Genomic DNA, 144,179 nt, shown 5'->3' on the forward strand with positions numbered 1-144,179 from the left:
CAGAGAAAAAATATGTGAGCCGTGCCTTAGTTCCACGAGAGCATAAAGTTGAGTCAGAGTGTATCTTTTGTAAGCGGTGTACAAAACACAGTATGTGTTATTACTTTAGGAAACTAGATCAATTGAAGTTTACAAAGAGAAAGCAAATTATGATTTCTAATCACCTACAGTTGGTTTTGTTTTCTTTTAATAAAAATATAGCAGCTCCTCTCGTGTCTCAGTAATGCACAGAAAAATGGAATCTTCTTTTTTTTTTTAGGAGTTAGCGGGAAAAGTTCAGGTGTAGTTTATATTTAGAACAAAAAGAATGAATGAAGGAAATTTAAGATTACAGCTTAGTTTTTTATATATATATTTAGGCTGATATATATAGGCAGACCTGCAAAACAGTTTTCAAAACTATGTGTTCTTACTATAAAATGATCCATTGATACAGTACCTACACATGGTAGAAATAAAGGCGTCCTCTTTGTACTGCCAAAAGTGCCTGAGCATTGAAAATTGAATTTACAAAGGTAATGAACTGTTATCACACATACTTTACTTTACTTTACTAAGTAAAATTTATTTTGCATTAAAGTCTGCAGTGATAACCAGACGGCCTTTGGATTACTCCATTACCTAACATGGGATATATGGCAGCTGTGTCTCAAACACAGATCATATGATTTATTTATAATACAGGATGCTTAGTCAAATTAAAGAGTTGATCTCTCTTACCTTTTTTTCTGTTTACTCTTTGTGGTGGTTAGCGCTGTCGCTTCAGAGCAAGATGGTTCCTGGTTTGAATCCCGGAAGGGGCCTTTCTGTGTGGATTTTTCATGTTTTCCCTGTATACTAGGGTTCACTCCCCGGGTACTCCGGCTTGCTCCCACCATCCAAAAACATGCTTGTCAGGTTCATTGGTGACTCTGAATTGTCCCTAGGAGTGAATGTGAGCGCAGATGGTTGTTTGTCTTTGTGTTGGACTGGCGATCTGTCCAGGGTGTACCTCTTACCCAAAGACATCTGGGATAGGCTCCAGACCCCTGAGTTGGATGAAGCAGGTACAGAAAATGGATGGATGGATGTTTGAGCCAGTTCTAACAGTCTGCTGATTTGCATGGAAACACTGTTAACTTGCTGATATAACAGAGAGGCTGTACAATGAGCAGTGCTAAAAATCACTGTAACTGGCCTTTCGCATACGTTTACACTATCCTACAGTACTTTTTCCTTCATAATTGTTATGAGAAGCAAAATATTGCACAAGTATTAGTTTGAGAAAGCTGGACAGCTTTTTCTTTTGAAGGCAAATTAAAAAGGTTTATATGTTCTGTCCCTCATTCAGCTGCGTGAATGTCAGAAACACTCATCAGCTTCTCCCCAAAGACCTCATTATCCTCTTAATTTCCAATTATTTCAAAGACAAATGAGTACACCTGGCATCCTAAGCAACCCTGTCAATGACAGACTCAGGAGACTAAGCCATCCTTGCCTCCCTCACTGGAGATGAATGGGCTGATGATCAAAACCTTTTTTTTGTTTTTATTCCAACTGGGCTGAAATTCAAATAGGACTTCCTTCCCTTACCTGCGATTTTCTTTTCTTTCATGTTTGCAGGTATGCTCATATGCTGCTAATTTGCTCTGTCCTGCTGTGTTGTTGTGGTGCAGCAATGAAAATGATCACATTGGAGTTTCCCGAAATTTGCAAAAGGTGTCATGTGTCATTTTACTGTGTTCATCCTTGATAGTGATCAAGGTGGTTGAGTCATGCTATGAATGAGTACTAGGAATTTTGTATTTGGCAGGCGATTTTATTTTTCCCTAAATAAGGATTTGATTTGCTTGATTGTGACTCTAGCTACATTTAATTAAACTAGGGAAAATGAACATGCAGCTACTGAGAGTAAAATCTTTGATATCTCCAACTCCCAAACTAGTATCTGATTCCATTGAAATATTAATTCCTGGCTAAACACCAGGCTCTAAAACTGGAGGTGATCCCAGACACTGCTCACTGTTTGGATTAGTCTTTGCTTTATTTACGTTTTACATCATGTACATACATCCCACATGGAAATTTTAAGGAGTGTGAGTAATCGGCATGTGAACACCGATCACAGCCATACTGGACTCACGCTACGCTGACGGTGCATCAACCTACATTAAACCCATAAGCAGCCAAAGATATAATTTTAAAATGACCTCATTTCAATTCTGTGATATAATCCTCAGTAGTGCCCACTGAGCACTGGGAATTAAATTAGTCATTCTGTGTGTGGAGTCCGTGATGGTTATTTCAGATGGTATCATTTATACCATACTTACTTCCAACTGTCAAAACATCGGGGGGTACCGGAGCAGCTTGATGAATTGTTAATGCTTGTAATACACCCTCAGTCACTTGTTTTGTTTATGGGGCTGTTGAGAGTACATCCCATTATTAGTGAAGAAATTTACAAATTGGTAGCAACTGCCTTCACTTTTGTCAAACAAATATCATATTCAAGGTAGAAGAAAGACACACAAAAGTAAATGCAACTTTAAAACCGCAACCTCAAAAGTAGCTGATTTCACACATCCCTAATGGAAAAACACCATAAAACATTACTGTCGAAGACTGAGAGAGTGTTTTTTGTTAGATGTAACAGTGTTTTCACACTCCAACTGAAGCTCATGTAGCTGCACGTCCACATCAGGGACTAATTAGTGGATAAAAGCCAATTGTTGGAGGTAAGATTCAAGTTTGAGGCTGGTTTGTTAATTCAGTTGTCACACAATATTTCCAAAGAGAATTTTCTTGTGGCCCATTATCCTTGTGGTATTAGTCTTAGTATCAAGTACCACAGTGATTTTAAACTTTGCTGTGTAATTGCTGTCTAAGGAAGAATAAGGATCACTAACTTTATTTTTTTGTGGAACTTTTTGGGAACCTTCATAAGGGACCAGGTCAGTGCTACATGTAAAGTATCACTCCAGGGTCTTTGATTCAATCCCTAGTTTTAGTTCTTTGAGCTTGGTGCTGCATTAAAATAGCAGGTGGGGCGAGCAGGCAGGTGGTGAGCAGGAGGGTGTCTGGGAATACACAGTGGAGAGCTAAATCCTTTAGCTTGGAAATCCATGGTGCGACGAGCAACGGAGGAACAGGCACTGGGAGCATAAGACAATAAGGGGAGTACATAGAGAGTTTCACTAGGAAAAAGTCAGCCGGATTACCACTGCAGCAGTGAGAACAATCTGGCAAAGACAGCCAAGCATGATCATGACAGAAATCTGGGATTTTTGTTGGAATCTTCAGTTCTTTACCTTCTATTTTGAAGATTGCAATAAGTTATCATAAAATATTTTTGGCCAATGAAAAAAGCATTGATTTAAAACCACAAAATATTGTCGCTTTGCAGCTTATTATCATACAGAGAACACACTGAACTGTGTCCAGCGACAAAAAATGTGGCAGTTAATTTCATGTGCAATAAGCACAGGACTCCATCTTGCACTCATGAAGAGGTTTCAGTTTCATGATATAGCGGTATATTAGTCACACTGTAAAGAGAGTCAGCAGCAGCCCGTCCTCCCCCTTCAAGGATATCTAGGTCAGCTGTCTCAGGGAGATTGCTGCTCTGAACATGGTATTTAAGTACTCCATTGTTTATTCTATCATGTCATTGGAAATTAGGTATCTCTGCAATAGAAGAATTATTAAGACAAATGCTAATTAACAAATGTTCAACCCTATTTCCTTCAAAGAATTTAATGAATGTGAAAGTCGCATGAATCAGAATGAAGGAAATGTACTTTCATTTTCAAAGTTTGAACCCAACGACATACAGTTTTAAACTGGCCTCTCAACGTGACTCCAAGAAGATTTGACACTAATAAGTCGTTTTGCATCTTAAAGTATACATTTCCACTTAAACAGAGTACTTTTTAAAACTGCAAACAAACCTCTACAGCTCATAATTTTAGGTAAAACAAATTTAATGATCATGAGCTTGAATTTGAAAGGAATTTTAGTCTCTTTGATCTTTTATTTTAAGTTCACCTTCACATACTCCAGAGTCATGAACATTTATAACATGCAAAATTGTCCTCCACCAACACATACTCTGCGTGGAAGCTTCAAACTTTCAAACTGAAGAATTTGACCTCAAACACTATTGAAAGTAGCATTGGCTGAATCTGCTGACCCTGATGTCTTATCTGAATAACTTATGACTTATGAGAGTAAATAAAGGAGAAAATATACACATACACACCCTACCTCTCAGATATACAAAACTGAATGCATATCCATCCTTGACCTGATATGAAAGTCTAATTAGAGCTGTTTCAGTATGCAAACCTGTGCCCTGTAAACAAACTTCACTGATATGATGCACGGCTGTTCTACCTGAAGATAAGAGGGAGTTGGGTGAGGCGGGCAGTAAAACACCATGAAAACCATCACTGCTTGCAATAGGACGAGTATTTTCTTAGATAATCCATTGTGCCTCTATTGTCAAAAGATAAAACCCATGGGAGCTCTTTCCTCCAATGAATATTTCCATTCAGCCAGTGAGATATTAACACTGTTTTATCTCAGAAATGTATGGGCAGAGCTCTGATAGATTGGGGCCCTATAAAAACGAAATCTTTATTCACAAAGGGATAGTTCAGTCCATGTAAACCTCTTTGGGTTCCAGGAGTTTTTCTCAGCACATGTTTGCAAAAAGGCACAATTTAGCCCTCACTGGGAAAATTTACACAGCTTTTTGATTAGTTAATATTCAGTTCTATTTCTCAGCTACAACTTGGTCTGTTAAGTGTCATGTATGCAAGTAATTTCCTGGAGATTAGTTTTTCCTGCCATAGATGGAAAATCTATGCCCACGAATCCCCACATGAAAAAAAAGCATTTTTCTCCTCAAGATTTATTCTCTCCACAAATTGCATGTCTATGGATAAGTACAAGCTACACACTAAATAACAATACTGATTCAGTTGAGTAAATTATGTTGATGCCATTAGTCTGGCAAGGAGAGACAGCAGCGTAGTAAAGACCATGCTATCCAAATTCTGTGTTTTCAAATTGAATAGGGATTAATTACTCAGTTAAATTAGCTGATTGTGCCGCTAAATTATTTAGAGGAAGTAAATTCATTTCTGTCCTGGGGATGCTAATAGATGTGGTCATCATTAACTGTACAAAACTCAGTTTGTGGAAGATATGAACTTTGATATCTGAAACTGCTGGATATGTCACTAGTGACAGAAGTCTCAGAGAAAGTCATGAAATGAGCACTTTCACTCTGCCCCTTTTTTGTCCACCTACTTTCATATAAAGTATAAAAAGACTTAAAGCTTCATTCGTCATTACAGGCTAACATGTAGCGAAATAAGAAAAATGTATTATCATTGCAAGTAAAGTTTAAAGGGAAAAGGATGGCGGATGCAGAAGATATTTCTTCGGAAGGAAGTGAGAAGGAAAAAATGTACATGGGACAAGAATATACATCAGTTTAATGCTGGAGAAAGCTCAGAAAAAAAGCAAAATGACAGATGAAAACAGAGTTAACTTCATTGTTGCTATTGGTAAGCAAGTATCTGGTTAGCTCTTTTGTTCTGTAGAGTTTGATTTGCCTGACTTTGTTAGTGAAGTTGCCAGCGTGAGAGTTTCCAGACATTCAGCAGTCATAATCAAGTGGAGCTTATTTCTTATTTCTTATTTCTTGTTGCTACTACACATTCCAATAAATATAAATCTGAGTTCCAGTAAAGTTAAAATAGTCAAGATGTGCTGCGTTTGGCTCAACTCAAAAAAGTGGTCAACTTTGATGAATCCTACTAACATGAGTTTCATAAGACTCCTCTCTTCATTATTCATTAAAGCCCATGTAGCTAAATAATAAGAAGACTCTGTAAATCCACTGTAAATCCCTGAAATATCTGTAACGGCTGTAAACTACACAAGCTATGGTGTGTCCATAAAATCAGAACAAACTAATAAATAAAACAAGAAACAAAACGTGAAGGGCTTTGGTGCAACAGGTATTGCATGACTCTACATGACTGCAGGCTACCTTCGCCTCATTCCAACAAAATAATAATATTGTGGCTTGGCAGGTGACATGTTCTGGTAGCATCTTCTTTTGGCATTTCAAATCGCTTATAAGCAATTCATATAAATATGAATGGATAATATCATCCCTCAGTCTCGCTCTATTCCTGTTGGTGTTGTACAACACCTTTGCAGCATCCTCAGAGCAGATGTCCGCAAATGTGATCAGTCTGATGCTAAAGTTAAGATATGCTTTTTTGATTCATATACAACGGTGCAGTTGACAGTGATTTGCTTGGTAACGCCTAACAATTGTTGTACTCTGCAGAGAAACTCCCATAAGTTCATGCAGTATGCAACAGAGCCAGACAGACTAGGCATTTGTTCTTATTTTCAACCATATCGTCTTACTTTAAAAGTGTATTTTTGTCAGATTTTATGTACATGTAATTGTGCGAGGCGAGGGATTCTGTGTGTCCACAATGAATGACAAACAGTTATGCAGAGATACAATTGATTATACTGTGTTTTAAAAAAAAATCTTTGAAAACAGACTGGTCGAAACCAAACACAGTGGCCTTAATTGGGTAAATCTAAAAATATGTGTATTCTAAGTCATGCTGAGCCCTTTGTAAAACAGCTTTTGCATGATCAATAAATACATCCCTAAAACTTCAACTTGCAGAGAATTTGACTAGTTTGGTTTGTTGACCTGCTCCGTAGATGCAGGCTATTATAATATATATCTTCCAGAAAAGGGACCCTTTAGGAGTGATTTGGACCATGTTTCCCTTGGCAACCACACTGGGGGAAAAGACAAGGAGAAGAGATTCTGAGAGATGACTTCTGCCGTCTTCTCTTGATGATTAAATAGTTTTGATTAAAATCAAACACAGTCTATAACCTGAGGAGGAAAAATGGCCACTTATTGTCAGTTGCAGGAAATCCTATGCTTGCCTTTGGGTAATTTGTATGACCTTTGCCATGGGCCAGCCACAGGCCTCTTACAAATGCTGGAGAATTTTTTTAGGTCTGTCTCTCTGTTTTAATCCAATGGGCATTCTGCGAGCAGAGGGGAATAATGAGCAAGATAACAAGCAAAAAGACAGACAGAAGAACGTTAGTCATGATGTCTATGGGCTAAAATATTCATGGTCTTCCCTTTGTCTTTAAGACCATAGTCAGCATTTCTGTGGGAAAAAAAGAAACAACTGAACAAGAGCTTGACAGTAAAGAAGAGTCAGGGGTGGGAGGAGATAAGTTAAACAATTCCTGTAAATCCTGAAGCACTTTACGTTCCTGTAATTGTCATAGACTGATGACATGAAAAGTAATTTTTACTGATGTTCATCAATAGTGACAGCTGTTTAACTTTCCAGAAACCAGAGCAAAAAATAAAGCAAATAATATCACAGAAATTTAGCTGTAAAGTACTTGTGTATGAGATTTCTCAGATGTGCTTTCTTTACAGAGGATGCAGGACTTTCTTTTATTAAGAAAGACATAAAAAAATCCCCTGGGATAAAATGGGACAATGAATTTGGTTTCCAATAGGCATGTGCAAAAAGAAAATCTTCATTATTTACAATTTTCCTTATATTATACAGGAGCATTATGATTTAACATTGATCCAATATGGAAGATCAAACTATGATCTGAATTCTGCATTATAAGTCTTTAGGAGTACAGTTCCAGCATAACTCAGCACATAGATAAATAAATACAGTTTTCAGAAGCATAAAGCCTACTCGACACGCATGGAAAATAGAATAAAATATACACACCACTTGCATATAATACAGACTGAGGTATTCCGTGCTAAATTAGCTTCTGTATCACCTGCACAACTTACCACTGTCTTGATATCTTTTTTGCTGTCCTTGTTTTTTCTTCTTTCTTTTGTCGCTGCCAGACAGATTTTGTCTTCATTTTGATAGATTTGTAGACGCACACCGGCGCTACTTTCTGCAAAAGCAAAAGGTGGGGCCCCTTTAGGGCTCTGCGCCAGCCAACCACTGTCATTGCAAACTCTCTCCATTGTTAATGCTCTGCAGTGATTTGAAGTTGGTCAGTCCCGGGGACCCCCGAGCATTTGCTTGCCTCGCCTATTGGCAAGCAGCGCGTCAGTGTGTGTTAACACAATGCCAAGAAAGGACATCAGCAACTATCTTGGAGAAGCAATTGTTGCGAGGTAAGGGTTTTTAAATAATTTCCAAACTATTTGGACTCCATCATTCTTTAGTGAAAGAAGATAATTCACAAGTGCAAAACATTCAAGACAGTTGCAAACCTTCCCAGGAGGTCCCAACGAGTTCACCCCAAAGGCAGATTGTGCAATGCTCAGAAACTGCAAAGCCCAAGAGCTACATCTCACACTCTACAGGCCTTAGTTAGTGTGTTAAATTTAAAAGTTCACGACAGTACAGTGAATAAAAAATGAATAAATATGGCTTGTTTGGAATGGTTGCAGGAGAAAACTAAAGAGCACAACATCACAGCTTAGGTTTACATGTTGCTTCTGAACAAACCACAAGACTTCAGGGACGATATTCCCTGGACAGACAAGACCAAAGTAGAGATGTTAGGCCATAATGCACAGTAGCATGTTTGGTGAAAAGTAAACACCTCGTACAAACTGTCAAGCACAGTCGTGGAAGACTGACACATAATGTCCTGTCACATAAAACATTACAATTTGAACAAAGTGAAAAATTTTCAAAAAGATCATTATTGTTAGATTGTCATGATCCGTGGGTTCTGTGTTTTGAATTTTGTGGGCTTTGGATTACCTTATTGGTCTTCTGTTACTTCTTGTTTTAGTCGAGTTTCCCCCATGTCTATCCTGTTGAATTTTTCTTCCTCTCCTTGTCACACTTGAGACTGCCTCACCTGTTGCTTATTTTATCATTAGTCCCTGATGTATTCTCCATTTCATGCTGTTTCTTTCCACATCCCAGAGTTACACTCACCGGCCACTATCTTGCTAGTAAAAGTTTGGACCCCTTTTTACCTTCAGAACTACCTTAATTCTTCTTGGCATACTTTCAACAAGGTGTTGGAAACATTCCTCAGAGATTTTGGTCCATATTGACATGATAGCATCACGCAGTTGCTGCAGATCTGTCCGCTGCACATCTATGATGCGAATCTCCCGTTCCACCACATCCCAAAGGTGCTCTATTGGATTGAGATCTGGTGACTGTGGAGGCCACTGGAGTACAGTGAACTCATTGTCATGTTCAAGAAACCAGTTTGAGATGATATTCATAGAACGTGTGTAGAACGTGCGCACATTACTCTTGTGTAAAAAGATAATTTTGCGTAAAAAGGGTAAATTTCAGTTAATTTGGCCCAAATGAACCCGGTGGCTGCACTACTCAAAATTTAATTTAACCCATTGGCAGAACTAGCCGAAATGTCATTTTTCCATTCAGCCATTTCGTTCTACTGTCCAGTTTTGGTGAGCCTGAGTGAATTATAGTCTCAGTTTCCTGTTGTTAGCTGACAGGAGTGGCACCTCCAGGAGTGGTCTTCTGCTGCTGTTGCCCATCTTGTCTTGACCATCTCAACATGCCTAAATGCACTGAGTTGTGGCCATGCGATTGGCTGATTAGCTATTTGTGTTAACAAGCAATTGAACAGGTGTTTCTAATAAAGTGGTCGTGAGTGTATACCCCTGTTGATGCTCAGTTTGGTTCTTTTTCAGTGGTTGATTAATAAATCTACAAAGCTCATCTTCGGCTATGTCTCTCTCTTCTTTGTCCTGCATTTGGGTCCGCTTCCTCCACTCACCCTGCCATAATTATCATTTTATCTTTTTATTCTGTCTCTAAAACATCAGTCTGTTTTAGTTATAATGCAAAGCATGTTTAGTATTGATAGGGATTGCAGTTTTATTTTAGAAGATATTAGTCTTATTTATTATTTGATCAGATTACATCAACTACTTAGTCCTTGAATAGTATAATGCTGTGACTTCCGTGATGAAGATTCGTTTAGATAAAGAAACCACTTGAAGTTCTATTTTTTTTTTATTTCCCTCTGATTTACATAATGGCTTATTTTCTGTGAGCAATTCAAAGCTTAAGACCACATGAGATAAGAATGCATTATATACTGTAAGCTCATTTGACTGGAGGTGTTATTGTTGTGCATATGGTTTCTTCAGATTAAACCTCTGCATAGTGAATCATGAAGACGTTTGGTGATGCCACCCACCATGATAACTGCATGCTGTGCTCTACATCCCATTCTTAGGAAGAAGACAAATGGACAAATTGTTTACACATCCACTCAAATGGATTTCAGGACTTTATTGAGCATTAAAAAATATACACCAAGGAAAATATCATTTTTCCTTTTCCCAATATTTCTGTTCTTCCATCTTAAAATCTGATACTTCCAGATGATTGATCCATGATCAAACGTGACAAAATGGAGAAAAAAAAGCAGTCTTCTTTGTTCAACAGTAAAAGTTGAAAACCACTGAAATTGTTTGAAAGCATATGTGTTTTCATATCATTCACTGAAAATCTGAAAAACGGGTTTCAAACGAGTTTGGTTTGAACAGGAGTGAAATCACAGGCTAGGTCGTCACATCTGACTCTGCCTCTTCATAGAGTTCTGCTAGTTTCTGGAACTCGGGTCCCCAGTCCTCCAGGTAGTTATATTCCTGCTCCGACTGTGCAGCGAGAGAGTCTAATGGACTGATGGATCCTGTAGATGAACCCTGACCCTCGAAAGCATAGGTCTGGAGGGAGTCATAGGGTGGCACGCTAGTGTCCATATCAGCCTCCATCAGTCTTTGCTTGATGAATTCATGCACATCTACCTCGTCCAGCTCCACACATGGGCTCCTACGGCCATGCGGCAGGCCACAACGATTCCTTGCCTCTGGACGAATGTCCCTTCGGAACTTGAGCTCCTCTGCGGCTGCTGGGTTACGAAGAGCGATGATGTCGAAGGCCTCTGTGTCCTCCTCGCCTCCACCCTCATCGTCATAGGTCACCACATTCTCTCTGATGTCCTCTTCAGAGATTATGAGGGGCTCTTTCTTGCTCCGTCTCAGTGTAATGAAGAGAACCACGATTGCTGCAAGACAGAATAACATTTTTTTAAATTTAAAAATGGTGAGCTCAATGACTCAAAATAAGAAAACTAAAAACTTTTTCTGACAATCAGAGGTAAATTCTGAAAAATGACTTCAACTGGTTGCAGTTCTTTCTATTTTTTTGTGGAAATGCCAATTTCCGTGTCTGTTTGTGCTTCTTAATTCACAGACTGACAGATAAACATGTTTTGATTACTAAACAGCAAATCCAATGAATGCAGGTCAATTTTGTGAGGATATTTATTGTATTTTCTATCATGACACCAAAACCGGTCAAGCGTTGTAGTTCTATGTCAATAATATGCACATGCCGTCGTTAGCATTAAGGCCTGAGGATTCTTTGAATGCTGTTGAGATGATCACAATGCATTGACTGCTATCACCTCAGGAGTAAATTGACATCATGCATAATGCAACACATCATGTAAGAAGAAAGCGTAGGAAGGTGTGTCCAATACAACAATTCTTTATAGAGTCTGATCAGAGTGAAATAACTTTTCCATCTGTTAGCAGATTCATGTAGTCAAGTAATATTAGATGCCATGCTACAGCTTGAGCCTTGTTCAAAATACTATCATATATGCTTCTTTGAATTAATAATGACCTCTCGGAAACATTTTCAAACTAATATGAATTCACAAACAAAAGTACCAGTGAAAAGGGATAATTTTTACAGCAGTGGTTATCTATAAGGGGTTCATTATGTTACATTAGCAGGGTTGAATGAGATGGATCGGTCTGTCTGTAGAGGCATTGTTGCCTCACAATAGAACGGTAATGTGTGTGCGTGCAAACAGAACAAAGAAAAAAACAAAAGTTGAAAGAAGCATAAAGGGAACTGATGAGAAGCCTCTCTTTGCAAAGTGAAATAAAGAAAAATGCATGACTACATCAGACCAGAGGTGTTCAGAGTGTTCAGTATGACACATCTTATAGTTATTAGGAGGTGCGAGACTAGAAGGCGGTTGTGTTAGATGAAGAGAAGTTGTAGGATTCAGCTCTCCTAACCTCAAGGATGTAATGATTAATTTGGTTGATCTAACATATTTTCCTTGGTTTTATAACGTACAGGCAAAAAAGATGGGAGAGAATAATTTTCAATTGGGTCAAAAAAGTGCTTTAGGGTTTTGTCAGAGCTAAAAATCAAAACCATAAAATTCCTCCTTTCTGGTTGTAATCCCAGTAAAATTGACCTGCCAGTGAGCTGCCAGGATAAGAGTCAGAAGTGGTCCCTTTTGTAAAAACTGTCACAGCACTGATACACTGGAGGATTAACTGCAAAAAGTTGGCTAAACAACACTTCATCAAGCATTGCTATGTTGCTCATCAGATATATCTGCCCTTTCTTTGTTGCAACTAAGAGACTAATTCTTACCATGATGAATTTTTGTTAAATAGTATCGTAAACTACACTGTGTTGGCATTTGATTACATTTCAGACGTATGATAAAATTTGCCTTCAAAAGTAAAATTTTATTTTACAAGCACCAGCCCAGCTAATAATCCAGCCCTCGGTACAAACAGGCATAAAAGCGTCTTAGAGCCTGCAGTTATGCTTGGAGCATTGTATAATAAAATGATTAGTCATAGTCTGGATTTATACTCTTGTATCTGTTACTTTATTTATGTCTTTATCTCGTAACTGCGGGGCCTGTATATAACTTTTTAAAATTTTCAGATAATGGAACACTCCAAATGGAATTACGTGCAAGGCCAAAAGCACTGATCGAATTATTAAAAGCAAATAGCAAAGAAAACTTTTCCATTGCAGTTTTGACTGAAAACAAACGGTTTGACTTTACCCTAATAAGACTCCTAACAAAATTAGTTAAATGTATATCAATCTAATTATATAATAACATGATAGTCTGTGCTTGGTTTTGAAGAAAGATTTCTCAAACAGCATATGACTAATTTTTTGGAAGACTTCAACTTTCTTCTACCTGGTGAACCGGCACTGCCAAGGTGGGGATACAGAGGAAACATGCAACTCGTATGTGACAGTACCTATCGCTCAACTCAAAAGCATCAAACTGCATCAAGAAGAAATGTGAATGTGTGACCTTAGATGCGCAGGGCAAAGAAATAATATCTTACACCTGGCTGTACTGTCCACAGTTCACATTCAATATATCGTATTACAGTCTACCCTGATGTTCTCTTAGTGTTCCATTCAGGTTGTTATGCCTTCATAGGCCTTTGCCAATACGAGTTTAAGTCTAACTACTGCTCAGTACACCACTTATGTAATCAGGGAGCATTTAACAAGTCTGCAGAAATGCAGAGATCATTGCAGAAGCCAAATCCATGCTGCTTCCATACCCTGCTTATGGACGATTATACTGTGAGTGTCACGATCACGCTTGGCTGTGCTGTTTTGCTATGGTTTCTGAGTCTTAGGTGGAGCTGGGCAGATTTCCTGGGTTTCCTCATCTGCCCTCATCAGGACACTATTTTAGGAGCTGCAGGAGCAACCACTCTTAGCCAGATTGTCTCACTGCTCTAGTGGTAATTCGGCCAACTACTTTGTTGTATTGCAAGTTAAACTCTTAGCTCTGACCTTGCCTTCTTGTTTCCTTCGTCCACTCTCCAAGCCTTGCATTTCTATGCCCAGACTGGCATCTGTGGTTACCCTCCTCCCGCCAGCCTGTTCCACGTACCTGCCTGCTCGCTCAGAACCTCTGCACCACAGCCAGCACCCTCCCCTCCACTTTGGATTCCCTCTTGGATCAAGAAAGGAAAAACCTATTCATTGTGTGGACGAATTCCTTATTCAGAACCTCACTAATTATCTCCCTCCTCTCTCAAAGTTCCACGTCTACCCGGATCCTCCCTTCGTCTTTCAACACCCACCACTTGTAGATAAACTTTGCTAACTGATTCTCCCTGAGTCCTGTGTCTGCTCTTGGGTCCGTTTTTGTGAGATGGCTAGACATCTAGCCTGTAATACCTGGAGGTTCAGACCATTAACTCAAAGAAATACAAAATTTATAGAATTAAAACTAAATCATCTTTAAAAAAAAATCTAATTTTTTCTTTAGAATATCCTTGCAGTGCAGTGCTTCTCTACATTCTTCAAGTTTCAGGAGTCCTTGCCAACATCAGTCTAGCTAGATTTAACTTATTTTTCAGTTTGTAATCACTGATAGGGAAGAGAGAAAGATAAAATACTTTAAATGAATGTTTCATATCATGGAAAAAGGAATCCAATCCTGTTTTTGTTCTGTGGACATAGTTGGATGAGTTTCTTCAAATTTAGGGGGAATCTGCAAGTAAAAAAAATGTTTTACTTTTTATTAATACATTTCCCCACTGAAACCAATTAGTAATGTTATACTGTACAATTTTCATTAAAACAAAATGAGTGTTAGAAATTGAATCTGCTTATAAATATCATAAGTTATGCGTTCAGGCCATTATCCACCAAGCCAGTCAGACGTAGTTTGTATTCCTCTCTGGTTTGCTGTAAACTTAATTAAGGTGGTTTATTAGAGGGCACAGAGGTAAAGCATGAACATTAATCAGACGAACGGAAAACAATCAGGCATAAACAACTCACAGTGACAAGCAAAGAGAAGGGAGAATTGAAAATATGAAGCATGTCTGGGTTGGTGACACTGATGCTGTGACACTTGTTTGTCAACCAATGAGCATCACCAGCATGACTCACTTTTTCCTAATGAGCTCTGAGGATCAGTTCATTTTCATCTCACATTACTTCATCATGAACAAATAGGCAAACCATTTTTAACTATTTTTTCTAACTCAAAAAGGTTTTCTGACTTATTTAATGTTACATTAAGGCTAATTTGCTAAAAAAAAATTTTAAAACTGTACTTTTGTTCATTCATTTCTGTTTAACTAAACACCCATTTAGAGCATTTGTATAGCAGTTATAAACAAAAGGAAAAAAGGCACTGAACAACAGACGACTCAAATCTGAGTAAGATTCTTCACACAGATCAGAAAAATATTTGAAATCTTAATGACACTCTGCGATTAGAGATCAATATTCTCTGAAGGGCTTTAATATTTCTACTGCATCCCCATTTATCCATGGCATTCACATGTGACCTGCATCTAAAAGAATACATGCTAAGGCAACAGCACTTTTTGTGACTAGAACCCAGTTGAATCAATCTGTTATAAATGCACAGAGAACAGTGTAATCGCAATTTTGAATGGAAAAAAAAACATCCAAAATATAGACTAACTCTGTCTCCTCATCATCTTAAGTGAACCTAACACAAGATGTTAAGTCATCCTCTGCAAAATAGTTTGACAAAATGAATTGTACCCGTCCTTGATGCCTCTACACAGAAGGGAAATCCTTCTCATCTTAGAGCACTATTTCACCGCGACACACACATTCTGCTATTTCATAATCATACCTCTTAGATGGTGAATTGTGACTACGGTGCTGAGAGCTCACCGGCATGTCAAATAATGCGGTACTAAATGGATTGAAATCTGTTTTTTGTCTTGTCTAGCACCCCCCGACAAAACCCCATATTTCTTGGGGTGAACCTATGTCTGGTAACGAGGATGTGACACACTGAACTCGCAACACGTGAATACGAACTGCAACACCAGTCAACCTTCCCCAAGAAAAGGTAAAAAAATGAGTTGATGTTGTCAGTTCCTTTGGCTCCTGCTTCTGTTTTTCTTTCTGTTCTTACTAGAATCTGTATAGTGCCGATGTTTACTGATTCAAGGCAAGTCTCCAGCTCAACTGTTTAGTCCAAACAGTGGTAATGGCCTTTTGTTTGCCTCATCCCGAGGATTTGGCATAGAGGAGAAAGGCAGTTGGTATGAATATGCATAACCTTCACATACTAATGTCCACAGACAATCGCTAATGAGAGGAGGGGAGAGGAGCAACCCTGCTATTAGACAGGTTTGTCTAATCACACTCTAATACAGATGGGTTTGCAGAGGAGAAAACCGAAACACCTTGCAGAGTTGACAAGCGATTGTTTACACTTTTAAATTTAATGAGTTCAGGGGATCTTTTACCTTCAATTTATGTCATTTTTCAGACCGCTTGCTTGACCATTTATCAAACCTAACCTGTAAACACAAGCGACGTGATCATATTTGTACATTTATATCTAATAATATGCTGTCACCGCAAAGACATGTTGCCATAGAAACATGGGATACATTCTCAATGACTCAAGACATGTCCTCTCGTTCCTGTCACTGGCTGGTAAGACTGAAAAAGATGTTTCTGATGTCTTCTCTTTTCATGATGCACAACACATCCTTTAAACTTGAAATACAAAAGAGCAGCCTGCGAATATATCCCGCCTTCACCTACTGCGACCTGACAGGATGTTGTTCAGTAATCAAACAGAGATTTAATTTGTCCATAAAACCTTTCAGAAATTTGTCTTCAGGTATTTATTGACTGAATATTGATGCTTCGACATATCAATATTACTCAGCAATAGTTGTTTCTCAGCATTCGTTGCCCTGGCCATCTCCTTATCACTCGCACCTTAGTAGCTACCACCAGAAAGGCAAGTCGAGGAGAGACACATGACGAGAGGAGGCAAGATGACAGGCATTTGACAAAATGAGATAATTCTGCTTCAGAGCAAATCAATTTGCAGTGGAATTATCTTGTCATGCCCCCTTTAGATGTCATGTATGCTGGAAAGACCTCCAGAAAGGACAGAATGTGCATCTTCAACTCCTCCTTTAGTTCCTCTCTCTTCAAGATGGTTTTTAAGGAATTAAGACATCCTTCAAAATGTTTTACTGAGATTGATTTCTGGGTCAGGAGGTGCATATTTTCACATATATTAAACGAAAAAGGTATGTATAACAGAATGTTTTTGGGCACTTGATATAATATGCATCGGGGAGGTTGCAGTTTTGCAGTACTGAGGCACTGGAGCATAATGACCCCCTTGTATCTCTAAGTAAAATGTTTCTACATTCTTTTACAGTTAGTTTCTGCTCTTCTCATTTCTGTCACAGTCTGCTCTGTCACAGTTTATGTCATGTCACAGTTTGTTTAATCATGTTATGTTCTAGTCATGTTTTTCCCCTGTCACGTTCTGTTCACTCACGTCACCTGCTTCATTGTTCACAGCTGCACCTCATTCACTGATCACTCCCTCCACAGTATTTAGCTTCCTGATTTTCTTTGCCACAGAGAGTTAAGTTTGGTCACCTGCCTCATAGTCTTGTTTTGTCTTATTCATAGTTTTGTTACCATAGTCTTTTGTATTTCATAGTCTTGATTTTTGTTTCATAGTTAAGTACGTTTAATCTGGCTCTGCCGTGCCTTTTGTTCATGCTCCCTGTTTTGTAAATAAACCTTTTGATTTTGGAAAAGAGCTGCATCTGGGTCCTACCTCTCCACCAGTTCGTGACAATTTCAGAGTCTTGTTGACTGCTTTAAACCAAATGTTGTTTTTCTGTGATTTCAGGAGTAATGCATGTATTACAGTTTTTGACTTTTTGACTGGTTCTGGCTCAATTCACCTTAGATATTGAAGCTGCGTGATAACTTTACACAGTTTAATGTAAGGCATTGATCCATTCAAGCAGCACTTTTCCCAATTACTGAAATGCATATCACCTGAAAATAAATCAATCAAATAAATATTCAAGATTTTGTAATTTGAAGTTGGAAATTATGCGCAGACATGATGCCTAATAAGTGGACAGTTTGCAGTAATGGAAGCTGATTAGATTTTCAACTGCCAACAAATGAATTATAAGTTTAATTTAGATCAGACTTTCATATTTCTAAGTGCCTAATATCTAAATTAAAAAAGCTCAGGCCACTGAAAAAATACTTTGTTCTCTGTCATTGTACCAACAACTGCTTTCTAGTCACCTTTCCTTCAACCTTCTTTCTGTGTTCTCTCTGTTTTAAGTCCCACATATTTTTCTTTCTTCAAACCCCTCCCCTGCCAACTTTCACATTAAAGATTCTACCTGTGTTCTTCCATATCTACTCATCCTTCTCTGCCCTTGTCATACCCTTTCAACCCCTTCCACTCTCCCCTGCTCCTCTCCGGTCCATCTCCTCTGTCCATGGCTTCAGGATATTTGATCCCCCAGCAGCCACCCAACTTACCTAGCAAAATGACTATGCACAGCAGGATAGCAATCAGAGCCCCCGTGCTGAGACCCGCAGAGGAGAGGAACGCCTCGCCTTGGCATATCCGAATCCTTCCATTGCGCTGGCAAGGGCACACCCGCAGGGTCAAGGTACTGGTGCCACTCAGTGATGGCTCCCCGCTGTCCCATACCACGATGGGCAGCTCATACAGCTCCTGGGTCAGGTGATTGAAACGCCGCCGCCGCTGAGCAATGATGCTGGCTGTGCTGTCTGTAATGAAAAAAGCAACCGTTATCGAAAATTAGACCCCTTGGCTAAAATGACTAATTGATGGTGTCCTCTTTCTTTTCATTGCATGCCTCTTTAATTGAAGCATGCAAATATATCTTTATATTGATAACCATAGTCACTAAACAGAAAAAAATACCCATAGCATTTGCCTTTATGAATATTTTTTGCTTTTGACGTATCTTGAGCAGGTATTTTTCAATGTGTCTCCAGTCTCCCTCCACAGAGGCTAATTTATTTCAAAGGTGTTCATTCACTTTTTCCATCTGCTGCAAAAGAAGCCCAACTTGGCCTCTGTAGAAGTGCTTCTGTTAATGGACTATGTGGTGTGGATAACCAGAAATGAAAAGGCTGAATTGTGTAGAAGAAAAGCAAAAGGATGAATCTCTAGAGGAAACTTGGAAGGACAAGATTTAGCAAATAAGATGAGAAAAATATACAAACTGATTCACAGAGACACAAACGTTATTTCTAACTACTGCAACTGAGAATAATTTCACGTTTCCACTTAAATCAATTATCTCTCATAAGCTGCCTTCATAACAGACAGCTCTAGTCCATTAGCAAATGTGATGAATTTATGTTCTGAATTTATCCAAATATGTATATACTAACCATGATAGACATGACAATGTAAAATCTATAACAGCAGCAGGCTTTTTCCCCTAATGTAGTCAGCTGAAGGCACTTATGTGACTTCAATGAGTTGATTGTGGAACGACAGACAAATTACATAATTTAGTATCCCTACAGATAAAAGCACTGCAGATTATGGATAACTTCTAGCTGTTTGCAATCAGAGAAAAAGTGTTTCTTTTTTCTTTTAGCCCTAACTCTAAAGCTTAATACAGTTCAGCTTCAGTGAGCAAAGTAAATATCAGTTCTGCATTGCAACTGTGAGCCTGTGCATCACTGTCATTAGTGATTACATAATCTGTGAATTCAGACTTATAGATGTAGCAAATTTCTTAAGTTTCTATTTCGAAAATAGAAAAAAACAAAACAACAAAACGAACAAACAGACCATGAAGGAAGTCAAATGTAGCATCGTCGCTCAGTTGCTGAAATGATAAAAAAAAATAGATACCACCAGATGGCTAATAGTACCTCTGTCAATGACACTGACCACATTTTCTTTTAGATTTTTTTTCTATATTTAAAAAGACAACATACATTTTTGAGCGCTTTTAAATAGCCATAATTCATTACAGCCACTTCTGAATGAAATGTTTTGACTGGATGGCTTGCATAACGGCCAATATCAACTTGTTTGCTAAGCCTACATGCTCTTTGACTTCAACAAGATTCATCACAACAATCAAGGCTAAACTAATTTCATATTTGTCAGGCATTCACCTAAAAAACGGAGGCTTACAATATTACAGAGGTATACTCTACAGAGAAGAACTGTGAGGGTTCGCCAACGCCTCAAAATACCTGATGTAGTCAAGAAATATTTGATGAATACCCTCAGTTGTAGTAATATTATGCAAATTAATAATATCAACCAAATGTTTGAAATAAATAAACCTGCTGAATTGGTCCTTTAAGTTTATGTTGAAATGCGATACGATAATTGAAAGAAGCCAGTTTGTCATGATTATGAAGACAATGGGACGTGTTCAATATTCAAGTTGAACAATCACATATTTTCTCTTAATGGGTGGGCTGACTAATCACAAAATGCATGACTATTGTGGGAGCACCATCACAGGCTAACTGAAACCTCTTTGGTAAGTTTTTACTTGAAAAAAGGTTCTGGAAAAGGTGTTGCAATGGTCCAGTCAACGCTCAGAACGCAATCTGATTGAAATGCTATGGCAAGACTTTAAGAGAGCTGTAAACCAGACTCTCATAAACCACAAAAAACTGAAGCACCATTGGTTTGGTTTGGTTTGGAAGAGTGGTCCAAAACCCCCCAAACAATTATTTAACAGACTGATAATGTCATACAGAAAAAGATCACATCACGTTATTGCCGATAAAGGTGGTTCTGCAGGCTATTGAATCAAGTAATAGTAAATAATGACACGGTGTCATATGTCACATGTTGCTGTTCATCTGAGGCTGTGGTGACCTAACTTGAAGATCTACTAAGGACAGGCTGCATTTTAAATTTCTTCTTTTTCTTTTAATATGTCTTGAGACATAAAACTTTAGGAATGGAAGAGGGTATAATTATTTTTTATTTTCACATGACTGTAGTTTAAGTGTCTGTATAAAGACCACTAACACACCAGAGAATGGACTTTTAAAGTACTGTACATTACTAGAAGTTAAATATTTATGTGCATGATGTGTGATGACATCACACCCCTAACTTACTAAATAACCTACAGATGACACACTGCACACTGATGTATGATCACACTATTTAAGTTCTGAAAATGCCGAATCGTGCACAAGAGCTACTTTCTCTTTCCACGCAGTGAAAACACCTCCGCCATGCTATACTGTCGAGCTGGTGCTCTGAGACCTCCCCTCCCACTTCAATCTATGCTTCATCTATGAATAATTATGATGATCGACAGCTGGAATGACAACACGTACTTCAAGCTTTATTAAGTCAGACTCGCTGTATCACCATATCAGCAGGCAGATGGGTTGGGGGTTGCAGGGAGAGGCGTGTGCGAGATGCAAATAGCAAGAACGAGAGATAGGGATTTGAAGATGAGAGAAGAAGTGGCGTAAGCTTGTGTGTGTATCTCTGAGCAAAAGACAGAGTGTAGTGAGGGATGAAGACAGAGGCTGAGCCAAAAAGAAACAATCAAGTTCTGTGTACGTGACGCTCACCATCAGTCTTTCCACGTTGGAGAGCAGAACCACGGCAACCAGGCGCTTACAGACAGAGCGCACGAAGAAGTTCACATCAATTATGTCATGGTAATTTCATGTTAACCTACATTTCGTCGCAGGTGGGTGGAGGACAGCAGAGTGCTTGTTGATTAACGTCACAGTGAGATGGGCCATCTGTAGTCACACCGCATCCACATGAGGAGACAGTGCAAACTTGCAGTCTCAGTTTAACTCTGGTGTAACAGCTGCCAATAAGTGATATTACCTGCAGTACAGAGCAGGTGACCAAGAAATGAGGAAAATATGCCTTTAAAGAATGTGACACGTCACTAAAAGGGATTCTGAACTATTTGATACATGTCATTTTGCAGATCACATGTTATAAAGTCTCCTGTTTCATTGCCGTCTGACTTTCTGTGATATGAGAGACACAGGTTTATGGATTGCATGTGAGGTCCTCAATGCATTACGTGTGTTAAGGCAGCACTGGCGAAATTGTCTTTAGCTTTTTCAAAAGCATTAGCATGATGAGAAGTTTCACTTTTGTCTCACTAATGCATTCTAGACTCTCCATTTCAAGACATGATGTTTAATAAGATTTCACAGCAGCAGATTAAAGAAAATAAGTTTTGGCACATATTAAGATATCAGGCTATTCTATTAGAACTAAGTTATAGTTTCACAGGGTCACTTAACAGTTGCTGATTGTCATAGTTTGAGTACATGTTTGCGTTGAAGAAGTCCTTTCGGGAAAAACAAATGCAAAACTGGATCTAATCCCATCATATTCAAGGTTATCACCATATGCTGAATGTGAATATTTTTGTCATACAGATACCTATCTGTAGAATGAAAAAAAAAACAATTTAGATTATAATAAGGTGAACCCAAAATAAATCCACAACAGACAGAAGATGCAACCACCTTTTTCCAGACTTCACACTCGCCTACACATGCGCTAAGCTGTTTTCTTTTGGCGGGTGTGTGTGGGTGCCGCTGATGGAAATTGGCTTCTCTCCAGCTAGGACTTGGAACGTAACAGAGCGTGATGTGGTGCCACGATTTTGGCGAAGAACATGTACCAAGTCACGATTTGAATTTGGTGTACTTCATGTTCATATTCAACGTATCTGCAAATGTGAATGTGTTTCAGGTGTTTAAACGTATGCAATTTTTCTTTTTTGGGCGTAAAATGTAGGGTATTTGTATTTGTTCCAGGTTGGTTTTGCAACACCTGGCTTGTGTTAGTGAATCATCATCAGTGATACCCATGTAACATTCTCAGATCAAGGTTTGGTTTACAAACCAAGAATTTAGTTAAAAACCCCTGATTGATAGTTTTTTTTTTTTAATCAGTGTGGCTCCTCTCAAAGTTAGGTCAGTTAAATCAGAGGAACATCTACACAATCTATTAATGGGATTACAGCCACCTCCTTGTGAATCAGTTTCACACTTTCAGTACTTTTATTGTTAGCTTTTTATCTTTCTTTCTTAAATCAATATTTAAACATGGTACTATTTTACCACATCAATTGTCTGTGTATTTTCTGTTATTTATTCTTCTCACTATTTACATTATCTGTCATGATCATGCTTGGCTGTGGTGTTTGTTTGGTTTCTGGGCCTTACTTTAGGCCTGGGTTGAGCAGGTTTTCCAGCAAGCCTGGTTCAGCTCCTGCACTCGCACCTGTTTTCCAACTGAGCTCGTCAAAACGCCCTCATAAGGATCTGCAGGAGAAACCAGTCTTTGCCAGATTGTCTCACTGCTACAGTGATAGTCTGGCTGACTCCTGTGCTCATTTCCTACAGAAACTCTTGTTGCACTCTAGATTTCCTAGCTAAAGGATTTAGCTCTCCACTGTGGATTCTGAGACACCTGCCCGCTCGCCCCACCGTTGACTTCACCGCAGCCAGCAGCCAGCAGCCAGATTGTCAGGTTCTAAATAAATTAAGTTTAGTTGGTTGTCTATTTGATAAGCTGATAAATTTTTTTTTTCATTTGAGGTCATAGTTTGGGGTTTTTGTTTGACTTCCTGTTTTATTTAGAAACATTATCTTGTTGTATCCCTCGTTATACCCCATGGCTTGTCGTCCTGCGTTTGCTTCACACCACTGTCCTGTTAGATTATGATTGCTCATCATTTGTGTTTCATGAATAGATCACTATTTTTTTACTTATTTCTGAATAGAGTTTCCAACCAATGTGGTCAAAGTTTACAAAAAGTCCCACAACGTTCCCAAAGAATGTGCTCTCTGGAAGCGCTGGCATTATGTTGCTCATCATTTGCACATATAATGCTGATGACACCAAAGAGTTTTAGTACAAGCTATCTCATGTGAACATCTAGTGTCAACATATCTCAAAGGCTTTAGTTTACTGGGACAAAATTAGTCTCATTCCAAACCTTTCTGTAACAAACATGATAAAGACAAATGCATGTGGTGCAAGCATTAATATTTTTGTGTACAAATAATGCAGAACAACAACATATGAGAAGGCATATGTTGCATCTCCATTAAAATAAGCCCCTACATTCAATTAGGATTATCCTGATTCTGTAAGACTTCATTTTATACAACATGCCCAGCAGTGACATGGAATCACTGTTTGTTGGTTGGCTGACACAAAATGCCAGCTGGTTTCAGCGTATTCGTGACACTATCGAGTTGTGTTGAAGGATTGTTTTGAGTGTACTTTAGTTCATCTTGGGTTGTGGGAATTCTGAAAACCAGAAGAAACCAGAGGATGCAGGTTAATGTGATGTTCTTCTTTTATGGAGTAACAAATGAAGTTGCATCTTTGATGTAATTAAAGATAATTTAGATTTTTGAACTACTGAAATATCAGATTAGCCTTCCTATTTGAGACATTGCGACCATTTTAGCTCTTTTCTGATGTAAGATTTTGACTAAACCTGACAGTGACGAGCGGCTCTGCTTTCTACACAAATCATACACATTAAACAGATAAATGTTGGAAATCAAGAAGTATAAGAGACATGTACATGACATAAAAACTAATTAAGTATCCCACATGTGGCTTGACAGCAATCTTCTCCACACAGCTTATTAACTGTAATAATATATGCTCTTCTGTATGCACATCGGAAGAAGATGCCCTCAGAAATCAATTCATCTATCTAAGTATGTGGGTTATTTCGCGATCATAGCCTCACCCTAATTGCCTTTTTAGAAGAAAATATCATCAAATATGACAGATAAGGAGAGCAAAGAGACATTCAATTTTCAGTTATTGTGAAGTACGTACAGTTAAGTTAAATGTATTTAAAGGGACTTTAACAGAACAGGTTTGACATAAAGTGCTCTCCTAAAGCAGCTGAGCAGAATATCCTCCTATTTTATTCAGCTTTAATGGTGCCTGTAACACTGTAGGAGGTTGACCTGCTCTTATTGTAGCACATCCAGCACTTTACCTGAATTGACACATCAAGATGACAACTCTGAGTATATAGCGGCTTGGCTTCATTTTTTAAAAAACAGATTACAGCTTCATTTTAGCTAAAAATGGACATTTAACTGGTGCATGCTATTAGATTTTGTGAAAGAGAGCTGGTGCTGTCACATGTCTCCGTAGTAGAAAGGTACCAATTGTAACAAGATAATGGCTTTGAACAAACTGATATGATCAAATACTGAAAATATTCCCCTGCAAAAGCCATAACAATTTAGTTAATGGGTTCTTTTAAAAATCACAATTGTCAAATTATCAGAGCGGAGTAAGGAGAATGAATCAATTGCACATGTAACTTGCCATTCGACTGCAGAGGTAGTTATTAAATGTTAAGAGTCTCAAACTAAATCCTTTTTTTCGTTTGCAAAAAAATGTGCCACGACAATTCAAGTTTGAGGAAAATCCTTTGTGGGCAAACTGTCACTGAGGAGGAAAGGAGGTCATGAGAGAGTTAGTGGTGTGAGTGAGTGAGGGGATTTTCTTCAGTCGCACAACAACAGAGGGAGGTATTAGGCCTTGGCGCAGACCAGCTACCAACTGTTACTCTGCAACAACAGCAATGAAAGGAGCTGCTCCGAGTGTGAAGAGCTTACTTTAATTATCAGACACACGAGTCAACAGAAGGGTGAGTTCATAACATGGAGCTGAAGAAGGGGTGTTAATTTACTTTTTAAAAACCCTCTTTTTTAGTTCAACTGAGTGCAAATGACTGAGGACACAATAAGTATGACTGCTACAACTATTTATGGTTTATGCTGATTTTGGTCTGAGAATTAAACTTTCTGCTGTGACAGTGGCTGAACACAAACTAAGTTATGTGTGTATCTTCTGCTTAAAAGGTGAATCTGAACAAGAATCACTTTCTTTGTAAAGCTAGCCTTGTGGGATTTTGATTGAGGCATTTAACTGATCCATTGAAGCTGTTCTCTGGTCAGCAAAACAAGCTGCAGGCCTTTCGGGGAAGCTGCATTTTTCATTTGGTCAAATATCCATATATGTTGTTTCTCTGGATTCAAACCTGTTTCAGACTTCAAATGTAAGCTGTATGAGAAACCACAATACTCCCTGCATCTTAAAAAGGGTTGTATCCTGATTGGATACAGAATATCCTAATACGGGTTGTCATGGAGTCGTTGAGGGTATTAAGAAGGGATCTCAGGGTCTTAATCCAAGATATTTTGTGAATGAAACCCCTCTCCTCCCTTCTGCTGAATCTATAAACTTCAGTTTGTGCTTTTGCAGCATCAGTTTGTCATGGAAATGTCTTTATGTGATAAAAAAGTAAAACTCTGGCACCAGGTGCCGATTCAAAATATAATGGAATAAAACACAGTTACGTTTTCAGGCATCCTGTGCTGTTTTCAGTTTACTATCCTGTCAATATTATTTCTGCTGAGTCAACACTCATACAGGCATGATTCTCTATCCTCTTTTATGTCCGGGGAAGTAACTCACTGCGCTTTCTGTATTCTCACCAGTGATCCGCTGTACATCTGTGTCTACCTCTTAAACATCTCCACATGTGCTGTACATAAAACAGGAGCTGTCGGTCCTTTTCCTTTGCTGTGACATAATGTGCAAGCTGATGCTCGCGGTTTATAATACAACCATAATTGGAATATTAAAGAAAGAATAAAAAACGATTGTTGCATCTTTGAGTCATGTTAGAGTGTTTCTTTTTATTTAAAAGGAGAAATATCCCCTGCCACCAAGAAATAATGATTTATAGAATCTATATGTAGTGAAACAGATTTTTTCCTTTAGGAATAATTTATGCCTGAAAGACTAGCTTCTACCATCTAAATAAGATTCATTGTTTCCCTTTGGGATTTAAAAAAATCCCTTTATTCCCTCTATTTCTCGCCAACACTTAAAGAATCCGTAATTTCCTATAACGTCTGATCAATAATAATCCTTTAAGGGATTGTATTGCATATCTAATATGGTAAAAACAAAGACTAAAGAAGATGGAATTGTATGCTGTGGAAGACATATATACACCATAATTCAAAAACCATAAACCAAAAAAAATGCTATTAATTCTGTTCCTTTGGCTTTTAAATTTTTTTCAGTGTTGGGAATTATTTTGCAGGACTTGGAAATAGTGGGCTGTGGGATTAGTGTTGAATTCAATTTACACTCGATGCTCAGAGCAGGTCTTGTCTTCACTGTAAGACCTCACTTCATAGTGATACCCTGGTTCCAATGACCTAAGAAAACATTTAAAAATACACTGATCCAATAAGAAGTGTAACCTCTCTAGTTCTAATACCAGAGCAAAAAAGCTAACAGGATCATAATGGCACCAGAACCACCACACCACCGTGCAGTCCTATTATAAGGCATGGAAAGCAAAACAGACCAACAGTGATGCTTTGTCTAACTTTTTTTTTTTTCTTTTTTTGTCAGCTTTCCTTTAAGTCCAAGCCATTATTCTCTAACACAGCATATGGCAAATCAGCAAGAGATGCCAGGTTGCAATATTGGAGGTGTACTTCTTGGTAATACCCTTGAATTAAAGAGAATAAATACATTTTATAAGTGTTTTTTCACGGAAATATCATGATCACATCCATGGTGAAATGACAAAATGCCAGTCCTTGGATAGCTGTCTTAAGAAGAGTCTAACTGTGGCCAGAGGCTGCACACAAAGCTCTGAATATTTCAATATCTTTCATTTTCAATTGTTAAAAAAGTATCTTAAAAAAACTAGAGCTTTAAGAAAAGACAGAGAGAGCCTTTAATGATAGTGGAATGATTTGGTAAACTACGTAATTCAATCTTCTCTCCCAGTAACCATAGTCAGACACCTACTTCTTGCAGGACTTCAGCCTTTGTCTATGGTAATGTGTAAAACTGTGGCCTTTCTTTATCTTGCTGGAGATTGGTGTCCTTGGAGTACTGCATCATTCCTTACCTTGGTTTTATTTATTTACCCTTTAGAGGTGGCGGTGAACAAGAGGTGAGCGATGTCTCTCAGAGCTGTTTGCATGAATGCAGAAGCTAAATTGGCCTCTGCAATCCAGTGAAGTAGAAGCAAGCAAAGAAAGACTTAAGGCTGGAAGCAATTTGATAAAGGGCTAAAAAGACCTACCTCCTATTATCACATTGATTTTTTTTCTTTTTCTAAATCTCTCTCGTGTGACCTTCTTTTCTGTTTTTATGCTGCTCTCTGGCCCACATCCAGTGTGCTGTGAACTCTCCTTCTCAGCCTGTAACTGTGAGATCTTCTGGCTGAGAGCTTATAAAAAGCCCTGTGATTGCAGACCACCCTCGGGCTAGGTATTCACCTGACTCTGAAATGGTTGCTATGGTAACACTCACTGCTGGCCATGGGCAGGTGCACTATAAAACACACAAGGTGGAGAGAGTGAGCGCCTGAGTGGGTAATCCATTTGACAACACAATGCGCAAACATGCCAAAGCTCTATGACTCTTATCTTTCACACAGACCAGAATCAGAGCAGATGGGGGGATTTGAATCTTCATATGCTTGTCATACCCACTCGATAGGAAAGCAAATTATCACTGCATCTCAAAGGTAGAATGAAGTCAGCACAGTGTATTGGACCTTGGAAATGTGACCAGTGTGGATATCTCTTTAGGCAGAGTTGAAAACTCATAAGAAAAGCAAACAAACATTGATCATTTTCATTACCCTCATTGTCCTTTAGCGTGAAGTTGGGATTAACTGGTAGCTGGCTTGGCAAGGCAAAAGAAAACCGCTGGCCATTGGCAAAGTCATCCTTATCCACTGCTGTGACAGTCTGGATCAACTGTTGTTGAAAAGAAACAGAGTGAATGACATTGAATTAGCTTCTCCATAATTTTGAATTACTCTCAAACTGCATGTACAACAAAGCTGATAAAGGTTCTGAAGACTTTCTTGTGAGCTCTTGACCATAACTGGTCAGAGTACCTCCCTTTGACCTACAGCCCAAAGGTCCCATTACATTTTCTTCTTTACTTGTGCATGGAAACTGAAGGCGAGTGTCTGGTTGTGACAGTTTTGGCAGGTGTGAAGGGGAAACTGGAATCTAACAATAACAGGGATGATTTCAAGGCAACCTCACTATCAGTTTAGCCTCGCTAAACTTAGCTTGCACTTAATTGGTAAAATACACAATGAAAGGGAGGAGAGAGCCAATTGAGAGGGGAAACACTTGTCACTATGGGTAGTACTTATTATCAGTGTGACACCACAACCATCGTTGTGCTCCTGGTGTACTTGCACAAACTCCTGTCTTTAACTGTGTAGGGTTGTGGTTCTTTTATGTGAGCTTGAGTTGACTTATGTGGGTGTCATGGTTGACAAGGTGAGAAGTACAGCTTCCTTTCTTCTTGTGTTGCCAAAGGGAAGTTATGTTTTTGCTTTTTATTAGAGTGAAAAACCAACCTAAAGTCACTCAAATATTCTTAAAAACCAGAGGATGTATCTATGCTGTTGCCTGTTAGTTTAAAAATGCCTGCCTGAGTCAGTGAAAAGTTGTTTTCCAAGTGTATTTTTGTTTCGGGAATCACAACAGTCTAATGTGGTTTTGCAAAATTGGTCAGTTCCAACATCTTGACTAATCATTAGAGTATTTATAATTGCAAATTATACCTCAGTACAGTGCTATAACTGCTAAGCTAACAAGATTCCCCTCTCACCACAAACATTTTGCTGTGAAAGAAATCAAATCTCATATCAGCTTATTTTCTGATTTAATTAACAAGAGCATCTGATTTGACTTCACAACATATTGATACAATAGCAATAAAACTGTTTTCTGCCAGAGAATTACATTCACGTTTGATTAGCAAATCTCTGCAAACATGGATGCAGAAAGTTCCTGGATTGCTGAGGATCACAGTGTGAGGCTGTTCACAGAAGATGGACAAAAATGTCCATTGTTGCACGTGAGCTACTGGCGTGTGTGGCCACTAATCAATGTGTTAATTATCATTCTTTTTAATTGGTGCATATGATAGATTAACCACTTAAAATTGGTGTTCTTGGAAATATAATCTCGTAATTACATAGATATCAACTAGAAAAAAAAAAGCTTATGTCTAATCACCTGTGACAAAATTCTAGATTTTATTTTATCGGTAATATGTAATCTATTATTGTACCAAACTTGATGAGGGAAGTTCTCATATTGTGCATTATCTCTCGAAAATATGCACTGTTACAGATTTGCGAGGTCTCAGAAAACCTGCTGTGACTGTGACTGTGAAGGGCCTCATCAAGTTCATCCATCCATCCAATTTCTATACCGGCTTAATCCAATTCAGGGTCGCGACGGGGGTGTGGACAGCTCACCAGTGCCTCATCATGTCTTTATTTAAATAAATAAATAAACAAATAAAAAAATATACAAATATCTGCTGATTTACAATTAGTTGGATTAAAATGTATGAACAAATCTACTAAACTATTAAATTTGTATCTATTTGTAACTATTTGATACGCCCATGTTATTATATGATATGATAAACAATGATTTACATTCAAAGGTTAGCCAGTTAACAGTGAATGGGAGTCTCCCATGTCATGAGGGATCTTGTAGAGAATGAGCTGGGAGGTGGATGGACCATGCATAAAAAAACCCTTTCACAAGGGTAAAAAAACACGGCTAACACCCACTAACATCTGGCTTTTGACCAAAGTTTGAATGTGTCTAATCCGCTTTCAGTCTGGCGGCAAATTACTCTTCAATAGTCACGGGTATTGATCGGCTCCAGCTTCAGTCAGTATAGATGGGAGGTAGAAGTTTGATTGCTCCAGTTGTTTGTACTTAGTGCAACAATGATAAATACTCTGCAACTAGTAATGGGAGAGGCTTTGATTTAATCAATTAGTGGATGTAGTCATGTTTTCAAGAAGAATATTTAAACACTCTGTAGGTGTTCGGTTGAATTTATTTCATGACATCTGACAACAAATCAAAAATGTTTCCTGTGCTTTGTATTAAAAATTAAATGGAAGTTGTTTCTAAATCACTAATGAGTAATTAAGTTCCTTTACATATGTCTGCTGAATGCTGATGTTCCACTCACTCCTTAAATATATCATAATTCTTAGTCCTCTGAGCCAAGAACCCGGAGGCTACAATGCAACCTTAATTCAAATTTAATTCAAACTTTCACTCAAACTTTTCTTCCACCAGCTTGAAACTATTAAAAATGTATTTAGTTGTCTTTCCAGTCTTTACTCCACCATCCTTTGCAGAACCACCCTTTCAGCTATTTCTATGCTGCTGATTGCTCTGTATCTCAAAAACCTTCTTAATTTGAATGAATCAAAGACTACTGAGAGCAAACTGGAATGAGCTTCGATTTGGAGCTGTCATGGTTTGCTGCTGAGATACTCATTTTGAATATGGGATGATTAAGCAGCTCTCTGGAGTGTCTTCACAGTCGTTACCGCTACGTTTTCGCTGAACAACCCAAAACACTGATGGAAACAATAGTTCAGCACAGAGTGCATGAAGTCAGGGAAATGACTGTGGTTAATGGACAGCTCTGCAAAGCCCCTCTTTTTTTCGGGGTCTTTGAGGTCTGTAAAGGTTTGAAACAGTGGAAAGAAAAACTCTAAAAGGTTGTTGAGTTTGTTTCAAGTTAAACACTCACCTGCCCAGGCTTTGAGCTTTCACACACAATGACTTCCTCGTCAGTTGCTATTTCTGGGGGATTGTCATTCATGTCTAGGACCTGAACTGTAACAGGAACATGGCTGAGAAGGCTGGGGTTGTCTATAAGAGAGAGAACAAATGACAGAACCACAGGAAAACATGAAACTTGTAAACGATGCCTGCCAGTAGCATAATTTACTAAATCAAAATTGTGGTGTATTTAATAAGGTTTGACTGAGACCATATTGAACCATTTGGAAAACTTTTATTCAGGTAATAAACCAGTGAAGGAAAAAGGGTCAAAGACTCAATACCAAAAACGTTTGCAAGCACAAGAGTCATCACCTACCGGTCACTACAAAGAATGCTGCTGTAAAGCAGTTCATGTCTTACATTTTCTGATCCTCAGGATACTTCCATCTTTATGTGCATCTTTATGTCCCCACCTGCACAACATCAATTACTCATCTAACATTTAAAACGTCTTTTTTGTCAGGATATGTTGATTATCCTTAGACTTAATTGAACTAATTAAAATCCCTGCAATTTTAGAATGTTGATTTTCCTCAGATACCTTTTTTCCCATGAAATGGTTCCGTATCAATTTAAACTGATTTGTCCATTGTGCTTGATAGCAATATCGCCCGAACCCTAACAAAATGTAATGTCAAGCCTCATTTTAAATCACAGATGGGCTTCTATATGATATCTTTTCACAGTAAGGGTCCTTGAGCAAAGTAGCTGACCGTCAACAGCCTCTGTCCATGATAGAGTGGTTTCACTCAGTGGTTTCCAGGGGATGGTGAACAGCGGAGGAAAATGGCTCAGAAAAACTTTTAGTCACACAGGTATATGTCTTGGGTTTAAGTAATAGTTATAGATTTTTACTTTTTTTTTCATCATCTAATGAAATTGTGTCAGTGGTATTATAAGACAAAGCTTTGTGCTTTTTTATGTCAAGTTCCACGGTGATCCAATAGAAAATGTGCTGAAATCAATTCATTCTCTAATTCTCTTGCGCTCTTGGGATTCTTTACCTATTCTTTAGACTCTCTGCATGGTGGTTTGCAGGGATGTGTGTTGGGTGCTTTGTCTTTCTTTATAAGGTTGTGCCTTTGCCCATTCAAGGTGGTAAAAATGTATCTTAGCCTTTTGACACTATCTTGGCATGTAAGTATAGGCTTGAATACTAAAGAGACGTGGGGAGATAAAGAAACATTAGCATGCAGAATACCTGTGGGTCAATGGGAGATATGCTTAATTGTGATTACGAATTACACAAGTTACCTGATAGAAATTCTTGAAGTAAGTGGGGCTTTTATTGATTTAATTAGTTTTCTGAGTAGGGTACTGAAACAATTGGAATTGATTTTCCAAGTAACTATAAGGAAATACACTTGAACCTTTTTGAATATATTCTTATCAGTATGCAAATGAAAAATTCACAATTGTTTCCTTCAGACTTTAATGGTTATTTTAACTATGAACAAAACTGTCAGTGGGCTGTGCTTGAGTACTTTTAGCTATGCAGTTTCAACATTGTGTTTCCATTGTGGACCCATATATATATATATATATATATATATAATCTGCCCCATTTTTCTGGTTTACCACTGAGAAGATATGTATATTGTAGGCAATTTCCTTGATAATCATTATGGAATTGTTTTTCCCTTTTTCGTTTTATTTAAAGTACATTATATTTTAGCCCAGATAAAAACTTGGAACTTTACTCAAAAACTAATATAAGAATAAGCAGGATGGGACTGGATGTAGCCTGTTCACTTAAATTAAATCTGCCTCTTTAATGTGGCAGTGTAGAGTTGGACACAAGAAGTAGTCACAGTGAACTGATTACACTTTATTGTATTGTGTCCATTAACATCTTCTCCTGTAAGGATGTTTTTAAATGATATGCAGTTCCTATGGTTTACAGATTTTATTTTGCAGGTAAAGGGAACGTGTGCTGTGCAGATTCACATATTTTCTTTTATTGAGTCTTTATTTTGCTGATATTGATTTTGACTTCAATTTTACCCTCTATGAATTTGAACTGACTATATGATCCCCTCAGGGTGTCTTGTTATCTGATGGGAGAGTAAACCTACCTAAATCATGCTTTTGTGGTACAAAACTCCCCCATGATTTAAATGCAGCTCTGATATATAATGTCTATTAGCTTGAAGCTAAAAAAGATCATTAAAGCATTGAAGAGCAGTGCATTTTTGCACCTGCCAATCTGTTTTTTGTTTCTTGTGTAAAGCCAGAAAATTTACAATCTTCTTTCTGTCAATGCGCTGAAAGAAGCCTGTGGAAAAATTGTTGTTCTTACTTTTGGCTAGCTGTGAGAAACATGGAGGTTTCAAATGGAATTAAATTACCTTTTGTTTCCAAATGAGGTAAAAATGTTACCATGCAGGGAAATTCAGAGCATCCTATGCAGGAAATCACTAAAACTAACAACAAACTCATAACAAAGGGATCCCTCTCAGTCCTGTTTTAAGACCTTTAAGAGGCAAGTCTAAGTCTATTTTCCTGCAGACGCACAACCGTCTGGGGTAGTTCCCTTATTCCTTCTTACTTTTACTTTTTACGGGACAGTTGTGTGCAGCAGCCTTGGAGCAGAAGGTGTGAAGACAACTTCTGATGAAAGTGAATGTGAGGACTGAAAATACACTCCACACGCATGCACACACACATGCACACACATAGCCCGTTGGCAGTGAGAGCACTTTTATATAAAAACTGCCAACAAAGCAGCTTCCCACCTGGTTGTGAGCAGGTGGGGATGTGCTAATGTGTGTTTTAGAATGTAATCTCTGTGAAATTTTTGCTAAATTACACTTTGCTTCTCTTATTTACTGCTTTATACTGTGAGGGACCACAGTCTGTTTGCAATGTACATGTCTTGGATATTTGACTTTCTGATCTCCCACTCCAAGAAAACATGAGGAATTTGGGTGAGGCTTCCCCAAAAGACATCTTAAATAGTAAAGAAAGTATCTCAATTTTTCAGAGCTGATTTGAATGATTTTTGTGCTCCGACTTCCAATTCTGAGGTTCAAGGAATGCAAAATGACTTGTGAAGTTTGAAAGGATTCAGAAACTAGTGAAAAATTACTTGTCTGCCTTTGACTGTCTGTCAATCAGCATGCTTACACCTTTGCTCAAATGTGTCAAATTGCTCAATAACGTCACTGTCTCTGTTGATTTATATGCAAATGTCATGGGTGAGTAGGTGCATTACATTTCTTGCACTTGGAAGCATTTGGTATATGGAAAGCAACCTGGGTACCTACCAATCTCTGAGGCCATTACAGTAATGTTGTGCCAAGGCATGTCTTCTCTGTCCAAAGGCTGCGTCGTATGTATAACCCCACTGCTTTCATCGATTCTGAAGTACCTTACTCCATCTTCTTTGCTGTCCATGTAGTATCTATCAAGAAAGAAAATTTTATTCCTATATATGCAGTCCATCAAAATAGCTGTGTTGTTAAGGGAGGGTGGGGGGACAACATAACAGTCTCACATGATGACATATCACATAAACATAGCTTTCAAAAACTTTTGAAATGCTTGAAAAAAAGAAGCTTCATGTAGAATAAGATGTGTAATAATATGCAGACTTCAGAAGCATTTGGATAAAACTAAGAGCTGCGCTTCCATGAAGTTGGTGCACTTAGAAGTCAAAATCACTGAAAAAATTAGGCAGAAATCTGCAGTCATTTATTCCATTAAATAGATCAAGCTCCAAAAATATTCAGTGTTTTCCACCATCCGACTACAACTCATTTCCCCTTCCCCGTCTTGTCGAATACTGAGTAAAATGCAACAATAAAGACCAAACTAACCAAAAAAAGTCCTATATGTTCTTGACAATCGAATCAAGACAAAGTATGAAATTTGGAGAATCAGAAATTCTGATATTTTGCTTGTGTTCTTTTTAAATTTTCATTGTGGAATATACGAATACTAGAGAGGGGGAGTCTTCCAAAAGTAAAGATGGGGATAAACTGTGTCGATAAATATTCCAACACTAATGTTACTGAATGTAAAAGTTCACATTATCAGTGGAATTTATTATCACTGGCACATAAAATGATGAAAACACATAATATGAAAGGCCTAAAAAAAGACACTCAATGGTTGTGATCTCTTGGCCCTCAAGCCATGAAAAAAGGCACAATTCTGGCATGGGAATTTCTAGATGGGTTCAGGATCTCTTCTATAGAACCATCCTCAATTACAGTAGCTCAGTTTATCGATTTCATGAATCCAAAAGAGTTAAGAAGAAAACTGGAAACCTGTCCTGAGGACTCATCAAAAGTGGAATATGAAAAGAAAGACTATCCAGTTTCTTTTTAGTATACAGTTAACAATAGTATGGCCATGCATAAGTGATCACATATGAGTGTTTCTTCTCCATTGTTCTAACCTGATATTCGCCAGTTTCTTTGTGATGTTTAGACTCCCCCCCCCTTTTGCAATGCTTTGTATTTGCTCAGCCTATTAGTTTGCTGTTCCTGATCCAGCTGCCTCCTGGTGTGTTCTGCTTTTGGGTTCTCATCCCCTCACCACCTAATCGCAGCAACAGTGATATTTGAACGATACAAAATATGTGAGAAGATGATAAAGCTTCCATCCATCCCTGTTCTTTACCCGCTTAATCCAGCTGGAGCCTATCCCAGCTGTCAATGGGTGAGAGGCAAATGGGCAGGTTGCCAGACCATCACAGGGCCACACAGAGTCAAACGCGACAAACAACCACCCACACTCACTAGGGAGGATTTAGAGTTACCAAGAGCTACCAATTAACCTAACATGCATGTTTTTTTTATGTTGGGAGGAAGCTGGACACAGAAACTCTACACAGAAAGGCCCGACCTGGGAATTGAACCTGGAACTCTCTTACTGTGAGGCAACGGTGCAAACCACCACCGAACTTGACACCATTATCTTTACAACTTCATATGAAAAGATTTGACTAATGTATCATCAACTTTGGAAAACTCCCTGTAGAGCAATGGATGACGTTACACAACTGTTTTCACAAAGTAACAGTGCTCATTAAGACTAAACTGATCTTTGTGTATTTTCAGTGGAGTCTCCCATTAAACACCTTGGTAAGATCACAACGCAAGCACTCCCATTTTTGACCTTGGATTCGCCTGAGGCCTTAGAAATACAGATATTAATTGGAACGATGTGAATGTCAAACTTGGTTTAAATCTATCAAACCAGACAACAAAACCGAAAATTCATTAAAATGAGTCAACCCAAAGCACGATGAGGTGCAGAAACAGCCCATTCCAATGGGGACTTGTTTATGCTTGCTTGATTTCCGAAGCCTGGTCCCACCTCTGCAGCACATGAATGGAATAATCTTTGCTGCTTTAAAATGGACAGTAGTTTCTTAAAACAAATATTTTAGGAGCAATCATTTTCAATATTCAATAATTACAAAAGACAGTTCTACCTGCAGTGTTAACGACTTGGAGTGGCTTTCCAGCAACTGTGTTATCGAACTACAAGGAAAGCAGCCTGAGGAATACAAAGCAGGGATGGGCTGAGCTGCTCCTCTCACCACAAAATGAGCATTGACTGTGTATTCCCTAATTTATCGCCTAATGACTCATTTACACCTTTAATCCAGCATTCATTCCCAGCGTAATATACCATAAGTGGAACCTTTTCAGTTGACATGTGAGATAGAAATTGTATAGGGAAATGACCTCCTTAATTGGAAATAATTAACTTTATTTTTTCTGGCCTTTATTTTTATTTACATTTGATTACCACTGAAACTTTATTAATTAATAAACATTTAGGCTGATAGAGGCACACATTCGACTTATCTGAGTGACCTAATCTTTTCGTGGTTTGTTTTTGCCTTAGTTTAAAATACAATATGCAACAGTATCTGTAGGACTGTGAAGATTAGGAAGTTTTAGTCTATCATGTAAAATAAATGTAATTGTCAACTGAATTGTATCTGTTCTTTTCACACCGCTATCATACTATACCTTTAAGAATTTACATGATCTTTCAATCACAAATTGCAAATGTCATGTATACTGTGAAAACAAGTGGTGGAAAATAATCAGCAAATAATATATTTGTAAGGCTAATTTAGCCGTTTCTGTTCAGATAATTTAATATTATTATGATGACTATGCGACTGCTGGGATAGGCTCCAGCCCACCCGCTACCCGATTAACGGATTGACGGTATAGAAAATGGATGGATGGATGATGACTATGCACCAATAATCATGAATTTTGTAAACAATTACAATTTCAGGATTAATTGTTAATTGTGACATACTTGACCACATACTATTATTATATAGAGCAACTTCAAAGTAAGAGATCAAAGAAATTCTCAAGTAAAAAAGCTTAGATATCATGTTATTAAAGCTAGACTGATATCATCAGTGGATAATGATCTATCAAAGATTAGTACTGATGTGTACATTGTCCATTAAGTATGAAAACATTTTTTTTCCCCCAAAGAGAACATGCAGCAGTTTTCTTTTTCTTTTTAACATTTCTGTTAGATTGAGTTTCTAAGACTGAAACCTCAGCACAAACAACTGTGATTTATATACAGCGTTTCTTGACTCACAATTTGCCACCTCTACAACCATAGGGCATTTGTATGTACTTGTAAAAGTCAGATGCTGTGTCAGAGTTTCACAATGCATGGACTGAAACACAAATATGCAATGATCATGTGATGGCCATGGCAGAGAAACAGATTGTTAGCAGAGGAATTGCTTCATCATCCTAAACATATGCAATCAAAGCTTTGTGATGAAATACAGTGTAACTGCACATTGCATATAGGTGTGAACAACATGTGCAGAAAAATAAGTTGGGAAATGACAGTTGAGAAATAGTTTTGGTGCCTAGTTAATGATTTGCTAATTTGGCCATTAGTTAAGTGTTGTTCGATAAGCTAATTAGCCATCTGGAGCTTGAAAAGTATGCTAATCTGGCTTGTTCAGACAAACACTGAACCGGAGATAAAATCCTAATAAAGGGTTTTTTCCCCTCATGTTCGAGATATCTTAGCTGTAATACAAATAATTTAGGTCTACATACTGACATTGCTCGTTTGACATTAAAATTCTACCCTAAAAAATAAAATGTGGTAAAATATTGTGAGCCAATTTCCCAGCCAAATTCAGCTTGTTCCTAGCTTTTACAAAAGGTTTTTATTGTTATGAAGTATCTTAAGATAATCTAAAGATTTGTGTTCACACAAATTTATTACATTATAATCAACTCAGTAAAGCTTGTTTTCTGCTACTGTTTTCAGAAAATAAGCTTACTTGTATAGTTCACAGACATGCGGACAGGCTAACTGCACCTACTCTGCAAGACAAACTGAGATTACACTCATGTGGCACTTCTTTTGACACTTCTGGCAGCTACAGAGTGTGTCCAACATATCTTCCATATGAAAAAAAATACTGATGTATGGCCTCCTCTTATCCTTGCCTTGAATGTTTTTTTTAAGCACATCTGTGAAAGTGTGAACTTTTAGACAATTAAATCCATGCAACATCCAAAGACATCCAAAGCCAGTGGGTACGCAAAGAGGCCTAAAGATAAACTGCTTTGTGACAAATCATCCAGTATTTTAAGGTTTAAGGACTTTTGTAAGGACCTAAACACATGGACAGGGGAGAAGTGCAAATGAGTCACACAAATTGATACTATTGCATCTACCTACAGGTTTGAGGTGTGGGTGTTTTTGTTTGGGCTTTATCTATTTAGCAACCTCTCTGAAACATTTAAAAAATATTTTTCTGATTCATTGCTTTGTCGTCATTCTCATTCTCCTCATTCATTTTTTAAGCTTGCTCACCCATAGCAGTCTGCACTGCACTCTCCCCAGCCTCGCTCACTGAAACAGGCACGAATGGCTGAGATTGACTGTTTTGTTGACAAAGTTGAAAAGTTTTTACTACTTTGGAGATTAAACGTGAGATTTCTTAGAAAGAAAAGTGGAAATGAGATCCCGTCGTTCATGCAGTACAAATGCTACAGGTCTGTGAAAGAACCCTCCAGAGATTGCTTGTCCCTGCTCTGTAAAAGCAGCCAGAAACTGTTTAAAATAATCTCAGAATGTTGTTTGAGGCGTGTCTGTGTTTCAGCAGCACATCCGCAAGAGATCTGGCAACATAAATACCTATTAGCAAAGTAAATGCTAAAAATATCACCCGACGCCTTTGTCTCTTACTGATGTCAGGTTTAATATACACTACAGCCTGAGCAATCTGTTAACTTTGGAACGTTGTCCCAGAGGAATAGCTGTTCTTGTCTGTAAACACAATACTGAAACTCAGCCAGTTATGCCTACTTAAGCTGCGGGGACATCATGTGCTGCGAGCTGCAGTGATTGAGGGAGCTCAAGAATGAATGAGGAGAGAGAAAATCAGAGCAATAAAACATTGATCTTGGGTTGTTTTACAAAGGTTAAGTTCTAAGATACATAGGGCTGGGTACCGAACTTCGGTTTTTTTAAGGCACTGATCGAAATGCTTCGGTAGTACCGATTATCAAAACATGCCTCGTCTTTCGGTGCCAAGTTTCGGTAGTCAGAGCTGAATCACGTGTTCAAGACCATGCTACCCTCGATTGGCTGTATTAACGTTACACTTCGCCGCATGCAGGAAATGTGGTTATGCTCGCAGACGGGGTTCATGTGTATCTGCGTTAGGAACTGTAGTTGTGTGTGTGTGTCGCCGAACCGGTTAAACAATGCCACTGAAGTCTAAAGCGTGGCTCTATTTCACCAAGTTTGATGCCAATAGTGTGCGCTGCAATATATTCCAAAAAGTCATCTCTGCTAAGGACAGCAACACGACTAATTTAACGAATTATTTGACCGTGCGCACATTCAATTTAAGAGCAGAAAGTTGCTCCGTGTTTTACTGCAAGAAGGTCGGACCGCAACCATCCTCCTCTCAGCATTCAAGTCAGCCTGTGGACGCTACACAGCCCGAGTGGCATAATTCAAAATCTCGACCACTGGACTCGGCTTCATCTAAGAGTACAGAGGTTAACGCAGTGTGTGGCATTTTAACAGGTAAATTAACGTTCAGCGAAATCCAGCAGTAATCTTAATGTTACTGCAACTTAATATGTGCAGACAGCAGACATGTTGATGTTTCTGAAGAAAAAGTGAAAAGGATCCTCAGTATGTAGGATAGTATTAGACACCAACCCCTAACCTGTTTGCAACTGTTTTGCACTGGAAATTATTTGATATTATTTTTCTGTAAGAAGACTGCTTGGATTGGAAAAATAGATAGATAACTTTATTAATCCCTTTGAGAGATTCCCTCCGGGAAATTTAAATACTGAGCTGAAAAATAAAACTGAAGATTTGTACTGTTATGTGTAATATAATTTCCTTTTTGTTCGAAATGATACTATAAAATTGGTATCGAAAAAGCATCGTTCAGGAACTGGTATCAAAGTGAAGGTATCGGTATTGGTACCGGTATCGAAAAATTTTGATTGATATCCAGCCCTGAAGATACAAATGAAAATCCGAAACCAAGCAGAAATGTGTACAATGAACAGATTTCAAATGAGCTAAAACACACTTCCTGGTTTTGCAAGCTCTGATCAGCAGGGCACTGTTGCCTCCATGGAGGACAAGAGGCAAACGAGGTCGTGATAACAAACACTTGGAGAATTAAGTTTTATTGCTCTACACTACATCTTTAACAGAAGTTATGTTCTATCACACAAATTAAAACACAAACAAGCTGTAGACGTGCTTAACTTGAACATATTTTGCGTAAATCCAGCTGACGAGGATTTCCTTTAACGCAGCTTTTTATAAAATCAGATGTCTTGCATTTCATGTTATCTATTTATAACGTGTTGCTCTAACAGTTATTCTGCTCTTGCTCCCTCTAACTAAATACTATCTAAAGGTTTAGAAAAAAAGAAAAGGTAATAAGTTTTACTAGCAGATTAAAATGACTTGCATATATGAAGAGCTTTAAAGTAACCAGGCCAACAACTCTTCATAACCGTTCCTGACAATTATGATAATATATAAGAGCAACCAGGGGTAATGTCTCATGAGGAACTTGCTTGGTTATTTAGATGTCAAATTCACCCCATTTCTCCTAATCTAAAATGTCACTTCACTAACATGTTTATTTTATTGCTGCTTGGGCAGACTTCTGCTGATCAAAGAGAGACAAATATTGATGCTGGCTCCATTTCACACTCAGATCCAACATAACTTTCTGTATTTGAGAGACTGTCAGTGAAATACTTCCTGCTGTCTTCTTGTTTAAGTGGTAAACACTGCATGTGATGCACTGTAGGAATGGATGAGGTATCCCAGAAGAGCAACAAGGAAACTCTTTCAAATGTATATTATCCTCTTGTTTCCTATGAATCTTTAACAGAGATGTTTTAGATTTGTGAGACCAGTCTTTTCATTATCAAAACACAATTGTGAAAGAGTTGAACAATTAGACTCGTCTTAAATGGCCTACTGGGGAAACATAACACAGTGAACCTGGCTTTCATGACTAGAATTTGAAACTGTATTCATCACTGAAACCTTATTTGGATTTCCTGTCATATTTTGTTAGTTAGGGCAACATTTTATGTCCAAGAATAGAAGTCTAGTTGTGTCCTTCTTGTGTTTAGCAAATAGAACAATACTTTGGCAATCCGAACAGTTTGTTTTAAACCTCATTACACTATAGCTACACAGAAGCACAGCTTGAGCAGCATTTTGCAGAGCAGCAGCTGCACTGTACCTTGCACTCCCAATTACAGCTACGTCTCTGCTGCTCCATCTGTGTCAACATAGGATGCATTCATGTGCAGCATTACACTGCAGATTACCTGCCTTCAGGAGGCACTCAGAGTACAACACAAGTACTGTAGTACAAATATAAAATGTGGAAAAATAATGCTTGAAATGTAAAGAGGATCGTTTTCTCATGATTATGGGCTTATAATGTGAGCTTATAACATGGGTTTAAAATGTGAAAAAAATATCTTAAATTTCAAAATACCTTAAATTGGAAGCTGCAAGTTGAAGATGAGATTTTGAAGGGGGTCAGCAACTCACTGCAGGGAAAGTGGGCAAAAATGATGTGTTTCTGCAAGTTTATGCTTTATTTGTTCCTCTTCTTCTTATACCAAAAAAGTAAAAAAGCCTAACACTCTCTTGGGAGCCATATACATAGGCAAATAGAAGTATTATACCATTCAAATATACAGTCAAATGTATGAATACTGTGTGAAGAAATGTGAAGTTTTCTGGTTTACATATATATGCTTTTCACTTCTGGCTCAGAAAACCTGTTTGTGCTCAGTGCTGAGACAGTTCAGTACAACAAATACCTGACTTGACTCGACTGATGGTCGTAGCTGTCATACATTTTCACTAACCTCAACATTTCACATTCATTCCACACTACATGCCATGTGCCAGAGAATATCAAACAGAGCTGCAGGGAGCTTTGGGGCTTGCCAAATACCACAGTCCCAGTTGACTTTTGTGCTTGTTAGCCTGGATTTATTACTGCTGTAATCTTTGGATATGGTTTTGTTTGGTTAATGTGACTTTTAGTGTCTGTTGTGGTTGGGTAACTTGCATCAGGTCCAGGTCATTTCTCCTCACGATACATGACTGCCCGCATGCAGTAGGTAATACAGAGAGCAGAGGCAAAGGCCAGACCAGAATGTGAACAATTCCCACTTGGAACAAGGTTTATAGTGTCTGTAGCCAAGCATTATTGGATGCAACTATGAGCTAGAATCTTTTTAGAGAATAGTAATAAGTGAATTTCCTTGCTAATAGGCCAATGATGTATCAGCCACCATAACATTACACATTCCTGCTCATAAGTCTCAGTGCTTACTGCTGTTTAGAAAACCCCAAGGCTCTGCAGCCCATGGCAAAGCTTGCAAATATGATCCTATTACATGCAGCAGCAACAGAAGATTGCTTCTTATTGATATGTTAGCAATGCTTAATCTCTTGAGGAGTATAAAGTTCAGGACTACTCCATCATTTCTGTCAGGAATATGGAGAGAATTCAAATTAATACAGGCAGTGAAGCTGCTAGAGTGTAAAGCCATGTAATGCCATGTAACAAGGCACCTGTTCAGTACACCGCCTAGGGCTGCTGTGAATTGTTTTTTCAACAGCACACACATGTCTGTTTAGAGTGCATAAAAATGTGCAAAGTATTGTATTGCCTCAGGTTAATTTTAAGATTGCAGATAAAATAACCAGATCTCTGGAAATGTCTAAAAAAAAAAGAATAGAGTTTCACTATGAGTACGGCAGATTTAGATGGAAGGTGAATTTGTACAGAGGATGTGCATTTTTCGAAAAATCTGGAGGATATCTCATAATGGTATTGCAAAACACAAGTTACTTCACATTTATTAATAATTCATATATGCACTGACACATGCTGAGGTGTCAACTTTATATTTTCATCTAAAAGACCCCATTTTTGTATAAAAACAGCAGTGGCTTGCTGAGGCGTAGACTCCATCAGACCACTAAGGGTATGCAGTGATGTCAGGCACAGGGCAGTCAGCTGCAGATCATTAAAGTCCTGCAATATTTTAGGTGAGGCCTCTCTGGAGTGGACTTGTTTGTATAGTACGTGGTCGGCAACGCGCGGCTCCGGAGCCACACATGGCTCTTTCATCCCTCTGCTGTGGCTTTGGAGAAAAAAATAACAAATTCAAATCTATTTTACTTTAGTTTGTTAGTCTTTTTAATGTAATTCAAAGTTTGAAGATTATGGTGATCTTGTAAAATCAAAATAAAACATGTTTTAATTTTTTTGTCGCTCAAAATATGTGTCACAACCACTGATGTACGACACACGATTTGTTCATTTATTGAGCTTTTCGACTCCCGGTAGGCCAACCATGGATAAATCCAAGAAAAGAAAAGTTTCTGAAGAAAACAGAAAGTTTAATGCTGCGTGGAAAGATGCATTTGTTTTCACTGCTGATGAGACCAGGATGCTTAATATGTGGTGAGAAATTGGCAAATAACAAAAAGTAAAATGTTTTTATCCAGAATAAACACACAGCCTTTGCTGAAAGATATCTAGATGGATTTGCTGCAGGTGGATCATTTAAGTTTGGACTCAAAACGAAATGGGGTATTTCATTTGAAAGAAACCTCCAACCCTGTCTCTTTTTTCAGAATTCAAAATGTTTTTGTTGGATGCAGAAATAAAATGATGTTTTCTTTGTAGCAGTTCATTGATTTCATAAATGCAACATGCTATAGCTTTTTTTTTTATACATTGCATAAAGGTAAAAAACAATATATGCAGTGTTCATTAAATAGTTTTACAGCTCCCTGTGTTTTCTTTTCTGTGGGAAACAGGTCCAAATGGCTCTTTGAGTGTTTAAGGTTGCCAACCCCTGGTCTAGTATATCCTATAAATGCTCAATTGGATTGAATTTTTTACTTTTAAAGGCAAAGTCACCACCTCAAACGAGTTGAGCCTCCTTAAACAATTCTATAACGGTTTTTGCAATGTGGCAGGGCACATTTTCCCACTGAAAGTCTTCATGAGAGAATGCTATTTCTATAAAAGGTTGTTCTTGGTCAGCAACAATGTTTGGTAGGTGGTACTTGTGAAAGTAACATCGATGTAAAAAGCAGGACCCAAGTTTCACAGCAGACTACTGCCCCTGCTATCTCACTTTCCTCCCATAGTGCATCCTGGTGCCATGCATTCCCTTGGGTAAACAACTCACACAGACCTGACCGTCCCCATGGTGCAAAAGAAAACATAATTCATCAGAAAAGGCCTCTCTTTTCATTGCTCTGTGGTCCAGATCTACTGCTCACAATCCAACTGAGACGGGTCAGCATGTAAACCTTTGTGCTGCTAAGCAGTCCCAATTGCAACAGATTGTGTTGCACTGTGTTCCGACACTTTTCTATTGGAAGCAACATTAACTTTTTCACCAATTTAAGCTACAGTAGCTCTTCCATTGGACACAAGCCAGCATTCACTCACCACAAGCATCAATGAGCCTTGAATGTCCATTACTCTGCTGCTGGTTCACCAGTTCTCCTTGACTATTCCACATGAGCTGCAGTCGTACCGATGCAATGACCCAGCAGTCTAGCAATCACAATTTGGCCTTTGTCAAGGTCGCTCAAATCCTTACTTTTGTCCATTTTTTTCTGCTTCCAACACATCAGCCTCAAGGAAATATTATATCCCACCCAATTCCATGTGCCAGTGTAACAGGAGAATCAATGTTTTTCATTTTACCTGTGAGTGGTCATGATGATATGGCATTGGTGTACATGGCATTGAATTTTGAGCTGTAGTCGTAAAACATTTCAGACGGAAATATTGTTATTGGTGGATATGTCCTTGTCATGTGCACAGCCAAAACATTATCTGTATGAGAAATTATCTTGCCAATCAACCATAAGCCAAAAAAATCATCCAGTTCAGATCACAACATTAATAAATGTACAAGCTTCCACTGAAAACATGTTTTTATAAGCCAGATAATCCAATCAGGAATAGTGAACAGGCTTCTTGAAAATCCATGTGACAAAAACTCGTATTTTGAATAACTTTTGGGAACCAGTACGTTGACAAACTGACAGCATTACATTGGCTGCCAGTCAACTGAAAATAAGTTGTTTTTTTTACCATTGGAAACCTTCTTTTCCTTGTGCTATTCATTACCGTCCAAGTATTTCTTAAATATCCAGATATTACATGCATGTAGTCTGAGTAGCTTACCTGACAGGACTATTCCTGCTGTCTGGATCTCGAGCTGTAACTGTGCCCACTTCTGTCCCACTTGGAGAGTTTTCATAAACATCCAGTATATAATAATCCATAGAAAAGACAGGGGCTTCGTCCACATCCCCCACTGTGATTTTAAGGGTGGCAGTGTCTTTGAAAGAACCGAGATATGAAAAGCGAGGATCCACATGTGTATTCATTCCCTCGATGTGCAGCGTGTAGGTCTTCTTTCTCTCGTAATTCAGAGGCTGAAGGGAGAAGGCACCACAGGGCCATAAGATTAGCACATGCTCAAAGGACATGGTTGTTACACTCACAGCTCTGAAATCACATTTGCACTTGCTCTGCCAAAAAAAAAAAAAATAAAATCAATAAAATGTTAATGTATATGAAAATATGTAGACTGTGTTTTGTCAAATGTTCCCCAGAGTTTTAGCTGAAAATGTATTTTTCTTGCTGCCCATTTCACAAAAACATAGGCTAACTGTGCATGCTTAATCAATGTCTGCAACTAGTCTAGTTATCACAGTCATTTATTGTCTATTTCAGTGACCGATCCTTATCTGGAGATTAAAGGGCGATCACTTTCAAGACAGATCCCAGTTCTGTGTTAAAATGGGATAGTCCTCACCTTTTTCAGGCTGATGATTCCCTCTCTTGTGTCTCTGTCTGTAGATATGGAGAACATGTTGGCCCCCTCAGAGTTAATGATGCTATACTTGATGTCTGCATTGACACCAAGGTCGTCATCGTTGGCTTTGATCTTCCCTACTGCTTTCCCAACTTGAGCTGATTCAGGGACGTACAGCTGGTAATTTTCTGTGGATGAACATTGATTTGTATCCGCTTTGAGATAGTAAAAATGGTTTTAAACACAACCTCTCTTGCCCAACACAGCTGTCTTAATGTCCTCCTAAAAGGGCACAGCTAAGCAAATTGACTGTCACCACCTTTTCCTGAGGGAATGTCATTAAAAATACTCAGCAGTGCTTCAATTGGCATTAAATGCTAAACTGAGGTTGATAGCACTGCAGTGAAGCAAATCCAATTCTAAGGCAGATGATTATTCAGAAAACATTTTTTCCTTGTCTTTTTTTTATATACTGGAGCAAATGAAAAACTCAGGGCTGAGGGGGATTATGCTTGATGAGGCACTTTCAAAAGGCAAAGATTTGTGGCTTCATCTCAACTTAAAATGAAAAATTCAGACTGCAAAACAGAGGGTTTTAGTGAATGCTCATCTAATTTAGCTGCTAATTATGGAAAGTTTTACCACAATATTAGACTGCTGAGTAATACAATAAGTATTATATATCATAGTGAAGAGAGTTGAATAGGTCTGAATAAAACGGAAGCTTCAATTATCAATGATCTGCTCTCTAATCATTCATATAACACAGATATACTGTTATTTCATTAATGTCAGTGTGGAAAAGAAAGTCGTTTATTATTGCAAATACTAAATTACTCATGTTTTATCCTTTTTTTCTCAAGCAGAAGAAAATTCTAAAAAGAATATTATGCCAAGCCTTCAGGAGCACTTTTACACCTCTGTCACAATGGTTTTCAAAGGAGACACCATCTTTCCTCTACCATAATAAAAAGGCATTCTAGAAATCTTCCAAATGCTGTTTAGATTACACAACTCCCTCAGGGAACTGTTGGAAGGGTCCTCTGCTCAAGGCTTAAAATGTCTGAGAGCATGCAACTGTGTTTACAAGCAGCATGATAATGCAATGTGCTCCACAAAGGCAAACTTATGCAGGTAAAGAACAGCACGGCATTTAATCCCACAATGCCATTTTTTTCTGATGACTATATTTTGTACATACTTTGGGGGAACATAGGTGGGTTGTCATTGACATCTGTCAGTGTGATGTTGATGGTCGTGGAGCCAGAGAGGCCTCCAACTTGGCCTGCCATGTCTTTGGCTTGGATGACAACAGTGTAGTGCTCTCTAGCTTCACGGTCCATGTTTGCTAAGGCAGTCCTGATGATTCCTGAAGATTAGAGGAAACAAATTACTGTAAATGAAAAACGTTTCATGGATTATATGCATCTAATAGAATACCAGTTACTAGTTAATAGAAACAAAGAAATGCAGACATGGTTTTCAGCATTGACATAAGTCAGTGCCGAAATGGAATGGAATGCAATTAGGCCTTGGATATGCTAATAAGAAGTAAAAAGAGATGATTTAAGCAGTTTCCTAATATTGTCCCCACTCAAATCTCTTTCAGATATGGGATACTCCCACAGGAATGTATCACACTTTCAAGACTTCTCTTTGATTCCCCATTTTCTATCAGGGCAGAATGCAACATTGTACGGCAGCCTCATTGTCTTATCTATTCCTACAGTTACACAGCAAGCACAGCTATGAACTTTCACAAAGCTAACACTGTGATATATCACTGCACATCGACCCATTACAGAGACACCAGCAGTACCCTACTGACAAGCTAAAAAGACAGGAACGTATTTGCTTCCTGTGTTGCTGGGTGTGAGGTGATTTATTGACATAATAAGCTGATGCCTTGCACATACATTTATCAGGGTGTGTTTGTGTGCATGCCTGTACTATGTCTGTTAGTTTATATTCATTTTTTTGTTTGTTTCGATGTCTGTGTTAACAGGTTAATACGCAATCTTAACTCCTGGAATCACACCAGCACGTGGAGCCTGATTTAATATGTTCAACCTTAAATCTGTGTTCATTGTAAATAGTGCTTTCCCCTGAGCCAGGACCCTCTGGCCAACATTCACCGCATGTTTTTGTGAACTTGTGAACCTTGCAATAAGTCACAGTGGCTGTCTGAGAACAGTAAGATCTGGGAATAGGTGATTTGTGGTTGATCACTGGGTGAAATAGACCTTTTGCTATTGTTTACTACCGTAGTGAGTAGCAGTCAAACAAGCAACACTTATAAGATGACTTAAGAGGATTAAAAAAAAGATCACTAAGGCCGGTGTATTATTTTCTTAAGTGGTTTGTGGCAGAAAGAGCATGTCACATGTTTCACATGAATGATAGTAATACATCCATCCATTTTCTATCCCGTCAATCTGTCGGTCGGGTAGCGGGTGGGCTGGAGCCTATCCCAGCAGCCATCGGGCAAAAGGCAGGGTACACCCTGGACAGATCACCAGTCCATCACAGGGCCACATGGAGACAAACAAGACAAACAACCATGCACGCTCACACTCACTCCTACGGACAATTTTAGAGTCACCAATTAACCTGACATGCACGTTTTTGGATGGTGGGAGGAAGCCGGAGTACCCGGAGAGAACCCACGCATACACGGGTAGAACATGCAAACTCCACACAGAAAGGCCCCAGGCGGGGATTGAACCTGGAACCCTCTTGCTGTGAGGTGACGGTGCTAACTGATGGTAACTGATGGTAATCCATTAGTTATCTTCAGCCAGTTCTATGTTCAGAAGCCACGAATGCTACTTTTCTTTGTTCTCAATGCCTATAGTCATAGTCCACAACATCAAAGTGATGTCTCTATAACATATACTGTGTTTGCCTTTTCTGCCAGGAAAAATATCATCGATACTAGTACTTGTTAATAATATGATGTTAGAATATGACCTAGTTGACTGATTTAAAGACAACTTTTACATTTTGCTGACGCCAGATTCATTTCAGAACTTTCCAGACCCAAAAATTAAATATGAAACACTTCATATTTGGAAAAAAAGTCATCAAAGAGCTGAGGTCTAATCTTGTAGTTGAAGGACAAGCGTTCTATTGACTGATTTAAAGCCAACAACCTGGAAGTATTGTGAAACGAGGCCAAAGGCTTAAAAAGCCTTTAAATGACACATTAAATGCCACAGCGTGATTTAAAAGGTGTGTTTCTTGTTACTTAATGATACAGAAGAAAAGAAATCTCTGGCTGGAAATTTTAAGTTTTGAATTGCCGCAGCTTCTCACTTGCTCCCCTCTGGCTCCTCTCTGGCTCAGTGGTTAGAGTCGGTTGTCCAATAACCGGCGGTTTGATTCCCACGCTTGCCACTCAAAAACTGACAGCTGGAGGGGTGTCAGCCCACCTCCTTGTCATGGCCGAGGAGCCCCGTGCTGCCCACCGCTCCAGTGTATGGCGTCTGTCTCTATGAGTGTGTGAACCTATGCATGTGCATGTGTGTGTCAACAAGTGCCAACCTGGATGGGTTAAGAGCGGAGGACAAATTTTGTGTGTATGCATGACAATAAATCTGATCTTAATCTTAATTTAAAAAAAAAAAAGGACTCAAATGCATTTTTTTTATATATATATATATATATATTATATATTGAATATCCTTAGTTATCTAATTGTCATAAAATGGTTATTTCTCATTTGAAAAGGAAAATATCAAAAATAGTTAAAGAAATATATATTAATTAAAGAAATATTAAGACCTGTACCAGCTAGCATCAAATATAATTCAAGTTTAAGTTTTTTTTGTATTGTTTGCATTTTGGCTGAACATTTGCTGAACTTGCTTATTATACACCAATGTAACTCAAATAGCAGTGTCATTATAGGCTAAATGGTTTCATCAGTGTATTTGAAATTTGCTATGAGATATGAACTTATTGGGACAAATCCCCATGAGAATTCATAGACATGGCTTCAAGATAAAACGAGTATCTCATTTAAAAATAAATGAATAATGCATTAATAATGGAATTCGTGGATGCTGTTAGTGTTATATGGAAGAAAATGTTCCTCTTTCTTTTTTTCAAGACTCCACAGACAGAAAGTGATTATTTTGTCCGAGGCTGAATGATCATTAAATGTGGGTCAAGGAGCAAAGCAGTCAGTGGTATTAAGGTAAGGTTACACATCATCTGTCATAGAACAGCGACTGAGGTCCCAGCGACTGCCAGCGAAACTGGATTTAACAAGAGGGAATGAACAAAGAGGCTAAATATATCTTCAATGGCGGGACAGACCAAGGTAGATTAAAAACACCTAAAAGTCAAATGTCAATAAAATAAGGTTTATGAATTGCTGAAGAAATCAGTCTCTGCTGAAACTCAATTCAAAATTTGACCTAATGATTGATTTTGATTTTGCAACCACCATAAAACCTTAAAATATAAGCTTGCTGAGGTGGGGCAGTTCACTGAGTGAGCTGTGAATAGCATTTTTAAGATGAATCCATAGTGTTGTGAATAAACTCCAGCTCACTGATTCCTCCCGATTTACCCATCTAGAGGCTCATGTTGGTATATTTTCATCATATATAGATCATGTCACAGATAAAATGTTTTGTAATGACTTTTTTTTGGACTGTGATCCATCTAATTTTATATAGTTCAGCATCATAAGTCTTTACTTTCTTGATTTAAAGGTAAAAACATATATATTACTCTAGTTTTGGCTGAGTGTTTACCCTAATTAAATCAGAGTAAACTGACATGAGAGTGGGCAGTAAATCATACAGACTCAGGGGCTACGGTCTGTTCAGTCTCTTGCAGAGTTGACAGGGCACATTAACTCTCTGTTTGACATGCAATATGATGGAACTACACATAAATAATAAATAATATGTTTTTACACTCAAGGGATTTGGTGGGATCTTGAAAAAAAACCCTCAAAAAGTTAAAAAGAATCTTCTGATTTTTGCACAGATTTCACTGAGAACATGTTTATTTAATCCAACCAAGGCTGAGTGAGTTTTGTTTTCTCATGTATTTTTGATTCACTGGGATCTCTGTGCCGATAAGTCTATTTGAAAACTTTAAAAGTGCTCATGGAGCAAGAAAATTACTATAAAAACAAAATTCCGAAATAATTCAATCAGATGTAAAAAATTTGAATATGGATATGATTTGAATATGCAGATAATTTAATAAACATCATAGTTTAAAACATTACAACATAAAACTCTTTCAAATAGAACAATACGTGTGGGTGTTACAGTGCACAATATTTATAATCGTGATTATTGATGAAAGAAGAATGACATAAATATCCTGTTGATAATACACACATGATAACATCAGAATTTGATCTCGGCTGAAAAAAACTAAACATTGTTGAATGCAGATTGCTTCTTTATTAATTTCTATTCTTAACCCTCCTAACCTACTATACAGAGTTTAATCAAACTGCCAATAAACAAGATAAAATGTGAAATAACATTTTTTTCAGGGTTAGGGAGCATGGTCATTGTGATTTCTTTTAGGAATGATATATGTGGGATTAAAACCAGATATCAAGACGTCGTACTTAAGGATAAAACACTTTAGTCTTCTTGCCAACTAATTATCACAACTTTATCAGTATGTTTTTTTTTTACAATATTCTCAGATTGTAAGGTACAGGTCAGGTACGCATTTGGCCTGATCTTTAAATGCAAGATAAGCATTGTGAAAAGATTGTACTTCTAGCCAAAATGGACCTTTTTTTTTATTTTGCCAAAAGTGAACAAGTTGTTGTGCATAAGATAAAGATTATTTTATTGTCGCTATTCATAGGCATTATATGGCGGAACTGGGGACAAAATGAACCAGTTGGTGTGACTAAATCTGCCTGAACTGAATGAGCAGAAACTTGGAAACCCCCCCCCCCCCCCCCCCCAAAAAAAAAAAAAAAAAAAAACTGACCTCAGAGGCAAAAGTAAGTGAGAAAAAGATAAAGGGAAAGAAGACATTTCTGTCACACCCACCACCACATTTTCTACCTCCTCATGTGGACTTTGAAACACATTGTGAAGGGAATAACAAGATCTAAGCAACAAATTCTGTCATTGCATGTGGTTCACAACACCGATACAGAATAATAAGTTCTGGCAAAACTGCAGTTAATGATGCCCTGGAAATGATAAAGAGTTTATGAAAACCATAATACAATGTTTGTCTTCCAGACTCCCACAGAGAATGAAAATTCTTCACAGTACATATTCAACTAAATATTTCCAACCCATTTTATTTTCGTCAGTGTTCTTTTGAAATGCCAGGTCTCAGCAGGGATCTGCTGTTTTTCTTTATTTCAAAACTAATCAAAGTTCTCTAAAACATTTTAAAAAAATATAACTTTTCACTTTCCCTTTCAACCTAACATGGGGTCCTTGAGACACGCCGCATGGCAAGTGGCCAATGTTTCCACCATAACCACAACAAGACAGGCGATCTGACCTTTAAAGTCTCATAAAACCTCTTAATCCTTCAATCTTCAGGAACAATGAGAACACTCTAAAGTTTTATTTTTTGGCTATGGGAATTTTCATCCAAAAACAGAAAGCATAACCAACAGCAAAGTAAATTACAATCGAAAAAACTAACAAAAAAAGAGGCCACCACCTCGACAGCTGATGCACTGCCACTGCTTCACAAACGTACAATCACCAAGCTGCATTCATTCTTAAACCAAATTCTTCAACAATACAGAGAAGGCCACAAGGGTCTTTTTTGGGTCTTTTTTTTGCAAGTATCTGAACGGTACGTCAGTACTCTGATACAAAGATCGCACCCCTGCACTCCCTTTCCTTACCATTTCTTACTATCTCTCTTACTATACTTCAGACAGCTTGGGCTGAATCTCTGTGGAGCTTGCGAGTTAATTTAGAAAATAATTGAGAAAGGGCTGACTTCCTTGAACCCTGGGCCCTATTTGACACAGTGAGGTGGTTAGCCTTTTCCTCAACCTCCCCAGTCTATTAGAGCTGATACCATCAGACTATCCACCTCTTTGTCTGGCTGGAAACATCTAAAGGAGAACAATCTCCTGGGTGAACAAAAAGGATTATAGAAGATTACTAGAGCATTCTTCAATCTCTAGCTTCAGGAATTTTGTTTTTTGGCTCATCAGAGACACTGTTATCCTTGTGTGTCAGCACTGTTACAGGATCTGAGGAAGAATTGGTTGAAAGCAGTCACAAAATTCCCTGAAATCAAAATGGAACACAAACATTTTTCTGTTTATATCATCGACTATTTTGTATATTTGATTGAAAAAGACTTGAGACTACTTGGACAAGTAGACAACACAAATTGACCAGCAAAGTGACAGATTTTTCCTTGATTTAACTCGAGTAAAGACTCAATCCGTTAACTACAAAAAACAAAAAAAAAACCTCTTGATCTGTGTCAGCTCCTTCAATGAACTCAAACACTCACAAATCCCAGATCAGCAGAGAAATTAGCCTATTTAGGATTCAAAGGGGACTTAGAGGTTCAGTACTGTGGTGTGGGTGTGTGTGTGTGTACAGATGTGAAGTGCAGTTAAGGGGTATTCAACTGTGAGACTTTAAGGAACGGCCTTGATGTCTCTGCGGGTAAGTGACAGATGCACAGTAGTGGAGGGAGAGACAGGTGTTATGAACCAACAGTAAAAAGGATAAATGCAGCCCCCATCTCAGATGTACTTTTCCTTAGATACAGAAGGCCCTTACTAAACTTGCTGCCTTGCAGTTTTGAAATTTGCAAGCCATGAAATCAATAAATCCACTGCAGTGAATGTTAATAAGGTAGTTTGCATGTCACTAAGCTGACCACATCAGGCTTGTTATATTTCCCAATATTTCACCAACAAATCTCTCTGGGTGGGTTTAAAGTTACTGAGCAGGCAGATGTTTTGTCTTTCTTTATAATTCTCTGTTGTCCCATTGCTTAAAAAGAAAAAATCCCCAGATGAGTCTGAACATAAGCAGCAGGTTAGGATTTTGAGGGCTTTCTGAAAAGGACACCTTGACAGGATATGTGCCTGTTATTAGAAACTAGGGGTCGCCATGTACATACACTAAAAAAGTTGGAATGAATAATATGACATTTTGAGAACCACGTATACACTTTAATGCCATTGTTGCATCAGTTTGTTCAGTACAAGTCTACAGTCGCAGCAGGTAAATGTTAAGTGGTCTGCACTTAAATAGCGTCCTAACCTTTTAACATACCGGTATGTCATTTGATAAAGTGCTTTACAATGTTTTTCACACACACACTTATAGAGATCAATGCAAAAACAAAAAATAAAGTTATTCTGGGTCTGCCTCCACACTTTTTAATAACTTCCCCTAATTTTTTAAGTTTAAGTTAGGGTCTTTACTCCCAAGACTTGTTTATTTAGCCATCCCTTAAGTAACTGTACTGAAATGGGGAAAGGGTGTTATAGTTATGTTATATCGGATTTGTTATGTTTTGGTGTGAATTATTTATTTTAGTTTTTGGAGTGATATTATGTTTTTAGTTAGATTCTCTGGTTTTGTTGGATTTATTTTGACTGCCGTGTGTTCATTGCTTAGCATTTACCATAGCTTTTGTCTTCTTTTAAGAAACATGATGCCTATGTGTCATTTATAGCCTTTTTTTCATCCTGCTCTAATTGGTTTAACTTGTGCCTTGTTACCCAACTAGTTCCAAGTGTATGTGTGTGTGTGTGTGTATAATCTTGTCTCTCCTTATGGCCTTTCGCAGTCTGTCTGTTTAACAAACCCAACTATATCCAATGTTCACCTTCTGCTCAGATCTGCTTCTGCTATTGCCTGCATCGTTTATGCATCTTGGACCTTTTGAGTTTTCCTGCATCAGCTATGTGTTCCTGTATTAAAGCCTTCTGGTTTTCTTAAACATCCTGGCCCTGTGTTGGTCATTTGGTTCCTGGCAAATAACCAACACAGGGGCAGGACTGACCTCTTATGATATTTTTATCTACTTTAGTATATATGTACTGTATATGATTATTGTCTATGTAGTTTATCCATACAACACAAAATACTATGTGCATGCCTTTGAGAGTGAATTATGTGTTTTGTGGTGTAAGTGTTGATGGAGAGGAAAGGGCACTTAAAATCTTAAGAATTCTACTTTTCCCAGTTAAATAAAAGCTGAAAACTTAAATGAAAACACATAAATGAATAGCACTGCATTCAGTGTTCTTCACATGAACACTTGAGCATGGGGAGAATTGAGAATCAAACTGCTGACCCGGCAATTAATGGACAACGAAATAAGTGCTACAAAGGCCCCAAACTTAGAGTAGAAACCTCGAAAAAGAGAAAATGTCTAGTTTGCCACTGGTAAAAGGCAAACGATCTCTTGACAAGTATCTATAGAGTTAAATAATTGCCATGGCATATTTCATCTGAAAGAAGCAACATTCTGGACCGTTGCTCTTAATACTGGATTATCAGGCAACATGCATGTGGAGACAGTATGAAAGTCAATTTGGCCTGCAGCAAAAAATTCTGTTACAAACTGGTGAGCTTTAATGGCACAGGCAGATAATTTTGATATCCTTTGGGAGCAGCAAGGCTAGCTGCCACCACCTGTGGTATGGCCTTTGGATTTACTTATTTTTCTCTTTTCTCTCTAAATGGCTTTTAGAGATTTTTTGTATGCAAATTATGATGTGCAAGCCCTGTGCAATTCATGATTGGTGCCTCCACTTGCTCCATATCCCGCCTACCAGCATGACTGATTGGACCTGTGCCTCAGTCCAGTGCTCTAATCAAGCTCCTACAATCAGCTGCACCTGCTGCCAAAAAGTGCAGCAAATCTGTTAGTCAGGGTGGCTGTGGCCTCATGTAAGCAGCTTGCTACCATTGCTCCCGTTGTTTTGAGTTCTCTTGTTCATGATTACCAGCCTGTATCTAGTCACTTGAGTTCATAGGGTGTTACTTTGGTTTTGTGTTCACTCAAGATGCTGCACTTGTAGCTCTCTGTGGAGACACTCAGTCATTCTGTATGCACTTTAATAGGCTTACTTGTTGCTGCATTGAGACATGATTGTGGCACCACATCCAGAACAAATCTTTTTGGAAAGACACTGGTTACATTCTTCAGTTACATTTAGGCGTAAGAATGTGACTCCCCGATGTGTTTTTGGTTTGGTAGCTTGTTTTTTTTTTGCTTGTTTGTTTGATTCTTTCTAAGAAAATAACTACATTTGAGTCCAGTTACTCTGTATTATTTGTTAGAGCAGCACTCATAAACCATTCTTATGACCTTTTGTGCGTTGTAAGATCCTTTCTGAAGTAAGTCAAGTTCTGCTTGGCTCGAGGTACATTTTTCATATTTGAGAGTTCCTTCTCTGAGCATATTAGGGGTAATGTGGAGGGTCAGTGTCTTGCAAAAGGGCACTTTGACACAGAGGGGCTAGGGAATTGAACCACCAACCTTTTGTAGTAATGGAAAACTACCACTCTACCCACAGACTCACAGCTGCCCAGTTCTGACCTGTCAAGCCATGAACTGCACAAGACCACTGAAGGTGTCCTGGGGATATTCGGATCAAGTCCTGTAAAGTTCATGTGATTAGCTATCCATGAGACAAGTCACCCTTCTTTCTTTGCTCTGTGGTCCAGTTCTGACAATTGTGCTACAATGGTGCTTTCAGCAATGGACAAGGGCAGCACATTATCTCTAATCGGTTTAGAAGTATGCGTTGTGACACCTTTCTGTCAAATCTACTTTCTATCACATTTCCTACATTTTTCCCTCAGGTCTTCCATCTTCATCAATATCAGTTACATCTGCCGCATGTCTTTTAAAAGTCTATGTCATGCTCATTTATTTCTTTAACTAATCAAATCAAATTTCTCTCCTTTTGAATTCTACATTAAAACATCGTAGATATGTCACTTGTAATTTTCATTCATGTTTGAATCCCTTTTCTGGGGGAGACCAGCAACTGCCTTCACGTTCTTGAGTCTCTGAGTTAATCATTAAGAAATATTAACCATCTGTCATTTTGTTCTTAGCTATTAACGCATCCAACGACTGACTTCAAAATCTAGAATGTCAAACTGAATTAGCTTACAGCGTGGTAAATACTCAACCCTTTCAAGGTGCTATACCCTCAACTGACCCGCAATATGATGGGTTTAGAAAACGATACAAATGTAATTTCAGTTTCCAGTTCTACTTACAATCAAATGTATCAATACAAGTGACAATAGCAATTTTTTTGTTAAATATAGTTATGAAAGATAATCTTTCATAATCAGCAGGAGTGTAATAGATTGTTAATGTATTATGAATATACTGAAAAGTTTTCTTTGCGTCTTAACCCCAATTTACAGCTCAGGGCTGGACTATGAGAAAAAAATGAATGTTTTTGCATAACATTTTGTTGATTCACACTGTCACAGAAGGTGAAGAGTGCATGAATACATGGGGACAGACAGGTTCTCTGTGCTTGATTTATAACAATACTGCAACCTTGACTGTAGCTTTTTTTAAAAATAAATTTTTTTTTCTCACATGCTTTGAAGAAATCTACCAGGGAAAATGGGAGAATACAAATGTCCAAGTGTGTGTGTTAATCCTTACGATGTAGATAATGTCAACCTAAGCCAGAGAAAGTATAAAGAAGGTAATTGTCTCAATGACGTTTGCATCCTCATACACTTTTCTGCTTTCCATTCTTTAATTGATAATGCTATATTTATCTGTTATTATCAAGATCAAAAACATGTAGATTTATCATGGACTCTTTCTTGGATCAACTGGTTAAGATGTACATAAGCTGTTTAAGTCTTATTTGCCTCTTGTGCAAAGAAGTGAATCTGCCTGGGTTTGGTTAGTCATCATATAGTAAGTCACAAGCCCTTCTCCAGAATGTTCATGCCATCATACAGCATAGAAGACACCACTGCCATCATTGGCACCTGAGCAAAGGAGCAAGTTGGATCAAATCAGGCTAGTTGATTCTGTTCAGCTCTTCATAGCGTGCAATGACTACGAATCTAATGTTCAGAAATACACACTTGTACTGTAGCAGCTAAAGTTTCTGCTTTCCAAAGCACCCTAAAGTTGTTTGGACAGATGCATAGGAGTCCTGAAATGTTCTAGAGATGACCAAGAGGGCTGGTGTGTGAAAATGTAAAAGTCTGCAGCATTCAGCATTGGGGCCTATCCCAGCTGTCATTGAGCGAGAGGCAGGGTACACCCTGGACCGGTCACCAGTCTATCACAGGGCCACACAGTGACAAACGAGACAAACAACCACACACACATCCACTCCTAGGGGAGAACAAGCAAACTCCACACAGAAAAGCCCCAGCCAGGGATTCGAACCTGGAACCCTCTTTGCTTTTCAGAGCTTTCAAAAGTCAATAGATCTACAAACATAATTTTAAAATTGTTTTAATGCATTATGTTTCATACTAATTGTATCAGTCTTATTTAGGGATTTGTAATATAACCGTGCAGCATTTCAGATTAATGAAAGGCACAGAATTCTAGCGACATATACCAGCATCCGCAGGTGCTCTTTAGTTTGATTAGGGATATTAAGGTACAGTAATTTAATTTAACAGCTGCTAGGCATAAAGAATACTTAATGATATATGCAGTAAGTGTTTCTGGAGCTGAAACAGCAGCTTGTGATTGCTTTGCTGAGGCGTCATTTATTAGAATTCTGTCCTCTTCTGAGGTTGAAAAGTACATAATTCTGTAACTGTGGTCTGTTTACAATTTAATAGTCAGACAGCTCTATTATTTCAGTAAGCTTAGCTGCTAAGCCAAAAAAAAGAAGAAATAAAGTTAGGGTTAGTTAGTTAACTTTATCTCCAACTGAGGAAATGGGTCAAGTCTGAGACAATCCTTTACGTATTCCTTTAACGCCATGTGTGCCTGCCAAATGCCATTATTAACCTCTGTTCTTTAATGATCCTTTCCTCTACCTCATGGGTCATGTAAAATCTGTGACTGCTGTATCAGGCTGCCAAACCAAGGTCAAAAGGGAAGAGGTGTTTACCCGTTTGAGTGTATGTGTTCTTTTAATCCTCCTACTGATGTGTGAGCTCGCCATGGCAGTGTCTCTGCAGTTTAAGCATAATAGGATCCAAGTACATGTGGATATGAGGAGTAAGCAAACTAATTTACAGCTCGACAGCTGTAGGAGTTGCTTCATCTCCTCGGTAGAGTGGTTCAGTGTGGCAGCATGCCAGCAAAACTGCTTTAGGACCTGGACTTTGCACATAAGAGATCACAACCAAGTGCAGCTGCTTTTATGTGCACGTTTTCCTCTGACCACTGGAGGTCCTTGTCCTAATTCTAGGGAAGAGGGTGATTTGCCAGTGGCGAAAACAACAGCCTACTTGTACAAATTAATATGTGTGGGAGGAATAGTGCTGTGTAGAGAGTGCAGCTGGCTAGGCCTTCGATCGCATCCTTATCCTCTGCACGCCTCTCACCCAATTACAATGCAGACATGATGCCGACTCAGCTCAAGCAAAGCAAGCCGTCTGTTTGTCCAAAGACAACCTGCTCATGGGGGAAAAGAAAATCACGGGAGAATAATCATTCTTTGCAGTCAAAACGTGATCTAAAGAGAATCTAACCCGCATTAATGTATGTGGTGTTGCATGAGAAGCCACAGTTTTCATCCAAAAACTGGCAGCACTTCCGCCTCACCACACCACTGTGAAATTGTTCCATCAATCCCCAACTGCCTTTTCCCTCGAGGTAAAGTCAAAATATTCAGCAATTTATTTGTGTCGCTCTTTCAGCACAGAATTCATGTTTTACATGGGCGGTACGGTCTCAAAGGGACCAATAGCTGTTCCAGATAGCAATGAATCAAATCATAGAAGAGAATTGTTGTTCATGTTAACCGACAGCAGCAGCAGAGGCAAGCATGGACAGCTTTATACGCATGAGAACCTGCAGGACATGCCTGTGTGAGACAAAGAAAGATCAGAAATGAACGGACCAGCACACTCTCTCAACATCACATTTTTCACATCATACAAAAGTTAGATGTCTTGCACTTTAGAAGGTTCATTAAAATTTCATAGATTCTAGAAGAGGGCTCTAAAACAAAAGATGGAACACAAAATATCAAGCACTTCCTTTCCCTCCTTCAAAAGGCAAGACACAATGGCTTTCTGAGAACATTTCCACGAATGTCTCCTTTGACCCCAGAGGAGTATCAGCTGTATGAGCAGTCCATTACTCTACTGTAGCTGCTTTAGCTTTTATGACATAAAAAATGCTGCAATAACAGAACAGAATGTTCACAGCAAGGAGCTTATGCTACAAAGGTTTCACAGCATGACACATCATTTTTAGAGACCAACGACACAATCATTACTCCCGTTTACAGTTATAGTTACCATGCGTGCAAACACATGGGTGCTTACTGGAGGACATTTTTTCCCAAAGCATGCAGAGATACCACACCTGTTTTGGGATCCACAGAGAAATATGGCTGTCCTTGTAGAATACTGTAGACTATTCTGGCACTATTTCCGTAGGTAGGGTCATCTGCATCAGTTGCTGTGACTTGCAACACAGACGTGCCTAAAAATGAACACAGCAAAAATCATTTCCTGATAACCATGGACTCTTTAAAAGGTTTCCACATGTTATACAAGTACACTGATATGTAATTGTGTAATGGATTTGTGTTACATATCTCCGAGCAGCCATGTCTGGTATATTTAGATTCAGGGACTATTAGTGTGCACAGATCACAGGGCTGGACAAAGAAGAATAGTTGAAATGCTGGACACGCACGTACAGCTGTCAGAAGAGTTATATCGTTTACTGTCAAGGAACAGGCTGTTAACTAACAAACTTGCTGATTTAACATGTTTTAGCAAGTATTTGCTAAATTGATATATGCATATGCTACTCTGGTTAGCTACCTAGCTAACATGTTTTTGTGATGTGAAAATAACATTATTATTGTAAAAAAAATGCATACATTAGTACAGTCTATGTAACATTACAGTGCAAAAACATTCAAAATGAATTCAGATAGTCATATGTACTGATGCATAAAAGCCTGCTGAGGTGCACATTTTGTCAAAGACAAGTTGCTGAATGTGTTTTTGATGATCAAGTTTACACTGAAACATATTCCAAGAGTCCAATTACTGGATTTCTTTAATTACAGAAGATGACAAAAACAAAGATAAACGATCGGAGAACTTACACTCAAGCTCACTTTTTAGCAATTCAGTGTAAAAGTCATCGTGGTTCAATTTAACACTTCGAGCATTGCTCAAATAGCATTACAGGCCTCATTGACCCATTATAATTGCATGATGAGCACATTGTAATTACAGTACAGGCCTATTTAATGCTCTGGTGTATACTGTATATTAGCACTGTAGTGTGATCGGAGATATGAGCTATATGATACATCTTCTGGACACTTGCTTTGTGGTGAAATTAAACAAAATCAAACAAGTGAAACTCCCCACCAGATGTGATTTATTTATTCATTGTCGGAGCAGAGTGTAATGTTAGCTATAATGAACCATAAACCTCACAGCTCTCTTGTGTACTCTGAAACGCTGTCAACCTTGCAGTCACAATTTTAACAGGAATTACTAAGACTTAATCAATTCTATGATTGCTGTGGAGGCTGAGCTGGTACCAAATAAGTCAAATTAATCAGTATAGATTTAAGTGATGAACCTTGACTTTAGCAAAGTAAAAATGCTCATCTTTGGCCTACTATAATTATTATTTTTACTTTGTAGTGTTTCACTGTAAATCTTAGCATGAATAACTGCTTAACTCTGTCATTGTACCATGGTTGGTGTGCACCTGTGTGTTTGAAACTGTAGCAACAGGCTCAAATTACATATTCTAATACAGTAATTATGCACTCCTGATAGAACTTTGTTAGCACTGCTCTTCAACTGAAGTGTTAAAGTACTGTATATTTAGAACTATTAAAGTGATTACTACTACATTAAAAGGTCAGATTGTACTTATTAAACTGTAATAGTATTATCTGTGTGCCTGCATTTGCTGAACATTACCTTCAAACATGTTTAATAATGAGCACAGCAAAACTCTACTGAGAATCTGGTTGTCAAAAGTTTTAAGGTTTTACTGCATTCCCTTAATGAATAGTCTTGCTTGAGTCTAAAGACACCACAAAAATGACTCACAAGATTACAAGTAATTTATGCTCAAAACTAAGAAGTTACATGGAAATTCTCACTGGGTGCAAATGGTCAGGCTGAGTCTGGTTGTTTGATAAAAAAAAAATCACAACTAATTTAGCCTTTCCTTTCCAAGCCCAGCACACTCAAACTAAAGACATTTAGGATTGCTACTTTTGAAAATGAAGTAGTCTTTGTTGTGCCTAATTTCCACTGCAACAAAAGTGATCATTTTTAGAACCGGTTCCACAAGAAAACTCACTGACTCATTGCAATGAGGCTATTGCTTACTCTCAACTTCACAGATTTGATTAGGCTGATGTAAAGATGTCCATTTTTGGAGATTTTCCAAATCTCCCCCTGGCCTAGTGATAATGATTGAGACTCTCTCATGCATCTTCCATTAATAGAGCCCAAGGCTGTTTAGTTATGCCTTACAGTTTAAGCCTTACAAAGTAAGTTTAAAAAAAAAAATGGATTAAAGCGTTGTTGGTTTCAACTCTTGACCCAAAAGGCGAGATCCCCCAAATGAAGATGGCATCGGTTCTCATACAGAGACCAGTCTGTGTCGAGGAAACACTGCAGACCGCTGATTGCACAAGGAGAATTACTACCTGTGGGTGTAAACCACAAAATTTTGTAGCAGCACACACTGGCATCCTTACTTGGAAGTAATTTTACAGTCCGGCACACTATTTGCAATATAAGTCATGGATATACTATTTGTGCACAGAGATTGCACATTGTGTGTATAACAAATGCCTACAGGTTGTACAGGTTTATGACTGACATTATAGATTTAGAGAACTGTTTATTTTCTCAGCTACACACAGTTGAGCTCTGTCCTAAAAAATAAAAAAAAATAAATAAATCTTCTATCGTAAAAAACGAGGCCTTTCAAAATACCTTTAGTGCATTAATTGCTCTATACTTCTTTGTAGACATGCAGGGTCTTTAAAATGACTGCTAAGTCAATGTAATGTAATAAACAAACACACAAGAAGCTGCTTTGTAATTGTGTTGCTGATACTACAATCATAACATGTGATTATGAAGCATCTGATCTGGCCCTGAGCTACTGTCTATTGTGGAAAAGGAAGCATGGAAGAGCTGTGTCGGCTTGTACTGTACTGTACTGTACTGTACTGTACTGTACTGTACCATATAATGCAATGGAAAAAAGCATTAAAGGATGTATTACAGTGGCAGATGCTTGACTGCTCTGAAGTAACTGTGATACTCCATACTCGAGGGTTCACACACTGCACCCCGTTTAGTACCTTGATTATATTCATAACAGAGATGTTTGAGGTCAAAGTGAGATCTCATCGATTTTTCATGTCAAAAAAACTTTCCATCAAACTGGCAACCAATGGAAGTTGTAGACAGTGCAAGGATCTCACTGCAGGATCAGTACACGACTGAAAAGTCTACTCAGATTTTTAGTCACTGAATTTCTTGCAATAACACTGTAAATTTTGTAGGTTGTTCTGTACATATAGACCATCCTCTCTTTTTACGAGCCAACACACAAAGTATTCCATTTTACATCCCATTTTATCACCTACTTTAACTTTTCATCCATTTATCTCCCCTGACCTCCCTGAACTCAATGCTGTGACTGCAGCGTAGTACACTTTTAAAAGACCAAGGCTGATCTCTCAGAGCGGATGACTTCTTCCTTCTACAATTTGCGTCAATGCTCTCTGCTATTTTCTTCTTCTCTCCTATAGTTATGAAATAAAAAAGTAAAACCTTGACACTTCATCGGTTAAGGTAAAATGTCATTCTGATGGGGTCATTAAAGAAATTATTTTCAGAGAGCTCTGCCATCACTCGCATATATTTGAAATTTGACAATAAAAGAAATGAGCAACAAATGAATTAAAAACAAAAGTAATTTGTATTTCATGGTGGGTGGCAGCAAACAAAACCACTTTTAAACTACGACTTTCCCGTAAATTAAATATTTGACAGGAAAACAACTATTCTATTACCCCATTTTTAAAGATGACTAATTTGAGGAGTACACAGCAGGAGGTTGATACTCCTTTCACAAGGCACTCAAAAAAAAAAAAAAGATTGTGCCAATGAGTAGCAGGGATGAGGCAGTTGAACTATCTGGCATTTGTCCAGCTAATCAATTAAGACAGGAAAAAGAACATCACAACCAATTAGCTGCCACACTCCAAGACAGCCCCTTCCTACACTTGGGAGCCCCAAAATTGACAAGTGTGTGTATGACTGTGTGTGTGTGGGGTGGTGGATTAGTGCTCTGGAGTGTGAGGACAGTTGATTGTTACAGCCGATTTGATGCTGCAGACGCCCAACCGAAGAGGAATTACTTTAATGGACATGACCAAAGGAGGGGGCGTGGAAAAAAAGCTAATTATTTTCCCCTTCACAGTCCTTGATTTCTTCCCCTGGGTCGTCTATGATTGATTCTTTGTGTGCAACGATGATGAAGTTTGCGGTGAAACTTCAAAATAAGAAGTTGTGTAAGAACTAAACCAAAGATGCCGATACCGAGATTAGTCCTGATATATTTTCATTACCCTGTTAAACATTCATTTAGAGCTAAAGAGCAAATAATCACAATAATTCACTGCTGGTTAAATATGTCGAACTTGCTCCCACGGTAGGAGCAAATTTACCAGCCTTAAACCAAATTAATTCTGTGTTATTTATTTGACATGTACTTGACAAAACTATGTTAGAAATGATTATACCAAAAGGCAAACCTGTATTTGTGCCAGGGCTGTCTGTCATGCATATTCATGAATGCAAGCAGGGAGATGTTGACTGTTTATAAAGCAGGCACCTACAGGTCCATGGGGTCTGTATGTTTAAGAAGTTTTTTTTCCCCATTTTCTTCCTTTACAGAGCTGATGAAGCTTCTCATTTTTTCTTTGTTTGTTTGAGATACTTCTGCTTTTTTTCACAGATCTATTTCACACATCCAGAAATAAAAGTGATGTTTCCAGGAAACTGTCAGTAGCACCTGCTTGCTTTCTTATAGTATATTTGAAGCAAAATTACTCTGACGGCAGTTTTGCCACCGTTGGGACAGCCTACAAATCCTTTTGAAATATTAGAGCATCATACTTTTGAGCAATTGTGCCGTGAGGCAGAATCCACTGGACTGAGAAAAGAGTGACTTTTGTTCACCCAAGCTAAAAACAGAACTGGAGAACAAAGAAATAAAAAAACAGAGATGTTTGCCTCATGATGCTGGATAGCTGTCTCTGTGGAGGTGGATAGAGGCTTTACTTTCCTCCATGATGTGGAGGACTCCAAAGTCTCAATGGCGGGGATTGCTGTGGAGGCACTATTGAGTACTTTCTAAAGACCTGCCCACCCGGGAAGGAGAGCATCACAGCAACCAGAGGAAATGGATGAAAAAGAGGACTCAGCAGGCTTACAGAAGATCAAACATACTGAAGAACATTATCACAGAGAGGACAAACTAGAATGCTGCACAGGGTAATAAATGTTTGATCGCAGGTCTTTTATACTAATACCATCTTCTTTGCTGCGGCGTTTGGTTATGAGTCTTTTCGTATCTTATACAGGGGATGAAGTCAAAGGTCTTCCCGTGAAATTTCTTCTTCTCACCGCAGGCATAAATAAGATTATAGAAATGAAGAAAATCTAAAAAGCTACAAGTAAACCCTCAAGTTCAAACCGTTTTCTTTTCATCTTTTAAACTATTCAAACGAAGGCTGCTATTGACAGTAGAGAGCAATAATTTGAAGGTTCAGTTTACTTCATAGCAAAACTTACCCACTTCAGACATCTCAGGCACCGTAGCTACAAAAGGTCCATCTGGAAATGTAGGTGCATTGTCATTGATGTCCTGTACTTTGATGATGAATTCGGACTTTGGTTCCAGGGCTTCCTCTGTGTTGCGGTCCAAGGCTTGTGCATGCAGGACATAATGTGTTTTCCTTTCCCGATCCAGGCTCTTGGTGGCATGAATATCTCCTGTCACTTCATCGATGATAAATATAGTCCCAGCTCCTTCTCCGCTTAGAATGTACCTGACAGATCCATCGCCTTTATCCGAGTTTGAGTGAAGCTGCAGGGAAAATCAGACGAAGGATGTTAGAATGCAGAGAAAAGAATGGAGCCAACATATCTAGTTATAGTTGACTTGTTTGATGGTTTAAAACTCTGACTACAAAATATCAGAGCCAAAGTGCACTACTTTTGGATTGCTGCAAAGGCAATACATAAAGAAGGACTTAGACAGTAAGTCATTTGAGACTGATAATCTTAAAGTTTGCTATATACCATATATAATTCCAATGTGATCATAAAATGCAAGTAATAACATATTTGGCTTTTGCACAAACAAAAATGAGCAAAATGGAGCCTTTTGCAATTTTGAAAATTGTGATGGACATTTCTTTTTAATTATCAATGAAAAAAATTGATATCATTTAAAAAGATTTTCCAAAATACATCACAATAAGCTGTGATCCACATATACTCTGTAAATTTTACATACTTCTAAGCTTTGCAGCTCTACTTTACTGCATGATGGGTCTGTAGGCTGTACTCCCTCTTCACAAACCTCTAACATCTTACTCAGGCATCACATTATTCAATATTCTTCAAGCCTAACTATACCCCAGAATCCCTGTAGAAATGCATTTTTAGAGAATAGAGGGTTGGAGGAAGTCTTTACAAGATGGTTAAAGATGGAAGATTGTTGCCTTTTTATCTCATCAGGACTCCGTGGAACAAGGAGAAACCAAACCATTGGTTCAGTCATAATTGATACCAAGAGAATTTAGTATTTCATGCCAATAGCTGAGCTGGGTTGCAGTTTTAAATTTTAGAAATATATCTTCCAATGCAGATGAATTTCAAAAGCAGGGCACTGTGGTATAATCATGATTTAAACTATTTAATTTCTGCCCATGAATAAAACCTCTGGAGAAACAGATCTGTGTATCTTATGTCATTTTTTTTTTCCAAGGGGAAATGTCACTGTTGAACAAAATAGTACTTCTGGGACTTCACATAGTATTGGTATAGGTGGTATTTTTATATTTCATATTTGTAGATGTGCACCTGTGAGCTGTGAACACTTCAATGAATTCCAAAACAGAACGCTGCCTGGTTTTACACAAGATGTATTCTTTAGAGCAGCTAAGATAGACATGGTTGCATTGAATAAATAAATCACACTGAGTGCAGCAATAAAGATTTTCTCCGTCTCCCATGATGGTAAACAAACAGAAAAAGCATAAAAAAATCTTGAATATTAGAATTCAAGATGGCATGTTACTTAAATCTTTGAGGTAACTAATTAGAGTTGACTCAATTGCTGATTGAAATCCACTAGTATAAAATTTTCAGTAGTGTTGACAGCTCTGTGATGTATGAGAAAAAGAAAAAAAGAGCAAAAATTCTGCTTGATACCTAAAGATCACATTTGACCTCTCCTAAACTGGGATAGGCTCATTTGTCTGGCACAAAGCGATACATATACATTATTTTACCGCCTTGTTTGCATATATCTGTGGCAAATCTACTCTGCAGCTGGCAAGTGCACATTCAAAATAAATTAGCTGCAATTAGACCAATTTGCTACAACACATATTCAAGCAATGTGGCTCTCAAAGAAACTCAAAGAAAAAGCTGAGTAACTATGAAGCTATGCATGCTGTTGCTTTTCTACAGCCAAAAACGCATATAACTGATAATGGCCAATGATAATGAGCACAAGATACAATAAAATGGGACTTTTAAAGGCTCAAATATAAATCCAATTAATATGCCATGAGAACAGTACTGTTTTTGTTGCTTATATGTCTTTCTCATATGAGCTTACTGTTCTAAATAACTGGACTGCTATGATTTTGTTGTAAACAGTGGTGATATCAAAATTGGGACAAAGGTACTGTGTTCTAGAGTACAGACTTGTGCTAAGGACAACACAGTCTACTTTCACAGTGTGCTAAATATAGAGGTAATTTATCATTATGGGCTGCTATCCAATGTACAGGGGGCATTTAAAACTGCACCCACTTTTGACAAAGCCAGATTGCTTCACTAAACCTCCATCAGACACCTCTGCTAGGAGACCTGACATGACAACAAAAACAATATACCTGTAAAGTGCATAAGGACTCGTGCTATTAGAAAAGCTCAGTGAATGAACACCTAAAGAGATACAAATGTGTATCAAAAGACAAAAATTCAGTTTATATAGACATACAGCAGATATTTAACATGTTTAACAGCAAAGGTCCTCAGACAACGTCTAATCAAAACTTGAACTAGCAAATGAATTTCCAATTAGAGAACCGCTTTTGATTGCAGGCCTGACTCTGGATGAGAGTCGACTGTCCTTTCTGTTGTAAATATCAAGCTTGTAATTAAATAAGGAGTCAAAGATCGTGTTGAATCAGGTAGTTAATCAGTTGCTAGATTGTATTACTAGGAAACACCATCAACAAAGTGTAGCGACACAAAAACATTAGACACCAGTGGCAGTGTGTGTTGGGGGCATTACTTTGTTGACAGTCTGGCCCATCTCAGCCTACTTGCTTTAAATTTAGAACCATTTAAGAATATTGGGTTTCACTACTGGCTGAAGTTAGATAATCAATTCTTACCAATAAATTCATGATTTAAAGGCATGAATTAGAGTTATTACCTAACAGCAGTTCACTTCCATTTCTACTACAAGCATATATCCACTTCTGTCTGGCGGCGCTCTACTCCACCTCATAAATGTAATTTTGCCTCTGGTCAGACTGCTAATTTAGCCATTGACTCCCCTTGCAAGACTCAATAAATCATGCAGCACAAAATGCGAGGCAAAGCTGCTATAGTGACCACCGCTTTCCAAAATCTATGGGTAATAAAAGTGTCAACACATTGCCGGATAAGATGCAGTAGAATCAGGCTGCAATGACTGAAATTAAAGCAAAATGTACAGTATATGGTCACTTAAATAAGAAAAAGGTAAAAAGCAATTAATAGGGCTATCTGAAGAACTTTCTGGTGTTGTCAGCAGTTCATATAGTCCTCATTTTAAAACCTCCAAAACAATCCATTCTGGTCCACTTTCAATTGATTATAGACATGTCCAGTTTGCCATATGAAACATCCAGTACAATGGTCAATTAAGTCAGTGACACGTGAAGTTACAAACCTATCAAGTGTGAACAGTCTTTCAACTACTTACAAGCCTGTACTTTATGAGTTGGAACTGAGGAAGTTCTTCAACCGAGAGGTAAAAGGTCTTCAAAGACCAAGCAAAAGTAGTAGTACAAGTACAATATATCTAACTCTGCCTCACTCTCGCCGTCCTCGTCAACTAAATGTTAATATCAGACGGAATTTATTCTTACAGTATGTCGCTAACGTTATTACAAGAGGGCTCTGAAGTTTTATATACAGGCAAGAGTTGATATAGATATAAGTTTTTTCATTAATAATATTATTAGGGTTGTTGTTATAACTGCTCCACACAGACTCATGGGAGACGTGCCTGTTTCCTGCCGTTTCCATAGCGATAGCGGTGAGCCAGAGAAATTTATAGATATATTTTTTTTTAGCGTGAGAAATACAATGACTGCTGGGATAGGCTCCAGCCCACCCGCTACCCGATTAACGGATTGACGGTATAGAAAATGGATGGATGGATGGAGAAATACAATGTGTGGCGGGAGTGCGTGACAAAACACCCAAAAGCGTGACTGTCACGCTCAATGCGAGAGACTTGAGAGCAGTGTTGCAATCAACAGGACCTGGAAGTTTTACGTTACCTGGGACGCCATGCCACAGGCTCCTCAGCCAGAGTTGCCGCCATGGCTTAGCAGCGTGTCAAAGACTTTATATCCGTGCAAAATAATTGCATGCTGTGTGGTCAAATGTTTCATGTTGGAGGTATTTTCCCCCCTTTGATGTGATCAAAGCTCTGCTGTGTTGCAACTGGCCCTAGTGTCATGATCCTTGTTGTCTTGGTATTTTTCTGGTTTATTTCTGTATTCTGGTTTTCTATGAGTTTTCATTGGCCGCGTTTCCCAGATTCGGGCTTCTTAGGAGCGCTAACTGAGACCGCTCCAAAGAAGCTCTTAGCCCTAAGAGCCCTAAGAGCCCTAAGAGAAGCTCTTAGCCCTAAGAGCTTCTTAGTGAATCTGGGAAACTCGGCCATTGTCATTTCCTGTTTCTCTCATTTCCCTGTCAGTCTCCAGTTCCACCCCCATCTCCCGTGCTAATTCTCCTCAGGTGTTTCATAACACTAATCATCCTCTCCACAGTATTTGTTCTCCTGTTCTCTTCTCAGTCTTTGTCAGATCCTCGCTGCCCCCGTCGTCTACACCTTGTCAGTTTGTTGAGTCTCTAGTTTTTCCATGTTCCAGGTTTCCGTCCGAGTTTGCATAGCTTAGTTTCGTTATTTTTCTCTAGCACATTTTCTAGTTCCTTAGTTTCAAGTTTTTCTTCTGGCAACTGCTGTGATTTTTATTTTCTGCAATAGACCCTCTAAGTTTACTTCTGGCTCATGTCCGTGTCTGCATCTGGGTCCTGCACCTTCGCCTCCACCGCCCCCAAAACCTTAACTCCTAGTATTGTCCTTTTTTGGTGAAATATAACCAAACTTTGGGACGCTTCTGCCTTGACGCCATGTCTGTAACATTCTGAGCCAAAATACGAAGCATGTATATGACGTCATCGCGCAAATGCGTCAGACGTTAACAGAACCTATAAACAGGATCGTTAGGCCGGCGGTTTAACGATTCCACGGAATCTAACTACTCGATTCCCATGCCTAGTCAATATTGTTGAACCATGGCGCAGAGAAGGACTGATATATACTAAACATACATCAAGACAATGTGTGGCATAGGAGAAGACGGGACGAATACAATTACTGCACCACCGAGGCCATGCTGTTAGTAACAAATGGAAATGTATGAGAATCTTTCAAACATGCTGGTCAGAGAAGCCCAAAGTTTTATGATGAAAGTAAGATATAACCTCTGCAACCTTGTTTTGTCATCTCTTCAAAAAATCTGTGAGAAATCCATTTCATGCACAGGGTATCAAAACAAGGGATTGTGTTTATCTCCTATTCTCTGTGGGGACTTTATTAAAGACGCGTGGAATAGATGACTGGCATGTGGCCAGCAGCTGAAAATGCATTTCTGAGGAGTTAAAACTAATCAGCAGAGTCTGAGACCATAAACCCGCATAGTGAAGAAATTCCAATCTCAGAAACCTTCTCTAAAAATTTGAAAAAGAAATAACAAGAAAAAGTGTCTTTACTTTCTTTTGTCAACCATTTCCTCTGTATACCATGTTGTGAGTTGCCTTAAATTGCTTGTGCTCACAAGCTAATGGGTTTGCCCAACCAAAGCAGTTCGAGCATCAGGTTGCGGTTAGGGTCCTCAGAAGCCCAACTCAGAACATTATATCTGCAACAACAAACAATAATTTTTCTCATTGTAGTAAAGTTAAATTACGAATGCAATATAACTAAAAATGCAACTCATAATTACAGTTACACAGCAAATAATTTAGTATTTCAGAGTTGATGACAACTACGGGGTCACAATTAACAGTTACTATAGCAGAGTTTGAGACTTGCACTCATTGATGGCAACAGTTGATTTCTGAATATCGCCTGAACATCTGACACTTTTGTGTTTTGTTTAATCATTTTAAAATATGTCTCACTAATATGAATTTATCAATATACAATGAGCAAAAGACAACAAACCTGTATAGTACATCTGATTAGATAACATATAGATGTCACTTTAATAATTTATATCCAGTTTGTTTACAGTCATTCATTGTATATTGTAATGAGCGTTAATCTGGCTTGAGAGGAGTCATGTGACAACAACATCTAGAAGTGTTCCTGAGCCCATTCAGGGCTTTCCATGACAGAATCCAGTCTGTTATATCTCACACAGGCCCACGCCCTCTATTGGACTCTATGGGTATAACCCTCCTCCAATCGCGTACACGTGATGGCCCACTGAAAATTAACATGTACGTAGCCGGCCATTTGGGCGTGCCTACCTTTCCCGCGCTTGAGCGGGTTATATAAGCAGGTGCATTGCCATCTGCCCTCATTCCTTCTACTTTCAGCGTCGGCGAGTGCCCACCGTCACAACATCTCCTAGGATGGAGTCGCCGCTACAAGAACAACGCATCTGCCCGGCCTGTCCCAGCGGTATCATCGCTCCGACAGACCTGCACCTACTCTGCTTCGAGTGTCTCGGGAAGGAGCACGCCATCGCGGGGCTCGAGCGGCGCCCGGCTTGCCCGTGCTGCAGAGACATCCCTGTGTCCGTCGTCAACAGCGAGCTGACTTCTTCTCCGGCCAGTCCCTCTTTACCCTGTCCTCTGACGCTAGTGACGAAGAGAAGCAGGACTATGAGGGTGATGCCATGGAGGAGGAGGACAACGTTCCGACGCACACCACCATCATGCCGACTGAAGTGTCGCTGGCCGGGCCCGCTTCAGCCTTTGTTGCTGGCCCGCCAGCCCGAGAAGACACGGACGAAGATGAGGACTTGTCCGTGTCCGACACCTCGACTGTGTTCGGCGCCGCCTCAATCAAGCTGGACTTCCCAAAAGTCATGACGAAAGCAGAAGTGTGTCGGGCTCACTTTGCCCCCACCGCTGCCCCCGAAGCCAGTGAGCCGCCTCAGACAAGGCTTTTATGGGCCGGCTCAACCGCCCCGGCCCGTGTTTGTCTCTCCTGCGCTTCCTGACATCTGGCAATGTGTCAAGGCATCATGGCAGGAGCCGCATAAGACCAAGGCGGCAGTCGTGGGTCTGGCTTCCTTCTTGCGCGTGCAGGGCGAAACGGATACCGTGTTCTCTGGTGTGCCCCCGCTCGAAGAGGCTCTTGCTGCGCTCATTATTCCACATTCAGCTGGTTGGTCAGGGAATAGAAAACCACTACAACAGGCTCCCATTTGGCTATTCCCTGGCCCCCCGTATGTTCAGCAAGTGTGTGGACGCAGCACTTCAACCACTGTACAGCCACGGGATGAGGGTCTTCTTTTATTTCGTCGACCTCATTGTGATGGCCAGGTCCAAACAATGGGCCATTTTTCACACAGCTCAGTTGATAATTCACCTGACCAAGTTGGGATTTGCCATCAACTGGAAGAAGAGCAACACCCCACCGAGCCAGCAGGCCGAGTACTTGGGGATTGTGCTCAACTCTATCAGCCTGAGGGCCGTTCTGTCGGAGTCCAGACGGATGGCCCTACAGCAAGAGATTCTCAAGCTTCAACGGGGTCAACGTAATACAACCTTGACAGTTATGCAGGTACTGGGGCACATGGCAGCGGCTCACCCGGTGGTTCCACTGGGACTGCTGCACATGCGTCGCCTGCAGAGATGGTTCAGCAGCCTAAGCTTAGACCTCAGGAGGCAGAAGTTTCGGCTGTTGACTGTCCCCCCAAGGGTGCTGGGCAACCTGCATTACTGGGGGTCCCCACGAAATTTGTTGACTGGAACACCACTGGGACGAGTAACCTCTTACACGTCGGTGTTCACGGATGCCTCCCTGATGGGGTGGGGAGGCACCTGCCTGGGGAGAGCAGTAGGTGGTGTGTGGCCTCAGGGGGAGGACCGTCACATCAACCTCCTCGAATTACAGGCAGTGTTTCTAGTTCTCCAAAATTTCTGTCACCTGCTAAAGGGGAGACATGTGTTGGTGAGGACCGACAACCGCACTACGGTCGCTTACATCAACAGACAGGGCGGTGTACATTCCGCGGCCCTGCTGATGATGGGGGAGAACCTGTTGCTATGGGCTTCAGAGCACCTACAATCTCTGAGAGCCCTCCACATTCCGGGACTTGAGAACAGGGGAGCCGACCTCATGTCAAGGGGCGGCCCCCTGGAGGACGAGTGGAGGCTGCCACCAGAAGTAGTGCAGCAGATCTGGAGTCATTTCGGGAAAGCAACGGTGGATCTGTTTGCCAGCAGGTCAAACACCCACTGCCCGTGCTGGTTCTCTCTGAAGCCGCAGGACCATCCACCCTTGGGGGTGGACGCGTTTGCACACGCGCCATGGCCAAGAGGGCTGCTTTACGCCTCCCCCCCCCTCCGCCTCATCCCCCAGTTACTGGAGAGAGTGAGAATGGAGCGGTTGAGGGTCATCCTGGTGGCTCCCGACCAACGGCCGGCTGCATGGTATGCAGAGTTGACCCAAATGGTGGTGGCTCCACCATGGCCCATTCCCCAATTCCGGGGGACGCTGTCAAAGGAAGCAGGCACAAGACAGGCGCTGCCTATCCTGGGCCAACCGCTTGTGGCCTGGCCCCTGAAAGGGACAGGCTGATGCAGGCCGGGCTATCTGAGCAGGTGGTGCAAACCATCCAGTCCAGTTTTCGCCCACCCTCTGGTAAAACGGTTCCTGCATGGTGTCAGAAGACAGCGGCCAGTGACTCGCACTTCTATGCCACAGTGGGAATTACCGTTGGTGCTCGAGGCCCTCACGAGGGACCCCTATGAGCCTTTGGAATGCTCCTCCTTAAATGCGTTGTCATTCAAGACAGCAATGCTGCTTGCTGTGACATCAGCCAAGAGAGTGAGCGAATTGTGCGCCCTGACAGTCCACCCAAGTTGTTTACTTATTCGCGGGGACCATAGTGGTGCCATCCTTAAACCGAACCCCACCTTTTTTCCTAAGAACATACGGAGTTCATTTCGGTCTAGGGTTATCCAATTGGAGGCTTTTCACCACACCCCCCCTGTTCAGTGGTGCATGTGTTGAGGACATATGTACGGCGGCATCGTGGTCTACACCCTGCCCGTTCATAAGGTTCTATCTCTTGGATATGTCGGGTTCCTTCTCAAGGACTGTGCTCACCATGGGGACACAGGACCTGTGAGAGGAGGGTTGTGTCAGGTGTTTACACTTGACCCCCATGGGGCGTCATGCACTTGCATTGGGCCGTGCTCTACTAAGACTCGGTCAATGAGGTGCGCACGAGGTCTAATGATAGAGACCCCGTGAGGTTAGACCACAATCTCACCCAGTCTAGCCAGATGTGGCTAACTGGGATGGGATTGGATCCAATATCACTCCACAGGGCGGCTAAGATCAATAAAGTGGTGACTGGGTCGTGGTATCTAACCAGTAGCTGGCTTGGTCAGTGGGCGGAGCCTCTCCCGCGGCAGGGAGTACATAAATCGGGCTTCGCCTACTGTACCCATAGAGTCCAGTAGAGGGCGAAGCCTGTGTGAGATGTAACGAAGGTTACGATATTGTAACCCTAGTTATATTAGCACAGGCTGAGCCCTCTACAAAGGGCCCTGCCGATGGTGTCACCATCCCAACTTTTCAGACATGGTCCTACCATCAATTAAAGATGAGTTTGTGTTTTTCATGAAATAGTATGTCTCAGTTTCAACATTTGGTATGTTTTCTACCTTTTAATATTAATTAAATATCAGTTTCTGGTATTTGCAAACTATTTATTTCTGTTTTTATAAACAGTTTACACAGCATTTCATCTTCTTTTGAAAAGTAAAATAATGTGATTTAAGGATGTATTACTAACTATATTTCTAAAACATGCTCCATTGTAGGAATGGTTAATATTAGAATTGAAATGTAATACGTTGATGTTTTCCATCTCATTTAGATATCTTTAATATGCATTATTTTCATATAGCCACAAATATGGCAACATTTCACCTCATGTGCCTGTCAGACATGTTATTTAAAATTATAGCGTGGTACAAACTATATTATAAAATAACATGATAAATCCCATCAAAAGCCTGTTTAAATGTTTATTTGTGCAGTTGAAGCAAATTAAGGGGTTTGGGACTGAGCACCCAGTCCACACACAAAGACAATGTTAAACCATTCTAATAACAAGCCACAGTTCTTCTTATGTAACATTTTCAAACAGCACTGTATACTTCATTGTGCTATGGCAGACTGCGATGACCTCCTCAAAGAGGCATTCCTGACAGCAGCCACAACTTTGACAAATTTGATCTTTTCTGCCCGTCAGGCCTGATATTTCATGTTAAATTCTTTATGGGGTGATACCAATGACAAACTAGTATCATTGTGCATCACTGAAATTCTAATCAAAAGTATGCTTTAGTGCTGACACTAACTATTCCTTAAATTCTGCAGTCAGTATTTTTTCCTACATAAACAACTAATTGATTTTGTATTGTCAAAAAGAGAAATGCAGCGGTTATCACACCACTGCTCTGCTGCACTTTCTCTCTTCATATATATATATACATATATATATACATTAAAATGTCATATCCTATAAGAGCCTGAGCCATCAATTGGATTAATCAGTGGATCAGTCAATATATGACAACCAGTTCTATTACAGAGAACTTCTGCAGTCCACTAATATAGCTATCTTTTTACTAATAATTCACTGAACTAAAGCACAATGCAATAGAAACATTTTCAAAAGGGATCAGCACAAAACTGCATCAGATGTTGAAAGCAGTCACCAACAACCGTGTCCACCTGTAGTAGTTAAATCAAGTCAAGCTTGTTACCTTATATATAGTACATCTAAAACAACAGAGGTTAACCCAAATGCTTTACATTGGGGATGGATAAAGAAACAAAATCAATAGAGAAATCAATAGATACAAAAACAACATACTCAAATAAGATAATTAAAAAATAAATAAACTAAGACAATATATTAGAAATAGCAATAACAAATAAAAATAACAAGTAACATCCATCTATCCATCCATTTTCTATACCCTCTTAATGGGGAGCTGAAGTCTATCCCAACTGTCAGTGGGCAGGAGGCGGGGTACACCCTGGACAGGTCACCAGTCCATCACACGGTCATAGAGACAAATGCTGGGGTCAATTTAGAGTCACCAATTAACATAACAGCCGGAGTACCCGGAGAGAACCCACGCATACATGGGGAGAACATGAACAAGTAGCATAAATCCATAAAATAGTTAAAACACATAAAACCGGATGTAAGAGATTTTGTTCAGTTGTATGTAAGAGATTCAATTTTATTGGTCAACAGCACAAGATGTACAATTGTGCATTCAGTCTCAGTTTAGACATAAGCACCATGCCAGTTATACTATTCCTGCCAATTCGTCTGCCAAACAAATATAGAGTTGAGTGGCCACCTGCCACTGCAGTAATCAGACAAAAGGCTCAGAAGTGGCTGCAATTTCAACAAACATTACTGCCATTTCAGATAAAGTCAAGGGGAATTACTTAAAGTCTGACTTTGATAGAGCATGGAAAATATAAACTTTCTGGGAACGGAGCGCATGACATGCCACACGATACTCACAATTACACAGCACTGGTGGAGATATGTTCTACTGAGTGCCAGCTAGATACATTATTAGTTTCTATGCAGCTTGACCTTTATCTACTTCTCTCATCTTCATGGGCTATGTCCTCTTCTTTTAACAGGTCCTGATAATGCATATGCATTGTTGGATTGCATTACTCGTGAATGACCTTTGAAATAACTTGGATGAATTGAGTTTGCAAATCCAGATAATGTATGTGCCTGATAGCTTGGCATGTTTGCTATGTGCTTGTTTAAAAAGCTGTTGAGGATGTTGCTTGCTTGGATGCAGCCACACATTAGGAGCAGTGTGGAACAAGGAAAATAAGGAAAACAAGAAGCATGCTGCTGGAGGCAGAGACTGCGCAAGACTGACTGAAAGTTCACAGCAGCATTGGCAACATTTCTGATGATTAATCCTGTGCTGATTTCAAACTAAATGACCACCGAGTTAAATTGCATAGATACTCAGTTTCATGTTGACTTTATGACAGCAAAAGAAGCAATCTGTACTCTGGCAAGTCTGCAAACATTACTGTAAAGCCAAGTTGTGTTTATCTGCGTATGCCTTGTTTGATGTGATTCCATAACTCTTGAATTCAAAGGGGCACTAGATGAACATAGTGACATTTCCTTGTATGGTTTCTTAAAGATTTATTAAAATGACATTGCTTTGAAGTCTGGCTAAGTGGGAGCTGAAGGTAAGAATCAGGGTGGGAAGCATTTATTTCAACAATGCTGATGTCAGAGGAACGGGTGGTTAAAGGGAGGGAGAAATTATGGGACTACCCTCCCCAGGTGATGATGAGTGCCTTGGCTTCATATTGTAAGAGGGGTGGGTGTATTTTTGATTAAATCTCAGCTCTTATACTGCACTTGTGAGGACTTTTTATGTGGGTGTGCTTGATTGTCTGATTATTACCACATTTTGGCAATGCACCCTCCCAATCAACTCCCCTTCTCTTTGATTGATTTGTAACAGTCACAGCAAACCCTGATGATGGAATGTTTGCCTGATGACCATACATCAAGAGGAAGTGATGAGGGGCATGCTGAAGACATGCCGCTGGTGCACATCACACAGATCCGCCCTAATAGTTGTCCTCTATTTTGACATCTGCGGGGAGAAACAGAATAAGTCATTGTCTTCCTCGCAGGATGGTTGACTTCTCGATGTACGGTAATGAGATTATTAGAGTCTTGGAAGAAACTCTGACTCTAATTTAGTGGCCGTGTCTCTAACTGCAGATAAAATTTCACATTTGAATGAGACAGAAATAAAACTGCAGATGAGTTTTAGAAGTTTCCACCTCATGCTCTGGCACTGAAGGAAATAAGGTGGTCTCAAATGTCTAAATCGTGCTGATCTTGGAACATTTCCACCTACAGACAGAGGAATGCACTTTAGAAATTATGCATGCCTGAACAGACAGCCAACATGCGATTTCCTGCTGTTCTTGAAGAAGTGTGTGCTTGGCTTCATTTTTTCATCACCTCTTAATTTGTCATACTGTGACTATATCAAGGAAATGGCAGAATACATAGGTCAACATAATTCTTACTAAATATAACCATAGGTGCTACAATACTTTAATATCCTCCAACGCATCAGTCATGCTGTCACAGTGATAACATTTTCACATTATAACTTACTGATAAGTTTGAGTTTATCTGATAAACATGTATCTCTATCAATCTGAACAGCAACTAAAAGAGAACTCAGTTCTAAAAGATAATGTAACCCTACAATATGTTGGATTATATGTGCTGCATGTATCATATGTTACATATTTCACTGTATTTTGCTGAACTGGCAATGTTCTTTATGAGTATTTCATATTCCTTTATCACTATTGTACCTTGTTTTTATCTTTTTTGAACATCTAGCAACATCAAGACAGGAACCGCTCATGAAAATGTACCTCTTGGGGAGCTTGATTCCTTTAAAAATGCCCGATTTAATCTTAATTAATTCATATTTCTCTTTTTTCAAAGAAATGCATTAAAAATACTAGAATATGTGCACCTCTCACAGTATGTGTTTGAAAAGCATTTTCTATGCCATTTTAGGACTGTTTTGCAGATTCTGGCTGTGAAGTTTAGAGAATGTGAAGGTATGTCATGCTGGGTTGCCTGTTTGGATGGGAGCACAATCTTGAAGAACATTCTCCTATCTGCAGCTACTACTGTTGTTACCTGGTTAGCTTTGATGTGGTTTGGCTAAAAAGTTGGTCAAAATGATCACATTTGGCGGAGAAGGGGAGAGGTGGAGATGGAAAAAGACAAAGTATAAAATATGGAAATTATTTTACTGCACTGCCAAGGAAGGAGGTAGAAAACGTATAGTAGCTCTACACAGTGCATTGGATCGCTGACCTTGGCATGCTACTTTCACTGAAATTCCTGTACATTGCAGGATATATTTTTGAATGCACTTTTTGAGAATAATAAATCCAGTTTTCAGTGATCTGCTAATTTGTGCCAAAATCTAATTACCTGTAAAAAAAAAATCCAATTATAATACTTTAAAATACATTAAGCTGCATGTAATTTTCTTGCAGTCTTAGTAGTCATTAAAAATTGCTATATTATTTCTTATAATCTTTGAATATATTAAAAACTGATATGATTATCATTTGGATGACTTTTAGGCTAGCGTTAGGCTAGTCTGACAGTATGTCCATAAAAAACATGATGCTGAGGATTAGTATGCAGTGTCCTTGCATACAACAGACAGCCTTGAAGCTTGCTCTATCTTTACATTATGTTGCACAAACAAAATCAACTGCTCAGAATTCAACACGGCAGGAAGTCGGCTTTCCATTCTTTATATTTAAGAACAGTCCCATTTGTATTTGGGACTTGTTGCATGCATTGCAAAGCAAGAAAAAAAGAACATAATGTAAAAACTTTTCCATCTTTTTTCCTTCCACTGTTCTTTTAAAGTATAGACAAGACAGTTGCCTGATTCTGTCACAGCACAATCTATCTTTAGATGCATGAATAAAACATTAAGGCACCTTTCTTCGAAGTTGCCACTTTGCTCTACAAATGAACACAGAACACAAGTGATAGTGGTAGTCCTCCAGTCTGGGCTGAAGGACCTATTCTGTCAGTCACAACGTTGTTTACTGTATATACTCTAGTAGGAACCTCATACCCAATGACAGCTCATGGTTTTCTGATCAAGGGTCTCCTTTTTTATCCAACAGCTGTACTCTATCCTCTAGGTAAGTCACAACAAACAGTTCACTGTAGCACATATCCACTGAAAGTTTGGGGATTTGCTTAACCTTCTGAAAATTACCATCCAATCTGTAATCTGTCTGACTACTTCAAAGCACCATGTAGAGTTGACTGACATGAAGACATTCACACCTCCCGTTGGGAGATTGGGTTGTCTCCTGTCTAGTATCTGGACAAGCCTTGTCCCCTACCCAGCATTTGTGTCTTACTCATGCACGAAGCTGTCATTTCCCAAATGCGTCAGCCCCCCAGAAAGGTGTCACTGGGGATTATTGGATACCTCAAAGGGATTAAAATGTTCTTGACAGACTGGCCGCTTCACTTGTTCCAGGAAGTATCTTTTCTTATGTGAGAGTTCTGGTAAGAAATTTTCCAACTGTCAATTCATACATTGAAATTTAACTTATTGTTTAACCATCCAGACCTCTTCTTGATGCTTACCATACAATACAACTAGCGAACATTACTGCTCATCTTATCCCGGAGTGTCGGTTTCATACATCACATCTTTTGATGAACCAATTACTGTCAAAGAGACTGTTGGTAATTCCTTGCAGTCTATCTGCTCATTTACTGCTCGCTAATGTCCAGAGTTTTTAATCAAGCAAAGGGAAGGAGAAAAAAAAAAGAATAACACAGCGTAGTACGTGCAGAGCGCATTAATCCTCTTTCTCCTCCTCCTTCTCTGCTGTTTTCGTCTAATTAAGGGTCATTCTTTCTCCTGGACACATTAGGACACTACACACAACTCCCAACCCACATAATTAAATGTTTCTTTGTGCTTGCCATCTGGAGACCTCATCACTTTAAACATGCATGTCAAATTGATTCCTTAATAATGTTTGTGTTTCTTCTCAGTGCTTTATTATCATCCAGGATTAGCTGTTTATGTTTATTTTGCCTTCACCAACAGCACCCACTGTACACACACACAAATTAAAAGTAAGCAATGATGGAACCCTTCAGGTTGTAGAAACACGAGCACAGAACAGCCATGAAAATAAAAGCAATGGAACAATTTGAAGTGAAATTAACCACATATTTATGCAGTTAGGGTATGCATAGACTGGCTCTTGGAATATTCTGCAAAAATCTGATTCTACTGAGTTGATTCTACTTAGGAAACGATGCCTCATCAATGCAAGAGGCTTTTTTTTCAGCATATTGAGGTTTCATGCTTTATTTTCAAATAAATGCCAGCTAAACATGTTTCAGCTGTACACAGCATCTCTCTGTCAGCCTCACAATGTTATGTGTGAAATTAAAGCACCAGGTTGATTCAATAAGCAGACATCTGAAGTGGACAGTGATGTTTGCTGTTGTCTTTTCTCAACCTTTGCCCAAGCATATCATCCAGCTTTTCTTTCTTTTCCCTGTCAAATGGTAGTTGAAATACAGACATATGTGCAGTCAGAGAAGCGTTCTGTCTTTCTCATTCTCTTTCTCCGAGTGCAGTTGAGGATTAGTCTTTGCCTGAGTGCCTGGAATAATGATCACTGCAGCGGAGAAACACATTTTCACATTTCAGGAGATAAGGGCAGGCAATCTGCAAGCAGAGGACTTAACCAGCTCCCTGTGGCTTAGACAGAAAAGTCACCACCAACAGCCAACAACTTAGCTGCATCATACCCAGAATAAGCAGCAAGAACACCCACTTATATATTGTCTCAATGAGGGGCATCAGTTATTCTCAAATGAGAGAGAAATTACATTTTAAAATTTTCTAACAATCCAAAAGACCCTAGCTTTCATAGTTCCAATTGTCCCACTGTGCAATTTCTTACTGGGGTGGTTAATTTTTTACCAAGAAATCAAATCCAAGTTTATTTCCTACAGACAGCAAATCTACTATTTTAGTTCAAAGATAACTTGATGTGGGGGACTATTCTTAATTTAAAACTTGTTCCACTCATGCATAACTGGCCTCCCAGAGAGGAAGGCATGCTGAGAAGCCTTCCTTCATTAAACATTTTTGGACACTATCAGGGAGGAAGGGCAAGATATTGGTTATGTCAGGGGAAAAAAAGCAGACACACACCCTCAGAAATGAGACCTGAATTTCCACATCAGAAGATAATTAAAAGCTTGAATAATGCAGACATGGCAATCTACCACAGCAGAACAGCATGTTTCTTTTGTAAAGCATTTCATAATAAACAAGAAGGAGAAACATGCCAAGTAAGCTGTTCAACAGCAAGTTCCCTGGATGAAAAGAATCCTTTCTTTACAGTTTAACCTTTAAAGACTAAAATCTATTTTTATAACGATAGCTATTTTAACCATGGACGGCAGCACAGGCCTTTGAGGGTTCAGTTCAATAAAAATCCTACCTTTCCCACATACTGTGCATCTGGTCCTATGTGTTCTTCTAAAACAAAGAACTGGTTCCAGATCCAACCACGCTTAGGTCTGTGGTGCACCTCCGTCTCCCCATTGGCCAATTTGGTCTGGTTCTTGGAGGGCACTTTAGTGGGGACATGGTGGCCCGCTCCATGGCACCTCTGGATGAAGCAGAGGCAGACTAAGAAGGGACAGAGACAAGAGGTGGTGGATATCCTCATGGTGGTGCGTGCTTTTGTAAATGTATCCCTGTGTTCCAAGGCGGCAAGGTCCTCCCACCACCGCCGCAGCAGCCGCCACCAACAGCCACTGCTGCAGACCTATGCAGCGATCCCAGCAAAACGCTGACTCAAATCCAAACTCTAATGGTCCTGGGAGATCCTGTAAGAGTCATGGCCAATGCTGAAGGTTTTATTTAAAAAAAAGGGCAAGATACCCTTACATTATGGAACATCCCAGACGTTAGGAAGATGTGCAAATGGATGTGAACTTCTATGGAGTTCTACCAAGAGCAAAGGTTAATCCCAAGAACCATTATGGATGTCCTGGAAGAGAGAGCAAGAAAAAAGGACAGAGAGTTAGAGATTAATTTGATGGATATTAGAGGCTAAATATCCACTAGTTCCTTCCAATTAAATTGCAACTCATAAATCCTTACAGATGAGGACATGCACTTCAAACCAGCTGACTGTGATAAATCACAAAGGCAGCAAGATATCTTGCCTCTGTATCCCAGACATTTTTGCTATTATGCAGATAATTCAAATAACTTTAGACTTGAGAGGTTACAATGTTATTAAAAGGTTGTCTAAGCCTATAAGGTCGGAGCACAGCTTGGTGACTGATCCTGCCCTGTGAGGTCAGAGTCATGAATCACAACCATGTAATGATGGCCTTGTGGTTTTAAGGACGGTTAGACTATTAAAAATGAGTGAAAATACTTTGATTTGGATTTAACATGGTCAAGGCATACCGAAAAGCTTAGCGTGTGCCTCGTGCACTGTGAATAATGAGTGTGCCTGGAAAATACGCATTTACTATGATAAGGGTAGACATGAAGCCACTCAGACATGAGGCAGAAAGTGATTTTTAGAAGGCAGTGGAATGGAAAACAGGTTAACCTTTTTGTATAACAATTTATATGTATACAATATTCCAAGTGGAAATTAATTGCAAGCACTGTTAAAAGTATATATTGGTGAACATTCAAGTGAAGCATCAGTCCTTCAAAAAGAATGTGCATTATAGTATGTATGGTATAGTATATGTGCACCTGAAGGTATAAATGAGTGATTTTGTTTGTTTTGGGGGTTGAATTTAAGAGTTAGAGTTAGATATGCCATTCAGATGTTGCTGAAGCATAAAAAAGTCTTCCTTGAAAATGAAATTGTTTAATTTGACCTTGCTGTTCTGAGATGTTTTTTAGTTTGATGCCATAACAGCAAATAGGAAGTGTCAGAAAGCTATATTTGACAACACAGACTCATTTTAAATGTGCACTTTTCAAGTTTTTGTGTAACTTTTAAACTGTGTTGACTTTGTGGTACATTTAGCAAGCCAAAAAGTACACCGAGGCAGGATAACTGTCACTTGTATACTGTTTCATAAATCATGAGCCTGAAGTTACCCTAGGCCTAAACAATTTGATCAGTAACAGATATTTGACTTGCACAGTAAAAGTCAAGCATAGCTTTTAAAAGAAGTTTTGAAAGTGCTGTAGAGGACATTAATAAATGATCAGAGTATACACCAGCAGGTCTTGAAAGGACCATTCTGCTTCTACTCTTATATATATGTTCAAAGCAAACTTGCTGACAAGGATACTTATCTAGTCCATGTTTACAAAATGTGGCTCAAGTGACAAAAAGTTAAATCAATAGGAGTTCTAAAGTCAAGACCAAATCCATTTTCAGTGTACATAGTATCGTGTCGCTATTTGTTTTCTGTGATGCATACAAACTCCTGGCCCGCTGCAACCACTGGGCTTTCATTTTGTTCCCCTTTAAGATAAGTGCACTGGTTATAAGGAACCGCCAAAGAGCAAGTTTGATTTTCCCCCAAGGAGCCACCACAGAACCTGTCTGAAGTGGATATAGAAACAGGGCGGGATGGATGTACTTTTTGCAAATAAGCAGCCAGTTTCAGTGGAGACTGATGGGTAACTTTAAAACTCTTGGGATTTTGGTGAAAAGAAATTCCTAATGTGCTTCATAGCCATACAATGCTTATAACTCTTTAACACAAGAAAATAAAAATACAATAAAGACTAATCCATTATGAACTCAAAAAAATTTGAGTCAAAGCAAAGTGAAAAGAATTAAAAAGGAGTGTGGCTCCTACCATTAATATGATGTACTACAATGTTAAATGGCCTTCTTACAAGAGAGTCTGTCTACAATTGAAAGGCTGCAGCAAAATAGCAGTTTGATAGGAATTTATTTAGAGGACAAATACAGGTATCTGATACTTTACAGGATATAGGAGCTGGCAGACTTCAAAGTCTGCTGCTCTGCATCTCTTACAACGCATGTGACAACATTGGAGAGAGACAGAAAAGAGGCATTAATGCAACAACTGCCACATACTTTGAAGAATAATCACTGAAACATTTTTTCAAGAAAATAAATATTTTCACATTTATATATGGATTAGAATATTCTTTGAACCCCTTGACTAATCCCCATGTTTCAAATGTCTCCATGCAAATTATGCAGCTCAGCTGGATGAACTCATAGTGGTTGGCCATACTGAGTGCAATGGTTGTTATGGGTAATACCTACTGTCAGGGAAGGCAGTGAGAGGCAAACTCTGCTTCACATCGACTTGGATTAAAGCGATGGAGGATAAATACTCAGCCACACACTAAACGTGTAATCTAGGAGATGATTGTCATCTGCATAGGTAGAGCTACGCCCAAATCCTGCTTCATCTGGTCTATTCCTTTAACTGACACAATAATATCCAGGCCAATAGAGAATACTAATGGAATGGTTGTTCTGAATTAGCTGTTTTCAAGATTTTAAGGTTTTGTTCTTTCTGGTTTTTCAAGTATTTTTGTGATTTAATAATACATCCGAGCAACATTTAAGAACATCTATCTGCAGACTCCTAGAATTGTTAAGACAGTTGTGGCACTTCAGTGAGTCAAAATAAGAATATCTTTTCCAATGGTTTCACTTTAGCCTCCTGGGGCTTGCTTCAATCAGTTTCCTAATTGTCTGATTATCATGCTGATTCGAAGCAAAATACATTTCAGGGAGCCATGAAATCAACAGCATCTGGCTCTGTCAAAGAAAATAATTTCTGGCTTTTTATGATGATGATATTGTTCTGAGCAGGCCTCTGCCCACGCCATGTTTTTATATGTGCAGAGTTTAACAGGATGGGTTATGCACAGCCGTAGTCCCAGAGATTTTTGGCAGGATGTGCACATGAGTTATATGCTACATTTATACGCTCATCTGATTTTGTTTTAAAATGGGTTTGTTACTGCCATAACTTCATGCCAGTATCCTGGCCAATTCATACTCTGAATATGAACATTTAAATTTTTCTACCACAGTTTTGAAGGATGCAGACAGTAATTGACTCTTATGTTTTTATTTTCTAACTTACAACAAATCCAGTCAATTGAATGAATCCATAACTAACCAAGCAATTGCCAAGCAAGGCAGTTTTGCTAACATATATCAAGGAAATATAAAGGACCATAATTTAAAACAAGACCTGGAGGAATTTGTTCCTGTTTTTAGCAGCAGTTATCAAAGTATGATGACAGTATAGTGCTTACAAACATTGACAATGACAGTACAATAGTTCTATCTATAAAAAGAAGCACCAAGGCAATATGAAATGAAAGAGGAATTTTCACAAGATTACTTAATAGCATTACTTGGAAACATATGTTTTTTTTTATATTTATATATATATATATAAGGAAGAAAGCACCTATGTTCATCCTCCTCATTATTGGTCCCTTCCTCAAAAGCGAGGCTTTTTCATCCTCCAACCCCACTTTGTTTGCTGTCTTGGAGCAGTTTGCAGAAGGCAATTTAAAGCCAGAGGCCTTCAGCAGAACCCTTTCTCAGTGTTCTGTCTGTCCAGGGAGGGAGAGGGCTGCAGAGATGCACCCTTTTATGGTTAGCAATCATAGCCCCCCTTGTCCCTCTCACTGCTAGGGAGAGGAAGCACAGGGGACTCCGGGAGAAAATGCTGTCAGGTGGCCGCCTCATGCCTCTCTGTTCCGAGAAAACTACACTTTGGGCGCAGGAGTGAAATAACTAAATCCAGTCTTGTGGGAGTCTCCATCATCACTGGTATAAGCTCAATCAACAGAATCCCTTCTGCTGTTTGTCCCTTTATTTTTACAGACCATTCTTTCAATGTTTTCAGCATTTTTCTTCTGTTCCCTGCTCATTTCAGTGTGTCTATTCATATCCCTATACAAGTCAGTGGCAACAAACTGTATTTATACGTAAAATAGCAACAAAGAACAAAGGAAAAAATAACACTGGTACTTCAGACTAGAAATTCCAGGAGTACAAGTACAAAACTGTGGCCCACCACTAAAATTGACCTAAACACAACAGGTTTATACTAACTACATTTCTGAAGAGGCTTTGGTAATAAACCAACACTATAAAGAAACATCAAACTGCCTTTTTACTTTAAATCAAATTTATATATATATTTATATTACCTTACTTTGGTCTATCTTTATGTGAGTTGTATGTCCATTACGAATCATTGGCTCATGGACCGTACACAAGTGAGAGCTCGTGCAGTGTTGTTGCAATTATGAGAGCCTCACATTAGTTAAAATCAACAAAGAAATGAGGATAAATGGAGAATATTTTTTCAAGTTGCACTTGAATGGATAGTTTCATATCTACCTGCACTGCCTCAAACCATTGTCACAAAAACTGACGCAATTGTCGCCGTCTGAAGCCCTGGGCTAATTTATTGTAGACAGTTTTTTTTGTAGGATAGTCATGAAAAATAATAACTCTTCAAGTTCTTCTTTTGTTTCACTAAAATGTTGAATTTCTCATACTTGACATTGCCCTTGATGTGATAAAGCTGTGATGCATGCATAACAATGCAAAGATAATGCTGAAATCATAATATATGCAAAATCGTATTAAAACATTAAATCATTGCTTTTGTATAAGGTATAAGCCTACTTGCAGAAAAAGATTTCTGATTTCCCCATAAGAATCCTGCGTGACATCATTCTTCCTTTATTTTTTTCTCAATAACAAGCTCTTAAACCTTTTTGTGCTTTTCATTTCCTTTTGGTCTGCCTGAATGGCTACAAGACCAGAAAAAAAGAAACACCACATACATATTTTAGTTATATTTGTGCAGTAGGAGAACTAAATCACACAGATTCGACTGGTCATGTAAACAACTTTGAACTAAATAAGGCCTCATTAAGCTTAAGTAGAGCCAAGAATCTATGATCATAATTACAGCCACCGATGACACTGCAGGGGTTGAAACCCTTTAAAAGGCTGAAAGTTTAGGCAGGAAGACTATGAGAGAAGGAGCAATGCCAAGAAAGCGACAGAGAGGCTTCTCAATTCAGTCCAGCAGAGAGAGCAAACAAGCCCCTGTCATCTGCTACTAATAGCAAATGTTTTGCTTCCCTACTGAGAGCTCATCCACTGCATTCGATTGCACATCTTTGGCTTTCTGCTGACAACAGACAGCAGAGGGGCGAGTCAAAACACAAAACACTGAACCACCGTTCCATCCTCAGAACAAAAAGAGCCCGATGGAAAAAAATTGCTACGGCCAAAGTGCCTCTTGACTTTTCACCTCAACCGAAAGAAAGTAAAAACAAACATTTTCCAACCATTTATAGGGTTCGTTGCCTGTTGTCTGAGTCAATGTTTCCCTGAGCCAAAGTAAGTAAACAGCAGGGGTTGAAGTGAGGAACAAGAAACCTCAAACAGCTGAGAAAAAAATAGTAACACAGCAGTATGTGTGTATGTGAAATCAAACTGAAAATCAGCTGTAAAATGTTCCTGAGGCATGCAGGTGAATTTATTTGATGTTTCTCTTGTTTCGGCTGAATCAGAAAGCATGCTCCATGTTACTCAATAACAAAAAGAAAATGAAAAGATACTAATGGTAGACAGTTAGGGTTCTAACCTCTCTTCTGGAACCATTAGGAAAAAAAACAAATATTGCGAGAAAAAAAGGAGCAGATTTTAGAGTTGAAAAAATAGATAAATACATAGCTTTAATATCTCTGGATGTATTTTGTTGTTGTCATCAAATAAGTGAGAAGGATTTACCATAAATTCTTAAACACACAAATTAAAGTTGAGCGAACTATTGTATATACCGTACTAAAGTTTTATTATATTTAAACTGTAAACTAAAGAATGTAATTAAAACTTATATAATATATACTTTGTTCATTTGTTTGAACATCTATGTAACAGACACAAGTCCAACTAAATCGTTTTCAGGGTCTTTACTGACACACGTAATGGTATTTAGAAAATACAGAGATATCTCAAATTTGATGCTTAGTACATGCTATAAAAGTTGGGATAGAGAAATGTTTACAATCATCTACAATCATCCTCTCTCAGGAACTGATAATACTAATTGTTGTCGTTTTATAAGTGAATCTATGTCTTTTCTAGCTCATTATAAAATGTTGTTTGGATGCATTTCAGAAAATAATAAGCTGATGATAAATCCCATGTTCCAAACCACCATGTTCAAGCCTATTCATGGTCATTCGCATTCAGAAATTAATTAACCATATATGGTATCAAAACTTCCATTTTCAAAAAGCAAATAAATTGAGGTAAATTGAGATTTGGAAGTTGCATTTTTTAAAAGGAAGCCCAGCTGTTTGGAATTTGATCGATTTTGTGTTACAGTGCTGATTAAGAATTGCATTTTAGTCCATCGATATTGTCCTTTGGAATTACATCCTGCATAATGTGATAATTGATTCACTGACAAATTGTAACATTCCCTTTTATCAGAACTGTTGAAATGCACTTGAATAATCTGTTCTGAGAATATGTGGTGTCTGCCTGCAGTCTTTTAGGTGCTTTGGCCCAGCTCAGCTCATTGTTGCTGAAAGAAAGCAGATTAGTCTGATCAGCTTCACCAGCAGGGCAATCCTCTGAATGTGTGGCACACCCTGGAGGTTCCTCAAAATTGGAGGAGACAAATAGGTTGGAGAGAGATGCCAGCAACTCAGAGGTTTAGCCAAACAGACTAGCATTTCCACATGCCATCTTACTGAAAAACCCTGGGAATCATGGCTGAGTGAACAGTTAAGAGTTAGTTCTTCTCAAACTAGTTGAGCTTTTAAGTCCCTTTTCTCTCCGGTTCAGCTTAATATTTGTAAGATAAATAATCTTTTTCCTGGCACATCAGCACCACCCAGTCTTAATGTGATGATGGCTCTTCACACCTGGTATAACATGCGCGGTACATCCGACAGTAAGCTACATCTATGCATTCCTCTCAAGCAACCACTTGTGATCAAGCCTCTCTTCTCCACTCTATATGCAAATAAACACAGACTAAAACACATACTTGAATATGAAACACTGCCAGCTGTGAGCAACAAAGAGGACACAAATTGCTCTAGTAATATTTCTGCAAATTTTAAAATCACATTCAGAGACACCTAAATAATATCATCATAGATAAAGACATTAAATAACCAACTTTTCAATCTGCTTGAGAGACATTAACAGCTGTATTTTCATGGACAATTCAGTATGTTATATAGTAGATGCAATACCAGAGAAAAGATGTGTCCATGTGTGTAGAGGTTTGCTTGACAGCTCAAGCAAATACAGTTGTCTGTATAATATATAATAACTTGAAACAGCAGGGTTCACCAAAAAATCACCATACTGTCTGAATGAGTTGCTCATATTCCACACAGGCTTCACATTATGTAAAATTAAAATACCAGTTTTTGGAGACCAAAAATTGGCAGACATGAGACATTTTCATCCATTTAATTTAGTCCTGAAATGTTCTAAAGAGGGCTGCACAGTGGTGTGGTGGTTAGTACCATTATCCCACAGCAAGCAGGTTCCTGGTTCAAATCCCAGCAGAGGCCTTTCTGTGTGAAGTTTGCATGTCCTTTGTGTATATGTGGCTTCTCACCAGGTACCTTGGCTTCTTCCCATTCTTCTGCCCAAAAACATGAATGTTAGGTTAAATGGTGACTCTAAATTGTCCCTAAGAGTGAATGTGCATAGTGATTTGGCCAGGGTGTGACACATGTGGCCTTGTAATGGACTGGTGACCTGTCCAGGGTCTTCCCTGCCTCTTGCCCAATGACAGCTGAACTGCTTTCAATGAATATGCAACTTTTATTGGTCGTGGGAGCAACTACATATTCAAACATCAAAGTGTTGTCCATGAAGGTGGAGGTAGAGTAGTACAAACAATGTACTTTTGATCATGTTTCTAACCCTTTCAAATAATGTTATTGCCTCAACCCAACCAGGAAGTGACAAAGGTGTCATCGTAACATGTTTTTATTTTGATGTTTCACCAAGGCGCCAATGGCAGCCAACATATTTGGTCATTTTGATTTGAAGACTTATTGGTTTGTAGAAGTGCAGATTGAAATAAATTGGGCAGTCATGTGACATAGATTAAAAAAAAGACATTAGACAGAAAACAGAATAAACACTAAAACATAAGAGTAGCAGAAGAGTACTGCTAGCCTGAATTGATTTATTTTCCTATAGCTCTACACTGCAGCTGTACTCCTTTTACAAAGCATGCATAAACATTCTACATCAATCTGCATAATTTTCCGGAGGCAAATGATTGATATTTTCCTCTCCAAGTTAACTTGACCTTATATTACAACACCTGCAAGAATATAATTACAACCAAAAGATGGTTGGCAAAATAGAAATCCAAGATCATAATAATAATAATCGGCTCTATGCATATCACCTTCCTACACCCGTCCTCTTGTCAAGTGAAGATCTAAGAATCATCTCCCTTTCCCCTCCTGCATAAAATGATGAGGTTGACAGTACAAATGCCTGAGTAAAATCTTAAACGGAGGTTTGGCCTGTAAAAAAAAATGTAGCTATCTAAGATTCAAAGTAGGAGGACAGTTTATATCCTGTGTGTAGTTGATCATTCAAGAAATATGGACCTACATCATTTCTGCATGTATTTTCTGTTCCCTTTTTTGCACATGGAAGAAGGACAAAGCACAGATGCTATAACCTTGCATCTCAATCTTTTTACAACTCTTCTGGGTAATTACAAGAAATAAGAGGCAGGTTTTTAAATACAGATTAGGCTTCAAGGTACTTAGGCCCATTGCCGTAATGATTCCCACTGAGTCATACTGGCCTGATGGTGTGTCAGTCATTGCCTCCCACCTTCTTTCCGAAAGTTAACAGCACCCTGTCCTTCCGGTATGCAAATGCCATCTGTTGTAATCGTCAGCTCTGCTTACCTCAACCCAAAATGTCTGATAAGGTAACGATTAGTAAAATTAGACAGAGAAGCCTCTGATGTTTTCATCCTGTCATGCTTACAAACCACATGAAGCAATCTTAATTAAATCCTGGAATGAGTTTTTTTGTTGTTGTTGTTGTTGTGACTATTTTTTGGGGTTTTTTTTTGGTGGCAAATTAGAAAACATGTCTGCACTCCTCAACCCCACTATATGTGGTTTGGTTGCTTAATGAGAGCTGGGTAGAAGATGGGAACTGTCCCATCTGTTGAGTGTTTAATGGCTGAATTCTTGAGCTCCCATCATACAGCAGGAACGCCAGGATGGAGCAGACAGCACCCATCTGCTGGCCACTGCAGGGGAAAAAAAACACTGTTTTTTTCAATTTGCATCATCATCATGTCTCTCCACACTGAGTGTAGCCCTAACACACACCATTCAGATCAGGATGCTTCAAAATTAGACAGAATATATGAAAGATATATTATTTCTACTGTACTAACCATTTTAATTAAAAACTGTTAAAAAAAAAACTGTGCATGATCTAATGTATCATGATCAGTGTAAAAAAAAACCTTTTCTATCAAAATTTTAAATTTGCAGCAATTAGCTTGTCTGACAAACAGTCACAATGAAAATCAAAAATCAATCTTCATACAATATAGTGAAAAGTAACTTATTTTTATATTTGAGCCAGTGTAACAAGCACAAAACTGGATTTATGGTTAAACAAATGACAACAACAATATATACTGAATAGATCATGTCTGTCTACTGAGTGAATTATGAGCTTATTTTGCTTAGTTAGGGTTTCTACAACTGACTACAACTTTTTTCATTGTATGAAAATACTGTTACCATACAAAATACTGTGTTAATGTCAATAGTCAATATAATAAACACCTTGGATAAGTGGTTTCCAATCATTGTACCTGTAAACCTCCTCACTCGTATCTAAAATTTCACTGGCACTGTTATGGAGGCAACTTGTGGTCTCTGGAGAATGAATTCCACGTTATTCACCACACACAAGTACCTCAAACTTGTAGTTTAGTTAGCTCTAGCCTGGTAAACAAAGTTGATGTTAATTTTGTAAGTAGGCTAATGCTGTACATTGTACACTATTCTTGAGCAGAAACCATTTGGCGACCTTTACAATTAGCATGGTAGAGAATTGTGGCACGTAGTTGGCATGCTACCGTGTTTGATTATTGCATTTTCTTTATGCATACCCTCGTCTAACAAATTCTCCAACTAAAATGGTCGTATCAGTCAAGCAGCAGTGGGAGAACACACAAGTCATATGAGCTTTTCCATATCAGAGCGTGTTATTGTCAATCTTTTTGATTGATGATTCAGTTAGTTGAGAATGGATTCTGAATGACTCAATAAAGAAAACTATTGAAAAAAGTGTTTCCAGAAATTCTAGATGAAAAATAAAGTTTATAAAAATGCATGTTTTCTTATAAATATCCGATTGCGTCTCTCATGGCGAGCTAATTTGAGCAACTCGTGTGTTTCGCTCTTCTTGTGAAGATGTCAGAAGGATGGCATGAATTCAGATTCTGTAAGCCTTCAGTCTTACGCAAATATGTTAAACTATGACAGAAGTTGATTCTCTTTATTTGGAGACATTGCAGTGTCCCATCAAAAATACTATCAAGGAGATGGTAGTCATGATAGCATGACTGTCAACAAGTGAGTTCAGGTTTTTTGCATGTTTTGCTCATACCAAAGCCATTACAAGGCCATAGGAGTCTTTTTTCTCTGCAAAATCTTAGAAATGTACAACTTTGAAGAACACAGATCAGTACAGTAATAGCATTAGAGGGGACAAGGGTTTGATTGCAGTCCAATCCAAAACACAAGTACATTGCAGTTTTAATTTACTGGTAAGTGTGACCATATGACTACAAAACTTTCACTTTTCAATGTCTCCAGAGCTATGGATGTTGGAGTCAGATTGTGAAGCTGGCAATTTACCAGTCGATCTACATTCCCACCCGCACCTATGGTCATAAGCAGTGGGCTGTGACGGAAATAATAAGATTCATTCCTCCGAAGGGTGTCTGTGCTCACCATTAGGGATAAGGTTTGGGCTTGGGATTAGGAAGACCAAGCTGGAGTCTCTCAGTTATATCTCTCAGCTGGGTCTCCCCTCAGAAGAGATAGAGTATGTGAATAGTCAGAATAAGGTCTGGGGATCTCTGCTTAGAGTGTTGAAATATTAATAAAAAATAAAAAAAAACCTTCATCTCCCAGTAAAATAAAAATACAACGAGCAGCTCCGGCACATTTAAGTCACATAAAGCCATTGATGTTCTGGACTGATGAATGACTGACCGATATCAATGACATAAAAGTTGGCAAATTTCCCATCAATTCACAAATTAGTGAATAACACAATTCAACACTGCCTGAATGAATGTCAGGCTGTGAGGATTTAAGTCAGCCTCCGCCAAACAGAACAAAAGAAAGAGGCACAGGATGGATTCAGGATGGCACGATATTCATATCACCTACAGCAGTTGGTTCTTCTCATGTTTGAGAAATCTAAATTCAGGTTGAGGCTATGGGCTTTGGCAGAATTTACCGTTTCACACATGCTAAAACATACAGATCAGGTGGGTTTTACAACTAGGAGAAAGGCTCTGTGCTCTCATCCACAAAATAGGGTTGAGGCTATTCACATTAGCATTTCATACACAGATAAGCTTGCTTTCCCACTGCCAGGTAGATTCCCACATGAGTGGATGAAGTGCGAGAGATTTTGGGGTTTCGCAGATGCTCACTGCTTTGCTTCTCAAGAGCCCACAGAGACTTGTGAGGGGGTGTTAGGAGCAGCAACAGACAAATATGCCACCTCACCATCCAAATAAAGAACAAGCTGGTGATGCAGACAACAGAGACAAAGGGAGAAAGATTAGCACTGTGAAGTGTAAGAAGTACAGTGGGTTGTGTGGAATGCAGCGGACACCAGTGTTTTTCTTTTTCTTTTTTTTTAAATATAATTTTCAAAGCTGTTATAGTCTAATAGTACTGCAGTTACTGCAATTACTGTTTTACTACAGTTACTGAATATGTTTCACATTTGCTTCATGTAGCAGCACATCATCTGGTGTTGCATAGTTTGTCATTTGTTGAGGCAACAGAATGGCTCAACCCCAAATCCAGTTTGTTTTAGATATATGCACTCTTTGCATCTGTGGAAACCTCCAACGATGTGTCAAGCGCTAAAATTAGTAAAAATTGTTGGCTGAAATATCTAACTCATGATAAAAGTTAAATGAAAGTCAGTGCATGCCCTGAAGTGCAGGATGAGTCATCAACAGATTATCATATAGTAATTTTGCAGGACATTTTAATAAAACTTTACTTTTGGGAATAACCACAAAATTACCTTTTGTCATTGTTGGATGAGATACTGATGTACACTTGATCCATAGTGAAATATGTCACTTAATCATTTAAATAATTTCATTGGGACTTTAGATTCCAGTTCCTGGCACAGGTTTATTGACTTGTTGTATTTTAATTGCTTTCAGAGATTTATTCTAATACATGGAGAGGAAATTCACACTTTGGAACATAATCTGTCAGTTTGGCAACAGTTCACGAGTACAGTAAAGCCCTTGCGGTGAGCAAGTGGGCAGATGCTGCAAAGGAAATTGTTCAAACATAATTCTGGAAACGATTCTGAGGCAATCTGATTACACACCAAGCGACTTAGAGGAGCATGAACAGCAATGGCAGTCATGACGAACTGTCAGTGTTGATTAACTGTCTAAATGAAACAATATTCATTCATATAGTGTAAATGCATCAAAATATAAAGAACATGATCTTCTCTACAAAGGCAAAATGCATGCACTTTCCATCATTCTAGTTCTTATAGACATGAGTTGAGATCCACATATGCTGGCCTGTTGGAATAGAATATAGATTTCAGTATACTTAGGTCAACTATCACTTGTTTATAAAACTGCATTTATTTTTTCATCCACATGTATTCAAGTGGCATTAAAATTTCATTTGTTGTCTTAACTCTAGTGGACAGCATCCCGCGGCTTGCCTCTCGTCCAGTAGAGATCTGCAAATAAGTATGGATGCCCTGTCCATCACACCCCCTCTTCCTCTCTTTCACACTCTCATAGAACATCGGCACGGTCCAATTAACATCCCGCTCACATCCCAGTGATACACGTGAAGGGTGAGTGGGTCTGGCAGGCGTAGAGCACACTAATGTTTTATCAGTGCCACACATCAGGGTCTCTCTTTGCACCGTGACACTGACAACTACCTGACGTGACTCGCCCTTCCACTCTGTCAGGAGACTACATGCCTTTTGAGTTTGAGTCCATATTTCACTTCAAGTAAAATCTGTAGGACTGTTATTATAAAGCCTCTCATCTGCTGTTGAGTTCAATTTAATGGAGGACGTGTGAAAACACATTTCACACTGTGGACATAATGTTTCTTGGAAAACTAATGTTTTTAGTTTTATACACACAAAAGCAGATATTTTGTGCCTAGAGTTCATTTACAAAAGTAGTTCTAAGCAGTAAAATCAAACTTTTGGAAACATCATTTCAGAGTGAAGACTTTCACTTACCCTGACAGTAATGTATTTGTGTAGACTGGATGACTGTTTAGTTGGACTGTTCAGTCTCTCCCTTTTGTTTTTATGTCAGTGGCAGTCTCCATATGTCCAGAACATCGCTGTTGAGTTTGACTAAGTGGCTTCAACAGTATACTGAGGGGCATGAAACTGCTATAACATCATCTTTTAGTCCAGTCAAAAAAGTAGCAGGAAAACTATAACGCTGAACTTGATTGTGTTCGTGCATATTCATGTAGACAGTATACGTGGTGTTTTTGGGCAAAATAGAGGAGGACCCTCCCCAAAACATTCTTTTTTAATATATCCATGTCTGCATATTTTTAGCCTTGGGAAAAGTCCTGTCATCGTAATTTCATCTTAGTACTCTGTATCAATATGTTTTTGCCGTATTCTCCCTGAGCATAACGCTTAATATCAACTACTCTGTTTCATGGAATTTGCCAAGAATAAAAGTGTAAATGAAATGCCTGAAGCTTACAATGTAAATCTAGTGGGGGCTGAACATAATACAATATGCACCCAGGTGAATAAAACACATCTTTCCCAAAGAGTGTGAAACACCCCGAGTGAGACCAAAAAGCATAGCCATCACCCTGAGACTTTTTAAGCAGAGAAGCGAATAAAACACTTGGAGGCAGGCCCCAGGATCCCAGGCAGAATCACACAGTGATTGCATAATGTCAGTTCATTCTTTGGAGCTATTTAAAAAGGGAAAGTCTCTCAGCAAACACTCACAAATGTGAGATGGAAATCCAAACCCCTCTAATAGTACATTAACTATTCATGCTGCATATTGGCAATCAAATGGCTCTGTTTTCATAGTCTGCAAAGTCATTCTTCCCATAAAGAACTGAACAAATATGCAGACAGAATATTATCACATACATCCGAATGAAGTGCAATTTTTCTCTTTTACATGACACTTTATTTTTAATTACTGGAAGATTTTGTATCCTTTTCCTGTCTACATTTAAATAAAAAGGCTTACTAAAGCTGATTTCAGGTTTTATACTTTGATATAATACCCATCTATGGAACTATGTGAAATAAGCCTCACAAACAGCTTTTCTACATGTAGGACAAAGCAGTGCGTCAACATAATCCTTGAATGGTAACATGTTGCCAACATTTTTGTGATGTGAGAAGGTGTTTTGAAATAGTCGGCTTTTTCTAAGAGTGTAATATGCTGGGAGAAGAATCAGAGTATTTGTTTGTTTGTTTTCCCAGCTTAGGCTGACAAATATTTTGAGAATCGAATCCTCATGTTTGAAAAAAAAAAAAAAAAGAAAGAAATTTATTATCAAATGATGAAAATATCCGAAAAGAGTAGGCTGCTTAAAAAAAGGATGAATTATTCTAAAAAAACATTGTGTCATTACTTCATTTTAGCTAGCTGTGGCGAAGTTGATCATTCAATATGTGCTCTTGAGGTTAAAAGCAAAATGTCATAATGCAACAGCTTACTTTAGATGCTTGCCCACGATCAAACTTCCTTTTATAGTGCTGAGGGCTCTCAAAGGAGATGCTTGGTTGGCCATTCGTCACTGACAGAGAGAGCAGGAGATGAATCATGCTAATGCTGCTCTCACCCATACTGAAGAAACCCATAGTGCAATAATGTCAGCATGATGCATACTGTTCTGTATCCCACCGTAAGTAATGAAACTCAAAAAAGGAAATGCTGGTTGGCAACAGGACAGAAAAAGTGAGTTATAACTGTAAGACCTGATGCTTTCTCCTCCCGACGGTATTTATGAGCCAGGTGAGAGTGGTTTTGTTGTGCTTGATTGACTTCTTGTCCTCCTCACACAAGTCTCCTGCTAGATCATTGTTGTTTCTAACAGCCTATTGAAGTCTGCAGACTGCACAGACTGTGAGTTTAGCTGATGCTTTTCCAATGACAAATGCCTTTACTTATCTGTCCTGTTGGTTTTACTTACCTTTGTTGTAAAAAAGCCTTTCTATCTTTGCCAGTATGTAACATTTATGTTATATGTGTATCAGGCAATATTAACAGAGAAAATATATCCCCGCCACTTGTCTTTTTTCTTTAAGCATTTGTGCACTTTGTCTTTCTTATTTTCTTCTTTTTCAATGTATTGGCTATTATAACAAATACATCTATCCAGGAGCATTTTACTTTTTTGGATTTTCAGTGTCTGGAAGAAAAGTTATTTATGGGCAGTGTTTTTCATCGTTTAGTGTCAAATTAAAACATAAATTGTAAAAATGACTTAATATGGCTTGATTAAATTTCTTGAAAAAGAAAATTTGGCCATGCTTTAAAAAAAAAAAATTAAATTGGAAACAAAAATAGAAATTGGTGATCTCTACACCTGATGTTTGGATGAAAACTTACTGGAGTAAATAATACTGGAAACTAGGTCATGTGGAACAAAAGGTGCAGAAAACCTGGTCTGAATGCCACTGGCACTAAATCTTAAAGTGTTAATGGAAAGCACAGCAGGTGCTAGCCATTCATACTGTTCTGTTATAAAAATCTGAAAATAAATCATCTTTCATCCTGAATGAAAATGGTGAATAATGGCCAGATCAAAGTCACAGTGACACCTGCTACTGGACAGTAGATAAGAAAAGGTGTATTTACAATGCAGGATAAGTATTGATGAATGCCTTTCAATGACAAGGAAGTCAAAACATGTTCATTAAAAATTGCTTTCACATTCACTAGATGGTGCTCTTTTTTTTTCCATCTGTGACAGTTGTTCTCTTTCTATCCTTTTCAACTAATTCCACATTAAATACTGCTGCTCCTGCTTGGAATCTAAAATACCATGTTTAGTATTTGGTCAATGCTCAGTACAACACCTTCTTTCTGTTTTAGCACAGCTCATTTCCATCAAGGTAGAACGTCTAAGAAATGTAACACCAAAACTCTATGCATCATCCATCTCTTTATATCACACAAAGGACGGCATCAATGACAAGACTCCTCAACACTCACCTTTTCAAACGTATAACTCTCACTGGAATAAAGCCCCTCTATTGTATGCACTAACTGGCAGACAAAGCCAGTCAATGACCACTTTTTATTTGCTAGCTGGAAAGAGAATAATCATGTTCGGAAGAAAGAATGATTCATCTTTTAAAAAGCCTTTTGACTGTGCTGTTCTATGCTCACTCCAATCTAGTCTGCTAGTGATATAACAGACATGATATTGTTTTCACTGCAGCCACCTGGGGTGAGCCATTTCTGCACGGACCATGAGTCCTGGATGGCCCTTGTTAGCGCTGAGACTGTTCTGGCTCAAAGTAAAAAAAGAAATCTTGAGATGAGTTGTTATCCTTGCGAGTTTGAAACGACTTTAGGTTTAAGACCTGTAATCTTCCAGTCAAAAGGTGAACTGATAAAATGATGCCACTTGGGTTTTCTCAGACCTTAAAGGATTTCTTAAAGGGCCCCAAAGGACCTTAGGTAACTGTAGTCTCCTTAGGATGACGAGACTGGTCTCCAAATCGGTCACACTGTTGGATTTCCCCTTGAACTTGAGTCTCTGTTTTTAAGTATTTTTAGACAAACTTGCACCAGTATTATAAAGAAACTTTTTTTTTGCAGTGATGCAACTTGCTGCTGAGCTGAGCTACATGCACCATTAAAGATGTCTGCTCTGCTGCAAGCACACTGTAACCTGTGACTGATACATGCATAATTCTTCACGTTTCAGTTGACACAACACTTCAGGGTAATCTCTGTGACTGGTGTCAGACAGGGATTCAAGTGATTAACACTCCTAAGCATCTATGTGGTTACGGAAACATCTGCATAACATTGTGTACTTTTAGAATAAACAGGTATTACACTTAACTACTGTTGTCATTTATATTTATAATTAGCCCTCAGAGCTTTTCAAGCAAGAAATCCATAAGTCTAGACAAACATGCATCAATATGTCAACAAATAATGTCAGTGGGGCCTCTATGTCAATTCAGAACATCTTTAATTTGTCATGGATTACTACCAGGCCGTGACCTGTGTGTGTTGTGGGTACTCCATATATTTATGTAGATGGAAGGCCTACAAGTTACTCTCCTGGCAAATTATCATTCTGTCCGGTTATTGCTGGGGTGATGTGTTTTTGATGTGTGTTTTCGTAAATCCATGTCATTGTAGGGCTTAATGAACAGTCATTAAATTTCCTGATTATCCAGACAAATGAATCAAACAACATTTATCATTCAAAATTTGTGCCATTTTTTTATTTAACAGCAATACTCACCACATGTTTTTATACATAAAATAAATTATGTTATGTTTTTTTGTAGTTTTTCCTTTTTTGATTAGATTGGTGAGTGATTTTATGGCTTCTCTCGGCCTCATTACCTTTTTGATTGGACTTTTTTGTCAGCCAATCTCAGTTTATTTGATAAACATAAAAATCACCACTTTAGCTTTCATCTTCTTAAACCTTAACACATCTTTGGGCTATGTTCTGCATATGTTGCTATTCCAATATATTCCACTTGCCAGGCTAAATTGTGCAGCTGACCAGTACATCTCAAAACTCTTTGGGCTTTTTTAGAATGAGTCAGTTTGCTTTAACAACATCCGTGGAAGTGATTATGGTCTGGCAGCTTTCAAAGTAAACACACTGATTTTCATGAATGCTTTTTGGTAGCTGTGATTGTTTATTCAACGTTCAGGTCAGACATATTTGGTGAAAATGGCAAACACAGTCAAGTAAATTACACAGAAAAAGAAAGAAAAATTTGGCAGGTTGGCTGAAGCTCCGTTGAGAGCTTTAAAGGCCGATTTCTTAATTTCATGGCACAGAGGACTACCCTATGTGATGTACTTCACACAATGAAAGTCAGCAGGGGTCAGATCAACATATAATTTATGTTCAGAATATAACTAATTGGCAAGTTTAATGTTCAAATACTTGAGTGCACTACGAAGCAGGAATGTCTAGCCTTTCTTGAAAGAGGGCTCCCACATGACAGGATTTGATTATTTTGTTTGAATCATTTCAAGTATTATGGAACATTATTTTTTTCCTTATCTTTGGCATGCTATAGATTAAACAACTATGTGCTAAATAGTCGGCAGATGTGCTGATAATGAAGAGGATAGGCTAATTTGTTGTTTCCCTGGCCCAGTCCATATGGCTAAGAAAGTCCATAACTGTAATCTGCTGGTAGGAACCACAAAAATGTCCCAAAAGCTGCAATTAAGATGAAGAAAAAACATCTAATGTCACGTCAGTGCTGTTTTCAGTCATATGTGTAGTCTAAGTAGGAATTATATGTTGTGAACAGAGTTTAGACAGAGGCAGCCAAATGATCATTCGGTAAACTAACCTGCAATAAGGGAAACCAACATCATCCACTGCTCATTTTCCTCACTCACTGCAGCCCAAACATGCTGCTGAATTGTAAGACGCGCAGAGCATTTTCCGTAACATTTTCAAACACATCTGAGAGGTGAGCACCTTTAAAAGACGTAATGCAGTCACACCACACTCCCTCTGCTGCAACATTAACGGGGACAGCGAGGAACCTGCCACTTGCCTTGCATCTTTACACACACACACACACTCAAGAGTCACAGCCTTTCTCATAATCCACTGAGGCATTCATTCAAAACGCGTCTTGATTTCCCCCCTCCCTCTACGCAGAGCCAGAGACAGAATGTGCGGAGGGAGAAAGCCCGACTTACAGAGAGGCTGCAGTCACAGAGTGGACTTCTGTTTCCTGCAGTGCGCGTAAATTCATTCTGGCCACACTGGTGCGGCACACGCATCAGAGGGATCGGATAGCCTCAAACTCCCACTCTGTTATACAGCCTGTCTGTCATTCATTACTCCACTGAGGTGCTGTGTGCAACAGCACCCCAGGAGAAAAGAGGCGCAAGAGAGCCCAATGCACTCATTATAGCTTAAAAAAAATGACTGGTGCGCTTTCTTTTACCCCCCCCCCCCCTCTGTTTTTTTTCTTTTTAGTGCCCATTTTCGCCTGGCACAGACGTGCACACACAGTCAAACTCAGTGCTTAGAAGCGTGTGCTCACAAGCTCAAGACTTCTATTAAACAGATTTTATTAAACTAAAAACAACAGCCTTTTTTTTCTAGCGGAGGCACACGCCCGTCTCTACCGGCCACGCTTACAAATGCAAAGGGTAACTTACAATAGGTTATACAGATATAAAAAGCTGACCAAACTTATTCTCTCTTACCTGCCCGTATGTCACCCATTGAACTCACATGACAGATGATGAACGGCGATAAGGAGACATTACTTAGAGTTTCTTCCTCATTTTCCCCTTTCCTCTCCCCCTTTTTCAGTTTCCTTCCCCAATCCCTGCTATCCTCTCCGGGGCAAATCTTCACTGCACGGCTTGCGGAGAGCCTATACTCTTCTCTCTTCAACCCGTGCGCGTGTGCGTGTCTGTGCGCGAAGGACTGGGCGAAAGAGCAGAGCCAGTGAGTGTGTGCGTCTCTCTGACAAAGCGTCCTCCAATCGTACACAGCTATTGCGGCGGCTCGGGCAGAAGAAGGAGCCCAATTGGTCGGCTTTTAGATCAATCCACGACCGCAAATCTCAGACTCTCCTCCCTATCCTCTCATTCTACCTCTCTCCGTTATCTCCTTCTCATCCCCTGCTCCTGTCTTTCTCTGTTAACACGTGATTATATAAGATAGTAATCAGGAAGCAATGCCTTATCCCATTCTCACTTTCTTACACACTCACACATTCACGCACACACATAGTTGGACGCTGCACACCTTCCCAGAGTGTCCCAGATGAATACGGAGCATTAGCAATGATAAAAAAAATAAATAAAAAAAACCTTTATACTCAAAGAAATATCCTAGAAACGTGAGAAAATGATTTTGATTTTTGTTCATACTTTCTGATAAAATGTTCTTTTTCCCTTCCTTATGTAATACACTTCGCCAACAAAATTATCGGAATCAACGCGCACAAGTAATTTTGTTTATCATTTTACAATGGGTTCCTTTCTAAATTCCCAATAGGCTCTGGATCAAAGTCTTAGAAGAAAATCATGCTTATGTTTAAAGCTTTGGAGGTTATAGAATAAAGAGCTGTGCTTTTTTTGTCTCACTATAAGTAATAAGTAGACCTGCGTTTTTACCCTACTCTCCTTTATCTGTGTCTAACAAAAGTAATAAAAGTCTTTAGAGCAAGCCAAAATAACTATATATTATTATTCAAACATGGGACGCAGGAGTAGATGTTGTCCCAATTCCTTGAACAAAGAAAAAAAACACTTTTTCATTTTTCAAAAGGGAAGGATGTTTGTACTTCAGTAACTTCAAGTCGAAATGAGTCGAGTCTGAGGAACAAAATGATAGACAAAGACAGTCATTCTCTGATCCACAAGAGTTGTTTGTGTCCCTCTCAACAAGTCCTTCAATTACAAAGACCAAATTTGTTGTTTGTTCATATTCTTAAATGCAATGCATGGGGACGTCAACCGTCACAGGAAGCAGGAGAGACACATAACTCATGCAGATTTTGATTTTGGAGAAAAAACTCATTCTCACTTGTGAGCCCTCATAGTCCTCATAAGATGGAAATAAGGGGCATGTATGGAATGATTGTCAGTCGTGCTTTCAACCAAGGGACATACGTTTCACACCTAGACATGAGAACAGTTTTTTCACTTCTGGGTTATGTTCAGTGAATAACACGACAACACTTTAATAAAAGGTGAAAAATTGGAACCCAAGTCCTAATAAACACCATTCTGACACTTCACATGGATTTGCTCACACAACCACAAGAGGATGCGTGTTCTTAGAACGTGACTGTAAGTCACAACTGCCTGCTTGAAGAATTGACCCATGTGATTGTTTTTGGGAGAAGGACAGCCTTGTACATCTACATCTCACAGTTTGTGGCAGCTGTCTCTATGATGTTTAACAGAGATTGAAATAAGGATTCTACATCAAAAGATTTAGAAATAGGGCAGACATTGCCTAAGAATAACACATTTATTGAAAACTTTCAATATCTTCAAGCTTCCTGGTTGAGATTTTTGAGTAACTAAGAACTGAGTGTTATTTTAATGGCCCAGAATATCAATAGTGCAATCGGCAAGGCACAGCTTCGGATACATCCTGTAAGAGGAAGTCAACATCTAGACAATGGAAGTCTGAAGATTCATGAAGTTTCATGTGTTTGAGGAGCTTTTCCATGGGAGTTTTAAGAATAATAGACATCAATAATGCTCCAACCTAAATAGTTCAGAAATGATTTGCATACCAAGTACAAACAGGACGACATAGGAATATGATTGGTACAAATAGAGTAAATACTATACATTAATTAATTGGATATATTTTTTGTCTTAAATAATCAATTCATCAAGATAACATAAATAGAGATGAAATAAGACAAATATTGTCCAGTTGTTTCTGTTTGGTATCCTAAAAAGTTTACTGCTTTTAACAGGAGGTGATATAACTCATTTGTCACTTGGCAATGCATAACTAACCCTGAGACTTTCAATAAAGGATGCCGTTTTGTTTTGAACCTCGTTTTTTACATTTTTTTTTTGTTGTTGTTGCTTTAAAGTGCGCTATGAAAGTCAAAGTTGTATCTGAATTCATTTATACATCTATAAAAACAGTTCCTTCACAAGTGTCTGCACATCTCGTGACACTGACAGTCTGTCACCATGTCTGTTCCCCTGGGGCTTTTAGGTAATGGTTCACTGGTTGTAACCTGATTTAGGATTGAAAAAAACAGACTAACACTCATAATAGTGCCATGCTATCTTAGAATCCTTTTTGATGTGATCAGCAGCAGAATAAACCGCAAGCACTACAACATTAACTATTATCAGGAAAACATAAGATATGTTTCTGTGACATTATATAGTTCCATTTTCCATAAACATGCAGGGTTTTGAAAGCTGTATTTTAGGGAGTTTTCTTTTTTTACTGGAAAAGCAGCCTGAAGCTCGCAAAATCTTGTCAAGATCAAAGCCGTTAATTTAATGCTAAACACAGAAGTTTGGTTAAATCGTTGTCCTATACAAACAGGTACAGGCTTGTCTTTGATCCAATGGGTTAAAATTTGCATTTGATAGATAGTGATTGATAGATGCTTCACATAATCACTTGCTAAAAGGTTTCTGTAAGGAAGTTTCCTTATGTTTCTGAAACAATCAATCTTGCACATCAGGCTAAATCTTTCATCACCCCAACCACATCATTTTGGTGCCCTAACCTAACCAAGCAGTGAATGAACAAAAGTATTCAAAGAAGATTCTGTCTTATTCTGAAGAATAAATCAGGAAAACATAAGAAAAAGTTGTTTTGAATTGGAGTTGAATCAAAGAGGAAGTCTGTGGAACATGTCTTTCCTTACCTTGGTGACAACCCCTTTTTTAGTTTCAAAGCACAGCACCTGCAGTTTGCACTTTTCAGCTTGACTGTGCACATTTTCCTAGTTTCAAAGCCCAATTACACCATTCTGAAACTTCTTTTCATCCTCATGTTTGGCTTTTTTTTACTTTCACTCTTTTCCTGTCTCTCCCTTTTTGATTCTCTATTGGTCAGTCACTCTTTCTTTACTGCACCATCCCTCCCACACATAAATTCACATCACACAGGTACCCTTGGGCAAGCTGTTGAGTCTGCTTATGAATGCAACCAGGCTTTCACTCTCCCTGGATCCAAAGGGAAACTAAATGAATAATGAACACAGCAGTGAAATGGACGAGTGGAAGAGAAGGATGAGCACATGAGTGAGGGAGAGAGGCCACTTGGGACCAGGACACGATGGAGAGATTGAGGGAGGGTAACTTGTTAGTGTTCACCCATCAATTAGACCGCAGAGGAGACATGAAGAGAATGGAGCCTGATACGTCACAGACAAGGGGACAAGGAGAGGAGGCTTGCGGGCCTCTAAACTAAAGAGCGTGCTTGCTGAGGAGACAGATTAGGCATCAGAGATGGAGGAGGCGAGTGGCGAGATGAGAGTCAGGAGGAAGTGGACATGGGGAGACAAGGGTCTCGAAGGCGTCAGCAACTCCTCAGCACACTGCCTCAAGCTTCATCTATCATCCAAGCTTAGTTCTCCCTGCCAACACAAGAGTGTCTCTGGTCCACATCCAGAGTTGGCATGCAGCTTCGAAAACCCTCTAAAGTAGATGTGCTCGGTATGTTAAACAAAGTAATGACTCTCCTTGAAACTGCAAACAGGCGTTTTCATTCTTTGCTCTAAAAAACAAGAAAGAAATTGCACTTCCTGAGACTCAGATTTTTGCACTACTTCCATAAGTTTGAAGGGTGTGTGTGGTTTAGATATTACTGTGATGTCTATTGTAGCCATTCATTAAAATCTTAAATCAAAGCTACTTGTGTATCAAATGATCAAAGGAAGAAGCAGACCCCAACCATTCACTGAAAAATATCTGCTCAATCTCTGCAAGATAATATCTTAAATTGAGAACAGTACATAAAGAACATATAACATGCTGAAAGTTAAATTTTTCACGAAAAATACACATACAGTTCCTGATGTTACTCTGTCATTACTGTCATTATAGTTTTTACACAAGTTGTAAGCTCAAGGGGAGTAAAGGAATGTGGCTTAACCTTGACCCAACCTACAAAACAAGCAGGCCCACTGAAATGAGGCCACCCCTCATTAGAGCATCCTCAAACTTGACACTGCGCTTCACTGGATTTCCAGCAATACACCCTTTAACTCTTATGGCAACTGGTCAAGTTGAAAAACAAACAGAGCAACACAGTATCATAGCAGTTTTAAATGATCACAGAAATGCATTCTATTGATCGAGGTTTTTGGGACACAACTTCTCTTATTTCCAGTTGAATGATCATGAAAATAACAGCCTAAGAATAAAGTAACAGCAGTGTGTGAAATTGTCCCTAAATACGTATTTACCACTCATCCATATTTGAGGGCTGGAGACTATTGTGGTGCAACCTGGGCTCATGTAAAAGCAAATCAATGGCATGCCAAGTCATTTCATGTGTCCTAAGTTTAACTAAGAGTTGTCATTGAATGCTATGCACTGTGAAGAAATCACATCTTGCCCTGTAATTTTAAAGATCACAAAAAGCTTAAAATGTGTACACATGAGACACAAAATATGGCAGAAATGACATGTTATTTATGTGCAATGCCATGAACAGTTTTCTCCTCTCTGAACCAGTACTTCTTACTTATCTTGTTTTTACCCACTGATTACTTTAGCTTGTTTGATCAGGTTTAGGAAACCTGATAGCTTGCCTTAAAATAAGCCCTCTTAAAACTGTTATCACATGTTAGAAAGCTCCATTTCCTGGTTTCAATGCCTTGAGTGTCCCACCCAGAATACACAAACGTGGTCCAGGCCTGAATGGGCAGTTTAGAGTAATTTAGTAGTGAGATTTGTTATTACACGATGGTATGTCTTGTAAGATCACATTCGCTTGTTATAGTTGGAACACCAAACCTTTTTTATGCTAAGTTCTTCACAGCCATCTGGTTGGTGACCTAAGGCATAAGCCATAAATTACAGTACTGGCATCCAAATTGGCCTCGGCTTTTCCCCAAAAAGATGGTAGCAAAGGTCTGCACTTCACAGCCACCATTCAACACACCTTCTATGAGGTGTGATAATTGAAGATGTTTGGTTTAGAGTGTATGCTACAAGTCGAATTATAAATCCGCAGTGGCTGATGATGGATGGTCTTTCTCTTGCCCTAACCAAACATTTATGGTGTTTAACTTAACCAAACTGCAGGTGCTCTGTTCCTGTATTTTAGGTATAAGTTAAATAATTATCCAAAACAATATGCCAAGGGGCTATAGAAAAGATCAACAAGTCCAAATCATTATATGAGTTAGCAGAAATTACAGCTTCAGATTAAAAATCGAATGGCTTCTGTTGCTTCAGCGGGGGATTTATCAAGTACGAGTTAGTTTTTTGTTTAGATTCCACACTGTTGTGTGATACTCAAGGTTGGAGCATGCAGTTCTGACTGACTGATATAGCAACATGTGTTTGGGAAACTCCATTCATTGTGTCAAATCAATCTTGGCTGTCGTAACTCGCACATACTGTAAGTGATGGATTGATCGTTTATTTACTTCCCAAATCATACAATAAAATGTGAGTTCACAGCTACCTCATTGTTCCTTTTGCTGCATGTCAACAAGATCAAAGGTACACCAGATATCATTCAGAGGCAGTACATAAATAAAAAGGTATGTGTCACAGTGGGAGCATCCTGTATAGACAGAAGACACAACCTTGCACAAAAAAGGTGACAACCTTTGTGGCTGCAGCACAATCAGCTTCCTGTCACGTCCCCGACACTGTTGCCCAAAGAAATTATTTATATTCAGGAACAGCTTTTAATTTCAGTCTGAGTTTGCCACTGTCAGAAGAGGAAATAAATGAGAATAATGAATGATGAACAGCCCAAATATTGAGGAGAATGTAAAACTGAAGCAAAATGGTAGCCTGAAAACCTATATGACACTGCGAAGAAGTGTGTGATTTCACTAATGAGGGGGCCTTGAGAACTTCCTTGAGTGTCAAACTCTGAAAATGTGAATGCTTCTCCCAAACGACAAGCTGCACAGTGCTTCAGAGCTTACTTGGATATCGATCCAAAGGGCCATTTCTCTGCATGATGTCCATTTCCCTGACAGCTTTTTAATGGCATGTTAGTAAATCATTTTGCCAGGGGGGCTAATTGGTGAAGAGCCTCTAAAGATACTCAGAGATTACACTGTGCTCCTTGGATAGGTTTGAAAGCGTTCTGCTTCTGAGGATATTGTTGTGTTGGACAAGATTTTTTTCTTTTCTTTTTAATTATGAAAGCTGGTTGTGTGGACCCTCCATATATGAGAGATATTTGGTCAATTAATCACAGTGGAGCAGAACTGAGGGATTACGCACTTGAGCGAATCTCATTTCAAGCTGCTGGTGTGGGTGGGTGTGTGCACAGGAACTGCTGTGGACACAGACAAATGGTAGAGGCAGTGGGCTATGCTGAAGCTGGGAGACACACATCACCAGGGCAGGACTGGGAATTTGTTTGCCTCTTGCAGCACATCTAATTTATATGTGGTTGACGAGCGTTGAGGTTACATGGTGCCTTGCCATTAAAAATCAAGTCCTTCTCTTTCCTCTGAGGAGAATAAGAGTATTTCTACTAAGAAGCTCTTAGTGAGTCAAAATAAACGTAATCAAACAAATCTTTGCCTTTTGCTGCCAACATGGAAAAACATATTGTTTCCTCATTAGAATTCATCAAACATCTTGCTGATGAATATGCTGCTTCTCAAAGGCTGCTTCACTGTTTGTCTGTGTACTTGTTAGATGGGAACCGTGAGTACATCCAAAGATTAAATTTGAGAAAATTTTTATGTGGTTTAAGGATTTACAGAATTTCCAAACTGCCACAAAGATCTTGGTAGAGCTGTTATTCTTGAAATCATTGGTGAAATGGAGAGTTTTAAATCCCTGAACACATTTTTTATTTTTTGTGTTTTGCAGTAATGGGAAACACCCAAGGGTTTCACATCCGCAGTTCACATTTTGAATTCTCTGGTTAATTATTTCAAGAGTCTGTTTTACTCATGGAGAGGTTTACAGGCATCTTATTTACAGCCAGCACAGACTCACTATAAAAAGTCATGGTCACTTCAAACTACGTCTGACCCTGAATATAACGGATTTTACAACAACAGAGTTGACAAAAGACGCTGTTTTTTAGGCCTGACACTTCTTCTTTTGTCCTCCACTTGTCCAGTTTCTTCAATATGTTTAAGAATACATTATTGCACACCATGCTGAGATATGCCACATTTTTAGCTACCAGCTCTTTGGGATCAACTTGTTGGTACAAAAATACTATTTAATATCTGTCAAACTGTGTTGTACATCATAATATCACAGTGACATTTCTAAACTGATATTTAGACATAGACTTAAAACAGATGATTTGCTAAGTTGTTTGTTATGTGTAGACATAACACTGATTAATCCATTGAGTTAGCTGTGTTTTTTAAATGAATGAATGTTTGATCAGGTCAGTGTTAGGTGGCTTAATGAACAAACAAAAAAAAAAACACATTCCTCTGAAAATAGCCAGATACAAGGACTGGACTGAAAATAAAGTAAAAAGTAGCTAATGTCCAAAAAAATTAAGAAGAGAACTGAAAGAACCTTCAGAAAGCTGGATATCATGATTTTGGATTTCTGTTTCATATATTCATTTTTAGATGATATTATTTTCCGCCTTAGTAAGCTCTATTTTCTGGTGTACCTTGAAACATTTTCTCATTTGTGCCCTGCAGCTGATTGTGTTTCTTGGGCTTTTTGTTGCTCACATGTCTTGCTATTTGACTGCACTTCACATGTTTTGTGTTAGTCATAAGCTGTACCTGACTAAAGTTTGGACACATGCGATGAACACATAACGCTAGATGTACTCCTTGTTTTTCATTGTTCTCCACCACCTGCTTTGCTACCTGCTGTCTCACTGTTGGTTGTGAGCCTGTTTGACTTTGTGCTTGGACTTTTTCTTGAAGCCCCTGCAGGGCCTTCTGTTTGTTAATAGTAATGAGTTTAACTAAAGTGCGCTTTAGTTTCTTCATCATCCTGCTTTCAGAGTATTATTTGGTTCCACCTCTGAGTGCCACCATGACAAATGACAATTGAAAGAATATACAATGACAAAAGACAGGTGAGTCTTTGGGTAAAGTCTGAGCTTCATTGCCTTGATTGTCCTGCTTTTTGTCACTTTTAGATAGCATCCAAAATAAAAATAAAAGTAGAGCTAAGATGCTTTGGTTATTGAAAAAAAGAATAGAATTATCTGCCACAGCTAATGACATGATACCATTGATACAAAAACTAATTTGTGATTATAAAAGATGACTTACACATTGTACCAAGTCAAGTGCAACAGCGTTATACAACACACTTGGAAAAGAGGTTGGTTTTGTCTTTTGTTTACAGGTCGTTACTTCAGCCCTTCTTGAGATTCAGCTGTGTCAAATGTCTCTTTTTCAACAGCACTCTTTGGGTGTATTTGAAACTACCTAATTGACTTAGAATACATTTGATGTCGTTTGATTGTTGCACATCATATGCTGTAAGAAGATAAGAAAAATCACCGATGTTACCTGAATGTCTGAAGGGAAAAAAATAACATTTCTTATAGGGCTGTTTCTTTTATGTTACTTTGTGAAATTACTTAAAAGTTGATATAGAAGCTGACATGACACACGGGTATCTGACAGGGATCATAAAACATAGGCAGCAACAAAGCAATGTACAGATGATGCAGCTGTGCCACACGATGTACTTAATAACAACTTCTCCAAAGCAAAGATGTAGATGTTTCATTTTGTAAAGGGACTGTTGCCTCAACTTATCTTTCACGTTCCTGATCCACTGACACCTCAGATGCGAAGACAAGAGGAGAGGAGGCAAAGAAAAGAAGACTAGCGATTAGACTGTGTCCCACAATGCAAAGCAAAATAAAACTTATGGTGTTTATCAATGCTTGTCTTTGGGACTGTTTAGTAAAAACAGATGTAACGCTTCTGCTTTCCGAGCACATAAGGAGATGTTACACATCACTAACAAAGCTTGCATGCAGCAAAATAAGTTGATTAAAAGTTTCATGCATACTATTTGAGAAAACATGTGATATGAGAAATTTCTTGCCTGAAGGATACGGTTTTGAAAACAACCTAATTCTACCCTCAGATACACAGTCACCCTTAACAAGTGCACCTTTAATGAGTGGATCTGATATCCATGCTGTTTCTGTCATCTGTTCCTCTGTTCATTTCTCTGAGCTGAAGACATTTTGAGCTGAAGAAATCTTGTCAAACTCAAATCAGCAGAGACTATGTAGAAAAATGACATGATACGACACTGGTATTGTCATTTACAATTAGGAGCTGTCTCTGCTACACATCTGCTCTCAGAGGGAGGCAGAAACCATGTCCAAATAGCAGCAATATAAGAATCTGAAATGAGACTGAGACCCAGTGATCATTTTGGATGATGTTTCTCTACTGTGGATATAATTTCAGAGAGGAAAAAAATCCTGAATAATTTGCCTTGGTATATTGTGGACAGTGTGTCTGTGCCTAAATAACTTTATTTACATCATAACCTTGTTTATATTATACTGGTTTAAATACAATTAATGTGACAACTTTTATGACACAAATTATGGCACTGTATGACAAATATGTGAAGTATGTGAAATGTGTGTTTTGGACAATACTGTAATTCCATTTGTATGTTATTTATACACGAGCTTTCCATGCAACCCAGTAAACATTGAAAAAGGCACAGACTGAAACTCTGTGCTTTTTTTCTGATGAATTGTTACACATTTATGCTCGACCCAGCATAACTTTCAAAGCAGTGCGTCTCAGTTGGAGCATAATTTTGCATCTGCATCAAATTTGTGTATTTTTCAGATGTGGCGGGACATGAAATCCAGCAAGCCAAACAAAGTGCAGGAGATATTGTGAACAGGTCTATCCCAAAGCAAGATAGATCCAACTTCTAACCATTTAGTGCTCAATGTCTAAATCTAACCAGATGGTTCAGGGACCCGAAGTCAACCAAACAGTGAGTAAAATTAGTTAAAGTTAAAGTTAAAAGCCTAAGATGGTATCCAAAGTATTTGGATGATTATACAAACATTCTTATCTTTTAAAAGAAGAGATCAATTTCCCAGGACAGCAATCAATAATTGAAATAATTATTGTACACCATTATCACAATACATAGACATGATAAGCTATTTTCCATCTCCCATTTATAGTCCATGTTATTGCAATGTGTTGCTGGTCGATACCCTATAGAGGAACATTCACAGGTCTATAACATTTTAAAAGTGATCCAAATATCTTCAAATCAAGTTTATTTAATCACATGCTCTGGAATGGAAAGTTTCACAATTATCTAACTAAACTCTGATATTCCCAAGGTCAAAATGTCCATATATAGTAATTTTGGGCATACTGTATACTGTTTCCTCATTGTAAAATGATACCATCACCTAAGAAATGTTATCTAAAAGAATCCATCTCACAAGGGACTACGAATTAGGTATTCATGTTGTCACTGATAAGTGAACATTATTTCAGACTTGAAACTTTTATTTACAGGATTTTTCCACTGATGTTGCTATCATTTTACCCACACATATAGATAATTACAGTGTGAAATTTGATTCTGCCTTGGAAAGGTTTTGTAATTATGCTGTTTTCTTTGTTCTTTTTTTTTTGTACTTAAAATGAAAGGTCGCACTATAATTTCTGTTCCATACAACACTTTACGTATTTTCTTTTTAATAAAAAAGTAGCTGTTTCAACTTTTGTCAGACAAGACTGAAATGTAGCAGTGAATGAATTATTTAATATTTCACATAGTGAAGCATACACTACATTACACTATGACTCACTTCTTGCAGTCAGGAATGTGAGACTGGACATATTCATGATGAAATTATAACAGCATGCCACAATCTATACAAGTTTTGCAGGTTAATGTTAGAAACTCTCCAGTTCTGTATGCTCCTGCCTCTGGCAGTGCCCTAAGGATCTTTGTCCTGTCATGCGTAGAGATCTTATTTGGAGACCGAGACCCAGAGTAACCAAGATGAACTTTGAGTTTTATTTCACAGTGATATTCAAGATAGAACACGCATGTATACTAAAATCCACCAAAAACTGGAAAGTTTTAATAGATTTTTGTCCATCTAGTGTTATTTTGGCCTGTTTTGTATTCATATGATCTATTACCCTTTGTACTTCTTATTAGCCAAATTGGCAAAACAGGACAACTTCCAAAAACAAGAATTTATTAATTAAGAAAATATCTTTAAACATTTTTTTCAGTGAATGTCCGAGAAAGATGGCCACCATTCCTGAGTCTGGTTCTGCCAGAAATGTCTTCCTGTTAAAAGGGTTCATTTTTCTACCTCAAGCATGCTTCGGACAGGAACTGAATCCAATAGAAGTTTCATTTTGTTTCCTTAGCTGGGCAGATATTTTTTTAAATTTGGCTTTGTGTGACTTAGACTAATTTGGAATTTAATGAATTTGATTTAAATGGATTATGATTCTATGACAATTATCTGGATTGTAATTGGCTTGAATTGGACTGTATCTTTGAAGTGCCTTGATATTTATCAAATAAATTGTTTAATGAACTGAATTTATTCATATTGCTATCTTTAAAAACAGGGCTTTGACAGGGCTGTTGTTGGGCATCCAAAGAAATATGTGACTACTGTAAGAATATTCCAGAAGCCTGTGCCTGTGACGTTGTTGTTTCAAGTCAGTTATCTTGTTATCTAAAGATAATGAGGCTAGTTTTGTCGTCATCAGTTATTCATGTTGTTATTTTAATAAATAATACAATTTTCAAGATAACAATTTTGTTTTCTCAAGACAACAGGTCTATATAGTTAGTCATATCAGCCTAGTACAATTAATTTTACCATCCCCGCAAGCAGTTGAACCACCTGAAGGGAAGCCATTGGCTGTAACAGAGTTTTCAATAAAGCCCACAGACACCACTGTTTGTGCTCAAGAGCCCACATTTACTAAACTCATTTCAGCAAATGATTACACATACATGCTTTGGCTTTCCCGTTTAGATTACGAGATTGTTTACAGTGTTAAGTCATTTTGCACAGTCTAATTCTGTTCTTGCCTTGTTCATCACTGCACTGTATGCTTTAAACATGCTACCTTGTTGCACTTTTTGTTCCTGAAATAAAGTTCATCTTTACTTTGAATGACTGGCTCCTTTGAGTGCATGTTTGGGTTGTCGACCGATCTCTCACCCTGACATACATTAATAATAACAAAAAATAAGATACTTTCAGGACACTAGTCATCACACTGTGTTGCACCATGCATTTAAGAGAAATTGTCAACTTACAACTTACAGTACTTCAGCTAATATCTTATGTTTCTTATTAGATTGTAAGGAATGTAGAATAATGAATGAGAACAGAATAAATGACTGAATTCTGCAAGCACATAAGAAAAATCTCATTTAGTAGAACCAAAGGGACTTACACCTCCATCTGCTTTTTTTTGTTCTGGTGTTGTAATCAGTCGCCTTCCAAAAATATAAATAACTTACTTGAACCACTGGAGGATTGTTGACAGAGTCTTTTTGGCACTAAGGGATGATGGGATTGGGCAACTTGATGTTTGTACAGAGAACTCAGACACTGACTGTCCTGAGAAATCATAGCACAAACAAACAGAAAAAGTTTGGCCACTTGGTTCCACATAATTAATCCCTGAATACAGTAAAGAGATAGCATTGATGTTTTGTAATTCCTGACTTCCCTAAATGAAAATAAAATGTCTCCCTTAGCTTGAATATTAGCACTAGTACTTTTGTTTATTATTGTCATTTGTCAGGTGCTTGTGAGTCACTTTGCCCTTTGAATTATTGATGTGATCAATACTGCATCTGAGCACTGCAGATGTGGATGATGTCCAAGTCGGAACTTTAATATCAAGGAAGGCACAGTGACGTCAAGGAATTGAATCATCTAATATAATAGCTGGATGAGAGACTGCATGGTGAATAATAGTTAACACCTGGTGCATTATTAAAGATGCTTTAGAAGAAGGTAGAGCTGAAAACATCTTTCAGGTCAACAGCCTCACAAGACAGCCATAATGAAGCAAATCTATGACTCTGCGACTCCACATAGTTCAAGTGAGATGAGAAGTGACTCCACACATACATTACTGTATGTATAGTAGGTCGTGAGGCAAATCATTGAACAAGATAGAAGGGTACATTTATGACCAAAACCATCAACACTCGCATGACTTGCCTTATGATTTATTACACAGACTGAACAATCTTGGAACTCATCTTTGGAAACAGTTTGGAGGAAGGTCAGGCGCTTTTTGAAGCATACTTTCAAGGTGATTGGATGAACCATTTGTCTTTTGATTTCCATCACAGGGAAGCCTTCAATGAATCGGATCGCCAAAGTAAAAAAAGCCAGTTCAAACTTGACTTTAAACCAGTTGGAAGAAAAGGAAAACACCCTCTCTACAGAGAAAAAGCTTCTTTCTCTACTGGTATACGTGACACACCTAAATAATGAGAATCCCTTTTTATAGCTTTTTGTCAAAATTGTACACTGAACTTGAGAAGCAAAGCTGCATATAACCTGTTTGACGTTTGACTGAGTGTGGTACAGACGCAACATGCACAATATCTCTGCTCTCAGACTTGCATAATGCATTTAAAAATTTAGCATAGCTTAGATTGTCTTGACTCATCATTTATAGGCACTGCAAAGGAGGTACTTCCTAAATTGATTATTTCTTAAAAACATGAATTGTCTTTCTGGGATGAAATGTATTACCTGGATCCAGAGTCTTAGTTAGATAACTGATTAGTATTACGGTCAGTTTCTAACTGTTCATTGCATCATTATCCATTTGGTGACATGCCCAGAGCAGTTATAATGGAGAAATAGGCAACTTAGAAAATGCTTATTAGAGAAATAAAATGGGAGAGTTGTATGATGAAACTCCCCAAAGACGCCAGTTGTCTTCCGAACTGGAAAACATGTTCAGCCAATCATGATGCTGCCCAGACGCAAAGGCACAGTTGGGCTTCAGGATCATTTCAGCTGCGTAGTGGCAGGGAGCAGGCAGACTTCAATTCTAGTTGTGCTTCGAATAAGAATAGGAAGAAGAGTAGGAAGATATTACACACAGGATATCATGCACAGGATTACCAAGCACTTGGCAATGAGCAGCTTGTATTGTTGTTCATATTGGTCATGGCATGGTATGTTGAATGGAGCCATAAGTTAAGCCCACCAAGTACCATGGTGGGGGAAAAAAGCCTTTCAAAAACTTAACTGTTGACATATCACCAAAGGTTTGTATGCCTCAGTAACTATTGAAATTGCACTTACTGCTCAGTTCCCATTTATTTAGAGAGGAGCCAGGTCTTGTTAACAAAACACAACTGTCTGGGGGACTTTCAAATATGGCTGCTGAGCAGAATGCTCTGTGAGAAATCTGATCACGCTTAACAAGATAAAACAGTCCTAAATCTTTATATGGACCCCCAACTGGTGAGAAACAGATTATCAATATACATGACTGAAGGTTGTATAGATTATAAAAGCACCTGCTTGCCTCTGGTAATTCTTTTGTATTATCAAAACTAGGACAATAAATGCACAGTCAGGTGAAATAGCAGAAATCTATTTTAATTCTATGGTTTTACGCATCAAGAAATAATAACAACAATGCATGATGTGCTACACTGTGTCATTATTTATCCAACAAAAACAAATCCATGATTCAGAAGCACTTGATTATTTCACTGCAATTTGCAGGTCTTGAGCATTCAGAGCTGTTTACAAAGGTTGTCAAGAGGAAACATGGCAGTATAACTTCAACTTTTAAAAAATTAGATTTGACAAAAACCAAATGACTTCTGGAACAATTTTCTTAGAACAGATAAGTCCAAAATGAAAATGTTTAGTCATGATGCACAGCCGCAGATTTAGAGAAAACCAAACACAGCATATAAGCACAAACACCTCATACCAACTGTCAAGCACGGTGGTGGAGGGCTTACGATTTGGGCTTGTTCTGCAGCCACAGGACCTGGATACCTTGCAGTCACCGAGCTGGCCGACAGCTAGAATTAAACACCTGCAAACCTAAATGAACTTAAACCAATAAAAGGCAAACAGATGACTCTTCTGACTATGAGGACCCTTAAATTGATCACCACTTTCAATAATTTTCAAGTTAAAGGCATGTTTATTTAACATGTTGAATTGATAGACAGCTGTGTAACATATCAGTCCAGCCCTGTGGTTCATTACCAACATTTAATTTAACATTTAAGAATTGAATATATTTAAGTCAGCATGCATTATTTGTCCTGTTGTTGTTGCAGTAAGGCTTCATGTACGTAATCCAAACTGAAACAAAGCTTAATAGATCTGTCCCCAATGATTGCAGTGACATTTCCATCCTTCAATCGAGAAATGAACTGCCCTCTTCAGAATCTAATGGAAACCATACAAAGCTCTCTGAGGATAACAGGCTTTGGAGCTCACCTTTCAAAGGCTATAACTGGGCAATTCAACAGAATACTATATAAAATGACAGAAATGCAAAACTTATTTTACAGCTTTTCAGGGGAGAGGCTCAGATATTTCAAAATAGAGTAGTTTCCAAAAGGATGAATCAGTAATATATAGCTTTAGGTGAGCCATGTGTTCCACACATACAATGAAGGTAGGTGAAATTGCAGTTGTTTTCCTTTTCTTTTTTTTCTTTTTTTTACTCAAGGGCTCCATGGGGTATTGAAGCATTCAGTGGATAAATTATAATGTCCATTGGTCCTGAAGTCCCCATCAGCCTCTGTCTGGGCTTACACAGGCTAAAATCTATAAAGACGTTACACCCTTTCAGATGGTTAAACAAAGTAAGTTCTCTGGCATCACTGACATACATACGAGTTAAATTTTTGGAGTGTCTTTAATAGCTTCTTCTTTCTCATTATGCTGAGTCAAGAATGTTTGACAAGACATAAAGTGACAGCAAGCTTGCTACAGCAACACCACCTAAGTGTCTGAAAGGGATTTGCGGTAGACAAGATGAGATGAAAGGTGCCTGAAGCCTGAACTAACAACAACTGTTCAGTGGAAATCAACACTGTCAGATGTCATTCACATGAAGAGGAAGCAATGTAGAGACACCTGCGCCACTCAAGCTCTCTAACACTCCAGGACAATAGGGTTGCAGACACAAAATGGTCTCAGGGAAGTTTTAGTAAACGTTACAATTGAAAAAGTTTGTAAGTAATATTAGACTGTGGCCAAATTCCTTACAGAACATTAGTAACAAATCAGTGACACAGACAGTCTGAAAATTGTAAAAAAAAATGGTATTAGCTTGTCTGGGGAGATCACTGTTTGACCTATGGCATGAGTCATGCCCGTTTACACTTTGAATAATAAATGTATGAAGTTTTCTACTTTTAATCTAGTTTAGAATCAAGCTCAAGTATTTTTTTTATCTGCCAAATGAGCAGCTCTGCCTTGACTAAATCTCACATCAATGCAACCTGTATTATTTGGAGTACACTTGTACAAGCTTAAACAATTGTAATGTGATAAAAGAACTGCTTCCTGCTCACCAAAAGAGGCTGGTGATATATTTTGGAGCTTCTTCAGCTTTTGCCCAATTACCTGCTGCAGACCTTATTGACCCTGAGCTGGATGAAACAGTAACAAGAATGAATAGATGCGATGCAAAAATAGGAAATGGGTCTCTGTATTAAGCTTTGTAAAAGTTCTGTCCACATAAGTGTGTTTTTAAAGGTGCTATATAAACTTCTAAGAGCTGCTGTATCTCACACTTGAGCAGCAAAGCAAAGCAAATAGAGACTAAATTCACACTTGATTTAACTTGGAGCTCTTTAGCAGCACAGAATAAAAACCAGAGCATCATTGTTGACTCATGTCTAATCCCTCTTTCTGTCAGAGGTCTTTTTGGCCAACAGATTCAAAGGTATGCCGTGCAAAATGCTATTCCAATATCTGTTTTAAAACAACCTGTGATGTTTTCCTAACCCCAGCCAAGTAGTTTTTAATGTAACCAAACAGCAAATGGAACCAAAAATACTGAGTTAAAGTGACTTTGTTGCATGATAATTATTGCATGAATAAATAAAATCCATTTGAAGTACCCATGCTAATCATTAATTAAATAAGACTGAGCTGAGTTCTGAAACGTTCGATTTTATTTACAATTTCATAAATGATGTTGCCAATTTGGTTTAATTTATAGGTTAATAGAATTTGAAATATTTCTCATAATCCTTATATCAAATTACCCCAAATGGTCAATTTCAAGTATATTATTTTACCAGTCTACACCAGCTGCTATTTTGTTATTTTGTTTATAAATGATAGAGTAAAGACTGAATCCATGAAATAATCACAAAAAACATTGGATACATTACTGATCAGTTTCTTAGCGCTCTGCACTTTTACACATTGACTGAAAAACACAGATTTGCTGCATCAGGAAAACTAAACATAGCTTATTGCCTTTACCTCAGTTAAGAAGTGTTTATTTTCCTGCACTCTATCACTCTATCAAAATGTGGAACCTTTCACATTTAGAATGATATTAATGGTAAGAAGGAAGTGTTGTTGTGCTGAATATCGTCTTTAGTGGTTCTGAGCATGGGGAATGGCGTACATTTATTCTAAGAGACCCTGCGTTCAGATTCTGTGAAGAAGATGGAAGGATCTGAATCAGTGAAAAAAAAATGAAAGCCTCAAATGATAGCACAAGGGACAGGAGTCATTGAATCATTATAAAACTATTGAAGCAGCAGTGTCCCCTCTAGAATTTGCTCTACATTTCTTTTCTCTGTATTGCTGATTGAGCAGATCATAACAAAAAAAGTTTTAATTTAACTTATATTCCATGATAATTCTGAGCATCTGACAATGCAACAGTCATAAATACCTGGGGAAGGAGGATCTTAGAACTAAAAAACTCAGTGGAATAGCAAGATTCAACACATTGTGACAACAAAGCTACAAAGTTACAGCATTATCAGGAAATGGGGCTAGACTCACAGCAGATCAGCCACTGATCTGCCAGCCCAAAGAGAAAATTCTGTTGATCTTTTAATTATATCTTATTAGAAGCTACACATTACCCCTTTGTTTACAGGTAAATGTTAGTGGAACTCTGGACTAAGGGAGAAATTATGCAAATAAATGGTTTGCAATCATTTATACTGGTGCTCTGTGAAAATCAGGTTTAATTCATTAATCAATCAACTAGTTAGCTCAGTTTCAAATTCCTAAATCCAATCTAATCCAGCATTATTTATAACACACTTTACATTACCACAAGGACCAAAGTGCTGTACAGAATACATAAAAACATTCAAATTAAAAATGTCATTGCACAGACAGAAAAACATAAAATACTAAAATACTTTAAAACACATATAACCAGCCATTCAATAAAAAAACTAAATAAAATAAGCACAAACTAAAATAAACGTCTCACACAATGTCAAAAGCCAAGGCAAAGAGTTTTAAGAAGTGATTTAAAAACAGACAGTGATGTAGCCCGTCTGATGTGCAGTGGTTCCACATTTCAGGAGCTGCCACAGCTAAAGCATGGTTCCCCCCTAAGCTTACCTTTTGTTTTAGGCACACTGAGGAGCAGCTGATCAGCTGACCTGAGTGAGCGGGAGGGTGTATAATGGTGCAGCAGCTCAGAGAGGCAGGAAGGGGCAGGGTCATAGAAAGCTTTAAAAACAAATAAAATTACTTTCAAATGAATCCTAAAATGTATGGGAAGCCAGTAGAGTGAAGCTAAAACGGGAGAAATGTGCTCATATTTGCGTGTGTCAGATAAAAGCCGTGCCGCAGCATTTTGTACTCTCTGTAGCTGGACATTATAGGAACCACTAACCCCCCCATAAATGCATTACAGTAATCCATCTTAAATCTTGACTGGTGCTGCCTTAAAAATTCCAGGGTAATATCTGTGGCTGTTAGGTCTCACAAATGAGTTTTACCTTAACTTTGACACTGCACGGTAATAACACATGCTCCTCTCCCTGGAGAATCTGGCTTAATCACCTCAATACCAGTTAATCTAAAGCAACAAACTCCATGTCCACCTAAAATACATAACCTGCAAATAAAGAACCTCACATCTCCATCTATGATACTACTTTTGTGTTCAGGATCTTTAACCTTCAAATTCCCTTTTTGTTTTACTCAAATAACAGCCCACAGGGACATTGTAGCAGGTACACAACATGTATGGTCCTCCATGAGGTCCTTCCCCTGACCTTTACTCAATTGTACAATGAAGCTAGAGATAGTAGCAGTTCTGGAACAATGCAGTTGTATTTCCTTTGAGAATGAGGTTCTGTAATCTTGTTCGCTCGTGCACAAATGTTGCAAGCATCTTGATCTGTATGCAGGTCTGGTTTCAGGTTCTTTGCTCCCACACAGTGTGTCCCTCTCGAGGTAACACTCGTTATGTTTTGTAACAGCAAAGTACATTTAAAAGTCATGGAACATGTAGCTCCCATACAAGTGAAATCAACTGTTTACTCTGTGTGCAGCACCGCACGAACTGAGGTGTCAAATGAAATGTAAAGGCAAAGGAAGTAGAACATTTTCAACAAATATTGTGAAACTAAAACTGAGAGTAATAGAGTTAACTCTTGCTTTTTGCTGTGGTGTTGACATGTAGGAGCACAAAATTACTCATTGAGCACACCTGTAAATATAAGAATGAACCCATTATCTTCTGATGCTCACATTAGAACTATTGTATTAAATTAGAAGAACTTAAGCACCGAACATAGTCAGGCAAAGATCAGCCACATGTACACTTGATCCCACCATCATTAGCCAAGAGAAAGGCTTTCAGTTTTACTCAAGATGAGATGATTGGTCAAAGTTTGAGTTTGACTCAAACTTTTTATTATAGAAGTACGCCCAAGCGCAGTTATTCTGTATTTCGCAAATAATTGAAAAAATAATAATCAAAAGAATCTCTATATGTGCTGTATTACAGGCAAAGATCAAACTGGTACACTGGCTGAAGCTGAAATCTAAACATGACATGTATGCTGTGTTTTTGAAGACAGACAAACTACTTTCTCCCTCCCATAGTCCTGGGATAAATAGTTTTCTAAAGAGAGCAATGTTTGGGAAAGCTGGAAATAGCAATTAATATTTTAAGGCACTATAACTGTAGCAGCTATTTACTGAGATTTAGTTGCAGTGTGCAATCGTGGGATATATGGGGAAGACGAGGTCAGGTAGGCAGTAAAGTCGTGTCACTTGTCAGCATCGCATGTGGTTGATTTCCTAAAGCACTAATCTTTGCGAGACAGATCTGGGATTACAGAGTCAGGATGGTATCACCAGGTAATCCAGCTTGTGTCTCATTGGCTGAGGTCAAGCGTGCCAGTGTCTGCTGCTAAATACAGAATCCAGCCGGTGTGCTGCAGAGAGGCAGCAAGAATCCAATGGGATAAGCTTCTCACCTATCCTGACAGGCCTTGTAGATTGGTCCACCTGTAGATTTCAAGTATGAATATCCTGAAAGTGTATATACTATATTCTACTCTTCAAATCTATAAATTTGCAGCTGACCCTTTTGCAACAGTTTGTGAGGTCAAAATGTGCCCCTGTTGCTTGGCCCAAGCTCTTTCATACAGTGATTTCAAGAAAGCTGAGATGTCTTACTTCACACAGAAAGAAAGAGCCCAGAAAGATAAAGAGTCCACATCTTACCTGAGGGTCAGGAGGCAGTGTCTCCCTGCAACGCTTTTCAAGAATTTTAGACCTCCAAACATCCCACTTAAAAACCAGAGGATCAGAGCATGCATATAAAAATATGAAAATTTCAGTATCTTGATTGTGAACCCCCATGCCAGTTGTCTATACACCTAGGCCAATCAATACTAACCACCCCTAAAAGTCCTACAGTATTGTATGAAACACACAGCCACTAGGCAGCATAGTGGCCTGAGAAGAGAGAGGCTAATATGTCTAAGATTAATATTTAGGCTATAATAAATACTTTCTTCAGGTCATAGCCAGAGCGCTGGAAAAGTATAGTTTTTGAGTTAAAACACTTCTACAGTTGCACCTTTTCAGTATGAAGAATATACAATGAAGCAACATAACATTCCAAAGTAACTTATTGTGACTCATTCCCTGATGCATCACTTATTTAAAAGAAAATAGATCACAAAACAAATATTTCAATTTTCCAACATTTTAAAACGCACCAGTGGTTGATAAGGGTTGTTAGAGCAGGAACATACAACAAACATGATGTTTTACCAAAACCCCAGACTAAAACAAACTGGGCCAAGACCAAGAACGAAACCCAACATAAAGCCCTTCATGCAGCCTGTTGATCTGGAGAAAACAAGAAATCAATTTTTCCTGCTCGTCACTCAACAACAGATGTGATAACATGCATGCTGAGCTGGAGCAGCTGCCACAAAACAGAACAATATAGAGCCACAAGACAGCTCATTTTGCACGTAGAAGGACTAAGCTCTTTTATTGATAAGAACACCATTACACAGTAACAGCTTCACCTGGTAACAGTTATGTTTGCTGCTGCCTTACAGTACAATTGTAAATTTCTAATCTAACTAAGGAAGGTATTGAAAAACTAATAGACTTATACAAAAGTAATATATATCTGCTATGACCATTCTTTCATAGTGAGCCATATGTAATGTATGCAAATTAGATTTTTACTCCAAAGATTTACTTATTTTCCTGCAACTTACTGCTATCCATCTGTCAATTTGTGAACTTCAAAGCTCACTCTGAACTCTGGCTCGTCAGTGAAGGGAGGAAGAGCCAAACGTGAATGCTGTGTTTGCAAACAGTAAGTAAAAAACATGAGCTCATCCCACGTTTAAGTTTTCAATATCTATAAGAGATCATCACCAACACTGAAAACTTAATGCTCCAATGAGCAGGCATCACCCACCGCAGCACTGCTGGTATATTTGCTAAACATACCGTAATGGGGGAGACCTGAAAAAAAAGTTCTTAGTTTGAAGCAAAACCCTGGACATCAACTTTTCTTAAAGAATTTCCCAGGAAATTACTAAATCTTCTTTCTTCTTGAGAAAGAAAGAACTGAATATCATAATAGTATGATAACATCATTAAATAACCTCTGACTTACATTAAAGCAATACCTCTGGCCTATCTAAGAGGCCACAAGTAATCCCTGTCAACTCATTCTGAATTAGACATCTTGAAATTGCATGTAAATTAGGGATTGGTAGAGTAATTACCAAACACTCTATCACTCTCACCCCAAACAATGCCAAGAGAGGCAACTGAGCCATTATGAATGCAATGTGCTAATGCGTCCTGTGCAATGCAAAGGCAACATCGTAATCTTTTACTTCATTAAGCTATATAATGTGCAATAAAATCATCATTTCAGGCACAGAAGGTGATATTTCAGTCCAGTGTTTTCTGTCAGTGGCAGCGGTGATAACTGCCACATGGGCAGAAGCAGGTGTGTTATGCAAAAAGCAACACATAGAATATGTAAGACCATCAATAATCAGTGTAAACCGCTGGATAATTCGTTTTAGAATCAGCGAGGGGATCATAATACCTACCAAAGACTGCAATTGTATGAATAATATCTTGTACATCTTTTTTTGTATGGAACATATCATTCCTCATAACTGAAAATATTTAGGTCTCTCCAGCAATGCAGATTTGAAAGGGGTGCTGGCTGCTTTGCAACAACTGATAAGATAAATACAGATAAATGCATGCATCATGACAAATAATCGGCCAATAACAGGTGCCTCCAGCAACAGAAGCTAAATTTTAAAGGGTAGATCATTTATTAACCTCTAAATCATTTCCATGGAGTAAATTCTATATGCGGGGTATTCATTTCTTTAAATGTATCTACTTTATCATTGGCACAATGTTTAAAGCATTATGGTGGTACTATTACAATGTCAGATTGAATTTTAAACACTTTAATTCTGCTGTAATAAAACATTTGTACCATACGCCATACTACTCTCCTGCTTATGTCATACAACAACAATCCATCCTTAGATACAAAATCACTGATGCATTAGGACACAAACTGGCCATCTCATCAATACAGTTCCACGGTTGCTTTAAAGTGTTTCACTGCTACTACAACACAAGAACAGTAGGAAAATCAGTCCTGGTAAGAACTCATTCACCATCCTTATCATTCAAGCATCTTTAATATGTTACAGTGATGTTAATTAGCAAGCTTGGTTTTGAATCTCAGAGAGACTGTTTAGAATATTCCAGACAGTCTTTAGTCCAGGCGCCTTCGATTTTCCCCGCTTGTATTGCCAAAACGCACTGAAGGGTTTGCCTGCTCCAGAAATTTCTGTGTTTCTACTCTGTCAGACCGAGTGATCTGCAGGAGAAATGGCCCTAAAGAGATAAGGTAGCAGGACAATGAGCAAGTCCACCTGGAAAGGAGAGATGCTCCATCACAGGGCTGAAGGTTACTAAGGCGTCAGTACCTCTCCTGGTGTGCTACACTGAAGAAGTACCATATCCTCAATGGCATTTGGCAGATACATGAGAAATCCTGGCACAGTTATTGCAGGAGACTGCAAGGTTGGATTGTATACTAAGGCTTAAATAAAAGCTGCACTAAGCAAGAATGTTACATTGCAAGTACAAACATAATGAGCTGCATCTGAAAGCCGGCCCAGAAGAGTGGCATTGCTAGCACTTTCAAAAAGTAAGGCCTGAACCCTCTGTTGTCAAAGTGGAGCTTTGCTTAAAAGGGAACTCCGGTATTTTTAAACCTAGACCTTATCTTTGGCATGAAATACGTTTATCTACTCGCCGAGAACAGTTTGATAAAAGTTGGCGTCCTTCGGAAGATATTTAGATAACTCGCGATCCGCGTATATCCATATAACGGAGTGAAAAGGGCTTAGACGATGCAGTCGCTAAATAAGGCATTATCTGTCTTTATTTCACCAATACTTTAATATGAATGAATGAACGGACGTGTACTATAGCTCTGTTAGCTCATAGGTGCTGTTATGTGGGTACTTGTGACTAAAGGAGAGCTAACGGAGGGATTTCTACATAGGCACTCTACTGGGACCACTTGATCCACACGCCTCCCTCGAGCACAGTTTATTTACATCTTGCTCTGTGACAGTCGGCTAACTTCACACTGAGTTTGCTACTGCTAGTTTTGTGCAACATGGCAGGATATTTATCAAATTTTGACAACGTGAATGACGACTTTGAGTAAGAGGGACCTTACCGGAGTGAATGAGCTATGCTGCTGCCATGTGTGTTGATGAAGTCGTCCCAGTGGAGGTGTGTGGGATGTTTCTGACTTACTCAGTTTCTGACTTACTCAGCTGAGTGATAGTCAATAGCTCACTCAGGTGGGAACTTAGCAGCTAGCCGAGCTAATTCTTGGGCACACAAGCCCGGATCTTGAGAGCCTTTAGGATCCTTCCAGTGGGAGCTGATTGTTCAACCTGGAGCTTTCATTGCTAGCTTGTAGCTACGCAGTTCAGGAGTTACTTATATTCAGAATGGCAAATAGAAATTTTCATAATAACCAAAACCGTCAAGAAATTTCTAAGTCCCTATATTTTTTTCATCAACAGTGGTAGCAGTACTACAGGAATAAAAATCAAAGTAGCTGCTTAAGAGGTGCAAGTTCCATTTAATAACACATATTTCTTTACATCTTATCTGTAAAAACAGAAGTTATGGTCTCCGCTACTTCCAGAAAACTTCTTCTCTGATTGGTCAGCACCACAGGCTTACTCAGGCATTGCCTACAATTCTGCAAAAGCTTTGCTAAAATTTAGATTCACTGTACTCAAATCCCTTGTTTTGTCATAACTTATCACTTGGAATCAGTCAAATTGTGAGTTATAAACTGTATCCACCAGGTGCCAGAAATCTAATAAACATAAACCTGCTATATCATACTAAATAAAAAATGTGGCTCCAATAGAGTTTCACAAAGGTAAACCAATAAATTAAAGTGAGTGATTTAAAAACGTTCCTTTATGTTCTGAACTTCAATGAGCCCCATGTTCTGTCCTGAGAGAGTTGCAAGAGTTTTACTATTTTTGTTACAAACTGGCATCCATGATGGCATTAAGCATTTGTTTTTCTCCCTACAATATGACAGGTTCCTCACTAATTCTCTAAAAACTGGAAATAAAGTTGGAGTAAGATCATGTTCCAGACAGAGCAGAGATAAAAGAGGTGATACCAATATAAGTCAAGCCATTACGGCTGTTTGATATGGGGCCATAGTTTTTCCATTAACCATTAGATAGTGTGTTGTTGCTATGCAGATATTATGACACTTAATCAGTATGTAAACTGATTGTTTTGACATTGCGAGCAGATACTGGGAGTTAAAATGTTTTGCCTGGAACATTTTCAGATATGTGTCTTCACAAACTATATCCTTGACAGAATTGTGGAAAAAATATTTTGAGAGAGCACACACTGAATTCCAATTACTTCCTTAACCTTAAACGTAATAATACCAAATTGTGTCTCATGCAAAACACTTGTCATAGATGTTATACTTTAGTTGACAAACTAACAAAGTGCTATTCAACGATCAGTTAATGAGAGTTACCATCAAACTACAACATGAATAGAAAAAAAAATAACGTATGCGGTCAAAGCTTTTGAAAGGCAGTCTCAGGAAAAGTTGTCAAAAGCCAAGAAAAAATTTTAGGGGAGCAACAAGTTCTCCAACTTGTATGACTGTTAAAAAGTGTCATATTAGTTGATTGTTCATACCTCTCAATACAGCTTATGACACGGTGCTCTAAAGTACCACCCCTACAAGTAGCAGAAGGGAAATGCATTTCATAAGAGCGTTTCTACATCAAAGCAGATGTCTTTTGTGAAGAAGAAGAAAAAAAAATACTTCATGAGGAGGAAGGTCCAGTTTGGTATCAGACTTGTGTGATGTGAGGTCTAGACCAACATACACTCCATGAATAAAACCCTTTTAACCCTTTCTGGCTACTTAGCCAATGCCATTACTGTATAAATTATATATATATATATACTGTTACATGAGATATATATATATATATATCTCATGTAACAGTTTGTCAGCTGATTTTTATTTGATTTTATTTGTTATCCATCCATAAAAAGAGGATATCTTCTATGAGAATTTATACTCCATCAAGATCATTTTCCTTTGTCGAGAGGGTAAATATTATTGCTTTTTTTATAGATTTTATATGTTTTACCAATAAGTGTTCATAGATAAAAAGTCTGTTTTACATCCACCTAAGTTTAGCTTTGAGTTTTATTGTCCTTTATGGACCTGGAGAACTAGGATCACATACTTAGAAGCCTTTTGGATTTACAGCACATGAAGATTATTGGTACAATTTTTCATCTACAGCAATGTCCTGAAACAGTGTAAATTAAGGAAGCCGAGTTCAGTTTAAACAACAGTAAAACAACAGTTTCACCCTGATAAGTGATCGAAAGATGGTAAGTCATGAATCTTGACCGATAAATACCCTAGGCTCTATCAACTCCTCTCAGCTTTCTGTGGTCAGATGTGGTTTATGTGAAACAGATTCAGGAACAACAAACTTAGATAGGAAAGACAGTTTTCCTGACACTAAAAGGACCCACCCTTTAAAACTACAACTGAATTAAACCGAATTGAATTAAATGAGCAAAGGCCACAATGGCATATTTTATGAGAAACTTTATTGAATCAGGATGTTAGGTGCTCTGTGGTGGTATTGCATGTAAATAAGAGGGAAATCTTCCCCAGATAATAAAAAATGTCTATTCTACATCTGCATCTGCAGTTAAGGTTTGACCAACATTTATTATAAAAAATGTAGAAAAAAATTCCTGCAGAGCCATATTACATTATTAGAAATGATGTATACAAATAGATAAATAAATTAATAAATGTGAAGCAAATATTAAACCACTAATGGTGGTTAAGTCTTCCTTTATTAATTAAAAAGGCAAAGACAATTCTGAGGAGTTTCTATTCCCCTCTTTGCTTAGGGAAGGCTAAGTGTTGAAAAAGGCATTGCCCGGTGCTTAAATCACACCAGATGGCTCAAGAAGCGACACAAGAAGTAGGTAATCTGGATTTATAACCTTGGACATATGCTGAGTGCAGGGGCATCTGTTGTGATGAGCATGGCAGCTATTTTAATGAAGGCAGGAACTTTGTGCTAAGATCTGATACAGAACAGGGGGAGCTGTAAACTTACAGAACGTTTTTCCAAGGTTGCTCCTGAAGCAGCTCCATTTTACCCCTGCAATCACAGAGGGGCTTGACTCTTACCTTGTAAAGGGGAATTTATGGTGCTGCTTTTCTTAGACTTTCAGAAATATTTGTGTGGTGAAAAATGCAAGTATCTATATACTCTACCGGTACAGCCAAGACTGAGACTGCTTCACTGCTTTCTCTTCTTTATTCAGGCTTATGAAAACAACTGTCAGGTGCTACAAAATAAGAGGAGAAACAATGAAAGAGAGACAAATGGCATATTACAGTGTTTTCTTGTCTGTGAAAATAAATGTCACTTACTGAGAAAAAAGAAGCTAAAACGTCAATTTATCTTATACTTAGACTCAAAGATGCATTTTCTTGCCATGCATTGCTGCTTTCTTGTTCTTGAAAACTGAAATACTGTCAAAGCAGAGAGATCAATCAGGATAATTACTTTAGATATTTCTGTGACAGATTCGGTGGCAGTTTTTCTTTCCAGTTTCCTTCCTTGCTAAGTTTCAGATCATGATATACAGCCCAGTCAAATAGCTCTTTCTTTTTCACCAGTATTTTCTTGAGCAACTCAAACACAGTTCATGCCACAGCAGTGTATTGAACTGATTTATTTCACCTGATTTGTTTTTTCTCTCCACAAAGTTGCAATTTGGTTGAACAGCTACAACATGTAATCCTTGTAGCAAAATGATGGATTCACATTGACTCTGCAATAGAAACTGAATCGGGAGCCTCCCTGATGAGGGTCTTGCATCCATGATAACAAACTGTTCTAGAGAGAATTACAACTATGCTGGGCATGTCCACTTTGTCTACCTTGTTCCAGTGCAAGGATGTGAGACTCTTTTCCTAATGTTCATGGAAAAAAAGCCTTCAAAATTAGACAACTCTCATTCTGCACATGAACTCTAATTTAGTCCGTCTAAACTGCACTTAAAGTCTAATCTTTATGACTAATTGCTTGTTAAATGACTCACAAACAAACAGATTCAGTTGTTTTTCTGCCTCCTCAACAAACGTGACAACTGCAAACAGCAGCGTCCATTTGATACGTAATTGTTTGACTCAGAATGGGGGTACCTCAATCAAAACAAAGCCAAATCCTCATTAGTGATCAGAGCTGTCGGCTTCAACAAAGTCATTTTCCAGAATGGCTTGTAAAACAATGTTTTATGACCTGCCCGCAAGGTAAATGGAAAGAAAGATGTTTTCCTGCCAAAACTCATTGAATGTAATTTAGCATGACATTTTGTTTGGAGATTATAGATAAACAGATTACATTATCAAATGTTCTAATTCTAGCCCAAGGTTCTAGTGTGAGACTGAGGAATTACTGTCACTTGTCCATTGTGATCTTTCGAAGTTACCCTAAAGATTTTATATGTTTTACCAATAAGTGTTCATAGATAAAAAGTCTGTTTTACATCCACCTAAGTTTAGCTTTGAGTTTTATTGTCCTTTATGGACCTGGAGAACTAGGATCACATACTTAGAAGCCTTTTGGATTTACAGCACATGAAGATTATTGGTACAATTTTTCATCTACAGCAATGTCCTGAAACAGTGTAAATTAAGGAAGCCGAGTTCAGTTTAAACAACAGTAAAACAACAGTTTCACCCTGATAAGTGATCGAAAGATGGTAAGTCATGAATCTTGACCGATAAATACCCTAGGCTCTATCAACTCCTCTCAGCTTTCTGTGGTCAGATGTGGTTTATGTGAAACAGATTCAGGAACAACAAACTTAGATAGGAAAGACAGTTTTCCTGACACTAAAAGGACCCACCCTTTAAAACTACAAAACTGAGTCATAAAGCTCCTGGATACAGCCATCCAGTTTCAAATTCACAGAGCTTCTGAATGCAATTAAGATTGTTCTGATTCACAATGTGTTTAACATTTTGTAATTCTTCCAAAACACTGGTTTGAGGAGATTATGTCACAAATGCCTCTTTCCTTCTGTGATGATGGACATAATGCATAATGCATTTTGGGCACATGCCTACTACCCATGCCCTGAGCCTCACAGCAGATCTTTCACATATTGACACTCTTTGAAGGGCAATTTATATTGATGAAGATCCAATGGAAGCTGTGTAACTGCAAACAAAGCGGAGCAAAGTCAATTTTATTTAATTGGCAAAAAATTAACTGTAGAAGCAGCATCTCTTGGCTCTCTAGCTTTAATAGTGATATTTCTTCCTTTCAATAAAAGCCACACACTTTAATTGATTGCAGGACAGTCTGTGTCAGAAACATTCAGGGTGACTGCTGTTCACTCTCTGCATGGGTTTGCATGCTAAATACAGGGACAATGGCGTGTCTGCTAATGTTTGGACAAGAGCACCAATGTTTGACTTATGCTTGAAATTGCCTAAAAACTGTGAATAAGCTAGCATGTGACCCTGTGGTCACACTGCTACAAACAGTAGCGGTTACCAGACAGCTAAACTTGGGCTTTATGCAACCCAAAAAGCCTGACGTTGTATTGACAATTTGCTAATCAAATTAGAAGGTGGGTTATGAACTGAACATCTGGTCTCTACGAGCTCTACGATATTGCTATGAGCACACTGTTAAAGCACTAGGACTGTTTATGTTCATATTTTTTTATGAACCATAGGGAATTATGGTCAACTTGTCTTGTCTTCACCAACTGATGTAAATTACAGCATGTATTTGCAGAAAATGAACACAATATTTCATTTTCTGCTCATATTAAAGGAGATGGTAGACTTCTATGTTATAGCTGGTGAGGTATCTGGCCCCTCTGAGAGCTTATCATCACTGATGTATAAGATTCAGTGTAATTTAATGAAAGTCATTTTTTTCTTCCCTCTATGCAGCACACAGCTGAAGTGCATTATGTTGAACCCAGTCTCCGAATTTTGATTTCCTACATGCAAGCCTGATTGTTCCTTCCAGGAGTAGTAGCTGTTAATAGGATACAAAATGTTCCCTTCTCTCAAATAGCCATTAACCTCTTTGCATCTGGGTTTTATGAGAGGGAGGATTTATGTTCATGATGATAATTCTTTTATAAACACATACAAAACTGAGAATAGCAAATTAATTTACATGGGAAGATGCTACATGTGTCAGATGACAGTAGTTTAAAACATGTTAAAAGATGTAATAAACAGTGAGTTTTTTTGCATTGATTTTCCGTTTATGATTTATAAGGCTGCTCGAAAAATCTGAGCAGTGGAGTGGGCACATGAGCATCAGCAGACCCAGTGCTAGACATAATGTTATGGTAAATAGACTGTACTTGTATAGCACTTTTCTAGTCTAACTGACCACTCAAAGCACTTTGAACACTACATGCCACATTCACCCATTCACACACATTCATACAGCACGTCTTAAGGCTATACATAACTACATGCTTTCTAACCATTCATAAACACATTCATACATCGGTAGGCAATGTGTGTTCAGTGTCTTGCCCAAGGACGCTTCAAAATGTAGCCTTGGGAAGCCAGAGTCGAACAACCGACCTTCTGATTGATGGGTGACCGCTCTTCCTCCTGAAAACTTAATTTCCTCCCTGTAAATTTAATAATACAAATAAGTCACTACCAACTCAAAAACTCAGAGAAAATCTAACTCTAGCATTTGGTTTTGGGCCCACTATATCTAAAAATGTGAGTTTTAAGTTTGGGGAACTTCTGTCACTTTACAAGGTTATCCATTCTCTGCAAAACTTACGATGAGGATGCATTCACTGTACCTTGGAAGTAGGAAGCTGAAACTCTGTTACTTGTGCTTTTTGCTTTGCTATGAACATCAACTATCTCATCATTAGTTCCGTAGGTAATTTAACACGTGAATTAAATGTGCTAATAGTACTCTGGAAGTCCTTTGTTAATTGTTTTTTATCCAAAAAAGAAAACCTGACTTCTAAGTGATGTTCTTAGGTTAATTTTGTGACATGAGTATGAGTGTGAATAGATATGTTTATATTATAACTTGCATATTTCAAAATTCAGTGTTTTTTTTCACATACTATGGTATATTGAATTTAAATTATTTTAATTTTCCAAAGCTGTTTTAATGTTTTTTTGTGTGTTTTAATGGTTGTGAGTGTATTGTCAGAGCTTGTGATGCAAGGATGTCAGAGTGCTGTGTACAGACTCAGTTAACAGAGTACCTTTGGTCAGTGAATGCTAGTTGGTTTGATTTTGTATAGAGCCACTGTGATGGAGTTGAGGATCACTTCCAACACCCGGCTAATTTTTCACCCGTTGTTTTTCAGACGTTTATGGGAAATGATTAGGATTTTAAGATACACGATACACAGCTTTTTGTCTTTCTTGGTGATTGTTTTAATTTTTCATGTTTTGCTCTATGGTTAAGCACATTTTATGTGTCATGACAAACTCAGATAACACATTTATGCTTTGCTAAAACTTTAAAATACAGCGGCTTCTCTTTTTTTGTGGTTTATTGATGAAAAAAATATAACATAAGAGGAACACATATTTGTAATGTCACATTCTCAGAAATCATATAGTCATGGTATTTTCTGTAACATATCAGCTATAATTTGTTGTGTTAGCTGGTACTGCTAAGCTGTTTAAAGTGTAGTAAATATTACTTACTTCCAAGCAGACTTTACTAAGGTTATGTTACTTTGCTAATTACTTCTAAACAAAATAAAGATTTTGAGTAATTACAATTTTACCACTCTGTTCTCATTTTTGAATCATCAGTGCACTCTCACAGTCATAACGGGACTTGCAGCTGACATTACTGAAGTAAATCAGAAAGCTTCTTTGCCCCAGGACTTCTGTGACAGTGCTAGCACCATGACAATTTGTGTTTACTTGTGTGTGTGTTTGTGCGTGTGTGTGTGTATACAATTGTTTGTGCTTCAGTGACACATGCTATGAACTCAGTAGGACGGCTCTAAATGAGTGCAGTTGTTCTGTGTGATTGTTCTATTAATTCATCTCCAACTGATAGATGTCATCTGCTGCCAAAACACAGAAGCCACAAGCTGTTCTGTTTACACTTTGTTAAATCAAGAGGTCTCCTCTTGGTTTGCTTGACTCAAATTATGGTCCAAGGCTTTAAACCTCCAAGTGGCTTTATTCATGTAATTTCTCAGATATTTTTGTCGTTTTTTCACTCCAAGTTGTTGCTGTGGGTTTATAATCACATCATTAAAAGGCCAAAATGTTTCTTAATAACATAAAAAAAAAATTTCAGTATTTCATTATAACATTACATCACACAGGACACCCAACTCTTGGAGTGTTTTTGGTGATACAATCAAATATGACAGATTTAACTCCACATGTGTCTCCAGTGACAACTTATGACCCGATTTCACTTCCCACTCTCTTTGCCAATAAACACATAGCAACACAGACAACTTTTCTAAGTAACAACCAAGACATATATTGTGAGTTTCAGTTTTGCTTTTGCAACTCAAAATAGCATGATTTGAAAGAAACTTTAGATTCAGACAAATTTCAGACTTACACAAATCACATTTACTACATATTTTGACAGAAAATTCAATGAGCTTTGTTATGTTATAGATGACAAATTAAGAGGACATGACATGAAAAATTTAGGATGTTGCAGAATTGGCTCAGTGCACATCTGCTGAATAAAGACATGTAAACTGAGGGATCTGTTGTTTTTTTCTTGAAAACTGCAAAGGAACCTATCTACGATACAAAAAATGCAACTTATATTTGTTCATCATTGCTGCAGAATAAAACAGAAAGGGCAAGCAGGTGTTTTTTGATGAATGACATATTTTGTATATTATAACTTTCTTCTTACATTTACATTTCCCAAATTAGTCTTAGCGATCTAAACTATCAGTATGAAAGAGACTCTATCCTTAAAATACCTCCTTCCAGGAACTCTCTGGCCCCCAGTATTAGCATAAGTACTGAGTAATCCAATCAGAAGTTCACAGCTCTTTCACTGTGGAAGAGGAAACAATGCAGTGACTATGGACTTCTGTCAGCCAGGGATGACATCCCTGCCTTGCGAGTCATTTGTTGTATTACCCATTAAAATACAAGGCTATTGACTTTACTTATTTATTTTTGAATTTCAGCAACTTGGTTTTGTTTTTGTCAAACATCATCATTACTGAATGAAATATAATTGCCCCTCTGTTTCTTCCTCTACAAATGGGGATAATATGTCTTTGCACTCTGGAGTCTTTCTACTCCCATATCAAGGTGACTTTGTGTACTACAGACTTGATATAGGATATTAGAAATACTTCATACCAGTTTTTTATTAATGGATTTTGTGTTTGTGTGTGTTGGCTTTGTTGTGGTGTATGATCTGATTTTCAGCAGGGTTGATCAGTGAGGGGTCTGAGCAAAGGGCTCCCTGCTAGACATGCCAGTCAATTTATAAAATTAATACGGGTTACGACTGTCTTCTGTTTCATGTCTTGTCTCATCATTTCCTGTTTTATTTTGAAAAATCACTGACTTTCCCCTCTCGTTTCAGGTATTTTGCCCTTCCTCCCGTGTCAAGCGTGTCATTGTCTTCCCTGGTTCCTAAATGTTTCCACCTGTTCCCCTTGGTCCCTCATGTGTTCAAATAGTCTGCGTTTCTCTTGTCTTGTGCCAGTATGTTGTCTCTCCCCATGAGCTACCTTACCAGCCTTACCTTGACCCATAGTTTCCACGAGCCTGCAGTGAAGCGATCCTCCTGTAGAGCTACTTTGTTTTGTAATGTGTTCTTGTTCATAGTCTTAGTTTATTTATTCAATACGCTACATTCCATAGCCTTGTTTGTTCCTCCGTTTTCAAGGAGAGATTTTTCGTTGCAACCTTTCATAGTCGCCTCCGTTAAAGGAGAGCTTTAAGTTTATAGTTAATGTTTCATAGTGCCTCTGTTTTTCAAGTGCGTCTTTTGTCTTTTGTTTAAATCCGCCTCATTAGAAGAGCGTGAGAGTTTTGTTTGTTACTGCTAATAGCTTTTCTGTTTTCCTCCTGGCATGGAGAGTTTTTATGTTTGATAACTTTCATAGCTGCGCTCATCCTCCGCCATAGTTACAGAGCAGAGCGCTTAGGATTTTCATAGCCTGTGACTTTGCTCTGCTTGGAGATCCTCGCCCTGCCTTGCTGTGCTCTGTGTGTTTAAATAATAAACATCTCTTTGCATCCGAACTGACCCTGCATCTGTGTCCTGAGCCCTGAGAGTACTTGACGATGACTGCTGTAAAGAATAGACTGACGAATTTATATGAGGAGCATTGTGTTCTTGTTGATATAATTTTGTTCTTAAAAATAATGATTCCACACAATTGAAAATGACAGGTTATTGTTATCATTATTAAAGTAGTTGCAGTGATTTGATGTATTAAATCCTTATTGCTGTAGATATTACAGAACAGTTACTATACATTTCAAAATATAGTTAGGATATGGAAAAGCATTGATCTGTATTGATAGAGCATTGTTTTATACTGTATAAAGTGAAGTAAATCACTATTTCAGTTTTTATTGTGAATCAAAATCAAGCTGCTTCTGGCAATTATGTGGCCAGTAACTTGCCCCAAACATAAAAGGAAATAGTGGTTTTACATGAAAATAAAGGCCTATGTTTATTTAAGTCACAGCAGGGACAACTTTTAATTTCAAAATATAATATTGATTTAAACCTGGAGTGCAAGCAAGCCATATATTATATTCTTATTCACGCTCTTGTCAGATGAACTTACAAAACACTGATTCTAGAAATGGTGCTTGTTTTTCACAGTTAAAGTGTTTTAAGTGAGTTATAACATGTGGGTTTAGTAGTGATATTTCTGCATGATCACACTGGAGACGATGCATTTTATGACAGCCAGCTTTGATTGGTTTGTTATAGGAAAAGAGACGAGCAACAATAGTTGTAGAAAAAGAACAGGCCACAGCATCAAATGTATGTCTCTATCCACATTAAAACTTCTGAGAGGCTTAGTGAATAAATTTGTAATTTTTGTCAATGTCCACTGCTCCAATGGGAAACTCTGGGTTCTGTTGTTCATATGTAAGATCCACTAAAAGCCCCCCACGATCCTTCACCCTTTTGGCATAGGCACTTCCTGATGGCATCAGCCACACAAGCAGAATAATTTATTGTGCAAACTGTTCTTCAAATAACTTGAACAACAAAAGTAGGAATCTAAACTCTCTTTGATACCAGTCTGACATTCATCAGCATTCACAGACTGCACTGACAGTCTGATGCACGGAGGCTCCACACCACACCCCGTAGGACACAAAGGACCATCTGTCAATCTTCAATTGCCAGACAAAATAGGACAAACTTTGAGCGCTACTATCTTTGTGCTGATGGGCTTAAATTTTTTTGCACTTACTCAGTATCATGCAGTTGGTTTTAATGTTGTTGCTGATAATGTAATGATTGCCTGCAACATGGTCCACATCAAGCCTCCACTTTCCCCTCTCAAGTCTGTGTCATATTCAGACGTATCATAATGATTTTTAATCTGACCATCGACAGAAGCACGAGCCTCATGCAGGTAGCGCAGCTACTAAAAAACAATATGTTCTGCAACGTTCAAGAACTTGTAAGAAAAGCATTGTGGACAGGACCCCACTTATAGCAATTTGGAACCAATTAGATCTGGAGTGAAAAATTAGGAAGTGAGAGGCTGGAGTTGGCAGTGCGACCCTGTCTGGGTTTGTGTGGCACAGCAGATGATCCCCATTATCATTCTCCTGTTAGGGTAATTGGAGTCTGTAAGTAGTTCCACATTGATTTGGTCTTTTTCTGAGCTGTGTCTGCACCATAAACAGATCTGAGAGGTAAACATGCTCTCAGTCTCCCTGATTGTTGCCTCATAACAACAACTTTTTATTTCTTAGCTCATCTGAGTGACTGCTGGTTGGTCATATATTTTTTTCACCTGGTAATATTTCAATTCTGCAGCATGGAGCAAAAATCATCAAAAACTATGTTCAAATAAACTGCATGATTACAAAGGGAATCCGAACCAAAACACTGCCAAGGCTGTATTTATTTATATGCTTGTTCCTAACTTGTTTAGGCTCCCACAATGAGCTGATGAGACTTTTGGTCTGACAGCCTAAGGTCTTTAAGCTGAACTAAGGTTATATTGACATGGAGTACACAGCTTTGCTGTGACTGTCACCACAGTGGCTGAGCTGAGCCCTTGTCCCTGTTGCAGAGACACAGATGCCAATGTTTAAGAACACAGCAGGGAGCTGTAGAGAGGGTGGAGATAAACTAGTGGCACTAAGTAAGAAAAAGAGAGAACACAGAGAGAGAAAACATCTTAATTATTCTTTCAAAAAATTAAACTAAAAATTAAGATATAAAAAGCTTCTCTCTAAGTAAAGCTTAGCATAGTATGGTATCTGACCATTACTGCACATGAAATGCACGGCAAAAAAACAAAACTGAGGTCACATGGAATCAGAAATGACACCTTCACAAACAGCTTTGTGTTACACATTGGAAATCAAGGAGCAAACAAGATAGAACAAAAAAAGAAATCCTTGTGCCTGCACTGAGAAAAGTGTTTGAGTTTCTCAACAGTATATCAGATCACTTCCTTCTTCAGAAGGGGTGCTTGGCTTTCGCCACAACCATGCATTGCAATGTTAGTAGAAAACAACTCTTTGAAAAGCAGGTGAAAAAAGTAGTGATGAAACTTGGCACTTACACTGGCATGCTTGTGCGGTGTCTGGGCCATCTGCAGTAGAAATGTCAGTTGGTAAATGTAAAGGTCAAAAACACATTTCAAACTCAAAAATCAGCTTTTTAGTGCATGTAAAAGATCTAGGTTTTGTTACATTTCGGAGGTTAAACTACTCAGTGGACAGGTGGAATGTTATCAAAGTAAAAAACAGCTAAAATGCAGCATACATGGATATCTACACTATAAGTCTCATCATTACTAAGTGAGACAGCTATTATTTTAAGATTTAACACCACTTGAAAAATATGTTTTCATATCAACATTTGTGGTCCAGGTCACTGCGAAATTATATTCAGCCCCCTGCTGAATTAAATCATCTAGTATATCTGCAAATAATTCACTCACTTGATTAATTACTTAGTTAATTGAATTCTGTTGAAACAATTATTGTCACAGTTGCTGTCTGCTTTCTGTCAACAGCAGTAACATTGAAAAATGCAGGGTGTTAAATATAAATATGAAAGTCAACAAATTTCTCATAACCAGGCTTTGTTCACATTGCTGTCTCATGTCAGAGCTGTCACTCCTTTCTGAACACGGTTATGTCCTTTGTTGTCATGTGAAAGGAAAAAAAAAATTACTACGAAATAATGCAATGTTTGTGACAAAGAGCAAGTACGCCTTTGTTCTCACAACTCAGCATAAATTGCACCCAGCGCTAAGTCAGACACAAAGACCAAAATTGGTTAAAGGAGACAGTGACAGTCAGAAACATCAAGGAAGCAACAAGGCATGTTGTGTTGGATACAACCATGGAAGATATAGTGTCACTTCAAGAAGCTGTGATAAATGAAGTCATTGGTGTGCTTGCCAACTAAGATGAAAGTAAAACAAAGTCTCTGTTTGTGCCGGTAAGGTTTTTACATTCACTTCTCCTTACACAACAATACAATAACATCTAGAAGCAAAAAGGTACTTCATACAATGGACTCCAAAACAATGAAAGTCAGTTTCTGCCTGTTGGATGGAGTTATATTTCCCATTAAGCTGCACTGACTCTGTTTCACTTGATTTGATTCAATATGCAAAGGCCCTTTGGGGCAAAATCGGACAGTTTCCAGGGTGTGTGTCATGAAAATGGAGCCCTGAATGAAAAGTATGATTGATTGTCTGTCTGTCTGTCTGTCTGTCTGTCTGTCTGTCTGTCTGTCTGTCTGTCTGTCTGTCTGTCTGTCTGTCTGTCTGTCTGTCTGTCTGTCTGTCAATGACCGGATGTATGGTCATAGGGTCAGAAATGCGTCAACAATGCTGAGGTTAATACTTTTTAAAGGATTTATCTCTCCATCAGACATGTACTTTAGTCCAGTTCTTGTGTTATTTGATATATCTCAGCCTTTTCTTCCTGCTTCCCTTCCTTAATAATGGCTTCTTGACAGCCACCCTTCCATGCAGACCATTTCTGATGAGGCCAGTGAACAGTAGATCATCTGAAGGTCCAGATGCATCTCATAAGACCTATGTCAGGTCTCTGTTGGATTTTCTTTCCCTATATCTTAAGGAAATCACTTTCAGTTCAGAAACTTGGCCAGTTTCCTCAGATATTTTTAGGGACACTCACACGATGCTGAGATGTGCTAATAACTCTTTGACTCACCTTATTGGTTCAAAAGTATTTTTATCCCTGTCAAACTGTGATATAATTGGCATTTTTATAGATGCAACGAAAGAAATGGGGACAACACAATACTGGTTCATCCCTTTAGCCATCCTTGGAAAAGGCTGTGTCCATGGGGTGCCACTTTTTACCCAGCAGTGTGAATCAGTCACACGTGGGAAGTCATGAAGGTCGATCTGGTGGTTGCTAAGCAATGACAGAAAAACAATTTTAAGCATGGTGATCTTTAACTAATAGTTATTTTTTTAAGTTGCAATTCATGTAGCTTGACTCCATGCTGATTGAAATTATGCTAAGCCCCCATAGTCTTCAAATGTTAGGATTGGTGGTTATGACCTGAATTTTCAGTGAAAAATGAAGCCTGCTGCCTAAATTTCATTAATTGAGATATAAATCATTATATTACTTTAACTTCTTGTGCATTTGATATCAAGTGAGAACAGAAAGAGATCATTTAATTGAAAAAAGAAATAAACAACAGCAACAGTTTACTTTCCTGGCCTCTTTAGCAGACAAACATTACATTAATGTTGTCACAACGACAGCAGAATTTACATATAAACCCAATCTGACCACTTAATACAGTAGAGACAGTCATTCATAACTATCATATTTGACAAAGCGAATTGCATTTCCTTGAGCTTCTCTCTGTATAGAAGCTTACAATGGGCCTTCTGTTCCATTCAAAATAAGAAGGGAATGAAGCCAGCTGTGTAAAGCCCGGCTCCCAGCGGGCCCTTAAACTGTAAATGTTTTCACACCATGCCAGCTGAACCAGTGGAGTGCAGCAAAAGTGTGACATGCATTCTCACACAGTCGCACTGCGTTATACCGCAATCAATGATACGTGGTGGTCAGGTGAACAGGCCCTTAACCTTCACAC

General features: G+C 38.5%; 1 protein-coding gene across 1 annotated transcript; it reads right to left on the reverse strand.

Moving 5' to 3' along the window:
* Positions 1 to 10,334: 10,334 nt before the first annotated feature.
* LOC140284740 (cadherin-18) lies at positions 10,335 to 104,469 on the reverse strand. Its single transcript, XM_072378726.1, has 12 exons — positions 104,247 to 104,469; positions 83,942 to 84,496; positions 66,829 to 67,123; positions 61,325 to 61,444; positions 48,027 to 48,194; positions 46,826 to 47,013; positions 46,189 to 46,442; positions 34,685 to 34,821; positions 31,384 to 31,505; positions 28,427 to 28,544; positions 18,228 to 18,482; positions 10,335 to 11,112 (listed from the first exon to the last, which is right to left on the reverse strand). Exons 2-12 carry the CDS (start codon positions 84,170 to 84,172, stop codon positions 10,607 to 10,609), a joined length of 2,394 nt encoding a protein of 797 aa, XP_072234827.1. The 5' UTR covers positions 84,173 to 84,496; positions 104,247 to 104,469; the 3' UTR covers positions 10,335 to 10,606.
* Positions 104,470 to 144,179: the final 39,710 nt, after the last annotated feature.

This window comes from Leuresthes tenuis, unplaced genomic scaffold, assembly GCF_036924035.1.
Source record: "Leuresthes tenuis unplaced genomic scaffold, fLeuTen1.0.hap1 SCAF_24, whole genome shotgun sequence".
Classification (NCBI taxonomy): domain Eukaryota; kingdom Metazoa; phylum Chordata; class Actinopteri; order Atheriniformes; family Atherinopsidae; genus Leuresthes; species Leuresthes tenuis.

Excerpts from the sequence above, each read along its gene's own strand:
- LOC140284740 (XM_072378726.1), bottom strand. The coding sequence starts at position 84,172 with ATGAGGATATCCACCACCTCTTGTCTCTGTCCCTTCTTAGTCTGCCTC. Across the intron at positions 67,124-83,941 it reads ATGCACAGTATGTGGGAAAG|CTTCACTCAAACTCGGATAA; the intron begins GTAGGATTTTTA and ends TTTTCCCTGCAG. Across the intron at positions 46,443-46,825 it reads GAATCATCAGCCTGAAAAAG|CCTCTGAATTACGAGAGAAA; the intron begins GTGAGGACTATC and ends TTCTCCCTTCAG.